Source organism: Nyctibius grandis, chromosome 2, assembly GCF_013368605.1.
Source record: "Nyctibius grandis isolate bNycGra1 chromosome 2, bNycGra1.pri, whole genome shotgun sequence".
Lineage (NCBI taxonomy): Eukaryota > Metazoa > Chordata > Aves > Nyctibiiformes > Nyctibiidae > Nyctibius > Nyctibius grandis.
Genome location: NC_090659.1, coordinates 270,084 through 411,478, shown reverse-complemented (window position 1 = coordinate 411,478; position 141,395 = coordinate 270,084). Strand labels below are relative to the sequence as shown.

General features: G+C 43.1%; 5 protein-coding genes across 6 annotated transcripts; 4 read left to right on the top strand and 1 right to left on the bottom strand.

Moving 5' to 3' along the window:
• The first annotated feature begins 12,842 nt into the window (after nucleotides 1–12,842).
• SH2D1B (SH2 domain containing 1B) lies at nucleotides 12,843–21,576 on the top strand. Its single transcript, XM_068395545.1, has 4 exons — nucleotides 12,843–12,976; nucleotides 17,261–17,324; nucleotides 19,825–19,990; nucleotides 21,539–21,576. The coding sequence occupies exons 1-4, from the start codon at nucleotides 12,843–12,845 to the stop codon at nucleotides 21,574–21,576; spliced, it is 402 nt and encodes a 133-aa protein (XP_068251646.1).
• Nucleotides 21,577–23,497: 1,921 nt separating this feature from the next.
• Nucleotides 23,498–49,673, top strand: CIP2A (cellular inhibitor of PP2A). Its single transcript, XM_068421986.1, has 21 exons — nucleotides 23,498–23,701; nucleotides 25,104–25,251; nucleotides 26,068–26,180; nucleotides 27,645–27,739; nucleotides 28,367–28,463; nucleotides 29,157–29,279; nucleotides 29,435–29,580; nucleotides 30,269–30,344; nucleotides 31,294–31,521; nucleotides 31,990–32,149; nucleotides 32,913–33,054; nucleotides 33,747–33,846; nucleotides 34,414–34,532; nucleotides 39,843–40,035; nucleotides 42,213–42,284; nucleotides 42,368–42,478; nucleotides 43,215–43,411; nucleotides 45,918–46,031; nucleotides 47,300–47,382; nucleotides 48,085–48,224; nucleotides 49,193–49,673. Exons 1-21 carry the CDS (start codon nucleotides 23,600–23,602, stop codon nucleotides 49,361–49,363), a joined length of 2,730 nt encoding a protein of 909 aa, XP_068278087.1. The 5' UTR covers nucleotides 23,498–23,599; the 3' UTR covers nucleotides 49,364–49,673.
• Nucleotides 49,674–65,443: 15,770 nt separating this feature from the next.
• MYH15 (myosin heavy chain 15) lies at nucleotides 65,444–112,087 on the top strand. Its single transcript, XM_068395250.1, has 43 exons — nucleotides 65,444–65,487; nucleotides 70,794–70,939; nucleotides 72,376–72,479; nucleotides 73,310–73,453; nucleotides 75,148–75,304; nucleotides 76,466–76,493; nucleotides 77,367–77,460; nucleotides 78,336–78,356; nucleotides 78,954–79,046; nucleotides 80,324–80,387; nucleotides 80,480–80,578; nucleotides 82,878–82,981; nucleotides 83,415–83,553; nucleotides 84,146–84,264; nucleotides 85,020–85,169; nucleotides 86,019–86,189; nucleotides 87,128–87,307; nucleotides 87,850–87,982; nucleotides 89,236–89,303; nucleotides 90,731–90,818; nucleotides 91,049–91,166; nucleotides 91,441–91,564; nucleotides 92,236–92,372; nucleotides 92,739–92,994; nucleotides 93,238–93,480; nucleotides 94,087–94,263; nucleotides 94,782–94,927; nucleotides 95,508–95,598; nucleotides 96,579–96,968; nucleotides 97,717–97,843; nucleotides 98,597–98,715; nucleotides 99,195–99,391; nucleotides 99,813–100,162; nucleotides 100,711–100,835; nucleotides 103,165–103,280; nucleotides 105,098–105,290; nucleotides 105,979–106,182; nucleotides 107,194–107,319; nucleotides 108,219–108,389; nucleotides 108,905–109,009; nucleotides 110,067–110,162; nucleotides 110,471–110,608; nucleotides 111,953–112,087. The coding sequence occupies exons 2-43, from the start codon at nucleotides 70,849–70,851 to the stop codon at nucleotides 111,968–111,970; spliced, it is 5,814 nt and encodes a 1,937-aa protein (XP_068251351.1). The 5' UTR covers nucleotides 65,444–65,487; nucleotides 70,794–70,848; the 3' UTR covers nucleotides 111,971–112,087.
• HHLA2 (HHLA2 member of B7 family) lies at nucleotides 111,868–123,499 on the bottom strand. 2 transcript variants are annotated; one of them, XM_068395251.1, is made up of 10 exons: nucleotides 123,233–123,499; nucleotides 122,310–122,804; nucleotides 121,720–121,758; nucleotides 121,042–121,117; nucleotides 119,449–119,545; nucleotides 118,379–118,699; nucleotides 117,640–117,900; nucleotides 115,650–115,940; nucleotides 113,193–113,278; nucleotides 111,868–112,952 (listed from the first exon to the last, which is right to left on the bottom strand). In XM_068395251.1, exons 5-10 carry the CDS (start codon nucleotides 119,510–119,512, stop codon nucleotides 112,926–112,928), a joined length of 1,050 nt encoding a protein of 349 aa, XP_068251352.1. In that variant the 5' UTR covers nucleotides 119,513–119,545; nucleotides 121,042–121,117; nucleotides 121,720–121,758; nucleotides 122,310–122,804; nucleotides 123,233–123,499; the 3' UTR covers nucleotides 111,868–112,925. The 2 variants fall into 2 exon arrangements, with proteins under 2 accessions (XP_068251352.1, XP_068251353.1); XM_068395252.1 differs by lacking the exons at nucleotides 121,042–121,117; nucleotides 121,720–121,758; nucleotides 122,310–122,804; nucleotides 123,233–123,499 and adding an exon at nucleotides 119,817–119,905.
• A 293-nt stretch (nucleotides 123,500–123,792) lies between these two features.
• IFT57 (intraflagellar transport 57) lies at nucleotides 123,793–141,128 on the top strand. Its single transcript, XM_068425269.1, has 11 exons — nucleotides 123,793–123,995; nucleotides 125,883–126,045; nucleotides 127,065–127,183; nucleotides 128,139–128,229; nucleotides 132,657–132,725; nucleotides 133,256–133,378; nucleotides 136,787–136,858; nucleotides 137,470–137,601; nucleotides 138,530–138,592; nucleotides 139,353–139,419; nucleotides 140,694–141,128. The coding sequence occupies exons 1-11, from the start codon at nucleotides 123,793–123,795 to the stop codon at nucleotides 140,870–140,872; spliced, it is 1,281 nt and encodes a 426-aa protein (XP_068281370.1). The 3' UTR covers nucleotides 140,873–141,128.
• The last annotated feature ends 267 nt before the right edge of the window (nucleotides 141,129–141,395 follow it).

The window sequence follows — 141,395 nt, the reverse complement described above, 5'->3', positions numbered from 1 at the left end:
CTTGTTCTGAAAATCAAGGTGGTGAAATGGACTCAAGCATTCAGCATAAATTAAAAACTCACACACATGAAATTTGGAAAGTAGTCTGTAAATATAGTTTTTAGCTGTTATGATAGAACTGAATTGATGCCCTAGAAACAATATACTTGGTGAGTACTTGAAGTTTATAGAAATTGCCTTGCTGCCAAGGAACGTCTTGAAGTACAGGATCTTCAGATCTAGCTCAAGAATCCCACCGAGCTCCTGGACACTCATGGTTAAATTAGAATGTGTTTTATTCTCAGTATTAGAAAAAATAACCAAAAAAAAAAAACAAAAAAACAAAAAAACAAAGTGTAAATAGAATTTTTAAAATATTTGAGACAAAAACTCAGGTAGAGGTAAAGTGCCTTCATTTGCTCCAACTGGCTTCCCAGAAAAGGTATGGCCTGTCACACAGCAAGGATACAGCAGACACACCAAAAGCCGAGCTGTTTATAATTAAATAGATTCCAAAGGCAACAAAGCATCTTGTTTTGGCACGTGAAACTATGGCAGCGTTACCAAATTTCAGATTTCTCTTGCAAAACTGAATGTCTGGTCAAGAACGTGAGCTTTTTGCATAAAACTGGGACAAATGCAGGTGGCCATCAAAAATTCTGGAAGTTCAAATGTGCCTCATCCTCAGAACGTAAAATGTACCAATATTGCAGTTGTTTTTATGCCAGTCTTTCCTATTACAAACAAAAGCTTCTTTTTTTTTAATCTCAGGTCTGGAAATGGAGAAAGCACAGACTTAGCAGTATAACAGGAAAAAATGTGAAGATTCCCTGAAGACTGAAATGCAGAGTCTCGGACTAAGTTTGAGGTCATAAAAGGTGTTGTTGAAAATTAAAGTTTTTAAGAAAGCGAAGCTAATGCAGAGATTATTTCAAATTCAGATGAGATCAGTTTGCTGAATTTGGTATGCATATTAAGTAGTGAGACAATTCGGGGGTGGAGGGAGGAGGTAGGAGCAAGTGAAACATTCAGTTGAAGACTGGTACATCCCACGTTTCACTAAACCAAGGAGAAAAAGGAGCACGCTGGTATGGACTTTGAGCATTGCCTGCCTACGAGATAGGCAAGCTGCTCAGGAGGAGCCTTGGGTGTCTCATGGTTTGCATACGGTAGTTTAATATAAACTGCTATGAAAGTATGACTTAATGAGCAGAAACGGGGCCTGTCTCTGAAATCTGAAAGTGACAAAGATGGTCCAGAGCCACATCAGGAGCTGCTCTTCAGACTGGGTAAAAAGGAGAGATTGCAGTCCATGCGTGAAGCAGGTTGTGTCACAAGTCCTATGGTTTTGTACATACCAGGGACTATGTTTGGTCTTTTTCGACTGCAGTATCTAGATCTTAAAGTGCATATGTAGATATGATGTTCTTATGAAACAGAGAAGAGCCAGCATCTCAGAAGAGCCCCGCACTTCAAGAAAGATGTTGAGGTGTTGGAGCGAGTCCAGAGGAGGGCGACCAAGGTGGGGAAGGGTCTGGAGGGTCTGACCTACGAGGAACGGCTGAGGGAGCTGGGGGTGTTTAGCCTGGAGAAGAGGAGGCTCAGAGGTGACCTTAGTGCAGTCTACAACTACCTGAAGGGAGGGTGTAGTGAAGTGGGAGTCGGCCTCTTCTCCCGGGCAACTAGTGATAGGACAAGAGGACACAGCCTCAAGCTTCGCCAGGGGAGGTTCAGGTTGGACATTAGGAAGAATTTCTTTTCAGAAAGGGTTATTGGACATTGGAAGGGGCTGCCCAGGGAGGTGGTGGAGTCACCATCTCTGGAGGGGTTTAAGAGAAGACTGGACATGGCACTTAGTGCCATGGTCTCGTTGACAGGGTGGTGTCAGGGCAGTGGTTGGACTCGATGATCCCAGAGGGCTCTTCCAGCCTGGTTGATTCTGTGATTCTGTGAATGGCTGGAGGATGAGGAGGCTCCGGGATGTTCTCACCTCAGATGGCTGGGCCTTGGGAGAGGCGGATGCACGGGAACATGGAGAGAAGGGAATTGCAACAGCTGCCTCGAAGGACGTGGCCTGAGTGATTCCAGGACTGAGTTTGCAAAGGCCAGTCAGAAGACACAGTGAGGAAGACTACAAGCCTTCATCTGAAGACTTCCCGACAACCACCAGGGAAGATGACTGCGCATGCGGAGCAGACATTTGCATATCTCACGGTTATGTAAATGAGTTCTCGGAAATCCTATGACTATGTATAACTTTATAGTCTCTGACAGTTTGCCAAGTTGGTGGAGCACTCATGGAGGACTAATCCCCAGTGCTGCAATAAAGAATACCTGCTTAACAGTATCGTTAAGTGCTGTTGAGCCTCGTTTCTTTGTTTCAACAGCTCTCACGCTGCTTTCCATCAAGGAAATCATGTTAGAGGCTGTTGTCAGTATAAATCAGGAGGTGACTGAATAGCAGTCTCTGATAATATCGAAGATCCCTGTGATCCTGAACCTGCTTTTGGTTTGTGCATCACCCACCACCTGCACTAGTGTTGCTCCAAGTAGCAAGTCTGAATAGTAATGCAGATTGGAAAGTTGATTTATATTGTAACACTTTTAAAAGATATTCCCTTCCACTCTGGAAGCAGAACAAATATTATCTCTACTGATTTAAGATATTGGATAATATATCTCTCCATGCCTTTAGCAAGATGAATTCACTAACACTGACTGATACACAGATACCCAGTGACTGTGAACAGCCAATTAACCCTTCAGTTAAGTGTTTCTAATCAGATGTAACAACCTGGCTGTGGATACTACACCCTGAGAGTGCAGGGACTGAATGGGACTAATTCACTTAGGAAAGAACATGTAACAGCACCCAGCTGGCTGTATTTGCAGGGTCAACCCTGTGTTCAGGACGCTGAAGAGGGTATCTTGTGAAGCACACGCTTGTGTTGTGACCCGAGAAGTAATTAAGCACTATAAATACAGCTATTATTACACATCTGATCTATAAAGAACGGGAAGCTAGTCACGTGGCAGCTGTGAATCCTTACCCAATTAGCAATGCCAACACTTTTTTAATAGGGTTGTTCATTTTAGATCAATCATTATGTAGAGTCACAGTGCCATCTAGAGACCCCACGCAGATTTTGAACAGCTTTGAGGACCAAGGTAAACAATCTGGGATGAGCAATGGAGAGAAGTAACACACTTTATTTTTTTTAATTAAATTCAAGAGATACAATTAATGTCCTGTAATGACAAGGAGCCAGTCTGAACTTTCCTAAGACAGAACCACAGAATCACAGAATCAACCAGGTTGGAAGAGACCTCTGGGATCATCGAGTCCAACCATTGCCCTCGGTGCTTAATGACACCCACAGAGGTGCTGTCGTTTGTGCTTACACTTCATATCCTTGGTGCTTTGAAGGAGAAGGGAGAAGAAGGTTTGGAGGCCTGGAAGACTTTATTTAGGGAAACCCAGCAACTCCACTGTACTGGCAATCCCACACTCAGCCCTTCCCAGTGAAATAGTGTAAAGCTATTTCAAAGCTGAGCTGATGGCCACCTCCCAATCTGTTACGTTACACTAGATGCTTGAACACGTGTGTCTTCTTTGCATACCATGCAAATTTAAACTTTTTATTTCCCCCAAGCAGAATGTAAATGGAGACTGGATAACTGAATGATAACTATAAAATACCGTGTGGGTTGCAGTAAAATCCCTGACAGGCAACACTAGGCCTATCTGGACCCTCAGGTCTCCCAGAAGTATGTGTCTACACCTTCTTGAAGAAATTGCTCTTCCCCCGGGCAGAGGGACACCCTGCTTTTTGTTGCTCTGGGGATGAGCATACGAGGCTGTTCAGATATCATATCCTGATCTCGCTATGTTGTTTTTGTCTCATCAAAGGGTTTTTTTTCTCTTCTGGAAATGAAGACAAAAACGGTGAGAGAAGCTTGATGACTACCACAGCCAAACCCAGATTACCCTTCTGCAGGAAGAGCAAGTGTGCATATCTGCATCCTGGCTCTGCCACGTGACAACTACGCGGAGTAAGTCTCAACCCTTTCTGAGACAGCTGATAGAGTCTGTGTTGGGAGCATTTAGGATTTTAGAGCCAAAGGAAGGCCTTGAGCAAGGGCACACCACTGCTTTTTGCTCATGCAGCTGCTGTGCAGCCCATGGGGCAGCCCTGCTCCTCCTGTGCCATCACAGGGGTGTTTCTGAAGGAACCATATGAGCCCCATGCTGAGGTGGTTGTGCAGAACTCTGCCTTGCTCTCTTCTGTTCCTGGTCTTTAACACATAAGAGTTTTTTTTTCACCTTATACAGGAGCGGAATGGGTACATGAAAATGAGACTTAGTAAAGTTTGGGGGCTGGCCTCAGCATCCTGCTGCAGTCCTCAATCCAGGGAGTTCGTTCCTTCTTAGTTTCTATACATAATTTAATCATAGTTTAAAACAAAGAACCAGACAAAATCTCTAACATTACCCAGAAATCTGTTTTCTTTCCCACTATGAAAGCAATTTCTCGCATGTTTTGGTGGTCTCAAGTTTAACTTTTCCAAAGCCAAAGTCTACAGCCAAAGTCTACCTGCTGTTTGCCCGATCCTAACTGTAACCATCGTGTCTTTGTCTGTAACAAGCTGAGTGAGATGTTATTTTACGAAAGTTGTTGAGGGAACCTACAGAGCTCCTTCCAGTTTGACTGGACGATTTGTTGAATCACTTCAATGTGACAAATCAGCATGACAGACCGTCCATATTTTTCAGCAGTCAAAAAATAACTCCAAGCTGAAACAAAATGCCCAGCACGTAGTAAAGAGCGAGGGCTGCAGAGCAGAGGGTCCTACTTGGGCTCTCTCAGAGGGTGCACAAGAAATCAAATCTACCTAATAGTTTGCTGGTAGCTCTGTTAAAAATCACTTTTTAGTTTGAGATTAATAATCTTCAAATCTGCAAGGAAACCTGTGGGTAAACCTGGTTTTGCTGTAAATCTAGATGTTCCACTTGTAGTTTTAGTCATGTTCAGGGATTTCTCCGTGGGGACAGGGATGCTGAAGAGTTTCTGCATTGCATTTTCATTCTCTTTGTCCTAATCACGGTGACAGAGCATTTGGGGGCTTTTGCTTCTATTTTAAATGCTGTCCTATCACAAGTTTTTTCTTTGCAATGAGAAATAAGGTCCTTGTGAATTCATACCCAAACATGTGCCTTCTCTAGATCACAGATGTGTGGCAGTGAGCTGCAAATAGGATGAACTCAATAAAATAAAACAGTGAGCACTTGCCAAACTTTTAGTACCAGCATGTCAGGTTGCTGAGCTGAGACACTGGGAAAACTGCATGGCAAGGCTTATTTGCCTGCTTTTTAATGGAGCACATCTGTCTACATGGATTATTACAGTGTTTATGTGATCACCTATTCTTATCCTTCTCTTCTCTACAGGAGTTCAGTGAGCTTTGTTGATAAACTCCCAGATTTCCAAAGAAAAGTTCATGCCACTAATTTTCACTCCTGCTTCCTTCTTCATGATTATTTTAACCAGTGCAGTGGAGTTATTTTCAGAGATACAAAGTCAGAGAATCATTTCACACAGCTTTCGTGCTGTGAGATGGAGCATTTGGGTTTGAATACGAATTTGACAGCGGCAACAGTAGCGGCAGGAATCTTTATCTGCCAAAGGGATGCAAAATGAAACAGAACCGAGAGCTCCATCAGCAAGAATTAGTGAGTTATAGCTGTGCTGCCGTAGTTCAAGTCCTTTCTTTCTCCTCATTTAATCAAGTGACAGAAAAAGTGTTCTTGCCTGGCTCAGAAGTTCAAATCCAAGCGTATTATAAAATCGTAAAGCTCTTGATAAATGTTGGCCTCTACTAATTTGTGTCAAAAAGAACAGAGGCTCGCTGACTAGCCTAGAGGAGCTAATTTTGGCTGAAGAGCTAAACTATAATCTAGTTTCCTAAATCTTAATCTAATTCTTTGCAAAATAATGAAAACTAGTAGAAGAACAGTTAGGGGCTAGGGAAAATGTTTCTCACTGAGACAGGGAGGTGCCTTCATAGGTAAACAGTAAGCTGCCAACATGATGGTCTTAAGCTCTGAAATCCACAGAACAGGTGGGAATCCTTATGTGGCCTCCACTCAGGTCTCTTCTAGAAACTGTCCTTGGAAGAGAGAAAAGTTCCCCTGCTCACAGGAGCTTTTTCCACCGATACAGCCATGCAGGAAAAGATCAAAACTAGACACGTGAATTTGGTCAGAGAAGCTGAAACAGTGCAGGAAAACCATATTGCAGTGCAGTTCATGGGTTATGTTTACATGAAAGTCGTAGTTCTAACACTTCATACTGCTCTATTGAATCACTTGTATCGTCAATGTTTGCTCCTATGTCTTTGAACAAAACAAGGCTAAATGGTCTTTAGGTATTTTCCCCTTTATGTTATTCTCTTCAGCCTCCCATATTCAGTCTTCATCTGAACTTCACAGATTCTGTCTGCCGATCCCAGAGCATGTCCTTTCCTACTTATCTTCCCAGATAAAGTTCTTATCCTAGCTGTCCTTCCACCGTTTTTATCCTCTCTTGTACAAAAACCGTATTTGCTTTTGTACAAAAAAAAGTGTGTTTCTTACACTTTCTTTTTCTAAATATCTGCTAGTGACCATTGTTGGAGGTGGGACATAAAAATGGCTTTTGGTTCAGACCAGATGGGCAGTTTTATTGCTTTCTTTGCTTTTGGTGTGCTCCACAAATTCTGACCTCATTATTTCTATGTCTATGACTTAATCTCCCATTTGAGTTTTAGCCTAGTTGATGCTCTCAAGCACAAGCCTCTGTATGGGGATTCATGTCTGTCTGCCTTGCTTGAAGGCATGGATTCAAGCCCAGGCTCTATGTGAACTTGTCTTGTAAACTCTTGAGAGTTTGGACCATCATTTTGTCCTGTGCATGCATTGCATCCTGTCCTTGGAGAGCTGAGTCCTCTGATCACCTCTTTGTAGTGTCGCCCAGACAGTCAGTAAAGGAATAGGAATATGTGAAGGAGGTTTGGTAGTTGAAGCACAATAATTAAATGCTGGCATCAAAGTGGTTCAGAAAATTATGCAAGAACCTCTGAAGTTTGCGTGTTGTCACCCTGTTTGTTTTTCTTTACAATATGCAGTGCCTAATTACTGTAAGTGGGTTTTGTCATCTCCCACAGCTTTATTTGCACATCTGTTAACAGGAAGGCAGTATTTTGGGGACATTGTCGTGTGAACTGACTTCTTACTGCATTTCATTAATTGTTTTATGTGATACTTGAGACCAGGGATGTCTTAGGAGCTGAATTTGCAGAGCGTATAACAGTTAGCATGAATCAGGACTGTGGAACTGGGGAAGGGAGCTGCTTTTGTGAAGAAGCAGCTAAAGAATGTGCTCTCTAGGTCTTGAAGACCATGTTATCGTAGTAGTGTAGATCTGTTACAAGAAAGTCCAAGTGTACTTATAAGGATCTGTGCCATAGGGTGGATTGAATGAACTTCAAGTAGATAATTTTCTTGGTGGAACTGGTGTTTCACTGAAGTCTACGGAGGAATTTTGGTGGCATCCAGCACCTGGAACGTGTTTCCAGTCAGGCTGAATTGTTCCTCTGCATTTGCACAGCAGCTGAAGTGCTTCAGTGCCGGTGGGATTACACATCCCTCAAGCACCTGGTCCCCCCTGGCTGGCCAAAGTCTTCCAGGATGCACCAAGGTCTCTTTGAGGGGCCAGTTTATGCCACCAGCTTCTTCAGTTTAAAGACACTGAAAACTCTTATGACAATGGAAACCTTTTTTTTTTATCTCTCAGTTCTTCTGATTTATTCTCCAAGAAGTGTATCAACTTAAATAGAAATGTTGGAAGCTCGGGGAGTAATTGAATAGGGATCACTGAGAACCCTGACAGCAGGGTTGCCAGTGAGAAGGAAAACGTTATTTTGTGACTCTATCTTGCAAGTAAATTTGTAAGGAAAATTCTAGATAATTTCAAGACCAAACCCCACTACTTACACATACTCATGTATTTTATAGATATATAACCTTTTTCATTCATATATATAGATATATAACCATTTCATGTTTGGTTCTATGACTTTTTAATTCCAATTTTAGCACAGAGAAATTTTCACTTTGAAGGATCGTTTTCAATTTACTTGTGTTTTAAAAAACAGAAAATATGTTAAGAGGGTTATAAATCAGGCTTTTCCTCCTATGTTTACATTTTATTAGAAAGCTAAGGGCAGAGTTCTGGAGCCTTGGGGAATTATTCTGGCACTGCACAGACAGCTCTAGCAGCAATCTGTAAGTAATAGACACACTAGTTAAATTTTCTTCTTTAATTTACATCATAACCATTTTTCTTTCGGTCTAAAGTATTTGCCATCAACATATATCACAAAAGAACTTTGTACCCAGGCACAACACATTGCAAAAGTACAGACTGGTGTAGATATCACGCTGCAGTTGTGAATTTTGGAAAATTAAATGTAATTTGTTACTATAACGGTACTTCTTGCAAAAACCTTTATTGGTTCAGTTTGTACAGCAGGTGTCTTGTGACTGCCTAGCGACATAGCTCAACGAGAACTGAAATTTTCAGGAGGCTTTTAGCTAGTCCTCAGCTTGCTTTCTGTTTTCTTATCTTGTGTTTTTTGCTATCTGATCAAACAACAAACGACCCTTCAGCTTCCTGCTGTATTGACACCAGCTGTCAAGCACACTGGCTTGGCTTTTAGCTGCTTTTGACCACAGCTTTCAATCTAACCCCGGCCTGTCACACGCACTGAAGATGGGTAAAGGCAGCAGCAATATGGCAGAAAACAAATCAGAGTTACAGTCACCCAGGACTTGGCCTGTCTTGCTTCTGTAACAGCTGTTCTGTGTAAGGAAGAGCAGCTAACGATCCTGCTCTGCTAATCGAAAGATTTCTTCCCTTATAGCCACCAGATTTTATAGAAGCACTAGCCAAAGTGGTGTCAGAGAAAAACAAAGAGAACAAGTGCAAGGAAATGAAACCTGTGGGGAAAGACTGAAGGAAATGGTTGCATTTAGGTAAGAAAACACAAGCCTGACACAAGGATGTAAGTGCTCTGACATGTAGAAGATCTTTACCAAGTGATAATCTAGCTATTTTTTCCCATGGAGGGGTAGAAGCAGGCCATGAGGCAGTCTCTCAGGAAAAAGAGCTTCGCTTTTTTCCCCCTTCTCTAACACCTAAAAGGCTAGTGAGTCACTGCGGGAGGCTGTCCTAGGAACTGTGACATCTCCTTCAGCGGATGAGGAGGAAAAACCAACCTAATCCTACTTTGGAGTGGAGTAAAATTATTTTAAGAGCAGATTCGCAACAGCCATGGCTTGGTTTGGTGTAGCTAAGATTTGAGTGATAACACCCAGAGGCTCAGCCTGGCATGAACTGCCTCAACCACTCAAGTCCCACTGCTTTGGGGCATCACTGCCATTTTCCCTTCCCAGCATCTCATCACAAACTACGCAGGACTTGGAGCGTTCTCAGTCCTTTTTACCTCTGAAACAAAAAGCCCCTCTTGTCACAAACTGTCCACAGCATGAATCAGAGTGGCTTCAAACTCTGTCACCGCTACAAGCACAGCCAACGTGAGAACGAGCTGCAGGTAAGAGATGAGCCAAGGCTCACCCGCTGTGGTTTCACCAGGCAGGGTTACAGCAGCTTCCAGGAAAGAGAACCTCTGCACTGACCAGAAGCCCCAGCTCCACTCTGGATGCACAAAAATTATCGTGCCATGCAGTACCCTGAATGCACTTAGAAGAACTCTGCTCCTAACTGTTAGGTAAGCAACACCCCTTCCTTGTTACGTGATCCCAACATATATGGTAAAGATTCAATGTGGTGTGGTACAAGTCGTCTAAAACTTGTACCACAAGCTAAAAATCCACCATCGCACAACTCCTTCCCCTTCACCTCATGATACTTTCCAAGGGGAGAGATTTTTAAAACAACGATCTCAGATTAACCAGAGCAAAGCTCTAATCTTGCCACATCAAACACGTCATTGCCCCTGCCTTCAGCCAACAGAAATACATTGGGTATAGGACCATGCTTGTAAACAAATGGAGTGCGTTGCACAAAGTAGACCACCTGATTAGTGACACACCAAATGTCTTCCCCTCCTAACAGGAACGTCCTGTGATGGTTGGAAAATTTGAGTTGTTGCTAAAGTTTAACAAAGCTGGCTGTGCAGTTGCATACCACTAAGAAAACCCATGGCCCCAGGTTCTGCCTCAGTGCTGCAGTTGATGGGACAGAAGCAGAAGCAGCTTGAGTTTCTTCTTCTCCTGGAAAGCACAACAGAAGTGTTTCTGAAGAGGAATGGAGACAACACTTGGTTTTGTAGTAGGGAATTGCTGGATAGGTGCACAAATATAACGAGAAAAGCAAACCTTCCTCAGAAGAGAAAGCTATTGAGTCCATTGTGCTTTCTCTTGAAAAGAAGTTGGTGGTTTCACCTTCATTTTTCTGTGTCCAGAGCAGAAACTAATTCTTTAAGAAGCAGGTAAAGGTGTTGGCTTCCTTAGACACAACAGGAGCAATTCATCACCATCTAGTGCTGCTCGAGATGCTGTAGTTACTCTGACTGGCCTCCATCTGCCACTCCAAAAGGCCATGGGTCTGCCCACGCCAGTCCAGTGTCACACCTGCCAGCCCTGTGTGGCTGTCACAGATGTCCTGGCATGTCTACTACGGCACTAGGCACTCTTTTAGGCACCCAAATCCACAATCTCAGAGAATTTTAGAGATTACTCAGTTCAGTGGTTTTCAGACTTAGAAACTGAGAAGACTGAGCAGAATATCATCAATGGTAGTATCCAGAGCTGAGTACCAACCTCAAAATTTGTCATTTTTGCCAGTGTAAGTACCATTGCTCTGATACCGTGTGAGCTCAGCAACCACCCAGACCTTGAAATAAGGAAGGAGGTTACATGTATCAGTGACCACAGGTGATAGTCAGTATCTCTCACTACAGTCAGTTATTTATTACCAAGTTTGCTAATCTCTGGTGTCTATCCCAGCCCCTTTTACTTATGCTAAGACCTTCTCCCAGTTCTAACTCTTTTGCTCTCCTTGTTTCCGTTTCTTTAAAAGCTTTTTCTGTTTGGATTACTGAATTATTTTACCACAGGCTAACTCCTTTCTCCCTTTAACTCGAGTTTTTCAAATTTTCTTTCTCAGTACTCTCAATGTCCTATTCACTTGCTCCCTTCTTTTTTTTACTCCTACAAATATTACACAAATGAAATTTTTCTGTGCCTAGCTAATAAGGTCTTTAGGGAAAGTTGTGAAGAACGTGTAGTCATTACCTTCCTGAAAGAGGAATTTGCAGTTGTTTCCTATCTACTCTCCTTGCAACGCAGAGAGAACCTGCCTGAAGCAGCTGCTGCTCTTCCTTTGCAGAGCTGGGCTTCTGGAAGGGGTGTTCACCTCACAACACCTCATGGAAATATTTTATTTATGTGCAGACAAAAGCCCCAAACAGTTTTAACCCATATCCTGATGTATTTGATCGCAAGAAGCACCTTTGCCACGTGCTCTTAAGGACACTTGTAAGGTGTGGGTGGGTATTTTCCCCCACTCTCACTATCCCCGTGGGGATGGGAACTTGTTTTATTGGTCATCTGTGGTCACTGCAGTACAGACCTCAGCTTTAGCTTCACCTCGGACTTGCCATTTCCAGGTTTCTCTCTTAGGGGAATCTTCTTTTCTAACCACCTCAATTTCTTTGACACAAAGCTATACTTTTTTGCTTTACACCTGAACTAAATAAGATGCCAACTGGAAATGCTCTCAGTGTCACACACGATTAACTTGCAGTTAAACACACTAATTTTAATGTAAGATTTTTGTGTGTATGAAGTTGTCAGAGTAAGAAACATGAAAGTAACATGAAAGCTGCATGTGCAGCATAGCTGTCCTTGCTTACTGGTGCTCAGTCAGTGTTTGCCTTGGTTTTAACACAGGATGCTTTTCCCACCCTGTGGTCAAGATGCCAGCGGTCACTGTAGCTCACACTTTGTTTATCTATTAAAATCCTTGTGTACTTCTACAGATGATTTTGCTGAACTCTGTTTAAACCTCTGCATGAACAGAGAATTGCCAAGTCTTTTCTGGAGCTTCCCATGGCTTTGTGACTGAGACTGATCAGGACATCACAAACATTCATTTCCTTTTCTTAAATTCACCTATCAATTTTGAATAAAAAAGACAAGCGTTCTTACAGACCTCTGCCAGTGCCAGCACTCCTACATCTGGACTCCATTCTGACCTCGAGAGTGGGCTGTACTGCAGGGGTCCCAGATCCTTCTCCCCTCCTTTGAGTTCTCTGTCTCTCCTGCCATTCTCGCCATCTGAATCACTGCTTCCCCCCCATCTTTAGGTCCTCCCTCAAGTTGCTGTCCCTCAAAACTATGAGCCAGAACCCTATTTGCAGGGCTTTGAGCAACTTTTAAAGATCAAAGTTAACTTAAAAATGTACCTGTACTCGGGAGTCAACTTAGCTATTGCATAGCTTAGAGGTGTGACACACAACTCAAATGTCTGCTGATACAACGTGACAGACGACTCTTCCCTTCTGGTGTGGGCTGTGACCAGGGTGGACAAACCATCTCCCATTTCCTGCCTTCACTGCGCTCGTGAGCTGACGGACAGGTCAGTGGTAACACCACAGATGAACCCATGTGTGCACTGAGCACCACCAGTTTCAGCTGTCTGCAGACAGCTGCATGTGGAATAAGTCGTCTTTTAATGCCAGGCTGCTGAGTTTTTTCTGGAGTTGGTTTGAAAGGCGAGAGCCCTTGTTTCCTTTTATCCATGGAGTTGCCATTTTTTCACGGAAAGACAACGAGAAAAACCTGTGAAGAGCTGCTGAGCAAGAACAGAAAGAATGGTAGCTACTTAATACGGGAGAGTGAAAGTGTGGAGGGAGCCTTGTGCCTCTGTGTTTTGTAAGTACTGTAATACTAAATTTTTTATGAGTTTTCCAATAGATCCAAAAACAATCTTCTCTAAAATTAATACTTCTTCCCTGCTATTAACAGACTCCAAGGGGGTGTGTACATGTATTCAAGTAATGCTGGTTGTCTTAGGCTTCCTTTGCAGTGAGTGGCGAGAGGGTGGCATTTGCAAAAGACATTTTATACAACAGAGGATAGATGAACTGTAACCTGCTGGTGCTGGTCTCTCTCTGCAGACCATAAGGGGAGCCCAGAGAAAATAGCTTAGCCTGCAAAAACATGTTAAGAACCTTACTCAAAGTTACTGCCTCTGTAATGATGAATAAATAGCATTTTACCACTGTTGAGGCACTGAAAAATGTCACAGTAGGTTACAAAACAGTTCCTTCTTTGTAGGCTTTCTATCTGATGAAAGCTTAGCCTCGTGCTTCAAAGGAATTTTACCTGATTCACAGAATCCCAGAATGGTTAAGGGTTGGAAGGGGCCTCTGGAGATCATCTAGTCCAACCCCCTGCCAAAGCAGGGTCACCCAGAGCACGTTGCACAGGGTCGTGTCCAGGCGGGTTTGAATATCTCCAGAGAAGGAGACTCCACAACCCCCCTGGGCAGCCTGTGCCAGGGCTCTGTCACCCTCAAAGGAAAGAAGTTCCTCCTCATATTCAGATGGAACTTCCCATGTTTCAGCTTGTGCCCATTGCCCCTTGTCCTGTCACTGGGCACCACTGAGAAGAGTCTGGTCCCCTCCTCTTGACACCCGCCCCTAAGGTATTTGTAAGTGTTGATAAGATCCCCCCTCAGTCTTCTCCAAGCTGAACAGACCCAGCTCCCTCAGCCTCTCCTCATCAGAGAGATGCTCCAGTCCCCTGATCATCTTTGTAGCCCTTTGCTGGACTCTCTCCAGTAGTTCCTTATCTTTCTTGAACTGGGGGGCCCAGAACTGGACACAGTACTCCAGGTGTGGCCTCACCAGGGCCATGTAGAGGGGCAGGAGAACCTCCCTTGACCTGTTGGCCACACTCTTCCTCACGCACCCCAGGACACCATTGGCCTGCCTGGCCACAAGGGCACACTGCTGGCTCATGGGGAACTTGTTGTCCACCAGAACACCCAGGTCCTTCCCTGCAGAGCTGCTCTCCAGTAGATCAGCCCCCAACCTGTACCAGTGCATGGGGTTATTCCTCCCAAGGTGCAGGACTCTACACTTGCCTTCGTTGAACTTCATGAGGTTCCTCTCCACCCAGCTCCATAAGCTGAGACAGAAATCTATAATGTCCTTATCAAATCTACAGAATACATTGTCGGCAGGTGCAAGAGGACATAAAGGTTAAGTTTGATGCTACACTAACAAAGTTACTTTCCATTTCTTATTTTTCTTTTTTTTTTCCTAAGGGCAAAGCAGACCTGCCTTGTGATAGCTTCCAGACACGCATTTTTGGTGTTAAAAAATGTTAAAAACTTTAGTGTTTAGTGTATTTGACCTTAACTCGTGTATTAACAAATGTAATAGCTAAGCTGGGGGGGTGGCAGCAATGGCATAACAGATACTAGCTTGCAGAGGTGGAAGCAAGGGCTGTCTTCAGACAGCAGATGGGATGGAATTCAATGGTGGGATGAGTTCAGAAGCATCTCTTCTCTAATCAGGCATGGTGCACAACTCTGATACATCTTCCTCCACAGCACACTGCCTCTTTCATCCACAGCTGTCCCAGGTCTGACAGTGCCTCAATCCAGACCTCCTGCTCTTGCTGCTGTTCTCCTTATGATTCAATATGGAATTCTCACAAAAAACAAAGCTCCTCTCACCCTGTTTTTCTGCCACTGGATCTCCCCTGTGCCCAGACCAGGCACTTCATTGATTTGTAACATACGCAGCTGTTGGTAAACATTTAGTAGTTAATGTGGAAACAGAAGTTTCCATTTTAATGGTAGTTTCATGTTTATTTAGTAAAAAATACAGTAGCCAAATAATATCCAGGCGGTAACCTTTCAAAATTGAGATGATTGGTAAAGAACACGTTTCAAAAATGATCAGTTTCTGATATTTTTTTTTCTCACTTCTATGTCTAAGTTTAAAGAATGAACACGCACATTTATAAAATACTCTTAAGCCAGGAAGATGTGAATTTCCACAGGTATATCAAGGAGGAAAAAAAAAACAAAAGAGGCATCCCTGTGATGCAACGCTGAATTAAAGTAAATCTGTTCTAACTGGAAGACTTATCCTGACCTCAGTCCATAGTAACTTTTTTTGCAGAACAAAGTCTTTTATTTCCAGAGGAACTATTAATTTATGCACAAGTCCCCTGAGCTACATTTTCATCCTAAGATTCTCCTCCTCATGACAGCTCAATTCATGTAGCTACAGCTGAAATCCTTCTGATGAACATGTGTAGCAGTCAAAAGAACTTGTTTTCAGATACTGCTCTCCCCCACCCCAGGTTATTTGTCGTGTATATTTCTTTGCAACTTTAATGCCTTTTTTGATCGTGGTCATGATCTCCAGTTCATCTTCTGAATATCTGCCTTTGCAGTATTTGATAAAGCTTTTATTCCCGTTGACAAAATATATCCAAAGCCATCAGTAGCCTGAGTGTTCAAACGCCTGAATATTATTAAAAATAATAATAGCTAAAACCCTAAGAAATGCAAAGGAAGAACAATTTTCTTAGAAGTAGGACCTGTGCAGTCATTTGCTGGGTGCTGGTGACTCGAGGCCATTTTCTGCTAACGTATTTCCAAGAGTTCAACAGCCTTCTTGTGATGTAACTACAAAATGAAGTTTAGGGAGGTATCATACATGAGGAGGATAAGAAGATAGATGAGAGGATGGGATGTCTGTGGAACGAAATTACTCTCATATAAAGGCCTGTGTTATGTTTAGCTCGTAAGTTCTTTGAAATGCCTTGTTAAAGTAATCTTATATTTCAAGATATGAAACGTTCTTTCATTTTGCAAACTCTAGGCTCCTTTCTGTTTTGCTTTTCTCTCTCTGTCTCATTCAATTTTACTGTACAACTTCTCCTGTCTGCAATAGTACCTGCTGTTTGCAGACATTTCCAGTCTCATGCTTTGTCAAAAATGTGGTGTCTCTTCCTCCCACCACAGCGTCTGCTTTCGGCAGTGGGGGTCAGAGACTCAGCCCACTGCTAAGTCCCTAATATCATACATGCTCCTGAGTATATGTCCAGTACCCTACACATCTCTAGCTACACTCTGGTCAAATCAAACGTATTCTAGGTTGAAGTAGCCTAGTACATGATCACATCTGGAAAGCATGAAGGTACAGATAGCTCAAGGGGTCACTGCGTGGGGCAGCGTGGGGGGAATAACAGTATGAACTCGTAGTGCTGCAAGTACTTGAGGGCTCCCACAAGGAATGCAGATTACATGAAAAACATTCTGCAACTTCACGCTCCTGTGTGTGCCATGGCAACCTCCTCACCTTTTCTCTTCTTCAGAGGAACGCCAGGAGATCTCACACAAAAGGTGAACTGCAGTTTTTCTACAGAATCATTCTTTACCACTACTTAGATTAATATGGTTTTCTTTCTCTCTCTCTCCCCCCTTACATCCTTCTCAGCTTCTATCAATATGATAGACGACGTTCACAAAGACGATCTTTCAGAGCATCACTCCATGCAGTAATTTGATTCCACAGACATCCCATCCTCTCATCTATCTTCTTATCCTCCTCATGTATGATAGCTCCCTAAACTTCATTTTGTAGTTATATCACAAGAAGGCTGTTGAATTCTTGGAAATATGCAGATTTAACACAGCACTCTTAGCTACATTTACTGTACATGGCCTAACACTGCAGGGCAAAAAAGCATGCCATAAATTTGGCCCAAAATCAAACAGACCTGCACAGCGATGTACAGGGTGTTAGACCTGAATTGGCAGGGCATGATAAAGTAATATTTGGGTTTCTGAGGCTTAAGAAAACAACATGCATGACTAACTGTGGCTAATAGACAATAAAACATATGACTTAGAGGATCTCAGGTATTTTGAAAGCTCAGCTATATGGATCAAATGGAAAAGTGAATGTGTACATATATAGTTGATGCTATTTAGCATCAGGCATTCCTTTAGATTTGTTTCTTTGCTTTTAGTCTTTCATTGTATTGCAGTTTACTTTAAAATCCAAGCAAACAAACAAAAACAAAAGCTGGCTGTCAAGATCAGCTGTAGCAGCCTAAGCAAGTTGCAGTGGTCTGCAAAAGAAAAGCATAATGATAAAAAGCATAAAGTATACAACAATGTTTTCACAGCTTTGAAGAACTCATCTACACTTACCGTATCTTCAGGGAACACCAAGGATATTTTAGAATACAGGTGAGTAACTCTCATTTCATCTGTAAAGACTGCACTAAAGATCATTGTCTTGATTTAAAAAATTAACATACACAAACACATTACCTTAGAAAATATTTCCAAGTTTGCTTTCTTCTCTACTCAATTCTTGACTTTTTAACGTTATACTATTACATATGAGCTCAGAAGTAGCTATTCTCTTTGTAGAATTCCCTTATAACCTAAGTGGATCTGTTATTTGTTGACCAGCTGCTTTCTGATTTGATCATTTCTTTTTGATAGCATTGAAGAAAAATCCATCACTTTTGTTACTTTCTCCTGTTCCTAATTAGCTTTTTCTATTTTGAAATTTGAAAATTGCACCCCACATCTTGTAGGGATTTGGAATATTACAATGATCTTTTTGATTTAAAGAGACCCATCTATAATTCTGTGCGACGTTGAAGCACCTGAAGTGATGACCCCAGATAATGCTGCTCGTTGCTTGAATAAGCGTAAGAGCAGACTGCATCGATCAAATCCCTAGGCAAGGTGAGAGAACACTGAAAAAGCTGGCTCACTGCTCTCCTTGTAGTAGGACAGCCAGCAGGACTGCCAACAATTAAGTAGCATTTAAGTGGAGCGAGGAACTCACTCCATAAAGGACACACCAAGCTTTCATATGCTGGTGATTTCTGGCTTATTAGTGGTTCGGACTGAGTATGAAAGACACAATTTCCCATGAAGAAGAAGAGTTCGTTGACAAAAAATAATCTATTTTGGACTATAGCCACTCTACTGGGGTTTGCTGTCATGCCTATCAGCAGATAATAACTCAAACAATTTTAGTTTTTTCAAACCCAATTTTCCTTACGAGGTTTTGCCAAGAACGTGAAAGAAGAGTTCTGTTCTTCCAACTTTTAAGTCGGATTGTTTGGGCTTACTAAAATAATAGACTGAAATACTACATTGATGGTGGAGATGAGATTATTTGGGTTTTTTTAAGGGTCAGATTCAGCCATGAACTTTCTAGAGTGCGATAGATTGACCCCAACCAGCAGCTAAGCACCCACACAGCTGCTCGCTCCCTCCCCGCTTAGTGGGATAAGGTGGGGGGAAGAGAACATGAAGAGCAAAAGTGACGAAGCTCCTGGATCAAGATAAAAGACAGTTTAAGAGGTGAAGCAAAGTTGTGCATGCAAACAAAACAAAGAAGAAGTTTAATCACTACTTTCCATCAGGAGGCAGCTGTTGGCCACCTCCTGAGAAGCAGGGCCTCAGCGCACGTAATGGCTACTGGAGAAGAGAAATGCTTTAACCATGAACGTCCCCACTTTCCCTGAGTTTTTATTCCTGAGCACAGTGTCATATGGGATGGGATGGGATGGGATGGGATGGGATGGGATGGGATGGGATGGGATGGGATGGGATAGCCCTTTGGTCAATTCAGGTCCGCTGTCCTGCTGCGGCCCCTCCCAGCATCATCCGCACCCCCGGCCTACTCACTGGGGGAGAAGAGTGGGGAAAAGAGACAACCTCGAGGCTGTGCGAGCACTGTTCAGCAACAGCCAGAACACGGCTGTGTCATCAACACTGTTTTAGTCACAAATCCCACTATACAGGCTGCTACGAAGAAAGTTAACTCCATCCCAGCCAGACCCAGTACACAGAGGCAGTGCCACCCAGTCCATGCAGGGCTGAAGGGAAGATAAAGGATGCAGAAAATCAAAGAAAATAAAGATATGATTCTTTGTTAGGTAGTGAAAGAAACGAAACCAAAGCCCCATTCACTTTTAATGACTAGCAGTAGGACCCTTGCTCTGATTAGAGATGATTAATGTCCTTACTGTCTGTCCCTGTCCTGAAGTCACCAGCGTTGCACAGTCTCTCTGCAGATCACTGCAGGGCTGTGCCGTGGGAGCAGTTCAGCCCACCTCTATGAACCCACACATTGAAAAGCAGTTTGTGAGAACGCTGTCAGAGTGCCGTCCTCCGTGTTTGGCCTCAGGAGCCTGCAATGCAAGTCACAAAGCTGGACAAATAATAAAAAGCTGGTGCAGGGGACTTTCCTATGGATCCTCAGACACGTCCGCTGCCTCTGCACATGTCCTGTGCTTGACAGTGCTGATATTTCATAAAATGCTTGGCTTCTGCTTGTCACAGTTGCTTAAATACAACATTTTAAGTGAGAACTAAATATGTTCCCCTTAAACTTGTGCTCTAAGACCAGAGGGGAGCCTGTAATGCTGTCACGCTTCGACACTCTGCAGTGGTGGGTTGCTGCAGCACACATCTGAGCCAATATTTTAAACTGATGTCCTTTTTTTAAAAAAAAAAGATGGTGAGGGATGTTACACTCAGTGCTGTAACCATGCCACCAAACAGGTGTCCCTCGTGTTTTAAGGATAGTACAATATTCTGTCACTAAATCTGTTTACAAAACAGCTCCTTGGTACACAAGAACCAACCTGTCGTTCCTTTCATTTAGGAGGCTCTGTGTGAAGGGCAGTTGCAAGTAAACTTTATTTTCCTTTCCTTACAGACTGCTGAAGGTGTACCAGAGAGGATCTTCAGAACGTTAAAGGACCTAATTTACACTTATGAAAAGCCAAATCAAGGACTAATAACAAACCTCCGCTACCCCGTAAGGAAACCAAAGGCCTCACAAAGCCAGAGGTTCAAGTCAGGAAAGGACAACATTTATGATGGTGAGAAATTTAGCTCTGCCTTTGTGGTTTAAGACGACTGCACTGACAGGTTTGTGGTGAACAGTTGCTATATGACCTCTGAGACCAGCTCTTCTTCTGCTAATTTATGCTCAAAAGTCCCAGGTATAAGATAAAGGTGCAATGTTTCTACCTGACAGAAATATTATGCAAGTGGATACAATAAAGATGGAGGTCTTCACAAAGCAGTAGGCCATGTTTGATAGTCTCGTGTGATCTTAGTTTGGGGAGGACAAATAGAAATACTGTTGGTAACTTGCCAGCATCCCTCACACACTTTTGAAAGCCGTTCTTCATATTACTGCTCTACGATGCTTAGCTGCGGTATCCATCAGGTCACAGGCTACAAAATAACCCTGAAACTCTTCTAGGTCCTCTGACTAATTGTAACGAGAGCCACAGTGTGAGCAAGGGAAATCCTTTCATTAAGCGCAGTTATTGTAAAGGACAAAAATCTTGGAGTATCCAGTCTTCTGTGTGATTTATATCTCATGATTAACGCCAGCTCAAACGCGGCCATGTGGGCCGCTGCACAACGGCAGCACAACGTCCTGGTCTGCATTCACAGGGAGGAAAAACAACCCTTTCATTTCACAATGGAAATGTTTGTGGTTGTCCGTAAAAATGAAGGCTTTTACAAATAATCAAGTTACTTTGGAATTGTTGCTGTTTAATTTTAATTTAAATTTCACTTATACAGCATTCCAAACGTCCCCCTCAGACTGCTCTAGTACGTACTCACAGGAGGAGCTCAGGCTAATGTCATGACGGGTCTCTCTCTGAAACGCAGGCACGACATCAACCACCACAGTCCTTCCTAAAGCAAGCACCACACATTTCTGGCCTGGTCCCTCGCATTGCACCAGCACCCAGCTCTGCAGCATGTGCAGGACTGAGCGCTCCAGCGCGACCAGTTGAACACCTCGAGGGACTGGGGTCACAATACTGGTTGTTGGACGTTTTTGAACATTGTTTTCTAGCCTAGGAACAACTTGTCTGACAGTGGCTGCTTGAAGAGACAGCAGGTTTCCATAGTGGAGGTTGAGTCCCAAGCACCCAATTGCCACCTGGCTCCACAAACAACATAAGAAATCTGACAAGGACTAAAAGAGAAAGAGTTTTTTCAGGGCCTCCTCCCTCAGCTAGGAGGAGAGCTTTTCTGCTGGGTATTTAGAGAAGAAAGGGTGTGTTATGCTGCAGGCATAGCTATCTCAGCTATCGATACTAAGTACGGGTGATTTCCAACATTTGACTGTTCCTCAGGAAGATCAGGTCTCACGTGGACACAACTGTATAATAACAGACCTTGCTGTGCTTGTCAGGCTTTGCCTCCGTGTGGGCTCCTGGAGGACCCAGTCCATAGGACACGGGGCCTAAACAGTGGCCCTGCAATAGCAGGGAGAATACAGAGAAACCAAAATGAGTTATTGATACCTGCCCAGCAACACGGTATCAAAACACCTACCGTGAGCTCTCGGAGGAGCCCTTTGCAACGACAACATCTTCTTTTTTTTATTGATTTCTTTCCAGACATTTATGACAGCGATTACGTCGATGTCTTACCCTGAATGGTCTGCAACCTGGCGATTTGGGAAGCTGCTGTTTCAGGATGTGCCACAGCTGGGGAGAGCTGCCAGCTGGGCATCCTCCGCCGTGGATCTGTACCCCTGGAATTGGTCTCCTCCTTCTGCAGACTGCCAGAGCGGCTGTCTTTTCTCCCAGTACATCCAGTACAAGCTACTAGATATTTTTGTTCAGCTATGAAAGAATTAATTTTTATAACAGACACATGCATACATATACGTACATATGGAGGGAAGGGCATCTGTGTGCATGTATGTGTACTTTGGTTTTTTGGTCAGCAAACTGTCCAAGATGCTGACTGCTACAATGAACAATCTGTTAGAAAGCTGCAATATAAATACAATAAATGAATGTGCATAAAGCAACAGTTTGTGGCAGAACTGATACGTGTTGACATCATGACAAAGATTCTATTGGCATTGTATGATGGTTATTTTGTGCATGATTCATGTTCCCTCATTGTTGGAGAAGTGGGCAGTATTTCAGCTGTGTCAAGGAATACTAGTATTATCCTGCAGTTTGGAATAACCTAAATTAAAACAAAAAGGCTGTGTTAAATCCACGCCATAAAGAACTGATCAACAACATGAAAATGGTTTGAAATACTTTTAATGTTGCTGAATGGTTCTGGTAGATTACAAGAGGAGTTCAAGTTCTACAGGCATGTAGGTATGAAAACATCCTTTCTCTTTAATACGTACTGTACATATGAGAATGCTTATTACATTTTATTTGCTACTGCCACTAGCTCTGTCTTACAACATTTTTTTTTAATGTAAGAATTTGCTTTGATCTTACCCCTAATTTCAAATATCTAACATATACTTTTGTTCTGAAGGTGACATGCAACGAGCAGCCAAAGCCAAAACTGAAACATATGTCCCGATTTTCCCAGTCACTAGTACCAACTCTCTCTCCATTTGTGATCTTGAGAAAGACATTTATGTTGGTTGTGTGTTTGTTTAAGATCTTTCACAAATTTTTTATATATTTTAATGGGTAATACTAGTTAGATTTCATTATGTTTCTTTCACACCACTATTTGTTAAAGGACTTCAGTGCTTTGGACTTCATTATGAATTTAACAGTGTTAACAGTTTCTGGTGCCAGGCTCAGCTGGTACTTCTAGCATGAAGGAGATAAAAAATAAGAATATTAATTAACTCTGGCACTGCCAAAAATACTAACATATGTGTCCAAAAATCATTAACTGAAAAGAAAGCCTCAAGCTTTCTTTTTCAGCTTGCTTTTTTTTTTCTCAGCCTCAAGCTTCACCAGGGAAGGTTCAGGTTGGACATTAGGAAGAATTTCTTTACAGAAAGGGTTATTAGACATGGGAATGGGCTGCCCAGGGAGGTGGTGGAGTCACCATCTCTGGAGGTGTTTAAGAAAAGCCTGGACATGGCACTTAGTGCCCTGGTCTAGTTGACAGGGTGGTGTCAGGGCAACGGTTGGACTCGATGATCCCAGAGGGCTCTTCCAGCCTGGTTGATTCTGTGATTCAAGTACTTGTCCATGAAAAATGGTGCTATTGGAGAGAAAGAAACCAACCCTTGCCCACCCCAAAGGGACAGGAAAGGCCGACGCCGAAATGAAAGGCAGCAGTCACCAGCAGCGGGGGAAAGCGGGGCTGCGGGCGCAGGTGGAAACCTGTGCCAGCTCCAAGCCTGAGGCTGCCTTCCAGAGGGCTGGATTCCCCCTCCTTCCCCCTCGGCGGTTAAAGCAGCAGCCCTTCCACCGCCGCCGCACCCCGGCAGCGACTCCTCCGCCTCCCTCCTCCCTCAAGCAAGATGGCGGCGGCGGCGCCTCCCGCCCTCCCTCAAGCAAGATGGCGGCGGCGGCGTCTCCCGCCCTCCCTCAAGCAAGATGGCGGCGGCGGCGTCTCCCGCCGCGCCCCGCGGGGGAGGCGGCCGCTCCCCTTCCGCGGCCGCTGCCCTGTACGCGGCGGCGGCGGGAGATGCGAGCGCTGTTGGCGTGTGGCGCCTCTGAAGCGGCAGCCGCGGCGCCATGGACGCCTTGGGCTGCATGAAGTCGCTGCTCCTGGCAGCCGCGCAGTACCGGGCCGCCAAGACACCGCCCAACGCGGCGCTCCTGCAGCGCGGCCTGGAGGTGAGAGCGGCGCCGGGCCGCGGTGGGAGGGGGGCGCCCGGCCGGGAACGCGAGGGTGGCTGTGCTGTCCCCTCGGGCTTGGCGGCACGGGCGGCTCTTTCCGGGGCCTCCCCTGTGCCTCGGCGGCCGGAGGCGGGGAAACCCTCCCGGTGACCGATTGCCAGGGGGGCTGGTGGCCGCGGGAGGCTGTGGGGCAGAAGAAATGTTTCATCTTTTAGCCACATCCCCGGACTATCGCTGTGTCCTTTATTACCGTGTTCTGTGGTGTTTGTGTGTATCCACAGATGCCTGCAGCATGTCCCTATGCACATGGGCTAAGCACAGGACGTGCCTTACGAGGGACTTGTGGTTTTTTTCCCCATATCCCTTAAATTCTGGCCCACAGGGATCATTTATTTTCACAACTTGAAAGCAGAGTTTGAATGATGAGCTGCAGTTTGCCAATTTCATGCAACACGTAACCGAGGGTGTTTGGTGCTAAGGAGTAGGGCTGGCCATGAGCCTGACCTCCAGGTAGAGCCTTGGGTACCGCCCGTGCGGGGGGCACACTTGGTGTGCTGAGAGATCTGCAAGGTACTTTTTTCTAATACAAATTTATTTTTTAATTGTTAAAACATTAGTATAAGAGTTAGTATGCAGCTTGGCTTTCTCCTCTGTATCCATTGTAAAGAGGTACGTAGGGGATATGCAAAACCAACGTTATGTTGCTCTAGTACGCAAGTACGACTCGTGTTTATCTGTATTGAGGTGTAGGTGTGTCATTTTCAGCATCTGATCCAGGCTGCCCTGAACTTGGGCTCCATTTTTCACCCTGAGCACCGAGTGCTCCCAAAGCAGCACTGCCTGTTACTCATTACCCTTCACCTTCGGGTTCCTGTCCCCGTCTTTAGAAAGCAGGCTGCTGGGCGGAGCTGGAGGCTGCTTGAGAAATGTTTGTGTTGAGCGATCTGTTTGGTTGTTCTTTCAAAACAAATAAACCCCGTCTTTTATTTGTGCTAAAATGTATGTAGGAAGCGTAACCTGGTATTAATTCTGCTCACTGTGCGAAGAAATACAAAGTGTTGCTCTGCTACAGCTGTGAGAGTAGAAGAATGCTGTTACTATGAATGCTCTCAGCAAGCAGACAAAGAAGTCCAAATATGTTATAAAAGATCACAATATAAACTCGATACTTTCCAAGAGGAAAGAGAATACATCCACAGGAATGAAAACCAGATTTTTTTCAAAGCTTTTTCTTTTTTCCAGCAAATGCGAATACAAATGTCCTGTCAGAGTGGCACTTACGTTCTCAATTTGTCAAATAGGGCAAAATCTATTTAATACAACTCTGTGCTTTGACTTGTATGTTACATACTTTGTTGCTGTTGAGTAGTTAAGGTGGCTTTTCTCCCTTCATCCCCAGGTTCTCTCTGGACTGAAGCTTACACGATTATTCGCTTCAAACCAGATTCTCCCAAGTGAATGTCTCAGTTGCCTAGTAGAGCTCCTCGAGGACGCTAATATAAGCCCATCTCTAAGCTCGTCTGTGGTTACTTTGCTATCGCAGCTAGGTAAGGTTTGCACCTGAACTTTTTATGTGGTCTGGGAGAGGGAGGACGAGACTGGTGCTGACTGTGGCGTGGGTGATGACCTTCTTGGAAGAAGTGTAAGGTGTGAAAGATGAAGTGTTTTGCTTGGCTGGGCCGCCTGGCTGTATGTATAAGGCCAGAGAAGATGTTGAATCACTATGAGAAGCAGATTTGAAGTCGTCACTGTGCAGTGACAATGATCATGCTTGTCACAATTTGTTTCCTCACTGGGTAGGGTGAGGAATTATTCTCTTGTCTTTGATTTTTGGATCTGGAAAAGACTTCCTTTTTTAATGAAGTGAGGAAACCTGCGTAGGGGCTGCAGAGCTGGGGAGAAGCCACGTTACATCAACAGCTGTCCTCACCTCGGTTTACCTCTCCCGTTGGAGTGTTTGCTGGGCAGCAGTTTGGGCTTTCCAATGGCGTGGGCCTGTGTGCATCAAGTTGCCCAATTAAGAAATAGGTTCTACTGCCTCTTTGAGGTGCATATTTTTGTTTTCCATTTCACAGAAGAGGGACTTCATTGTCTGGGAGCTCTGTGCTCACCATAACTTACATATGTAGGTTACATATACAGGGAAGAATTATCCCTTCACTGCTTAGTTTCTCATCGTGTATGAGTAGTTATTCAAGATTTGAGTCCTCTGTGATGACCCCTTGTTTATCTTCTCTGATTCTTGGATTTTTTTAGCCTCTTTGAGCTTCCTTTTAGTTTTTTGAAACAGTTGTTACTGTAAAAATATACTTGTTGCTGGGCTTATTAGATAGGGTTTTTTGTTAATAATTCTTAAATTCTAGCTTTAGACAACGAGACTAGAGAAGCTCTTCAGGATACCTACAATCTGACCAGCGTGCTGGCAGGAGTGGTTCGTCGAAGCTCTACTGATCTCAGCGACCCAGTCTTATTGCAGGTAACAGGAACTAATGCTTAATAATGTTTGGCTACTGTTACATAGTATACATTATACTGTGTGCATGTAATAATTAAAAACTCCATCTGAAATAATGTATTGATGGAAAGTTGATCTCAGCAGTGTATTATATTTGCTGTGTGAGGCTAATGTGACAGGAATTTAACGCTGCATCGTTCTTTGTATTCTCTCTTTAATCTTGCTTGTGTTTCTCACCTGCTCTAATTTTAAAAGACCACAAAAACAACAACCAAACAAAAAAAAAAAACCCTGGTTTTGAAATTATTTCAAGAGATCATTGCTTGAGAGCTTGGAAGGTTATTTTCCAGTTGAGGTATTCAGTTATTTCTCCTGAAGGAGCCAAGCACAGATGTTATTAATTTTTTTTTATTATTTATTTTTTTTTTGTGAACACATGATATCTCACTGTCTGACTTCACCAATTTTAACCTGTCCTTTCTGTGCATGGAACAGCAGAGTTGGGCAAAATTGTCTTTATTTTTTTTTTTAACTGTGAACAGGCTTTCTCATACGTGGCTCTGAGCTTTCAGCAAGTACTTGCTGGCTGCCTGTGGTCACATCTTCTGAAGAGGGAAAACAAACACTGAATTTGCTAGCAGCTCCGTTGCCCTTGATCTGTGGAGAATGAGTCGAGCATCCAGTGAAGAACTCTCCTCTCACAGCTTGTCCATTTCTCAAAGCGCTAGTGTCACCAAAATGAGGAATAAAGTTTGTTGTGTGTGAAGGTTGCACGGAGCAGGCCTTTTAGGGCCTACTCTTACTAAACCATCTGGTATCACTGGGAGAACCAGGACACTTAGAGATCCAGGTGACTTGCCAGTCAGTGGGAAAGATTTCGTTGTCACCAAGTAGATCCAATTATAAGGCCTTTAAGTTCTTATATCAGATGTTTATATGGTGAGATTTTGTTTCAGCTGCTCTCCTGTGCTGTGGTTTTTGTCACGTTTGAGTATATAAACTTCACAGTAACTCGGTTATGGGCCAAAGGAGTGATGTGTGAAGGACTTTACTACCATTAGATCTGTGGGCAGTCTTTACAGCAAACCTACTTTCCTACAAACATACTTTCTGCAAGAGGCTGCAAAGCGCTGTTTGGATTTTGGTGAAACTTCTAGATCTTTCAATAGGACAAAGCCCCTTTCTCACTGACAGAATGGAGAACCTGCTGACGAGGCAAAGGGGAGACTCGGATGGGCTAAAAATGTAACTCCTCTTGTCAAAATAAAACCTTATTCATCTGTTTGGGCTTTTAATAAGTACACCAGTGTGGTAGGATGTTACTCAATTACAGCTCGTGTAATTGTTGTTAGCATTCCAGAGTCTGACAATTAATTCAGTTGTGATGTCTCTTATTTGGCTTTTCAGTTTCACCTTTTGTTACTTGTAACGTTCCCCAGTGAGATGCTATAGGAAAGACGTGTGAACAGCTTTTTATTTCCTCAGAGTATTCAGCTGCTGCAGAGGCTAACCTACAACGTCCCAGTCTTTTGCGCCGGTGCCAACATCGATGAATTAATCTCATTTCTGATGCATCGTCTGTAAGTGTGCACTCAGTTGTCTTTTATGGGAAATATCGAAGTTCCTGAACCTTCTGAAGGCTGTCAGCATGTTGCACTAACCTGTGTGCCAGAGTTGTGGCATTTTTGCTCTGAAGCTGACAGATTTTTCTTTGAAAACCATGTTGTTACAGATTGTCAAATGCAGTGATTGGGGGGCTTTCGGTGATTGAATATTAATTGGCCTCTTAGCCCACCCCTGGGAGCAGGCAGCTAACGAAGAGAACAGCCAGGAGAAAATTCATCCTTGTCATTAGGAACAGACTTGTGTTAGATTAATGCGAATTTGGTGCAAGTGTCCTCGTAAGAGAACTAATGACTATTAAAAGCACCTGCAATACAGGACCTTTGATGGTACTGATCCCTGATACTCTGTTTTTTACAGATGTGCTCAGTTAAAAACTGCCCACACTGTGGGGATTGCAATCTGAATTTTGATCTGTTTAGTGGAATGGTGTCTAATTAAAAAAAAAAACCAAACAAGCAAAACCCCAAACAAACGCAGAAGTCCCCCAATCACCCTGCCCCCAACCCACAAATTTTTATGACTAAATTCTGGATGCTTTAATAGAAACATCTTTGTTTAAATTTCTGGGCTTTTCTTTTAAGTCAGTGCGCTGAAGATGAGTTAACGATACCATGTTTAGGACTCCTGGCCAATCTCTGTCGTCACAACTTACCTATTCAAACTCAGATAAAATCTTTGGTAAGAGTTTTGTTTTTGTGGCATGATTCTCTGGCTTGAGGGCAAAAGAGAGTGGATTGACTCTGGGGAATCACCTTAGTATTTCTTAGGCACTTTTTTGCAGCAGTGATAACCCTGACCTGCTTGTTCTCCAGAGCTGCCGGTTGTTTCTCCCATATTGGAGGAAATAACCAGTAGAATAAGAAGTTGGGTGTTCTCTTTCCTTCTCTACCTTTCTGTGTTGTTGCACTAGCTTGTGTTACACATTCAGTTTCTGCAAATGAAGGATGAATTTAAAATTTGAGCATTCTTTCTTAGAAAAACAAAATGTTCTTAACGTGAAGACTGGGGTTGGTTTTTTGGTAAGCTGCATTAACCTTGTCCAAGAAAGAGCTCTGCCTTTTAAAAGATGGATTGATATAATACCACTGATCTTGATGTCAGATTGGGGCCCTTGAATCCTAAAATGTCTTCCTTTTTTTCCCCCACTTTTTTCTTATACAAGTTCAACAGAGAATTTAGTCATTGACGACACCACCAGTATTGCGCAGTAGAACGCTAAAATAGATTTCCTAGAGAACAGCTATCATTCTGATATATTTTTGTGTTGTTATTCATGATGGCTTATTTATAAACATGTACAATCTGTAAGTTTGGTGGTTTTATAGAACAGAATAAAATGTATAATGCCTATGTTTCTCCTTTTTGCTTTAGAATAACGTGAAGAGTTTCTATCGTACCTTAATAAGCTTCCTGGCCCATAGTAGTTTGACTATGGTTGTGTTTGCACTTTCAGTATTATCAAGCCTTACTTTAAATGAAGAAGTAGGAGAAAAAGTAAGTGATACTTGGAAGTCTGTTGTATTCATAAGTTGTAGATAAAACTAATAGTCACACTGGCAAAATAAAATTCTAATGCCACCTACTTTTAATAAGCAAGAGACCCAGCAAAGTCAGCGTGTGCCCACACCTAACTTTCTTCTTCCTTTCAGCTCTTTCATGCTCGAAATATCCATCAGACATTCCAGTTAATATTCAATATTGTTGTCAATGGAGATGGTACTCTAACAAGGAAATATTCTGTTGATCTACTCATGGATCTTCTGAAGAACCCCAAAGTAGCAGATTATCTTACCAGGTATGGCTTCACTTCCTAAAAAATATCCTACAGGCTATTTTTCCTGAGCTCTTGTTCAGCTCCTTTGCTGTGTGCTGTTTGTATTCTGAACCAAACCGTGGAAAAAGCTCCCTAGAGGCTTTTTGAACATTACTAGTTGATTGTAACTGCTGTACCTGAAACTAAAGGATTCTTGTGTTAGTAGTTTCACACACAAGTGTGAATCAAAATCTGTTTTTTCACTGTCACTCACGGAATATTTAATAGTTGTATTCAGTACGTCTTTGGACAGTATTGGTGGTCAGAAAACTTGATGAATAGCTATTATTTACAGGTTTATATTATCTTGAAGTGGGTTAATATGGTTGAAGTTGTAATAATTTTACAGGAGGGCATTACAGAATAGTTCTTGACTAGTCGTCCTGCAAATTCAGCGAGCAGATTTAGTTGCTGAGTTTGAATCTAAATCTAGCAGTAGAAATAGCTGGAAAACCTTGGTTTATTTTAAGGAATTTGCTTTCCTCCTTAGAATGTTTTTACAGCTTAGTCTGTGTTAAATAGAAATTGCATGATCAAAATTATCACTGTACTTCAAGGATTGGGGGGTAAGGAGGAGAATAGGGCACTTGCATTCATCACTTTGTATAAAAAATTGTTGAAATTCCTTTTTTTTGCTTTTTAACTTTTTTCTCCACTATGTATGCTGCAGATATGAGCACTTTACCTCATGCCTTGGTCAAGTGTTAGATCTTCTTCATGGAAGGGATCCTGATTCATCATCTAAGGTATTTATTCTTTTTTTCAGTTTAAGCCTAAGAGGGTACAGCTCCTAATTTAGTTCCACTTTGGTAGTCATAAGTAGGTTCCTCGTGTATGAGGGTTGACAATGAAATACAGTGACTTCAGGACTCGTCAGTGAGAAAAGTAAGAAATTATGGGATCTACCAGAAATGCAGTGTGTACCCCACTTCATTGGCTAAAACTTGAATTAATACCACTCAGACTTTGAACTGGTTATTAGGGAACCATAATGCTCATTTCAAAGGCTCTAGGAATGAGTTCTTTCATATTAGTTGAACAAATTGATTCCATGTTCAGTTAAGCAATTAATTGTTGCATTCAATTTTGTCTCGCTGCCACCTTAAACAAATGAAACATTGTCTGTCTGTTTCTAAAGGCTAAAATATGAAATGTTGTGAAAATATTTGGGCTAAATACATCTGTGAAACTGATCTCAAGCTTTTTTTATGAATGTGTTTTGCATAATAGTAAATGATAAATGCTACTGTTTGTGTCTTGTGACTTTTCTGTTGTTGTTTATTGGTTTTATTTAGAAAGACATACTGACCAGGAGCTTCCCAGGGTGCTTTCCTCTTTGTCTCTGAGGTGCACATGGGCATCCATTCGTGTCTCAGAATATTTTCCCTTCCGTAGCTTGCTTCATTCTGATTGTATATTTATTTCTGCTGCTTATTAGATTGCTGGCCAGCAGTCATGGTTTTTAAAACAGAAGGGAAAGCAATACACTGAATACTGTCACAAGCCTTCACCAGCCTAATGAGCTGTATTTCTGCTGCTGACTTGCCTTTAAGGAAAGAAAACTATTCTTCAGAAAACTTTAAGGTGCTAAAAGGAGCTGCATAAAACTTATCTTTTAGACTTGTGCTATGAGAGTTGCAATTTCTGTGTAATATTTGATTTAAAAGCATTTGAACTCTTATTCCCTTCCCACAGGTCTTAGAGCTGCTGCTTGCCTTCTGCTCTGTGACAGAACTGCGGCACACCCTGCGGCAGGCGATACTGGAACCGTCTGGCTTGCCAGGCTCTGGCAATAAGAGATCTGTGACTCGCCCCAAGACTTTTGAACCATCTGTTGCATTGGTGCACTTGTCAAACCAGCCGTTGGAAGGCTCTGAAGACTGTTCAGTTCTAGCACTGCAACTGTTCAAAGAGATTTTTGAGGTACCAAGAGTGATGACTGAGTTTAAAAAAGCTTCTTAGCAGCCAGGTTTTTAATTGATTTTTAGCATTTTCCTCAAAAAACAGCATGCAAAAGTATACCTGAAATAAAACTCTTCCTGTTCTAGAATTCCACACTTTGTAAACCAACTTTTCTTTTAAAGACATGCTGTATTTTAGAAATACATCTGCACTGAAAGTTAAGCGTGCAGCACTTCATGAAGTCATGAGGTGGATACAAAGCCATCAAAGAATTGCTTTCTAGGACTTGTAGAAGTGAGGATGTTTCTGCTGTTTGCTCTTTGTTAAACTTCCTCCTCCAGTGTGGTACTGGTCAGCAGTCTTAAACTGGAAATAGCAAGAGGCTGGGAAAGCCAGAAGACAGGCTAGTGGAGGAAGGAGGAGAGTAGGCTTGGCTTCCTTGTGCTGTGGTTTTAAATATTAACATAAAATAAAATGTGTTTATTCCAGGATGTTATTAGTACTGGGAACAGTGCCTCAGCTGAACACTTTGTGGATCTTTTGCTGCCTGTCCTTCTTGATCATCTTCAGATGCCAGAACAGATTGTGGATGAGCTATTAGTGAAGAAAAAGGGTGAAAGAATGGTCAAGGCTATTAATGTCCTGACAAATATCCTTTTTATGTGTCTGTTGGCAGTTAATTTATCATTCCTCCACCAAGATCTCCTCTATGATGTTAGAAGAAATGTCCATCTTGGGTCACTTTAGTAGCTTTTAATGACAATAACTGCCCTAATTTTACTTAGGACTGTCATCTTGAAAGACCTTAAGTGCCTTTTTCGTTGCTGTGAAATTATTATGTAGTGCAGTGGTGCAGGATAAAATGTGGTGGCTCTTCAACAGTACAGAAGCACTTTGCAGGTCAGAAATGAAGATGTGTGTGTTGTGTAGGTCTTGATCAGTGTAGTATTTTCACCTAGTTAAGTCACATGCAGCTCCCAGCCAAATATATAAATTTAGATCACTGAATTGAGAAAAATTAATGTGGAATAATACAGTTTACACTCCTCTTGGAGTCCTTAGTGTCTACAGTGTCATGAGGACTGCATCTAAGCTGAGTTTTGGGAAAAAGTCTGTGCTGATTCACTCGTAGAGAACTAGTTCTTGTATTAGGGACTGATTGTTCATGACCTTTCTTTATGCCACTCATTTTATTATGACTTCCCTTAGCTGTCTGTTTCCAAGTAAGTGTGTGTTTAATTGAAAAGTGAAGCTTACTTGGCTTGTGAGTTAAACATGACTTAAATGGTTTATGTAAGAGGCTCTTGTGCTTTGATACACTAACTTTTGTTTCCTTTATTATGAGAAAATGTTGCCTTTTGGTGCCAATACCTAAGCACAGGTATATTAAGTTTATTCTTAACTCAGTCTACTGCTCTGTAGAGATGACACACTGAAGATGTACGCCTCAAAGGTGCTGACTGCCAGCCAGTGCATGGCTCTAATAGAACACCAGTTCACTTACAGTGGGATTGATACTGGTTTGGGGACAAAAGCAGTGGACTCTCAAATGTGGTGAGCACACAAATTTATCTCAAATCTAATTTAGCAAGACTTGTATGACAGCTGTGATGTTGTTCCAATGGAAGGCATGCTGTAGTTGAAAGTGCCATTTAAATGCATGGAAATCAATACTGTTTTTAAATCAAACTTATTATTTTTGTGGCAATAGAAAGCAACGGTGCTGGTCAGTTCAATAAGCAAAACCTAGCTTAAACAGTCATATATTTTTGCCATAAGCTGGAGATCCACATGTGTGGAACAAGGACTTTAAACCTCCTGCAGAGTTCAAGCTTATCCAAGTTGAAGCTTACCAGAACTGCTCATGGCACCTAATTTTTCATTTTGATTTTATGCCATTAACCTTGATGTTGGTATAACTAAGAGTTATATGGACAAAAAACAATGGAATATAATAGGACCTACGATTAAACCCTCCTCGCTTTCAACTAGAAAGTGGTTTTTTGGTCTTCACTGTTGCCATCCTTGGCATGCTGGAGAAGCTCAGCAGCATGTCCAAGGAACCTGGTGATCTCTCTTGGTATTGGCATTGTTGCCCTGCTAGACATGTTTAATTTCTTTGTGAAGGTACGTATTCATTTTTTTTAAATTGTCTGAATTTATTTATCAGTGCTGATTTGACAAATCTCACTCTGCCTTTTTTTTTCTTCCCTCCCACGTTGCCTTTCTATTTGTATGTTTAAAAGCAAACTGGCTGCTGATATTATTTTGAAAACACTTGATCTTATGAGCAGACTGAAGCAGGATGTACCTGGTATGGAGGTCAGCTTCTACAAAATTCTACAGGTATGATTTTCAAATGTCTCACGAAGCATATCTGTGAAGGACAGTGCAATTGCACTGCAATAGTTTTAGCTCTGAATGTTCTGCACGCTTATCTCTGAAGTAGTAAAACTTCTAGGAAAATATAATCACCTGGGCATGATTCTTTAAGGTTGTTTCATTGTTCATTCCTCTAAAATAAGAGCAGTTTGTTTTTATTCCAATCATGTGAAATTGTGCTTCAGCTGCCTGGTAAGAATTATCCTTTTCAGACTGCATTAGGACTGCAGTTTAAAGGTAGCAAACTAGAAAAGAGTTACCACAACCATATAGTTACTTGTGGGGTTGGTTACTATTAAATAGATGCCTCTAATTTGTGACTTTGTGTAGCCAGAGTAGCTTCTGGTGACTATCAGTCAGATGGTACTTTAATCATTTACTTGGTAGGTGGAAAAGTAATCCAGATAGTCAAACCCTTCGTGCTGTGAAGGAATTAAGTAGTCTCTTTACCTGTTGTGTTGGCTTTAATGGGAAAACACATTTTTAAATACTCCAAAGTACAAACTATTTTTAAAAACACTTCTTTTTTAGGATCAACGCTTGATCACGCCTTTGACGTTTGCTTTAACATCACACCACAGAGAGCGAGTCCAAGGGGGACTTGGAATACTGTTAGAGGCTGCACCACTACCAGGTTTTCCTGCCACGGTGTAAGTTTATTTTTGTGGTAGTTTGGTAGGATTTGACCTTTTTGTGGGGCTTAGTGATAGTCATGTTCCTTGGAATATTACTTTCAGTTTATCAGGGACAGAAACTTTAGAAAAATTGTCTTGTTTCTTCTTTACCTGCAGTTAAGAGACAGTAGATCTTGGAGGCCAGAGGAAGTAGTTCAGATGCTGATGGGGTTCAATTAACTATTGAGAAACTCTGTTTGATGGAGTCCTTATTTCTGCAGATATAACAAAACAGGAAAACCCGATCTTACATTGTATCACAGTCTTTGCAACCTCTCAAACCAATCTGAAATTCTTCCCTTTTTGTTAGCAGAGCTTTTTAAAAACAAAAATGGGAATTGTTTGAAAGGGCTTCCAGATCTGGTGCCTTTTTGGCATTTGAGCTGCTTTTCTCAAGTGAAAGCTTTGTAATATAACTATCTTATCTTGAAAGAGTGACTGAATTACTACTGTAAAGGAAGATGACCTGACTGAATCATGGTAATTTGCCTCATTGTATTTTTTTTGGTTGTTTTTGAGAAAGCTTCTGAAGTTAGTGGCATGCACAAGAACTTTAAAAAAACAAACAAAACTAAACAAGCAGAAAAACCTCCTCACACCCTAGGGAACCATACTCTTTTCTATCATAACCCAAAAACAGGCTAGTGATAAGAACACAGTAATAAGAGGGTAAAACTGTGTTCATCCTGAAAACATCAGTGCTGGTTTTCTGATTACCATATATCAATAATATCAAGATATCTAGTTAGCTGTAGACTTCAGGAGAGAACTACGGGACGGAGGTGTTAAGTAGAGGAATGTCTGTGAAACCATCAAAACGGGTGCAACATAAATTTTGAAAGCTGAAGCACCAACCCAAAGAGAGTTTCAGAAGGAGTACGCATCTCTGGAGGTGTCTGGCTGCAGGGACTGTTTGGGATCTCTTACTAAGGCTGGGGCAGTAGGAGGTGGTCGTTTAGCCTGCAGGAGGTGTGCAGTTGCTGAGGGTCTGTGGTGTCAGGTAAAGGAGCTGCAGGAGGTCAGCAGCCTGTGAGTATCGGAGATGAGGAGGAAGAGATTGACCAGATCCTTCTGCAAGACCTTGCAGCTTCAAGTGCCTGAGATGTACCAAAGCAGGGGCAGACAGAGTCTATGCATATTGGGTTGGGAAGTGGAGACTCCTGTGATGGTGATGGTTGGAAGCCATGGGGGCACAGGTGATGTTCCCCTTGATTTTGCCAGGGAGAGGGCTCAAGGGCTTGAGGAGGAGTGGACAGATTCTGTAGGTCAACAATTGGTTGTGCAGCCAGTGTCAGGAACAGTTTTGGTTTGGTTTCCATGGCCATGAGACTGAGGATCAAGGACTGGCCAACCTGATGAGGGGACCTTTAAGCTAAAATTGACAAGGGAGGGGAAAAGATGACCAACAGTCAAGTGAGGAAGTTGTAGACTGGGTTGGAGAACAAAGGGTTTGGGTTTATGTGAACAGGAGGAACCTTACAATCAACACAACAGGGGTAAAGCTGGGTCACTCCAATATGCACTTAAATAAGAGGTTGCCTGCAGGACAGTGCTGTAGGGGAAAAGCCCTCATGTTCTTCCTGGGAAATCAGCAAGGTGGGGTGCCTCTCTGAAATGCTTGTGAAATAATGCACACAGCATTGGTAACAAACAGGAGAAACTGGGAGTCTGCGTGGGGTTACAGGGCCGTGGAATCACAGACCTGTGGTGGGATGGCTCACGTGACTGGAGTGCTGCAATGGATGGATACAGGATCTTTAGGAAGGATGGGCCAGAAAGGTGAGGAAGGAGAGGTGCCCTTCTTATGAGAGAGCAGAGGGAATGCGTGGAACTTCTGCTTTGGGACAGAGAAACCAGCTGAGAGTTTGAGTTAGGATTAGGAGAGCGACCAAAACGGGCAGTGTTGTAGTGGGTGTCTGCAGGCTGCCGTATCAGAAAGAAGTAGTAGATGAAGCCTTTAGACAACTGGAAGAAGCCTCCCATTCACAGTCTGTGGTCCTTGTAGGAGACTTTAACCGCCTTGATATCTGCTGGAGAGTAACACAGTAGGGCACAAGCAATCCAGGAGGTTTCTGGAGCATATTGATGACCACTTCCTAACACAGAGGATTGAGGAGCTGATGACAGGAGACATTCTGCTGGACCTGATTACTACCAAACAAGGAAGAACTGTTTGGGGATGTGAAGGTCAGAGACATCTTGGTTGCAGTGACCATGAGATGGTGATGCTCAAGTTCCTGAGAGGAGGGAACAGGGCAAAAAGTAGGATCATAACCCCGGACTTCAGGAGAGTAGATCTTGGCCTCTTTTTCATGATCTGCTTGGAAAAATCCAATGGGATGCAGCCCTGAGGACAAGAGGGGTCCAGGAGAGCTGGTTGGTTGCTTATTTTTTTTCTTTTTCCCCTCCTGCACCATCTCCTTCACCCCTCCTCCCCAAAAGATCATTTTCTTTAAGGCCTTAATAGTCCATCGCGTCCCAATGAGCAGAAGATCAAACAAACGTGACAGGAGACCTGCAAGGAGCTCCTGACAAAATTCAAGTATAAAAAGGAACTGTACAAGAGGCGGAAGCAGAGACAGAGACCTGGGAGGAATATAGAGAAAGTGTCCAAGTATACAGGGATGGCCAGAGCTCACCTGGAGTTGAACCTGGTGACAGATGTGAAGGGCAACAAGAAAGACTTCTACCAGTACATCAGCAGCAAAAGACAAACTATGAAAAATGTGTGCCTTTCTGCTGAATGGAGCAGGGGACCTGATGACAAAGGACGTGGAAAAGGTTGATGTACTCAATGCCTTGTTCACCTTGATCTTCACTGGTGTGATTTGCCTTTGGGAGTCCTGGGTCCCTGAGAGCTGTGGGAAGATCTAGAGGAAGGCTTAACCTGGGTTGCAGAGGGTCAGGTTATGGAACACTTAAACCAACTGGACATATACAGAAGTCCATGAGACCTGACAGGATGCATCCATGAGTGTTTAGGGAGTTGGGTGATGTCCTTGCAAGGCCACCCCAGATTATCTTTGAACAGTCATGATGATTGGGAGAGGTTATCAATGTGTATAAATGTCTGATGGAAAGAAACAAAGATGGTTGAGCCAGAGCCTTTCCATTGACAGGACAAGAGGTAGACACAAAGTTGAAATATAAGAAAAAAACTTTAATTTATCTAAATATGAAGGGGAAAAAAAACTTCTACTGTAAGGGGAGTCAAACACTGGAAAAGGCTGCCCAGAGAAGTTGTGGAGCCTTCATACTTTGAGACAGTCAAAACTACTGGACATCTTGGGCAACCTGCTTAGAGCAGGAGAGTTGAACTAGATGGTCTTTAGAGGTCCCTTTGAACCTCAGCTATTCTCTGAACACATGATTTTGTGGATATAGGAGACATTTTTATAATGGCTACTAACATGTTCTGGCTGCAAGAATGAAGAATCTGTACAGTCCCATATGCCTGGGGTTGTGCAATGAAATAGCCAAGTAACTTAACTAGGCCACTGCTTGTATAATGACTGTGAAATAATCTGTTTCTCAAGCTCATAAGAGACACATGATCTGATCTGTTTTGCTCAAGAAGAGCTGGACACCAGGCCCTTTCTGGCGAGATGCTGCCTTTATTTCTGAAGGCTACCCATGACAGGCTTTCAGTGTTTTCTGCTTTCCATATCTCTGGGCAGTTTGGGCACGTGTCTGACACTACATCTTACTGTTGTGTGATAATGCAGATGTGACTGTTTCCAGTAGTCTGTTTTCAATGAAAGAGGAGTTAATTATATTATGAAATTGTTATCATCTAATCATAGAATGGTTTGGGTTGGAAGGGACCTTAAAGTTCATCTAGTTCCAACCCCCCTGCCACAGGCAGGGACACCTTCCACCAGACCAGGTTGCTCCCAGCCCCATCCAACCTGGCCTTGAACACTGCCAGGGAGGGGGCAGCCACAGCTTCTCTGGGCAGCCTGGGCCAGGGTCTCACCACCCTCACAGGAAAGAATTTCTAACTAATATCTCATCTCAATCTCCCCTCTTTCAGTTTAAAACTGTTCCCCCTCATCCTATCACTACATGCCCTTGTAGAAAGTCCCTCTCCAGCTTTCCTGTAGCCCCTTCAGGCACTGGAAGGCTGCTATGAGGTCTCCCTGGAGCCTTCTCTTCTCCGGGCTGAACAGCCCCAACTCTCTCAGCCTGTCTCCAGAGCAGAGGGGCTCCAGCCCTCTGATCATCTTCGTGGCCTCCTCTGGACTCGCTCCAACAGCTCCGTGTCCTTCTTATGTTGGGGCCCCAGAGCTGGACACAGTACTCCAGGTGGGGTCTCACCAGAGCGGAGCAGAGGGGCAGAATCCCCTCCCTCGCCCTGCTGGCCACGCTGCTGGGGATGCAGCCCAGGATAAGGTTGGCCTTCTGGGCTGCAAGCACGCACTGCCAGCTCACGTTGAGCTTCTCATCAACCATCACCCCAAGTCCTTCTCCTCAGGGCTGCTCTCAATCCATTCTCCACCCAGCCTGTGTTTGTGCTTGGGATTGCCCCGACCCACGTGCAGGACCTTGCACTTGGCCTTGTTGAACTCCATGCGGTTCACACAGGCCCAGCTCTCCAGCCTGTCAAAGTCCCTCTGGATGCCATCCCGTCCCTCCAGCGTGTCGACCACATCACACAGCTTGGTGTCATCCCAAACTTGCTGAGGGCGCATCAATCCCACTGTCCATGTTGCCAACAAAGATGTTAAACAGGACCAGTTCCAATACTGACCCCTGAGGAACGCCACTCGTCGCTGGTGTCCACTTGGACATCGAGCTGTTGGCCGTAACTCTTTGAGTGCGACCATCCAGCCAATTCCTTATCCACCGAGTGGTCCATCCATCAAGTCCATGTCTCTCCAATTTAGAGACAAGGAAGTCATGCAGGACAGTGTCAAATGCTTTGCACAAGTCCAGGTAGATGACATCAGTTGCTCTTCCCCTATCCACCAACGCTGTAACCCCTTCGTAGAAGGCCACCAAATTTGTCAGGCGTGATTTGCCCTTAGTGAAGCCATGTTGGACATCACCAATCACCTCCTTGATTTCTGTGTGCCTCAGTATAGTTTCCAGGAGGATCTGCTCCATGATCTTGCCAGGCACTGAGGTGAGACTGACTGGCCTGTAGTTCCCTGGGTCTGCCTTTTTCCCCTTCTTGAAGATGGGGTTATGTTTCCCCTTTTCCAGTCAGTGAGAACTTCTCCTCTTCAGTCTTTGCAACAATATTTGTAGCAGGTTGTTTCATTCATGGCCTTTATGTTTGTACAGGCTTGGTGAAAGCATTGCAGCAAATAACGCGTACAGACAACAAGAAACGGAGCCTGCATCAAAAAGAACCCAAATGCAGCCACCCGTGACCAGCCTTACCTCGGTGAGGTGTTTTTCATCCTGTCCTTCAAGCGATGAATCCACATCTTCAAATATTGAGGAATTAATACAAAAGCTTCGTTCTGGACTAGAGGTTAGTAGACTTGTGTACCAGTGTTAAATGGACTAGTATGCCCTTGTTAAATGTTTGACACTTGTACTGGGGAGAATGGAGATTAAAATCCAAGTGTCAGGCTGTAGCTTATATATCAGCTGGGTTCAGTTTGGATTCCTGCCTCTTTAGAACGTGCTCCTCAGCAGAACTCAATGGTGACTCTGTGCTACCTGAGAAGCTGGGCTCCTTACTGAGATCCCTTTCTCTGGTGGGGTTGCCCACACTCTTCCAGCTGTCGGATGTGGAGGCAGGTGTCGGATGCAGTCATAACCCCACCTGGACTTGCTGGGACAGATACAAGGAGCCTCGTACCTCCCTTCCTAATAGCCTGGGATGAGGTAGAGATGGTGTGCTGCTTCGTAAGAGTGTGGTGCATCTCTTGTGTGCCTCAAGAGGCACACAAACATTTTCCTTTCCGTGCCTGTAGCTGACTCTTCAGCATCTGCAGTTCTGTTTTTGTGGCCTTGAAAAGTCACTATTATAACTTCAGAAGAAAGTTGTTGCTTCCCTCTGCAGCACCATGCGTTGTGAAGGAGACACTCAAAGCGGGCACCACACACAGTGAACTCCTTGGCAAGCCCTACTGTCAGACACTGAATATATTTACATTTTCTCTTCTGTTCAAAGCAGGTCAGTTGCGTTGTAGCTGCTATAGACTGACAGATTATTGCTTCTAATTTTTTTTTTGGCTTAAAAGAACGGTATGCAAATTGGGAAAATTAACAGAAAGTCCCTGATAACGGCTTGATCTCTGTATTGGTGGCGTTTGCCTCCAGCCTCAGCTTTGCAGCCCTCCTCTCTCTGTTGTAACTGGTAAGAATGAAACTCAAAGCTACCAGTTCCAGTCAGCTGCTGGAATAATAGTGAGTAAGGTCAAGTAAAGTCTTCATTGGCTTATTTAGTGCTTTGCCACTGCCTGCTCCCATGATCGTCCTGTTTGGGCTGCACGTGAGAGTGTTGGTGCCCTGCTGTGTGTATATTAATGTCAGTCAAAACAGCCACGGGTCCCTAAAGGCACTAGTGCAGCAGCTTCCAGTAATGTGACAGAGTGTAAAGCTGCTTTGATCTGAGGGGAGAAAGTTGTTGATGAGTTGTTGAGTGAATCTTTTCTTAGACCTTCTAATTAGTAGAACTTTCCTTTAAAAATCAATGCACACGTTCACTTAATGTAGTGTACTTCATCCCTGTGTGCGCTCCGTGTGGTGTGTGAAGCTCGTGTGTGTAAAAATATAATTGAGAAAACACTTTTAATAGTACTGCTATTAAAAGTACTACACAGAGAGAGTGAAGGGAACTTGCAGAAGCTTTTCTTGTAGCAGTAATATCTAAAAGCTCATAGAGATGACAAGTTTGCAAGCAGGAAAAGAAAATACTTCTTTCCTACTTCATGGACAGGAAAATTAGTTGAGAACTGGAGCTATGTGGGGGCTGCTGTTAATATGTGGAAAAAAATCTTACAGAACGGTTCACACTAGTGCAGAGCTGGTGGCTTCTCAGTAGGTGTTTGTTGGATGGACAGCTGGGGTAGCCTGCATTTGGTCCTGCATCAGCACGTGTGAACAGCTGCTCAAAACTCGTGTTGTAGTAGCACTGCCTAAGAAAGATTATCCTGAAGTCACCAAGCAGCATTCTCACGTGATTTGGGTGTGTATTTTAGTAAACACTTAGGACTTGTTGTGCCATATGTGGTCAGTAAATTTCCTCTAGTAAGCCAGTGGGTTAACACAGTAAGTTCTGCTCTGGATAGTATCCTTTCAGAACAACTTTCCTGGGCCTGTTTCTGATAATCTGCATGTTGGGAAGGCCACGGAGGATGAACAAGGATTTGTAGCCATGTGCATTTTCTGCTGTTAATATGAGGGCAAATCACTTTAGGTGTCCTGTGAGGGGACTGCTGATTCTCCAACAAAGATTAGACCAAGGGGAACTGTTGTACAGTGGTGATGTTACCTTGTCATAGTGCTGCACTGAGAGTCTTCTGCCATCTTGCCACAAGAGTCAGGTGGATGCGTTGGAGCAGACAGCCTCAAGTATAAAACTAAGAACCTAAAAAGCTGGCAGGCAAGTGGAGTTCACAGAACTACCAAGCTCTTTAGCTGCACGTTACCTAAGTCAATACAAATTTACAGTAGCAATAATGGGAGAACTTTCCACAGATGGAGCCGCTCACTGATATGAGGATGTCTGACCTGATGGACGTGTATGAGCAGAAGCTGTCGGCGTTAGCAGTGAGTAGAGCCTGATGTATGTGGGTACGTTGCTGTCTGTACGTTCAGAAATTGTTAATGAAAAATGTTCTTCCCATGTACAGTCTAAAGAAACGAGGCTGCAGGTCCTTCTGGAAGCGAAGGCTCTGGCTCTGGCTCAGGCTGACAGGCTGATGGCTCAGTACCGCTGTCAGAGAGCCCAGGCTGAGTCTGAGGTAAGCACAGGAGCTTCCTTCTGGGGCTCTGCGTGGGGCTGGGAATCATTGTCTGGGCAGCTTTAACTGCGGTTGCATGTGTAGAAACTCTCTCCTGCTTAGCTGCAAGCTGTGCTTGCAAGGTAGGGCAGCCTTAATTCTCATCATAAACATCCTGTTTGCCTCTGGATTGTTCTTTGGAACACTTCTCTTTAATGTCCTTTCCCTTCCAGGAAGTCAACAAAACTAACCTACTGTATTGATTGTCAGTGTTAATTTAATGGTAGTAATCTTGAAAATGAATAAAGCCATTTACTAGAATTCTATATAGAATTTGCTGCTATATGAAGAACACTTTCCTATTTGTGCTTTTTAATCACTTGTCAGAGATGAACTTTCAAATAAAGCTTGCTTCCGTGGGGTATGTGTTTGAGGTGTGCGTTGAAAACTCAGAATCATTTCCATTCTTTAAAGGTGATAACAAAGATTGGGCTGCAGATTGCTAAACCCATAGCTAAAAGGTATCCTCTTTCTTCTTCCCTCTCCCTTCGTGCTGTCTATAAAGGGAGCTAAAGGAATTTAGTGAACAAATTAATTTGTGGTTAATATAAGGTGAGAGAAATCCTTTTCTTGATGTAGCTGATAGCATTTTACTGTTAGATCTGTGGTCTCAAATATGCTTATTACAAAGTGACTTGTGAAACAGAATTGCTTGTAATTGTGTTTATTTTTCGTGGGGGTGTCTTTCCACTCAAAGGCAAGAACTCTTGCTGCAATGCTGAAGGATGCAGAACGGAAGAATGAAGAACTTAACGATTTGCTGAAAGCTCAGCAGGTGGAATCTGAAAGAGCCCAGACTGATATTGAACAGCTCTTTCAGCACAACAGGAAACTACAAACAGTTGCTGAAGAACATGAAATGCTGAAAAAATCCTCTGTCGATCTTCTCCAGAGGTAAGGTGCAGAACACCTCTAAGCAAATACTTCATATTCACAGAGTGAGGAAGCCCTTTGACTGGGCTAAGCACATTCGAAGGGCAGCGTTGCATCCTACTTCATTTTTTTAAGTGAAAAAATCATTATTTTTTCTTTCTTCTGTGTGCTTGTCAGTGAGGTTAACTTAAGTCATTCAAGAAGTTAATAGGTTAAATGGAGTGAGAGCTGAAGTTGTAGACGTTGAAGGTCCAGTTCAGGAAATAGCATTAACTTGGTATAAAAAGGAGCATTGTTCTCTAAGAAACGGAATTAACAACGCTCAATTTCTATTAGTATTACACCATACTCTCAGCTTCTCTCTTTGATCTTCCTTGCTGTCTTGGTGACATGCTATGAATAATCTGGAGAAGCGGCCAATACAGTACGTCTGCATGAGGTAGGAGGTTGCATCTTTGATCACTTCTGTAGCAAATTTGGCTGAAAGTAGGTAAAAGTGAGGTAGGGAGGAAGGAGGCACCTTGTGTGTCCCAAATTATTTATAAGCATTATTTCTTTAGGATCTTAAGCTAAAAAAGGATGTGAGACACAAAAAGTACATAGAGATAGAAACTATTTATGAAAATAAAATATGCTTTGGAAGAATAAAGGCTTAAAAGAGCTTTGGCTTTTCAGTTCACATGAGCTGGTCTCATCACTAGGTGTCAGCAAGGCAAAGCAGCTGATAAAATTGAGAGCAAGTTTCTTGCTTAATAATGGGAGTAGGCATTATAGTGGCCAATTTTGAAGGCATATTGCTGCCAATAAGAGTCGTTGAGGAAGGAAAAATGTGTAAAACTTTTATCCATTATGGGGTTTCTTGAATAAGTATCTAGTATGGTCACTGTGGAAGTGCCTCCTATTTTATAGAATCACAGAGTGGTTTGGGTTGGAAGGGACCTTAAAGATCATCTAGTTCCAACCCCCTGCCATGGGCAGGGACACCTTCCACCAGACCAGGTTGCTCCAAGCCCCATCCAGCCTGGCCTTGAACCCTGCCAGGGAGGGGGCAGCCACAGCTTCTCTGGGCAACCTGGGCCAGGGTCTCACCACCCTCACAGCAAAGAATTTCTTCCTCATATCTCAATCTCCCCTCTTTCAGTTTAAAACCGTTCCCCCTCATCCTATCACTACACGCCCTTGTAGAAAGTCCCTCTCCCACTTGCCTGTAGCCCCTTCAGGCACTGGAAGGTGCTAGAAGGTCTCCCTGGAGCCTTCTCTTCTCCAGGCTGAACAACCCCAACTCTCTCAGCCTGTCTCCAGAGCAGAGGTGCTCCAGCCCTCTGATCATCTTCGTGGCCTCCTCTGGACTCGCTCCAACAGCTCCATGTCCTTCTTATGTTGGGCCCCCAGAGCTGGACGCAGCACTGCAGGGGGGTCTCACGAGAGCAGAGCAGAGGGGCAGAATCCCCTCCCTCGCCCTGCTGGCCACGCTGCTGGGGATGCAGCCCAGGACACAGTTGGCCTTCTGGGCTGCAAGCGCACACTGCCGGCTCACGTTGAGCTTCTCATCAACCATCACCCCCAAGTCCTTCTCCTCAGGGCTGCTCTCAACCCATTCTCCGCCCAGCCTGTGTTTGTGCTTGGGATTGCCCCAACCCACGTGCAGGACCTTGCACTTGGCCTTGTTGAACTCCATGCAGTTTGCACAGGCCCAGCTCTCCAGCCTGTCCAGGTCCCTCTGGATGCCATCCCGTCCCTCCAGCGTGTTGACCACACCACACAGCTTGGTGTCTTCGCCAGACTTGCTGAGGGTGCATCAATCCCACTGTCCATGTCATCAACAAAGATGTTAAACAGGACTGGTCCCAGTACCAACCCCCTGAGGAACGCCACTCGTCACTGGTGTCCACTTGGACATCGAGCTGTTGACTGTAACTCTTTGAGTGCAACCATCCAGCCAATTCCTCTTTGCTCTAATTGTGTGCAGCCATACGCTGAACACGTATTCAACTAATTTAAGTGAGATAAAACAGCCTCAGTCTAGTATCTAACAGTTGTAATTTCTCCAAAGTAGGAATAATATGGCTTTCTGATCTTTACAATGTGTTTATAAAGCAAAAACTTGTTTTCTAAACAATCTGCAGACTTTAAATATACTGTTCCTTAAAAAAAATTAGATAATTACATCAGGGGAGAGACTTTCCCGTGTAGGAAAGCAGGAAAACATTTGCTTAGAGCATGAGATCTGCCTCATAAACTTGTATTAAATTCACATAACATGGTCTTCAGTAGGTTCAGGTTTTTTTTTTTCTCCAAATATGTTCATTTTAAAAAAAAAAGCAAACCAAAGAAAACCAACACCCAAACAAGCAACAAGCTACCGCCAAAAAATCCTCAACTGACCCCCACCAAAACGCCTTTCTTTTAGCTTGAGTGGGATGATTGCACAGATGATGTCAAGTATTTTTATTTGATGAACTATTAAAGTAAAAGCTCTTCAAAAGCACTTCTACTCCTCAACCATAACCCCCTAATTCATTTGTAGGTATGAAGCAACTGAAAGGCAGTATAAAGATCTACAGATCACATGCAATTCACTAAATAAACAGATGGAAGCAAAGGAGAAACTAAATGAATCACTCAAGCAGCAGAATGACAGGTAAGTTCAGTTCAGTCTTTCTAAAGGAAATTAAAGATAAACAGTAAAACTAAACAGCACTTTAGTCTCAATTTTTCAATTATGCTTTAAGCAATATCTGAGAGGTGGGGTTAGAGGAAGCAAAAGATGCTTCAGTGTTGCGTTATGTGTGTATGTTAGGTGAAAATCCATAGTAGTGGCTTTGGTGGTTTATTTTGTTTGCTTGTGTTGGTTGGGGGCAGGGAGGAACACCCACAGCCTTCAGTGACAGCAGGAATTAGAGCAATGAAGACAACCCATTTCTTGGGTGCGTTTGGGGAGGACCCTGCTAAACCAATACATTTAAAATGATATTAGAAATAGTGGTGGTTGGTATTCTGTCTGTGGTACAAAACACCATTCCTCAACCACAGAACCAGCATTACTTGTGTCTCCTTGAGGACTAATTATAATTTTTTCCTTTTTTGATGGCATGAAACAGAGGTCTGATGTACCTTTCAACGATGTAACGAAGGGAATAGGGTTCCTATGTGAGAAATTTTATTTCATAATTTTGCACAAGATATCTTTAAAACACGTTCATAGGCAGGCCTTGTATTCAGTTCAGAAATAAAACGCTATTCTTAGTTTTACTTGCAAAGTTCACTTCATCCTTCCAGGCTCTTGTCTTGTCAGTGATCAGAGCAGTCCAAATCACTGCCTTCAAGTTCTGATTCAAATGGAAATATTTTCATACCAGTGCATCAGTTTGCTGCTGAATAAGTTTGGACACTGACTTTCACTGGTGCAATGTGCAGCTCGGTGTAACTGGGGAAATATTCTGGTGAGAGCTGCCCCTTTTTAAAGGCAGGGCAGGGGAGCCGTTAGTATATAGATACTCCTGAACTGCCACGAATAAAATGGAGACCATGGAAATACCTTCCCTCTCTTGGTAGAGGCTGCAGCTTAGAAACTGGTAGACAGGAGTGGAGAAACAAGAGTGGCAGCAGATGCTGGTTTGGATGCTTTGTGGCTGTAATCAAAGGCAGCAGTTTCTGGTGGTTAAGCGCCAGGTATGAACCTTCTCAGTAGTTTCTACCATGTGTCTGTGGTCAGAGAAGGGAAATGGCTGTTGCATGGGGGGGAAAAAGGAAATAAAATCTGTTCTCACACGCTGCAAATTCATGGGTTTGATATGAAGCTCCCGACAGCAATCGGAAATGATACAAAAATCATTCTAGCTTCTGAGGACAAAGAAGTGGTGGCATATCTCACTTTGATCATTGAAATTTATTTCTGTGCAATTTTAGGATTGCTGCACAGTTGGTAGAAAGCGAAGATCACAGGAAAGAATTGCAGCAACAGCTACAGGAGAGAGATGACAAAATGGCCAGTAAGTCACACAGAATCAATGAGGTTGAAGAGCCCTCTGGGCTCATCGAGTCCAACCATTGCCCTGACACCACCATGGCAACTAGACCAGGGCACTAAGTGCCATGTCCAGGCTTTTCTTAAACCCCTCCAGAGATGGTGACTCCACCACCTCCCTGGGCAGCCCCTTCCAATGGCTAATGACCCTTGCTGAGAAGAAATGCTTCCTAATGTCCAACCTGCTAAACGTCACTGAACCTAGAGACCTAACTGGATTAACTAGATTTTAAGTGCTCTAAATAAGCAGCTATATCTTACTAAGTAACTGGTAAATCTTAAAGTTAGCCAGGGGTATGTAATTTAACAGCTGAATGAAACAAATACAGATTTTTATTGTTTTGAAAGGATACGTAAATGTGATTTCCCAGAGTATGTGGACTTCACTGAATCTCTGCACAGTATCATATGTCCCTTCAGGATCTTTTTACAGCGTGTGCATTAGAATTATTGTCTGTAGGAACTGCAACTTACAAGAGCTTAATTTAACTCTGCTGCAAATGACTGGAAGCAACCACTCAAACTTAGCAGTAGATGGCACTACTCAATAATTCAGTTATTAGCAGCCATGTTGAGTCTAAAAAAAAAACCAGCTTGTTTCCCAGGCAATGCAGTATCTCTTTTCTAAGTTGGGCAACCCATCTTTTAATGTGTTCGTTTTCTTAAGCCTTACAACAGGAAATAAAAGTTCTGGAAGAAAAACTGAAAGCTCAGCAGAAAGAAAAAACAGATATGGAACAAAGTATAGATATTCTTAGGAAGGAACTGAGTAAAACGGAACAAGCAAGGAAAGAACTGAGTATCAAGGTAAGGAATTATTTGCACCTGCATTCTAGAGACCAGAATTTTAGATATCTACATCACTGATAGAGTTGGTAAATCAATATTTCAGTGGTAAAGTGGATAAAGAAACTAGAGCAGTCTGTGTAGTGGACAAGAACAAATTATCTCAGCTTTAATTGTGTACCTTTTGAGTTTTGAGTAGCTGAGCTTGAATTTAAGAGAAGAGAAGTTAGGCAGGTTCTAATGAGGCTATATGAGGCGTGGTGTGTGAGCACATAGTGTTTGGAAGGGAAAAAAAGAACCAAACCACCTGTAGTGCAATATTAAATAAGAGAAGGTAGCCCACTCCTCGTCAGTAGTTTTGACTACTGTAATATGGAGGTTGGCTTACTTTCTCCCCTTTCTCATGTCCTGAATTAAGGTACATATGCTACATATATACCAAATGCAAATATAAATAATACGTAAATATGAAAATGCATCTGATTTTCTTTTTGATCTTTGGAACTCTAATAAGATATATAATTTTATCTCTAAGAAAAATAGTGTGTTTTCTCAAAACAGAGACTGGTTTGGCTCTACCAAGTTAACTGGGTAATGTTTAAGAAACGAAACAAAATCCCCAAAACTTCAGTGCAGCCTATATGTCCTTGCCTGTAAACTCACAAGGCAGAGATTCATTTTAAATGCAAACTGATCAGCAACTGCAAAGTGTGCAGTCTGGCAGAGCAGTTGCTGTATTTCCATCCCCCAGAAGCAAGGTCTGATCTCTCCAGGCAGTATTATCCAGTATATAGCAAATATTTCCCTTGTTCTCAGTAAATATTTACTGTTGTGGGGCTTGAAATGGATGTGGATGTAATTTTAAAACTGTGTTTAATAATTACTTGCTTAAATTTACCACCAGGCCATGCAGCTTTCACTGTATATGTACTGTGTACGTTTTTCAGTTGATAATGGAGGAGATGATAACATTTTGTGTGTTTCTGCAGGCGTCTTCTCTGGAAGTTCAGAAATCCCAGCTGGAAGGACGCTTGGAAGAAAAAGAAGAGCTTGTAAAACTCCAGAAGGAAGAACTGAACAAACACTCCAATATGATTGCAATGATTCATAGCCTAAGTGGTGGCAAGTTAAGTGCAGAAGCAGTGAACCTCACTTTGTAGAGCTCTGGTGCTAAGGTTTTAGTATTTTATACGTATGTGTGAATATATGTAAAGATTTTTAAACTTGAAGCTAGCATACTGTTTGGCTTTAAAAAAATCTAAAATTAAAGTAGCTTAACTATCAGTTGAGAAGAGAAAGTAGTAATTGTGGAAGCTTTGGTCTAAAAAAAAAAATGAGCTACTGTATAGTAAATAGGTCTTGTGATGGTCTTGGTAGAACTACTCTCATCTGTATTGGGAGCTGAATGCAAATTTTATTGGTGACTATAAATAAAATGGATTCTATCAATTAGAACATGTTACACTGAAAGCTGTATTGGTGCAAGTGCTTCATGTAGTAAATATGTGGAGGCATGTCTAATTATGAGGAGATATGAATTTGAGCAAGCAGAACACCACATCTGAATGACTTTTCAGCAAATAGCCTCAATTAGGGAAAGCATGCTAAAATGAAATACATGAACATGCAAATATTTCTTAAACACTAGATAATACTTTCCTAATCCTAGAACACTTCCTTTCATTCTTTAAAAAAAAAATCTGCACTCTTTTGACAGTCCTGTCTGGAATTAAAAATTTTAAAATATTTGCTCTATTGTTTGTGGTTTATATATTCTCTTAAGTGAGGTAAATTCTAGGGATGACTGCCAATTTTGTGCGAAATTCTTGCAGTTTGGCTGCCTTTTTGCATAAAATGCAGCTGCTGCTTAGGAGGGTCAGTAAAAAGTGTTATCAGAATTGTTGAGGTGAGAGGTTTCGTTAGAGTTTTGCAAACTCAGTTGGGAAAGAAAGCTTCATTAACGATAAATTTTACTTCAGTCCTAATGGGTTAAGAAAGTTGAGTGTCAAAGTAGATTTCCAGACATGGGTTCATTATTTAATCATGGGGGAAGGGTGAGTAAATGAGGTTTTTTGCTCCCTTTCTGCCAGAAACTGCTCATGTAAAGAAATTCAAGCAGGACATGTCAAACTTGTTGCTAATTAAACTGATAAATGCTGGTCTGACTGTTTTCAAATGGTAGAATGGGAGGGCAAAAACGTCGAGGTGCTCACCAGAGTGGGGTTATGCAGTAATAAACTTAATGTCCCCAGAAAATGGTAAAGAAATCTTTGGACTTTACATGATAGAATCCACAATAGTAAGCATGGTGTATAAATATTGATTGGTTTTTTTTCCCCTGGAAAAATGTGCTGCTTCAGTGTGCTGTTCTATGCCTGGGGTCGCTGAACTCTGGTGGGACGTGTAGCAAATCGATGCATGGACACATCCAGCTAATCTGGCAGCATTGCTGCTCTCCTGGCAGTGCTTTTCCCAGTGGTAATGAAGAGTGGGTAATGGAAGTAGCAAATAATGATGTCTGTTTAAAATGTTGTTCAAAACATCCAGCTCTCTTCGATGTAGAAAACCCTGTGGATTTTTACACTGAGTTCATGCAGAGCAGTAGCTGTGTTCTGGGGTTTGCATTTAGGTGTCTTGATATTATCAGTGCTGAAAATAGCTCTGTAATAAGGTTCCCTGGGCAGTTTTAATATTCTTGCTGTACCCAATATGCTATTGGACTTGTTTTTCTTTCCCCACAGGCTCCCTCATTTAGTGCAGAGAGTAGCTAGCACCAGCACGATGAATAGCTCTTCAATAGAGCTGATTTTTAATTATCTGTGTGTTTTGTCAGGCTGTCAATTGCCTGGTTTACAAGTGAGAGACTCTTGAGCTGTCTCAGTTCGGAGCAATCTCACATCTCAGTATTGGGCACTTTGGTACTTCTTATCTGAAAGTAGCTGCCTTTTATTGTACATAATCTGGAGAAATCTTTCCATTCAGCGTGTGATTCTACACAGCTTTGTACATTATTGCAATCCTGCTGTAAAAACACTATTTCTTTTTCTGTAGTGAGTGTTTTCTGTGCTCTCTAGTTCATTTTTGGCGTACTTTTTTGGGGATAATGAGATGGTAAACAGGTTGGAGTTGATGCTCTTCATCATCTGTTGTATGTTGTCTTCATCTCACCGCTCCCCTTCTCTTTGGTCTCAGCTCTGCGCTCTTTGATCTTTTTCTACTTTCCTGCTAGTGGTTTATTTTAGGCTTTCACTTGCCCCTTCTGCATCCCTCCACCTCTCTTTCACCGCTGATTCCAAGTGGCAGCGCCTACGACTTGATGTAGGCAAAAACCCCTTTCCTCCCAGGCTTGTGAAGCTTTGACTGGAATTTTCTGAACTTCAGGATGAAGGTAACACCCTGCACAAACAGTGGGATGTTGGAGCTTTACAAACTGAAAGCATGGCCTCGCTGCAGGAATTGATCCTAAATGTAAGTGCTGCTAAGTAAGCCTGTTCAAAACAAGCGATATAACGAACAGCTGATATGATTTTTGATAGATTTTTCAGGAAATGTTTAGTACTGATTGTGAGTACTAGGATTTTAGAGATGGTATAAACAAAATACAAAAGATCTGAGTAAAGACGTCTAAAAACCACTTACTCTACAGATTCAGCCGTGCCAAAAGTGTTAACTGCTGGCCAGGATTTGTGTCTGGTTTATGCTTACAGTTTTTGTGACTCAGAGGTATGTGTCTAGTTCTCCAGGAGTTCTCTAACAGTGCACTTTTCTGGAATAAGGACAGGTCAAAAATGGGACAAACCACTGGAACTGTGACACCCAGCTTTACAGGTTTGGTTTAAGTGTTCCTGTGAAGACGTAAGGAGAAGTTCTCTGCTCCTTTTTCTTAGAGTTAATCGTTAGCAGCCAAAGATCAAGTATTTTTAGGCAAGTACGTATTTCACAAAAAATACTTTCAACCTTGCAGAGTTGGTTTATATCTAAACAAACTCCCCCGTGCATTCCCATCTGGTTACTTTTGAAGTCTTCAGATTTGTTCGCTGTCTGAAGCAGGCTTCCTTCCCAGCTCTTTCTCACCAATTTCCCTGCTGCAGTGTGATGAAACTGGGAACAGTCTGCTGGCTTTATATCCCCAGTGACACACTCAGATCTGTCTCCCCCAGTCCAACCTAAACTGGCTGCTCTCCTAGGAGTGCATAGAGAGGAGGGATAACTAGTTAGGCTGGATTATGCCACGCTGAAAACTGTAGAGCTGTTGATGTAAATATCCTAGTAGTCCCAGATCATGCCTGACAACCAGGGCAAGGTGCTTCCCCACCTCCTGAATGTCAGTCTTGAATGTTCTGGTCACTGCTGGAAAAATTAGATGCCTCTATGAAAGCGGGCGTCCACTTCAGAACAGAAACAATGAGGTCGTGTGATCCTCATTTTTATGTCCAGCTCCTGTTTGAATCTGCTGTGCCTGAGGTTCTCGTAGTTGTACCATGATAAACTTCCTAAGGAACAACCTCATGTCCCTTCTGACATGTTGCCCTTTGACCTGGGGTTAACTGGAGGCCTTGGCTGAAGAGCTGGTGGTCAGCTGGAACATCTTGTCTTACTTACAAATGGTTCTTGTAAAGGGGGAGTAGTAAGAAGAGCCAGCTGGAGCCACGCATGTTTCACGCTCAGCATTAGTGTCACAGGTATGTGATTAGGAACTCTCCATGTCTCCTCTTATACCTCCATGGCTTTCTAACTGAACTATAAATGCAAGGTTGAGTCTAGAAGGTGGGGCCTGTTTGGGGTTGGGGTTTTTTTATGGCCATTAGCTTTTGTCTGAAAATGGGAGCTCAGGAATTACGGGAGCCCTTGTATGGTGTGTTGCTACCATTGATGTGTTCACAGTCTGTCTTCCTAACCTGTTCTTGGTGGGCTGTGTTGGGTTTTGAGCAAACATTGCAGTGACTTTTCTCCTAACAATAGATCTTTGTTTTACTGAGGATGTCTTTGGAAATGGAAATATAGAAGTCTACTGGTGTTTCTCTATTAAATATACAAGTCTACTGGTGTTTCTCTATTAAATTCTCTATTTCTCCTTTAGCCTTATGTATTCTTAATGTTGACTGTGGATAAAACCAACCGACCAACCAAGATGGTGTTGGGGGTAAAGCACCTGGCTGGGAGGAGTGAAATCTGGGTTGAGCTACCACAGAACTTCAGTCTTGCAGTGCAGGCTCTGGCCTAGCTTGAAAAATGGATGGCATGGACAAAACTGGCCACAGACTGGGCGAGAAGCCTTAATGGCAATAGGAAGGGTTCAGCCTAGTTTTATCAAACACGCATGGTGTCACACTTGTCAAACTGAATCCAAAGTTGTTAGGCTGGTAGCTGAGCCTTGGCACAACCTTGAGGAAAGCAGGTAATGAAAAGCTTTAATTAGTTGTTTTTTTTTTATTGTGGGAAGTTCCAAGCACTGCTTATGCTCTGGGATAAGGGAAGAAGAGAGCAGGGAAAGGAGAGGGTTGTGTCACTGGATCCTAAAGAAATTGAAAGGAGTGGAAAAATCCCGGATTTCCTTGGCTAAGCTACTGTAGTATAATAGTTGACTGCAGTTCTCTTTTAATGTGGTTGGCTTGTGATACAGAGTCTAACTCCAGCCTCTGGGTTGTCACTTAATATGCACTGATTAAATTCTGTAGGATCCTGTTCCTTTGGGTCAAAGTACATCTTTGAAAAGATGATCTCTGCCTGGAGAACAAGCACCCCGTTCTGCTGGGATGTCCCACACAGCAGGACGGCTAGCCCTTGATTTACCCATACATAGCTGAGCCTTTACATGAGAGAGTAAATACTGCATTAGCTAAACTTTTCTTCAGAGTAACTGAGCTATCAGTGTGTTTTAGGGTTTTATACTGCATTAAGTTACTAAAAACTAATTTTGTAAGAAGCAGCTGTTGTTTTGGCTCAGTTTTACTTCAGAATAATCTGTCTGGGTGTGTTCTTTGCTTATATTGATACTCAGGTGTTGCATTTCAGTTGTGTTCTACAGTACAGCGAGAATGTCCTAAAACCTGTAAAGGAAATATAAGGCTATTGTAACTTAAAAATCTGGAGGCTTATGATAAGCCCCAGGGAAAAAAAATCCAGTGCTGCTCAGTTACAATATATTTTGTTTAATCTTGCAGGGTGGGGGCCATGATCAGGAGCCATTCCTGCTTGCTTATGTGTCATATCAAGTACCTTAAGTGTTTCTCTCTTATTTCTTGAGGATAAAGCTTGGGAAAAATATCTTTTGGTTTATTTTTATCATGTATCTAGCAATTGGAAGTGAATCCAGGTTTTAAAAGAAGCCTTTAATTTTCTTTTTTATATTCAAGATGGGGTGAATCAGCACAACTCCTTTTGTTGTGGCTTTCTAAGGCAGTGGGAAATCTCAGAGAGCTATTGTGTCCACTCCAGTATCAGATTAATGGTTTGCTTCAACACCAAAAAGCTCCTCAGAACATGCTTCAAGGTATTGTGCCGTTGTTTGTGTTCCACAAAGACCGAGTAAATGCCTTTGTGCCTTTCACTGGCAAGAGCAGGAGTCATTTTTATTGGGGGCGTGGAGGTGTTAATATGCTGGGGAACAGCGTCCTGTCCGCAGGCTGTTGTCACTCCTTCACCTGTTTCGTGTCTGTGGCTGAAGGGCTGGATATTTTTAGGTGCAATCGTTGGGCTGGCCGATGCACCCTACCCTCCAAGGGGACTGGTTTCCCCCAGAGAGGTAACAGGCTACTCTGGAGTGCCACAATATAGGTTGCTCCTGCCTCTCCCTGCGTGAGCAGAACACGGCTGCAGCTTGTAACTGCTCAGACACGTGCTGCTGCTTAGACTGTGCTCAAACGCTTGTATGTGTGTGAGGAACCTTTGCCAACATGTAGCTGTTAAATAGATGAAGATAAAATATCCAACATGTAGCCCCTTTCTCACCCATTCATTTCTGTATGGTACTTATGGTATCTACATACAATTACCTTCATGTTACCAACAGAGAATCAAGATGCAAATTGGGGTCAGCTGCTAATTTGAGGCTCCTTGTGTGTAAAGTTGAAAGCCTCCCCTTGTTAGTCCATAATCCTTTATATATGCATGCAGGGAGATGTTTTCTGCAGCTCCAAAGAATGATTCCTGGTGGGTTTGGCTGCAGACCTGGCATGAAGTACTTCCATGTGCTTCCATGCAGCATTTCCATGCAAATCAGGGGATTTCAACCCAGTTGCATAGAGAAGAAAACCAGTTGTGGTGGTTAGCAGTCTAAAGGCTGGTGTAAATGGCTTGCTTGCCATCACCCAGGTACTTGGTGGTGAAGCCTCCTGGCATACTAACGCAGCAAAGAACTACCTGAGTCTTAAAATCATCTTTCTTTTCCCACTTCTGACTCATACTGCAACAGGGACATGCAGACAGCAGTGTTTCCTTCACCACCTGACTTTCCCTTCCTCCCCACCCAGGCCTGTGTCATATGCAGAATGAAGCAGAGCCCCCAGGGGAAAAAAGAGTTGGTGAGAAGAAAGGATAGAAGCTAGCCCTAAACTGCAATTTTATTAGCTTACCAAGCCTGCGCACAAGGAGGGTTACCAACGACTATTGCTAGAGGGTGAGAAGCCTTTTGGCTGATCCTGAGTGAGTGTAAGGCCTGAGATACAGAGGTTCTCCAGGAGAGGTCTTCGCCGTTCGATTGGGATGGTGATAGTTGTGAAGTCCCCTCTATCTTTTCTTAATATTCTGTTGAGATAAAACTGATGTTTTGTATCAGTAAGTGTCAGATTAGAGGGAGAATGTTTAAAATGTCAGTGTTTAAATTCTGTAAGAATTTCACCATCACATGTGTGCAATTTAGAAACTCTTACACTACAGCCATGGACAGGCAGGACATACGAGTGTCTCTTGCCCCCCAGGCTACAAAGCGTGGGATGGCTTGTGTTACAGAAACCGAAGTGTCCCCTCCACCATCACCTCCCCCAAATTCTTCCATTTCTCAGAACTTAAGGTAGAAAGTGATTAGAGGAGAGATAGGAGGAGTGGCACTAATCTTTGGGAAGTATTTTCCATTCGTTGCGGTGTTGAAGTGTGATAAAAACTTTAAATCAGGTAGCTGAGGCCTGGCATCAGTCTCTGTCTGTTGTTCAGTGATAACATTTTCCTGGATTTCTCCCAGACTCATTAAATGTTGTCAGTCCCGGGCACATCTAACAAGGACGTGTGCTTGGATGAGAACTCTGCTGGACTGAAATATTAAGCAATGACCATTCACACCACTGCTGTGAACTGGTCATTTTTGGTTAGACAGTTACAACGGTGCCTCACAACTTGGGGATAAGCTGAGGGGTTCAGCGGGCTTACTGGTGCCAGCTGGGCTCTGGTAACTTCTGCACTTGTACATAGCCCAGGGTAAAGTTAAGCTCAGCAGTTTAGGTCAAACCTGTCTTACTGCTGTCTAAAATAAGTCACTTCCCACAGTTGATGCACATGGCCAGCTTCCCTTTCATTCAGTGAGGTACTGTGCAACACTAAAAAAAGTCTCAATAGCTTTGAGCTTCTTCTTAGTCTTTACACATTACTCCTCTATGCAAAGGCCTCTGTAACCTCTTTATTGCTTTCTGGGGAAGGAGGCAGGATTTTCCCTTCTTCTAGGCACAGGTCTGTAGTCTAAGCTTCCATCGGAATCATTATATATAAAATTAAACACCACTATTTACTTATAGTACAACACTAAAGTAGTACTTGATGCATGTCCTTTCTGGTTAACCTGTGCTGCTTGGCTCAGTTCCTCACAGTACATGTGCTTCCTTCTTTGCAATGTTTTTGTCTCCATAAAGGGTAAGAAAGGAAGTTTATTTTTACCCAGACAGAAAAGGATAAAGCTTAGATCAGATCTGGGACTCGAGTTCAGCACTTGGGTACCAACACTGACAAAGGCTGATCTAGGCAAGTGAAATTGGATTGTGTTATCTTTCGTTACAGGCTCTGACATGCTTGAATCTTTAAAACATTAAAAGCTAAATGTCCTCAGATTCAAGATCCTTTAGACAGGCAAAATGCTAATGTGAATGCTAGCTACAAACCTATTTTGCTGTGAAACTCGTTGAAAATGGTTTTCCAACACCTTAAAACTATTAATACCTTGACTGGGAAGTTTGTTTGGAGATATTCCTGCGTGCAATGCTGCATTTTTAATAATCCTGTTTAGCAAAGAGAGTATTGACTGGTTTATATAGACTCAAGTGGGTCGATAAGTGGGTAACAGATGCACATGACATGCTGGAACACCACTTACAGAACAATAGCCAAGGTCACTCCATGTCATTCCTGCAGCGTGTCGCAGAGCTGCGGAGCCAGGTGTCCCTCACCTCCTCTTCCAGCCAGGAGAAATGTCAACTCCTCACAGATCCATGCATAAATAAACCGACTTTGGGAACAGAAGGAAGACTCGGTTCCAGGAGCTGGTTACTATGGCTATGTGCATCACTCCAACAATCGCTGTATACATTAACTATATTTGTACATGAGGGAAGCTCATTGCCAGCAGCTGTGTGAAGGTGTCATGCTGAAAATCCTATTTTTTTCATGCCAGTCAAGGACTTCGTGACTTTCACACATTTAACGCAGCGCATACTGGAAGCAGCAAAACTTGTGCCCTGTGGGATCAGGTCCTCTGTCCTCCTTAAGCCCTTGTTTCGCTCTGTGCAAAAGTGACCTCGGTTTCCTCACCTCTGTGCCCCTCGTGATCACAGAACAGCCAGGTTGGAAGGGACCTCGAGAGATCATCTGGGAAATGATGGAAAAGGGAGCCTAGATGGGATTGTCTAGCACCTTGTGCAACTGCATCCTAAAACCCTCCAGGTGGGTGTTTGGTAGGTGAGGGGCATTAAGCCAAGGCTGTTACCACCAAAGACTGGATAAAGCTCTTGTTCCTGTCCTCAGTGCCCAGATTTCCATGCAAGTGGGAGCAGTGGACTTGGGTATTCTTGAGAGATGGTTTGTAGCTCAGAGCCCAAATCAATGGAAAGAATTAAGCATTTGCAGGTTTTACTGAGTTCTGAATGATCTTAATGGAATCAAACAGACACTTGGAACTTTCCATATAACTAAAAATAATTGAAATATTCTGCCTAATCAGCTAATAATTAAGCCAAGTTATTAGTAAAGGCTGTATTAATGGAGCACAGCCAGGCTAAAAATTCTTAAATAGGTCCACCGTGATATCAGAGATAACGCAACTTATTATCAGTCTTCTGTGGTGGCTGAAATGCCAATCACGGGGGAGACAGAGCGCACACAGACTTTTGTTGATGGATTAACTGTGTCATTTAGCTTTAGTCTTTAAAGGTTAAATGGCTTAATGGTTGAGTGGCTTGCATGTTTCTGCTTGAAATGTCCCCCATACCACTGAAGCCTTGCCTGCTGGTGGGAGGGAGAAGCACAGAGAACACCAGAAGTATGGTGCTGGCAGGACTCGGAAGGTAGGATCTTCACGCTGTTTATGTGTACATGTTCTCCCTTTTTATTAAAAGCCCTGAGTCAGTTCTGCTGCAAATCAAAAGCCAAACCTGCGAGTGGAATTGGGCTGCTGTGTGAGGCTCTAGGTGTGCAACATAGGTGCAAGCCTCTTTAGTGGACTGGTGACCACTGGTTGTCTTATGCTTCTCCAGGAGTTCTGCCCTTCAAATAGTGCTCTGCTGTTGGGTGCTCTGCTCCTCCAGAAGGCCAGACATCTCGTGCAGGAGCCCCAGCTGGTGCTCCTCATTCAGTCTCCACATAGTCATTTTGAAATGGGAACTTCCTGAGGGGAAGAAAAGAAAAGAAGCCTGATAAAATGAATGAATGCTGGTGATTGCTCATTCAGTGACAGGGGGAATGGGGTTTAAAAAAGCTTGCAGGGATACAAACACTTGGATGCCTTAGTCACAGCCTGTCCTCACTCTACAGCAACATTAAGACTTTTTGAACTCCCTGACTATGTTTCTTATTTCAGTTTTGTTGGGTTTCTTTTTATCTAATCTCTTGATTTTCTGGATGGGTGATGCTTGGTTGGAGGCTAATGGCAGCATCGTTGTCATGTTCCCAACTGTAATTCTGCCCTTAATATGTATTTGTCTTCAGGTTGAATACATAAATACTTTGACTGATCAGAAATGCTGTTGGTGCAGGAGGATGGTATATCCTCTGTGTATTTGCATTTTTAATACTAATGATCTATTCCTATCATCAGTTCATGCAGAGTTTTCAGCTTTTCTTTTATTTAAGGGCCCTAATCCTTTATGGCCAGGAAGAGACACTCTTAGCAAGTGCTGGATTTCCTTTATTGGTGTTTCAGATCTCTAAAGAAATTCTGATAGACACGGCAAGTGCTGAATCTTGGGAATGATGAATTACATGTCAGTGCTTAATGTTTTGTCAGGTTATGAAAGCATCCAAGGTGATGTGTCCATCCTGTTGTTTCAACAAGCGGTTTATTTTGGAGGAGGAACAGGGTGTCTTTGAAGACAGTAATGAATAAAGGAGGAGTAAGATTGAAACAATATCTGCTAATTATTCTTTCTTGCCCATGTATGATTATCTTTTGTCTTGTAGATGCAGAGCCACAAGCTCTCCTGGTGCTCCTCTCCTCCTGCTGTGCGCTTCCCCCAGGTCCAAAAAGAGGATGGTGCGGAGGGAGATTAGGGGCTGGCTCCTAGGTCATCTTGTCCTTAGTTGAGGGCAGGGAGAGAAAGGAGGTGATGCTAAGGAAAGCTAAATTATGTGAATACGTTAAAGTATGGTTGAATGGTTGTCATTTGACTTGCTCTTTGAGTGCACGTCATTAGGAGCACAGCCTTCACGGCTGGATGATGGTCCTCAGGCATGCCCTCACACACACATGCTCTCCTCGCTCAGCCTGTTGCTGCTGAGCTGGACAGTGGAAAACAGACACGAACCTTGTCACAGAATCACAGAATCAACCAGGTTGGAAGAGACCTCTGGGATCATCGAGTCCAACTATTGCCCTGACACCACCATGGCAACTAGACCAGGGCACTAAGTGCCATGTCCAGTCTTTTCTTAAACCCCTCCAGAGATGGTGACTCCACCACCTCCCTGGGCAGCCCCTTCCAATGGCTAATGACCCTTGCTGAGAAGAAATTCTTCCTGATGTCCAACCTGACCCTCCCCTGGTGAAGCTTGAGGCTGTGTCCTCTTGTCCTATCGCTAGTTGCCCGGAGAAGAGGCCGACTCCCACTTCACTACACCCTCCCTTCAGGTAGTTGTAGACCGCAATAAGGTCACCTCTGAGCCTCCTCTTCTCCAGGCTAAACACCCCCAGCTCCCTCAGCCGTTCCTCATAGGTCAGACCCTCCAGACCCTTCCCCAGCTTGGTCGCCCTCCTCTGGACTCACTCCAACACCTCAACATCTTTCTTGAAGTGCGGGGCCCAGAGAGCACTGTGCAAAAAATAGCTTTCCTTCGGTGATACCTTTTCACTTCTGTTTCTGATACTGGTGGTGGGAGACACTTAATGGAGATAGCTGGATTGAGGTGGGCATTGCTGACTCCCAGAGCCTGGCTATTGCAAAGGGACTCGACGGCCCTTTTTTCCGTGTTGTGACTTTATCAGTGATGTGGTGTCAGAGGTCTGGAGCTCAGCAGAGCCCCGTGTGACATGTCACACGTTGTCACTGCTAACACACAGGCTGTGCTATGGGGAATAGGAAGACAGTGGAAAACTTCATTTCATTAGTTCTTTTGCAACCTCCTGTCCATAAGTTGTACAAAAGTGCTCATTCATGCTTATATTTTTAATGCTCACTAAAACACCCGTGTGGCAATAGAAAACTGTTAGTAGTTCAGGTGTATTCAGGATCGTTTTCTAATTGCTGCAAGTAGCTAAAATTCAAGTCTGTGTGTCCAGTGAAGAGTGAGACAAATTTCTCTGAGATGTAACTTGAAACATAACGGGCATTGCTGTTATCTCTGAACGTATCCACGTATTCTGTTTGGAATAATCAGGCTACTTAGTGCTATTGCTCCTTATACTTTCAGTATCTAAAATCTGCTTTTCTTGTTCTTGGTTCAGAATAAACTGGTGGGGCAAGAACAATTTGCCATTAGTCTTAACATGGGTGAACTTCCTACTTTTTAGACCAAGGAAGTGTGAAGGAGATGACCCATGTGGCGAGAAGCCTGTCTCCCTGTGGGGAAGAGTTGGGCTTGACTTCCAGGGTGCTGCCAAATTCTTACAACCCTATTGCCTGGTGGTTTCTCCTGCTCCAATGGTGTGATCATGAACAGACTGCTTAGTCCCTCTGCTTTGAAGGCAATCTGCTTTGTAACTCCACGCAGAGGAAGCAGTGGGAATGAAATGCCTCATTCTTTGTATGGATGTAGCCCCTAACTTACCTCAGCCAGCTTCCCTTTCCTAGAAAATCTCTGCATCACAGTGATTTTTTTTAATTTCTTTTTTTTTTTTCCCTGAGGATGAATACATTGCAGAGCTGAAAATCCAAAGATGTGTCAGTAACAGATGAATGTAGGTATCCAGACCCTGCTGTCAACGCAATGGAAATCATCTGCACTTAAGCTCTGCAATTCCTTCTCTGCGTTCTGGTGCACATTTGGGTGAGGATGCTCTGGAAAATCCCTGTCCATCAACTGCAGTACAAGGAGGACCAGAGTTTCCACCAGGACCAGTATATCCTGACAGGTGACACGCAGAATAATCCAACTTAAAAAATAAAGCGTCCTTTTTTTTTCGATAACATATTTTCATACCCCAAAATAGCCCGTATTTTTCTCAAAGTTCTGTGTTAAATTTTGCAGCTAAGCCTTCTGCTGTAAATTTGGATCCTCTGAAAAACATCAGTGATGATTTAAAAAAAAAATTATATACATCTTTTTATAGCTATAGAAATAAAAATGTGATTTTGTTGCTGTGCAGGAGTTATTGTTAGGATCCCATTCTCTCCTCTATCAGAGGCAAGGCCCAGGCACCAGACTTGCAGAGCAGCATCTAGAGAGGTGAGATGAGTAACCATCTGCATCTGCAGGGCAGCACAGGAACAAGACTGTTCCAAAATGCTCTCCTGGTGAATAGGTTTGAATAGATGGAGCTGCTGGTGAGGAGTTTCTGTGGGATGGGCTGGATAGATCAAAATCTCAGTTTTGATGAAAATTTAACAAGTCACTCAGCTGGGCTGGTGGTCCTGTCAAATGAGTTACTTGGTGTTTTCACACCACTGAGCTACGAGTATTCAAAGTGAAGCTCTAGAGGCCCCCACTGAGGCAGGGCGTATTTCCCATTCTTGCTCAGTGTTTTTACAGCAATCCAGCTTTGCATCATCATACCAGATGCATTATTTCTTTTCTTCTTTCCCTTTTCTTTTCTAGACCATTGTGTGAGACTGGAGGGCTTAAAGCTGTGTGTGTGTGGCAGGTACTTTGGCTCTGTGCAGTAAGCCTCAAGCATATAATCTGATTTTTTCCTCCCTATCTCCTTCATCTTTTTTCCTGTAAAGACAAAATGTGTGCTTCAATTGCAAAAAAAAAAATATCTCAAATCAATTCTGTTACAACAGGATTAGTTGCTGCTGGGGATCTGGTGTGACTCTAAAGGGAGGGGAGAGGTTAGAAAATAAACTTGTTTTCACATATATAAATGTATGCATATATATGTTTAGATATACATACAGTTATATAAATATGTATGTGTGTGTTTCGATATATATATACTTATATGCACCCACTAGCCCGTCGCTCCACAACGTTGCTGCTGGAGAGAAGGATGTCGTGTCCATTTTTGGAGGTGTTTAAATCTGACTGACAAGCAGCATCGAGCCATTAGACCATGTGAGAAGCACAGGCTTGTGATTTTTTGGGCTCATGGCAGAAAGTAATACCTCTGGAAATAGATTTTCTTTAAAAAATGGCCTTATTTCTTCAAGGAGCTTTGCTGACTGGGTTTCCTGATGGTGGCAACCAGCTTGGCGTAGCTGTGCTTGAAAAGAAATAGTGTCTTGTCTTTGCTTACAGAACGTAAATGCTGGGAAAAACCTCCTAGTCTGCTTCCTGCAGTGCCTCGGTGCTGTTCAGTGTCGTGTCAGTCACATTGGGTTTATTCTGTCAGCACTTGCACTGTTAATAAGGCATCCCCCCGTGGCAATTATTTCACCAATTAAACTGTTGCTGCATTTTTTAGTATAGTTCGCAGTTGGCACAAGGTAAACACAGGACAGCAAACAACCCTTGACAGGAAGCAGAGTTACAACTCAGAGTTACAGGAGCAAAAAAAATTGAAAAATTGCTTGTGTCTAAAAAGGCATGAATATTTCCCTTTCCTTCCCCCTCATATAAAAAATACACCTCCACAGCAGCAAAACCAGACGGTCAGCAAGGACTGTACCCAGACCTGAAAGGCAGGCTCTGAATCCTTGAAGCTGAGATGGAAGGAAGGCAAAGGAAGGCAAGTTATCTCGCAGGAGCTTGGCCCCAGGAGCTGGAATAGGCTGTGTCTGAAGCCTAGCAGGATTTTAGGGCAGTGCTGCCTGTGGAAATGGAAATGGAGTTTTCAGGCTGCTCGAGCAGAGAGAGTGCATCATAGTCACAGGGTAATGAAGTGCCCTGTCTTTGAAGCCAAATTGGGTAGTACAAACACCAGAGAGACATTTATGGACTATTTTTTCCTTTTCTGCGTTGATCAAGGCTAAAGTATTTCTGACTATTAATTTCAGAAGGGCATAATAAAGTTGGTGAATGGGCTGCAGTAATTCTATGTGCTGTGCAAATAAATGCTTAGTTAAAGACTGAAAAGATTAACCTGAACTACTTAGATGCGTTATTAGGGCTGTTAACTCCCTCCTTTCCCCCAGTGGTTATGGAAAACGCAGAGCAGTTTAAGGGGGGGGACCTCAAAACTTGCTAGGGGAAATTAGGGTATGTGAAAGTTGGGAATTGTGAAAACATGCCCTTATGTACTCTGACCTGCCTGGCAAGGTGGGATGCTCGAGATGATCGGAGACTGAAAACTCTTCTCAGAGGGGATGGGGCATGTCAACTTCTAGAGAGAGAAGAGCCAGAAGGTGCGTGGCAAAAACCTTCTTTACCTTCCCCAGCATGTCTCCAGAGTGGACGAGCTGAGACCACTGATTTAATTAGGCGTACTTCTCGCTGATTTCCCCTCCCTGTTTTTCTCAGGGCCGTGTGTCAGTCTGAGATTGATTTATCAGCGCTGTTAATCTGCTCTCCAAGGGCTGTCGGTCCCGCTCCCAGAAGCAGAGCTCTCCCATTCAAACCCTGACCTATTTAAACGTCCTTAAGATACTGCAATGATCGAATGTCAGCGGGAGCGAGGCAGCAGTGACAGCTCTGAAATGTTGATTATCCCGGCCCAGGTTAGGAGGGGAGCCCAGCGCTTGGCACGGGGGGAGAGGCAGGGCCTGCGGGCAGCGTGGCCCAAGGATGGGCGCTGCTGTGGGCTACCAAGCTAATAAGATCAGCCACTCTCCTCTTGTGGTTTCATGCCTTAATTCTCCACACTCACTGGCGATTTCAAGCTGTTCAGAGCAGGCAGAGGTATTCCATTTCAGGAGTCTGCATACTGGTAGCAAGAGATCATGGATTTCCGTGGCTTAAAAGGCACTTAGAACATTTTTGGTGGCTTAGAAATTATTTCCCCAGGCGTGTTTGCATGAAAGCAGATGCTTTCCATAGAGAAATTTAGATTTCCTTTACACTATCACACCACACAGTAGCTATCAGCAAAGAATTAATTGGAGGAAACTATTTAAAATAATTCTGAAAGGAGCATGAACAGAAGCTCCTGATACCTCTTCAGGTTGCAGATGGTAGTGTGCACTGCGGCAGGGGAGGCACGAAGGCTTGCAGAAACCTGAAGATCTCCAGTTTTAATAATGCAAACCTAGCTGTCATAAACACACTCTAAATGTACTGTTTAGTGCCAATTTTCTCATCCTTTAGAGATGTAGCAGAGCGCAACTATTTTTAAAGCTAACCTTCTCTCCCCCTCCAGTTTCTCTCTGGGGCATCAACAGCTTGAAGAATTAAACCGTAATTCTTCACAAGAGAAAATACATCCACTTGTGCAGAACGGGCCTGGATTTGCTGCTGGGAGACAACGGTCACATTTTTCTTCTGCCGAAACTATTCCCACTGGATGACCTTTCTCTTTCAGGGAGCATCTGACTAGATTGCTTTGGTTCTTTCCAGTTTGTCCTTTAAACGGAGACTGCAACAGCAGCAGGGACCAGTGACCAAAAAAAAAACCCCTGAGGTAAATAATAGGTTCTCAATCTCTTTAGATACCCTTAGATGCATCTCACAGAGGGATAGTCTTTCTGCTTGCTTATGGAGCAGTCCAGAGGATTCTGACTGAGAAGACACTTTCTCCAAGCATCTATATCTTGAACCAGTGTTCTTCTATCATCTCATCGATCTTGTTGGGTTATTACAGTGCATGTTTTATTAAGAGTAGTCTAAAGGCCAGCTTTTATCAAAACACAGCTGGCTGGTAGATCTTTTTTTCTAAGAAAATAGAACGGGTTCATAACTGGGCTTTTACAGATCCCAGATGCCACCTTTTCTATATAAGACCACAATATTGACACTATCTGTGTCTAGGGCTGATAAACGTTATTGCATTCTTTTCCCATATGTAATGTTATTAAAAATAGGTTAGTCACAAGGGCTTCTTATCGAAGTCCTTTGTTTCCCTAGAAACAGTGACCAGCATTAACCTTTCTAAAAGTAGCCCCTGCGAGAGACAAATGTCTTTGGTTGTCACTGTTACAAATTTAATCTAGGGGAAATGTGCTGCGAATTCTGGTTCACGTTAAAAGAAAGCAAATAAATCCCAGAAAAGCAGGGCTGACGTGCAGTGTCAATTCACAGCAGGCTGGCAAGGAAAAGAAATTGATGATGTTTGAACCAGTGCTGGCTGTGTCCCTTTCTGAGCGACACAAGCATTGAAATTGCACCGGCATCAGCTGCACAAACGGTTGTTTGCAGCCCCAAAAAAGAAAAGGGAGGCGTGGGAGTGAGATTGTAGTGTTCACGCAGGACTGATGAAAGCTGAATATTTGCAGAGCAGAAAAAATGTAAGTGATAACAGGGTATTTGTAAAAACATGCCTTCTTCTAAGCAAAGGAGGTGGGAATGGGGATATTGTGTTTAGAAGTAAAGCTGCTGGTGCTGTGAGAGAGGAGCAGGATGGAGGGAGTATAAGCACGTTATACCCTCATGGCATGAAATAACCATATTCTCAGTCTTCCCAGCAGATTAACAGCATCCATAAATCTGGGTGATGCATGCAATTTACCTCGTTTCAAATTGTGATCAGGAGCGTCTCCTTGAGCTTTACACAATCACAGAATCACAGAATCAACCAGGTTGGAAGAGCCCTCTGGGATCATCGAGTCCAACCATTGCCCTGACACCACCATGGCAACTAGACCAGGGCACTAAGTGCCATGTCCAGTCTTCTCTTAAACCCCTCCAGAGATGGTGACTCCACCACCTCCCTGGGCAGCCCCTTCCAATGTCTAATGACCCTTGCTGAAAAGAAATTCTTCCTAATGTCCAACCTGAACCTCCCCTGTTCCCCTAAGCAGCTGAGATCACTGGCTCTATTTTCTTTTTTGCCAGGTATAAAGCAAAAAGGTGATGAGTTAATGCAGGATCTAACATATGTCCATGCTGCAGGGCACTGAGCACCGCTAAAGCAGAAGGCTGAGAGGGGTGGGGAGCCCTTCTGGTTTAAGGAAACTGGTGAGAAGGGTGTGACAGTCGAGCGCTGGAGTGTGACACACGCAGCTCGTTTTCAGCTCCAGCACAGATTCCTTTCACAGATGTATCCAGTCCAGGACTGAAAGCTTCACCCCTAGCTTTAGTAGAGGGCCCTCTCCTCAACTTCAGTCTGTCTGGAGGTGGGCATATCTCTAGCAGAGCAGCAGTGATTCTCTGTCTCCTGGTTGCATTCCCAAATGCTAAAAATACCAGGTTACTAAAGCACTCAGAGCCTCAGACCTGTCACATCAATCTCCTGCCTTTGAGTCTATCACTTCCATAAATTCCCCCATTTCTTACAAACCTACCTTGTCTGTGCAACTGTCACTGGCCAGTCAGCAGGACAACAGCTTTAAAAATAGCAGATTCAGTATGCAAACGTTCTTCTTCTTGCCTGGCCACAAACCAAGCCACTTGCTCCTGTGGATATCTAAGAATTCAATGAAGCTGTGGATAAGCTTCCTCCCTGCTCCTCTTTGCTTCCTTGGAATTGAGTTTTCTAAAGCCCTCATATATTGTCTTCCCTTGTGGCCAACATGCATTATCCCCAAAATTTATTTTCCTTTGTGCTTTTATATTCAGTTAATGCTAGAACCAAAGGAAGCCTATATGTCTACCCATTCTGGTAAAAGCAAATCAATCTGGAGGTGTCGGTTGTTTTGCTGTTTATGGTTGAAGTGAAATGAGCCCTGAGTTACTTATGGTGCTTGTTCTACAGGAAAAATGAGTTTACGATAAGGTGGCCAGACACAGCCTAAACTCAGTCTCATACATGAGCTTCCTGAGGCAAAGCACTCACTAAAATTGATGCCTACTTTGTTCATTCCAGGCTGAATCAATGTATTCTTAAAATTTCTCCACTGCCTTGCCTTGTTCATAAGCTGGGGCACACCTGTGTATCCCAAACCTGAGCCTGTAGGCTTGGCCTTTAAACCTCTGGGGCCCAAGAAGGGGATTTAAAGTGCTGGGCTGGGATGTGAACACTGGCATCCTAGCTGTGTTGCTTGAAGGCAGTTTGGCTGACGTAACCAAATTCCCTTTATAATCACTTGTCCCTTGTGCAAGAAGCTTTGATTTTCATGTTCTAGAGGAGTTATGTCTGAATGGTCTTAATTTCCCCTTCATCTCCCCCAAGCCCACGGTAATTAAGTTCTGAGGCGCTTGGAAAAGCAACACTTGCCCCCTGTGAAAACACAGAGGCAGGAAAAGCTTCTTCCATGAAGTCATGGAGCAAGAATGGAGTGGCAAGGGGCGGCTGGCGAGGGGCGTGCTTGCTCCCCACCGACATTCCTGCCCCCCCCTTCGCTGGGGTGCGGCAACACGTGTCCCCTCCTCAGGCATTGTCTCCTCGCCTGGGATCCGGCGGACAAATATAGGCATGGAGGAAAGCTGCTGGTGTCTTTAAACAGTTATCACCAGTGACCTTGAGAGAGAGGCGTATAAAGTCTGGGCCAGACAGAGCCGAGACACTCTCTGTGTGCTCGCCAGGGTGAGTACCAACCTCTCTCTCTTCTAAACGTGGGTAGTCAGCCGTGCTCTAACCCCGTACCGTGCTTTTGATGTGACTAAGGTTTTCGTGTGGCTTAAGGTTTTAGTCGTAATATCACTAAACCCACTCATCCTAGGGTGCTGCTTGAGTGCTAAAATGGTAAATACCTGTTTCTCCTCTAACATCAGTGTATTTACTCAGCCAGCTAGAATAACTGCTTAGGAAAGGGTCAGCTCCCTTGTAATTATGCATCTGGGTGGACTGATTAGCCAGTACCTGCAAGTCATATTTTCTGTCTTCTTTCTCATCTGCAAGAGGTCATGGCTTGTGCAATTCGCAATTTTAAGCAGCTCATTGGTCCAAGGAGCTCTTTAATCCAACCTGTGTAACAACCCTCAGAGAATTACTGGGTTCTCTTTCAAGGACAGGCAATGGCTGCTGTCATTGCCATTGCAGACGAGCCCCAGCAAAGACAGACGAGGTCCCTTCTTCCCAACTCTGAGAGCACCACCAAACTGCTGGTGGTCCTGGGCACGCCACTGGACTTTGTGTGACAATATTGGCTCTCTGCAGGGGGTAGGTGTTTTCAAGGCTCTTCCAAAGTTCATATACAAGGGCCGGCTCTTTTTGTTGTTAGCTAGAACAGACTGAAAGGAAAGCTTGTGTCTTTAGTTCTGCTTTGTCTTTCCCGACTATACTGCCTTTTAAAAATAGTCCTATGACCAAAAACCAAACAACATTCCCAATTTCTCCTATCTGGCGATGGATTTGCCTCACTGAGCTCTCTGCACCCACAAGGTGTGTTCTGCCTGGGCTCTGACCTCTGCTGTCACTCCAAGCGCATGAGGCTGCTGGAGAAAAAGGGATTCTGTCCCAGCTGACGTAGTGCTTCTTTACACCACAACACATTTGCCATGGTGGTTGGCCCTGAATATATAAGGAAAAAAAGAAAATTAAATAAGAAGGTGACAGCTGAGTGACTGTCCCAAAGAGGTCTGCGAAGGGAGCTAGGTTGCCCAGAAGTGGTTTAGAGCACTTCAGTGTATATTTGGACGTGAGAGAATCTGTCCTGAACCCTAGAGATTAGCACTGGAGTGGCTCCTCTGGCATGTGCATGTTTAATGTGGAATGACACATGCTCTAACACTGTTCTGTTTAAATGTACGAACTGATGTAATTTCATTGCTCCACCAGAGCTAAGACACACTCCCCATGGGAGAGAGGCTTTGCCACGCTAGTTTTGAGTTGTGCCTCCAGCTGGGAATTTTGGTCAGCTCAGATTATGTTAAAATAATTGGCAATAGTTGTGCTTATGTAGGCCCTTAATCTTTAAAAAGGAAAAAAGTTAAGGCTAGTTCTGAGGAGGAAAGTTTTTGCTCTACAGCAACAAGACAGAAGGTCTCAAGCTTGTACTGAAGCAGCGGGAAAGGGCTGAATGCAAAACATTTGGCAGCTCTGTTGTCGTAGGGCTTTACATTCCCCAGGAGGAATGTGCTGAAAAAAACCTGCCTTGGTTGATGAAGAGTTTTTATCCCTACCAGGATTTTGTTAGAACTAATTTTTGAAAGACTACAACGTCTGTCTTGATAGGGCTCTTGAAAATTTGTCCAGCTGCTCTGGATATTGCACAGTAAATAAAATAAGGGAAGAGATAATATGCAAGGGTTGCTTCGACTAATAATCAAATGGTATCTTCACTGTGAAGAAAAAAAATCTGAAATTCTTAAATTGTGTGTGTGTGTGTGTACACCTTTTAGCAGTGGAACTTTTTAGACGTTCTCTGGAACATCTCTCTGTGTAGCACACACCCTTGCAGCAGTTCTCAGTTGGCAGCAGTGAAGTGTTGCTCCATGACTTCCAGAAAACGCCTGCCTGAGCCAAGGCTTTGCTGGCTGAGCAGCAGAGCTCCAAGGAGACGTGCTGGAGAGCGCACTGCCTGCTCCAAAAGGGTTTGAAAGGGGCCAGAGCGGCCCCTGCTAAGTGGTTTTTAAAATCACAGCTTCAAGTGGTCCGTTTTATCTCCTGCTCCTAAGCACCACTCCTGCCACAAAGAGAAGATTGAATTCTCCCATGGAGATAACTGTGACTCATGTCGGGGTTTTGAACCACGCAGGATCTGGCTGGCTTTAAATAAGCTGAGCCAGGGAAGGGTTTAACTAAGGGTTCAGCATAGCCCCAAATCTGTGTTAGATATTTGCATTTCAAATCCACCATCACTTTGATCAGCCACCCGCCACGTTGTGCTGAGTGTTTTGTATTGCCTCAGTCCACAAAATAGACGTTTTTTCCCCCCCTTTCTTTGGTAGACCAGGTCCCTTTCTTCTTCCTCTTTGAGCTGTGCCACCTTGAACCCTCGCCAAGATGATGGACATGACAGAATTCGGGGAGGCTGCTCCTTTCCTCCGAAAGAGCGAGAAGGAGCTGATGATGGCCCAGACCGTCGCCTTCGATGGTGAGTTGCAGCACCCTTTGTGTTGCCAGTGGCTGGTTAAGAGGGATAAGAGCTACATCCAAGTGTGGTTGTGGGACTGCAGAGCAAAGCAGGCTGCAAAGCCTCTGCTGTCGCTGCTGTGCTGCTGCTCTTTGAGGTAGCTGGTTCAACCAAGCTCTGGTTTCTTTATTTTGCAAAGCTATTAAAACCCCCCAGGTAGTACCAAGTAGAAATAATCTATCGATTTATGGTAAGTAAGTAATTAACTAGATTTAGAAGGAAGGTGTATTTGTACTGCTCTGCTAAAGAGGGGATCACTTCTTTGTCCGTTTGAAAGACAAATGCCACACATTGATGTTCCTGTAGTGAGAGAGATTCTGTGGCCTGACTAGATATCACACAGAATCACACAGAATCAACCAGGTTGGAAGAGCCCTCGGAGATCATCGAGTCCAACCGTTGCCCTGACACCACCCTGTCAACTAGACCATGGCACTAAGTGCCATGTCCAGTCTTTTCTTAAACCCCTCCAGAGATGGTGACTCCACCACCTCCCTGGGCAGCCCCTTCCAATGGCTAATGACCCCTTCTGTAAAGAAATTCTTCCTGATGTCCAACCTGACCCTCCCCTGGCAAAGCTTGAGGCTGTGTCCTCTTGTCCTATCGCTGGTTGCCTGGGAGAAGAGGCCGACTCCCACTTCACTACAACCTCCCTTCAGGTAGTTGTAGACTGCAACTATCTCGTTGTGTTGTACCTGTACATCTGTTTGATTTGCAGGCTGTACCATGATCTGATGTTAACTTTTAGTTTCACGTAATTTATTTTTCATTAAATGGATTTATGTGAGCCCTGAGGTGTAGCAGTAAGTATAAATACACCAATAACCACAGCATTTTGATATTCAGAATAGCTGCTGTAACTAAAGACCTAAAGTCTAGTGCAGCTACTCCAAACTCTAAAAAGCCACATATATAACTCAATGGGAGTTATTAATATTACTGTGTTTCAAGACAAAACTCAGAAGAACGTTCAGGAATAAGGTTAAACCTGATAGCTAGCAGGCAAATAATGTGGGCTGAATTCCTCGCTCAGATCCCAATTTTCTGTGTGACTTTTTAGGAGGCGCCTTAATTTGGGCTTGGATCTCAGTTCCTCCATGTGCACGCTGGTGATAATGATTATGGATTTCCTGTGGAGGCTGAGGCTTAGCCAGCATTTGTGAAATATTTTGACACCTTTTGCTGGAAGGATCTAGAGGAAGCCAAGTGGTAGTTTCAAAGGGGAGATAACATTTGGGAGCCCTACGCCTTCTGCTTTGGCAGGCAGCTCCCCAGCACTGCCAATCTGCTGGCATCTCAGAGGCTTTGTGTTGCTTGTGTGGAAAAAGTAATCCAGCAACCCATGGTGTTACTGTCTGACGCAAGGCTGTGAACCCTCGGTCTCCTTCATTTCACAGGGAAGAAGAAATGTTGGGTTCCCGATGAGAAGAAAGCTTACGTTGAAGCTGAGATTACGGAAAGCAGTGGTGGCAAAGTGACCGTGGAGACGACAGATGGAAGGGTACGGAACTGGTTTTGTCTGATCCGTGACTAACAAGGCCAGAACAGCAAGCTCCAGAAATTACCTGTCCCAGTTTAAGCTCAGTGGCCTCTTTCATGAAATGGGGTGTGAATGGGAAGCCCCAGTAACTGACGCCATATCAGAACGACACATGAGAAACCACCGAGGGCAAACCAGCAATGTGGTGGTGGGTGAGCGAGCATCAGCCACAGCAGTGGGCAGTCTGTGAGCAACCAGCCCGTTCTGGTTTGGCTCCCAGAGCTCAGGCTGTAGCTAAATCCCATGGCTCCTTTCACAGCTATTTCACAGAATCAACCAGGTTGGAAGAGACCTCAGGGATCATCGAGTCCAACCATTGCCCTGACACCACCCTGTCAACTAGACCAGGGCACTAAGTGCCATGTCCAGGCTTTTCTTAAACACATCCAGAGATGGTGACTCCACCACCTCCCTGGGCAGCCCCTTCCAATGGCTAATGACCCTTGCTGAGAAGAAATGCTTCCTAATGTCCAACCTGAACCTCCCCTGGCCAAGCTTGAGGCTGTGTCCTCTTGTCCTATCGCTAGTTGCCCGGGAGAAGAAGCCGACTCCCACTTCACTACAACCTCCCTTCAGGTAGCTATACCACTGTGCTCCTGGCTTTTATCATCTCGGCCTTCCCGCATTCTTCTAATCATGGTGAAAACAAGCTGTATTACATACACAGCCTGGGTTTGAGCTGAAGGACTTCCCTCTAGAGGGGAAAAAACGGTGTGTTCTCCTATAATGTGTGTGAAGCAACAGAAAATCCCAGTGTTTTCCAGCGGTGCTGTGCTTATTTGTCTTTGCAGACCATGACTATAAAAGAAGATGACGTGCAGTCAATGAACCCTCCCAAATTTGACATGATAGAGGACATGGCTATGCTGACCCATCTGAACGAGGCGTCTGTGTTGTACAACCTGAGGAAGCGCTACAGCAACTGGATGATCTACGTAAGGGTCATTGCAAGGGTATATTTAGAAATCTGCATTTCAAGTGCAGATTTCATGTTTGAACGTGTGTTCTTCATATCCAGTTTACAACTTTGATCAGTCACAAAGCTGAGGGTCTTGCTCGTCTTTTCAGGAAAGAAGTTGCTTAGAGCTGGCTTGTGTCTGAACAGAGACAGACAAAACTGAATTAATAGGATGGTGTCTGGTTCTTTGGCTTTGCTTGCTTGCCTAGGAGATGGCTGCCATGGGACATATTTTCAGTAACCAAGGCATTAGGGAGACCTAGTTTATTTTTCCTCTCCTAATATTAATTCGTGTCAATACCAGCCATGGAGATTTCCTAGTTAAGAAACAATGTCCCAAGCTTAGAGCACACACATAACTTCTTTGAAGTATGGGCCTTTCTATCTTTAGTTCAGTAATTTTATTCCCTTCATTTTCAGTGCTGACATCTGTCTTGTTTCACTCTGGCCCTTTCCCTTGATCTGTATCTTCCCTGTGACATTAACATAATTTCTGTCAGCACCAGAACAAGTTTAGTAGCATCTAATTTTATGAGGCCAAACTTTTGCTCTCTGTTTGCTACGTTCTCTGAAATCAGTCAGAGGAATCTATAGATTTTCTAGCCAATCCCTGTTCTGGTTTTTGGTGTTCATCAGAGGAGCAACTCCAACTTTTTCCAATTTAAATTCTGGTTGTTAAACGTTTTCTGCATTTCTCTAATAATCCCTGTATCGATGTGTATGGCCTAAAGCATAGCTTTGCTTGCAGATCAGTACAGGTAGAAAATTAAATTTGTCATCTTGCCTTAATCCATTTACTGGTTGGGGTTTTTCTTTTTGTTGCATAAAATAGGGCTGAGGACTCATGCCAAGGCCATTCTGGAGCAGGTCCTAATGCTGTTTTTAGGGGAAGACACCTGGATTTCACCTGAAATTTTTAGAATGTAATTGAGCTCATTAATCTGTGTGCACACACTGCTTGTGCCCATATAATAACTGGGTTTCTTTGAAGATTTTTGCTTCAACCTGGACTAAGTACCTGAAAAGTTACCAGTTAACACGGATTCCCTGGGTTTACTACTGAAAACTCATTCTTCCTCAGAACAACCAGGCCCAGCTGACTGATGTAGACAGCCCAAAGAGTGACTATATAAAGACAGATTTTTACCAACTGTGTTTCTCCAAAAGCTGAAAAAAGCTCCACAGCTTTGGCAAATAACACCATGAAGTTGTTTTCTCTTTGAACACCCACCAGAAATTGCCCCAAGGTGCTCACATCAAATTAACGATGGGAGATTGTTTCTCCTCCTAAGAACAGAGTTCAAACAGGAAAGATGTGTCTTTTCTTTCCTTCGTCATGACTGTTTTCAAGAGGAATCAACTCTTATGGGGCAGCAAGGCAGAAAATCAGACTTGGGTCTATTTGCTGCTCCTTCGTTTTGCTGAAGGTGCTGTTTCTGTTTCTGGTTGTCATCTTGAAAATACTTTTCCCCCTTTTGGAAAGCTGTTTAACAGCTGTAGTTTTGGTATCAACTGCCAATAGGAAGTCACTTAGTAGACCAGTAGCTTTAGAAATTCAAGTCAGAATTGGAATTCCAATCAGAAGCTGGCAACACCACGTCCTGCTTGGTTAGCCAAGACTTTTTTTCTTATTCCTTCAGCCTTTTTTTTCACTCTTGTGTTCCTCTCTAGACCTATTCTGGTTTGTTCTGTGTGACTATAAATCCCTACAAGTGGTTGCCTGTCTACAAGCCGGAGGTTGTTGCTGCATACAAAGGCAAGAGGCGCTCGGAGGCTCCTCCCCACATCTTCTCCATCGCTGACAACGCGTACCACGACATGCTGCGTAGTGAGTAGCACTGTTTGCTGTCAAATTTGGTTGTGCTTTATTTAGCTGACGTGATTGGTAGCGGATGGACGTTTGTGAGAGCTTTTTTTTTAACCTCCCTTGACTGTCCCTGTGGTAATTCTGGTAACACTGAGCTCTACATATGGATTATCTGCAAGGTGCACAAATTTATCTGCCTGAACTGGGTGAATCCATCAGTTTGTAACAGGCCATGTCCCAAAGGTCTGTAAGTATTTTCCCAACCTCAAAAATAAATTTTCCTGTGAAATTTTCTTGCCCTGGCCCTCAAGTTACTGGAAAAAGAGTTTATCAGCAGAGGGCAGCAGTGATGTGCTCACAGCAGGTCCTGTGAGGCAGCAGGGTAAATCCCAAAGAGGCTTGGTGGGAACACATCCTGCTGTCACCTGGTTTTAATAAAATGGAAAGTGCCACAGCTGTGAGGGGACAGAAGGTGCTGGGCAGAGGGGTTGTGTGTGTGGCTGTAAAGAGATGCTTTTTTATCAGATAAGGGTGAAATATGGCCAGGCTGCCCAATAGGTGGCCTGTTATGATGACTGGAATTAAAAAAAAGAATTTAGGCTCAACAATTTGGGAAGCTGCTATGATTTAGCATTTGCTGAACTTGGTTAGTAATATATTAACGTTCTGAGGTGTTCTAATAAGTGCTTATTTCTGGTCAGGCCATTAACAGTGACACTGTAAAACTTCATCCCTGCAGCATGGCCAACTGAAGAAGAGTTACACGTGCGTAGTAAGGGACGGCCTGTGAACAAATATCAAAATTACTTGGGTTGGTCTAGTATTGCAGGAGCAGAAGGGTCAGATGTGAGCAAAGACACACTCAGGAGTAAGAAAGTAAACATTTTGATGACAGGAAATTACTTTATTACAGTTTCCCAGACACAGGAGGAATGAGCACAGCTGACAGGTCTTTAATACCAACTTAAACAGAACACAAGAGGAGGATTCAGGGCAGGGCTAGAACTTGCATTGCTGGAGGTCAGAGTAGGTGATACTAGTTTTATCTTTCCATCTCTGCTTCATGTGATTCTCTCCTGTCCTTGCAGGACTGATTCTGGAATAGTTGGTACTCATTTGCAATCATAAAATGCAATTTGTACAGCTTACTAAGTTTGTATCTTTTTTTTCCCCACTCCACAGATCGTGAGAATCAGTCGATGCTGATCACGTAAGTGCTGCTTTTTTGATTGATTTGAGACTCTGTTGCTGTGAAAAACTTGGAAGAAAAAAAATCTACCAAAATATAAGTTGACCCTTGAAAGCTCAGCTAAATTGCCTGGAACTTGATCCAAGCCAAGTAACTGGCAATTTGGCCATCTGATGGCTACCCTGAGCCACGTGGGAAAGGAGTAGCTAAGGGTTTGGTTGAGGCTGGCCCATTTCTGATCCTCATCTGGTGTTCATTCCAAGTAGGCATGAAAACAACTCAGCAGGTAGTTAAAGAAGCTTCTTCCAGGGTTAGCCTTGCTGTGGCTGCCCTCTTTGGACACGGAAGACTCCTCCTTTTCAGTGTGGTTGCTCTTGCTGCAAATTATATTTAAGAATGTTGTGTAGACACATCTAAAGGGAGGGAGATGACCAAGGCAGAAAAGAAGAGGCATGTCATTTACTGGCAAGCATGAAAGATGGAGAGTTGGGTGCTCTCTACACAATTCACATGTGCTCCTGGATAATGCCAGCAAATTACTGCAGCTTTTCTGTATGTTTTCTATCTCATTAGCTATATATAGGCATACATCAGATCCTCAGTCTGGATGTTTAATAAAACTTCATCCCCTTAAAGGAAGATCGGCGTAGCATGGATTTGTACTACATATCTGAGCCCAGTCATGTGAAGAATTAGTTGCTACTATTGTAGGCATTCACCTCTTCGTTCAGTCAATTTAATGTGATTTCCACTGAAATGGCCAAACAATGGGCTGCAGAAATCAGTGATTCTGAGAGCAGCCTGTGTGCGGGGAGGAGCTGCCAGGACAGAGGGGTGAAAGGATGAGCTACAGCTCTTTGAGCAATGCCTGTGTTATTTTCCTCCTTCCTTCAGTGGAGAATCCGGTGCTGGCAAGACTGTGAACACGAAACGCGTCATCCAGTACTTTGCCACCGTGGCAGCCCTGGGTGAACCTGGTAAAAAGAGCGTAAGTCTGCTGGGGGCTGTGTCATTCCAGGCTCCCAAGGGTTTTCTGTTGTGTACAACTGACCTCACAGGTCTGCATGCTGAACACTAAACAATGTGCTAAACCTCAACAGAAAGAGCTTATTCACTGCGAGCTTCATTGCACTTGAAGGCTCAACACTCTTTCATGGTGAATTAACCAATTCCTATGAACTTTATTTATAAGGCCAAAATTTCAGCCAGGCTTGGGTTCTGTACACATAACTCATGTCACCAAAACCTATTCTACATTCATCTGAGGCCTGCAAGGGTTTCTTAACAAATGATTGAGTGGTCCAGATCCAGCTTCCTGCGTGCAATGAGGCTGGTACTCATGATGGTGTCCAAAACCTGCTGTGCTCATGGCACAGTTATGCAAATAACAGATATTGCAGCTGGAAGATATTCCATGTCATTTATCAGCTCAGGTCTCATTTTATTTTCATTATCATCACCTCTTTTTTTTTTTTTTTGTCAAATAATCCAAGAGTTCAAGTGCAGCACGATTTAATTGTCTGAAACTTGTCTGTTTGCATTTACATCCTTTCATTCTTACCACCCGGCACCAGTCTCTCTTCTCTGCCCAGCTGGTTAGCCTTTTGGTTCATTGTGGAACATCTCCAGAGCAAAACCAGGTAGATGCCTGGAGCAAGGGTTAAAACAACAAGCTGGGTAGGAACAGCACTTGGGTAGCTCAAAGTTATGCTTTTTGAAGGAAGGCTTGAAAAAGTTCTGCTGGTGTGTTGTTGCCCACTAGACATCTAACCTTGCTAACCTTTATCTTTTGTGATGTCCTTCATGTTAGTTCTCACATTCTCTCTTTTTTTTTATCCCCACATTGTGTTCCTCTTTTGACAGCAACCAGCTACCAAAACTGGGGTAAGTCATCAGCTTTGCTGTTTTACCTTTTCCACATGAAAATGGTGCTGGCCTCTCTCGGTCCGTGTCATGAACCTCAGCGTTTCGCTTTGCATGCTTCCCCCAGTAAAGGATCCCTGGAGCCCAGGCAGGCAAAGTAGTTTGCTTCAGCAACTGAAGTTTGTGTGAGTGACAGTTAATCCTTTCCTAATCTCCAAAAAATCCCAAACATTACAAGCTCTGAGTGCTTTCAAATCTGACGCATTTGAGTGCTTGTCACTGTCTTCAATAGCCCCTCTCCTACACACATTCACTTGGATGTCCCCACATGCTTCACGGTGTGTGGGAAGACATGGTGATTTCTTTAGTATGCAAATGGCATAAAATATCAAACCTACAAAGCAAAACAGTAGAGAGCAGCAGAATGTTTGAGGCCTTTCAAGCACTCATAATTCACTGACGATCTTGCTGTTATGCCATTCACACTGTGCCCGCCCTGGGTAGTGTTAAATCACTTTGCTATGGAGGCTTCTCCTATAACTGAATGCAACGTTACAGCTGACAGCTGAGTTTTGTGGCCTGTAGGTTTCTCAATAGCGTTTCAACCTTGATTTTTAGGGAACCTTGGAGGATCAAATCATTCAAGCAAACCCAGCCTTAGAAGCTTTTGGAAATGCCAAAACCCTGAGAAACGACAACTCCTCACGTTTTGTAAGTCTGTAACATCATGTAACCGTGTCCTCTTCAACAATGGCCAGATAATAACATCTCTGCAATAATCCCTTCAGAAGTTGCTTCTCACTTTGTCCACTAAAATGGCTGGATGTCCATACAGTGGAAGAATAACAAAGTAGGATCTAACCAGAAAAAACTACTGAAAGGATTAAAGACAAAAAGAAACAAAGATTCACACTGAATAATTGTTTAGACTGTACATGATCAGGAGACAAGCAAAGCCTGGCTTTATGAAGCCCTTTGAACAGCAATGGCAGATCTTTAGGAGTGCCTCTGCTGCACAGCCTTATTTTCCTACCATGTTTTCCACTAGCCTAAGTCATTCATTCTCCCTATAATAGTTTTACTTTGTCACTAAGTGTCAGAAATACACCACAGTCCCCGCTCCCTCCCACATCTTCCCTTTCTGCAGACCCACACACCTACCTTTAATCCATACCATCTACCTTTCTGGCTGAGTTGCCTCTGCTTGTCCCTCAGTGCTGACATGACCATGAGGCTGGCAGGAGAGCAGTTCCCTCTGGAGCTCTGCCTCTGCCACATCAGGTTGGTGTTGGCTCAGAGGTCCAAAAGGGGTGGCATGAGGATGACAGCCTGAGTTTGTAGCCCATGCTTTCCTAACACATTTAAAAACGAAATCACAAGGGGTGGAGAGGGACAGAGGTTGTAAGCATCTGTGGAAAGCTACGCAATTGTACAAGGATTTTGTCCGCTGGAATGGAAATTAATTATTTAAAACAGCTGATGTGTTTGAATATGAAGAATTAAATGAAAACTACTCATTTTTTATGAGTTTTGGGGGATGAATATGCAAATTTAATGGGCAAAGCGGTGCAAGATCACAGCGCCTTTCTGATGTAAGTAGTTGCATATAAGTTAGGACTGCAAATGAGGGGTCGTCACAAAAGGAGCCTGTGTGTCTCACACCCAGACTTACTGCTCTGAGTCCTGCATTGCAGTAAACCTGCATCGTGAGACTGGAAGCTACGTGCATTCCCCTGGTTTAGCCTGGGCAGATAAATACGCTGTTATCCTTTCCCCACAAGCTGATTATATAGTTCTATGTACAGATTTAGGCTTGGAAAAATGTAATATCATTGTTTGATATTTCTCTTTGAAAATCTGCCTGTGCAAAGCCACGGAGTTAGCACAAACTGATTCTTTGGGCCAAATAATTGCCTTCGAGCAGCATCCTTTGTTTCTCTCTGTGTATACTGTATGCACTAATGAGAATGTTCTTCTGTGTGAATTAGGGCAAATTTATCCGAATCCATTTTGGAACCACAGGCAAGCTGTCATCTGCTGATATTGAGATTTGTAAGCAGCAAACTCTCTCCTTTTAAAAAATACAGTTGCTCACCTGAAAGCTTGGAGAACCTTTCTCACTGCATTTTCCTTTGTACAACTAGATTTATTGGAGAAATCCCGCGTGATTTTCCAGCAACCGGGCGAACGAGACTATCACATCTTCTACCAAATCCTGTCGGGAAAGAAACCAGAGTTACTGGGTAAGCATTACGTGGACCCAGATCTTTTAAGAACCAACCTTCAGCTGGATAGACAGTGGCTGGTGGGGGGCAGGGAGCAAACCCATGTGCAGAAAGGCCTTTATACTTCCACTTGATGAAACTTCCACTGTCAAATACACTCTTTTAAAGATGCTGTTCCAATGACAGCAGCAGAGACCACTTTTCTGTGATATACAGATACCCTATAAAGTGAAATGATATTATCGATTAGTCTAAGGGAATAAGACTCAGACAGGACTTCTAAAACGTAGCATTATAAAGGCAAAAAATGTCACACTGGATTTGTGTAATCCAAGGTCTCGAAACATCTGGAAAACGCTACGCCTCCAAAAGCATTTGTGGTGATAAAGCTTTAATTATCCAGATTGTCATATATGAGGAGATTTGCCTATAGGTCCATGAAGGAAGGCTAGTTCCCTCTTTCTGGCTCAAGCACGTTCTGTAGCAAAGGGGAATGTGCAGAGCTGCCTGCTGCTGATTGTGTGGCCATTACACCTTTCAAGTCTTCCCTGGCTGAACGTGGTCCCGTAGACCTGCTGGAGAAGAGTAGAGCAGATGAGGTCTCTCTGCTCCCATCTCCTCATGCTTCGAATAAAACCTTAGCTACTTATTTAAGCGATGTGGTTTGCTGACTTTAATTTGTGCTCTCAAGAAACACATTCCATAAAATACATCAGTTGCTTTATTCCTGTGCTAAACTGCTGCTAAGCCCTAGCAATCATAATCTGTTCTGAAGTCTTATTATCCTGACAGCGCGTCGTCAAGTCCCTAACCCTCTTAGCTTTTACGTGGCCTAATTAATGACGATTACGGGAAAGATTTCAAAGCAGCATTACACTGAGATTCCTGTGTGAGTCCCTGTGCTGGGAAAACATGCTCTTTCTCATAAACTATCTGTCGTATACTCCACAACAGCAGACACTTTTCTGGCCAGCACGAGCATGTCTGCAGGCTCTTGAAGAGGCTGAAACCAATGGGGACTTTTGTTTTGTAGACAATGTATGCTGGGGTTGTTTAGCCTGGAGAAGAGGAGGCTCAGAGGTGACCTTAGTGCAGTCTACAACTACCTGAAGGGAGGTTGTAGTGAAGTGGGATTTGGCCTCTTCTCCCAGGCAACCAGCGCTAGGACAAGAGGACACAGCCTCAAGCTTCGCCAGGGGAGGTTCAGGTTGGACATTAAGAAGCATTTCTTCTCAGCAAGGGTCATTAGACACTGGAAGGGGCTGCCCAGGGAGGTGGTGGAGTCACCATCTCTGGAGGGGTTTAAGAAAAGCCTGGACATGGCACTTAGTGCCCTGGTCTAGTTGACAGGGTGGTGTCAGGGCAACGGTTGGACTCGATGATCCCAGAGGGCTCTTCCAACCTGGTTGATTCTGTGATTCTGTATATAAACACATACATATCTAAAATATAGGTAAGTATAAATATAGAAAAATATAAATGTAGATAAATGAATACATAACATAGTGACTACATAGCAAAGTAACACAGACTTATAGAGAATATGATTTTATATACACATATATTGATAGACATATATATATTTACATACATACATATTTACACATGTAGGTACGTGTGTATGAGACTGAAATCCAGACCGAACCTTGGTCTGCTGAATGTGGGTGAAACTTTCTTTTGATTCAGGGAAGCAGCCCTCTCCCTGTAGTTCTGGAGCCAGCTAGCTTTCTAGAAAACAACTCTATACTTTTGGGTTTTGATGTGAAGGAAAAGGAAAGAGGAGAGAAAGAGAGACACGTTCAGACTTCTGGTTACCGAGAGCCAAGTGTCTTCTGCAAAGAATCCTGGAAGTCGCTATTTTGTGAGACTGTTATAAAAGAGGGGAATCATGTCCATTGTCCCTGGCTTGGATCATACTAAAATGTTTTTCTCCTCTGTACTTAGATAGGATTGTTACCCCTACAGGCATGCAAGGCAGAAAGTAGGGCCGTATGGGAAAAGATGAGCTCAGTATGCTGCAAAACGTGCTTAATAGATGTGTATGCAGTATTCCAGTATTCTTTTTAGTTGTGCTTTCTCTAAATCTTGGTCTTCAAACTGGGGTAGTAGAATGAGTTGGTTGCTGCCCTGCAGTTGTAAAAAAAAAAACAACAACAAAAAACAAAAACAAAACAAACAAACAAAAAAACCAACACAAAAACCAACTTTATACACAGTTGTGCAGAAACAAATGTTTGTCAGAGTTGATCTTCTGATCTCCATTTTTTTGGGATGTCCTGAATGGATGGCAGTTCTGACCTCTGCAGTTCTTTTACAGATATGCTACTGGTATCTACCAACCCATATGACTACCACTTCTGCTCACAAGGAGTAGTTACAGTGGACAACTTGGATGATGGAGAAGAATTGATGGCCACGGATGTAAGCCTGTATTGATTTGATGTTGTGCTTCATAGGTTAGGTGCATGTGGGAAGGAAAAGTGCTGGCAGGAGCCTGACTTCTGTCACTGAAGCTATTGGACTAAAGTAAAAGCAGAAATGAGTCTTAATTGCATTCGTACTACGAAGCACAAGGCCTGATAAACTATTATACTCTTGAATCTGGCCTTGCTCCATGTAATGCCCGTGGGCACAATGTTCTTATAATTTTGATATATAAAATGCTAGACAAAGGGAGCTCTCCTTTTGCTCCCCAGCCACTGCTGGGTCTTCAGGGTGTTCAGTGGATGCTTTGTGAGATAACACCCCTTGGCAGGTTAGTCCTATCTGCCATGCAAAAGTAGATTGTGGGGCTGTAAAATGCCATGGCTTTTGAATAGGCGAGTGACAAAATATCCGTGTTTCCTGTTCACAGCAAGCCATGGACATCTTGGGATTTGTGCCAGATGAGAAGTCTGGTTCCTACAAGCTCACAGGTGCCATCATGCACTTTGGGAACATGAAATTCAAACAAAGACCCAGAGAAGAGCAGGCAGAGGCTGATGGCACTGAAAGTAAGAATAACTCCTAAAATGACTCCTTACCTTCAAAAGTCTGGCATGTGTCATGCACCACGTTGAGGAAGAAGCAACCTGTTTGCTTTGATCTTGCACAATGTAGCTCCTGCTCAGCAAAGAGTGCTGTGCTTTATTTGTAGCAGTGGCTTGTTCAGTGGTGGGTAACCTTACTTTGTAGAAGGTGAATAGACACAGTCAGAGTACCCCAACGAAATTCCATTTTTGTGACCATTTGAACAAAATGGTGGTAACAAGCTGTTGCCTTAGCTTTCTCTTTCTTATCTTCAGGTCTTGCTGCTTTACTTCCTCTTACACTTGAAACTGTCTACAACCAGTGTGGAGATATGTTCTTTTCCCTATATCTGAAGAGTTTCTCAAGTGTGATTCTTGCAGCAATTGGGGTCTAAGGTAGATAGATGACCTTCTCTACCACAAGGGAGAATACAGGCACACCTAACAAATCATTAAAAGAGCAAGGTCTTTACCCAGTTTCTCTTTGGAAGTGGATGTACTTAATAATTTTGTCTTGGCTAGGCAGGTTTCCATGAAGAAGTTCAAAGCCAGTTGAAACCGTGTTTCTCTTGATCAGGTGCTGACAAAGCTGCCTACCTAATGGGAATCAATTCCTCTGATTTGGTTAAGGGTTTACTGCACCCTCGAGTGAAAGTTGGCAACGAGTATGTGACCAAAGGTCAAAGTGTTGAACAGGTAAGGAGAAGCTTTCAGGGTATTTGGATACCTGTCCCACAAGCCTCGAGGATCCATCTGTCACATCTCAGAGAGACAGACAGCTGCTAGAAATATTAACATGGACCTCTAGTACCTGTTCTCATTTTATATCCCAAAACTTGAGGGAATAGACAGTGAAAGTGTGGGAAAATGGTAAAGAGACTGACAAAGGAATAGTGGCCAGCACTGCCTTTGATAGGAATGTTTTTCTGATGTGTTAGTAGCAGCCACTCAAGGAAACCAGGTGCAGCAGAACCACATGGGGATTGATGTCTAATTCTGGATGAGAATAGTTACCTAGAAGAGTTGAGCCGTGTATTATTTATTCACTCATTCTTTATTCATGTAATTTTAAGCTCTGTGTGACCTCAATCAGCTAAAGGTAATATCCACTTAAAGGTATCCCTTAATTTAGGAAACAGAAGTCCTTGGGTTAGCGCTGCTGCAGCTGTAGCAGTATTGTAGAAGATGCTGCAGCATTTTGGTAACAATGAAAATTGCCTGAAAACAGGCTGTATACATACATATACATAACAACAATCTGAAGAAAAGTCAGCACAGATACTGGGAGAAGCTGTGTGCTGTATTAACTATGCCTTGCTGATTACAAGAACCACTGTGAATTTCATTTAAAGCATAAGCAGGGATTGAAATAGGCTACTGCACTGAAATACTGCATTCCACAGTGAATTCTGTTCCACAGAAATGTTCCAGTTTTGAAACATGTATTTTAGGTTCTGTATGCTGTTGGAGCCCTATCTAAGGCAGTGTACGACCGAATGTTCAAATGGCTGGTGGTCCGTATCAACAAGACCTTGGACACTAAGCTGCCAAGACAGTTCTTCATTGGAGTCCTGGATATTGCTGGGTTTGAAATCTTTGATGTGAGTATTAATGTGTGAGGACTTGGTGGAAGGACATAAAAGATACCCACCCAAGAGCTAATGCTTGGTATTTCTTTTTCTAAATGAACAGAAGGCAAAGTGCTGAGGAAGCCATAAAGCAAACAGTGTATATGATTTTACCAGGGTTTTCCATGAATAGATGTAGAAAACACTCAGCATTTAGCATAGCTGGACATGCTGACAGTTCCTGGGGAGGAAGATGGTGGCAACCTTTAGCAAAGACATCTCACATGCTTTGGGCTGGGTTTTAGGAGAATGTATTGTTCTCACTCCTTCTCTTTGAGAGAAAGCAACTTTTATAGGGTATGATATTTGTTCCTCTTTGTATCTCAGTGTAAGAGATAGATCTTCATCTTGATATGAGAAAGAAATTTCTTTTATAGTGAGAACAATCATTCACTGGAACAACCTCCCCAGGGACTTAGTAGAGTCCCCATCACAGGAGGTTTTCAAGATGCAATTGGACAGGGTGCTAGACGATCTTACCTAGGCTCCCTCTCCCTCAAAAGGCTGGACCAGATGATCTTTCAAGGTCCCTTCCAACCTGGGCTATTCCGTGATTCTGTCGTCACTGTAAAGAAGCATATGTGAGAAAAGAACGTCACAACTTCTTTTTCTCAGAATCCATTCCTGAAGATAACTGCTTCATGCTGCTGTTGATGGTGTTACTCTCCACATGCAGCAGAGCAAAGAGCATGTTGGCTCTGCTCTACAGGGCTGGTGTGGCGTGCTGCTGAAGGGAAGGCACGTGCATCCTGAGAGACCTGAACAACTCCTCATACTCTGGAGTTAACTGTGGTGCAAATGCTTCTTTTTGATCTTCTGCAGTTTAACAGCTTTGAGCAACTCTGCATCAATTACACTAATGAGAAGCTGCAACAGTTTTTCAATCATCACATGTTTGTCCTGGAGCAAGAAGAGTATAAGAAGGAAGGCATTGAATGGGTATTCATTGACTTTGGCATGGACCTGCAGGCCTGCATTGATCTGATTGAGAAGGTACGTACAAGAGTGCTGAGGTGTATTTACTGCATTGATTCAATCGATTCATGACGGTCCCTTGGAGACGTCCTCAAGTCCCAGTTAACAGAGAAGGATAAACAGCAGGACAAGTGTCTTGTCTTTCTACATGCAGTACAGAATCAAAAGAAAACCAATATTTGTGCCTTACAGAGCCAACAGTAACCACGAGCTGTAACTGTTAATTTGTATGGCTGTATAATCTACCTGGGGTTTTACTTTTGTCCTTCTCTGCTGCTACTGTTCTTCCACTTACTTTGTTCCACATATGCTTAACATCAGACTGACTTATTAGCTTTTCAGGGCAAATACTGTGTGTCAGTCACATGCCTTGTACCTCTTCCTGTGAGGCTCCTGTTTCTTACATCACATGTTGATGTGCAAAGTCCTTCGTGCTCTTCCTAGCCTGGAACTATTGCTTCCCTCTCACGCTTCCCCAGCATGGGACATGCCTTTCCTTTTCTCTTTGTGAGTATGATGTGGTGCTGGTGGAGGCAGCTGTCCCCTGTTGTATCATCTCTCTCTCTGCCATCTCTAATGGCATGGCATCTAACCCTGCTGATCTGTGAGGAGAAATGAAATTTTGAGTCTTGCATTAGCAGGACATTTGGAACAGCTGGAGTAGAAAGGCTGATTATTAAGTTGTCTTCTACTTGATGACTTTCTTCTCCAGGGTAGGATATCTGCACATGGTCCTAACCCCTCAGACAATCTGTCCAGTGCTAGGAAGTTAGTTCATCTTTTCCAGAGACACAAATAATAAAATGCTAGTTGGTCCAGCTGCCTTGAAAGGTAAATCAAACACGTTCTGGAAGTCATCATAAAGCTTCCTAAGGCAGAAGTGACATACTGAATAGTCAAAGGTGTGGTTACTATTTTAACAGAATTTTCCAACAAAGATGTTCTTAAATCCACAGCCACTGGGAATCCTGTCTATCCTAGAAGAGGAATGTATGTTCCCAAAAGCTACAGATATGACATTCAAAGCCAAACTCTATGACAATCATCTCGGCAAGTCACCTAACTTACAGAAGCCCAGGCCTGATAAGAAAAGGAAATATGAAGCTCACTTTGAACTTCTTCATTACGCTGGTGCAGTAAGTTCCTCTGCTGGAGGGAAGACTTCATATCAGAGGTCTTCCAGGTGGGGTTTGGCCCATAGCGCACAACAAGGGAGGGTGGGAAGGATGAAGAGATAATTTCTGTCAGATAATCTTGATTATTCCAGTGTAGCATGCTGTGGTGAAGTGAAAATATTACTTGTGTGTTTTATAGTTCAGCACTTACTAGTAGGCTTCCTGGGACACTGATGACATGTGGTATCTCTACAGCCAACCACATGGAGTCCATGAGAAGATGTAGGGACCAGACAGTTTGGAAGGGGTGTGCGGGATTCAGATGATAATTATAAGGAAGAGAGGCTCAGGAATTAGGAGAATTGGAGGGGAAGTGATGCAAAACTGGGTGGCTGGTACTGCTGTTGACTACTTTTGACTACTACTGCTGCTACTACTACTACTACTACTACTTTTGACCTTCACAAAATGTCATTGGCTTCAAGCCAAACCATAAAGAACTACTGGCTGCTCTGATGGGGAACATTTGCAACCTTTGGTTTGTTTTCAATGTCTTGCTGTAGGTTCCCTACAACATCATTGGGTGGCTTGAGAAGAACAAAGACCCGCTTAATGAAACTGTAGTAGGTATTTTCCAGAAATCATCCAACAAACTCCTGGCAAGCTTGTTTGAAAGCTACGTTGGTGCTGACAGCGGTAAGCAGGATCAGCTCACATGGGCTTTCTCTCATTTCTGGGCTGTGTACTTGGGAATGAATTTAAGAAACAACACAATTCCCTCAACTGCAATTGACTCAATGCTAAATGAGGCAGTGACTAATTATTTAGATGCACACAGCATCTGTAGGAGTTTGCCAATTATACCAAGAAGTCTATTAACTCAGCTAGTTTGAATGCCTAATACCTCTGAGCAATTTTGGCAAGGAAATCTGTGTTTTGTGAACACTCCAGTGGGAGTCTGAGCACGCGAGTGTTCAGATAAGCAGGCAAGCGTTGCACAAAAAATTTTGTACCTCAATGCCTATGAACAAGAACAGCTCTTGTTTCCCACGCTATACTATAGTCCTCCTTGCCTGCCACCCTGAATTAAAGAAGAAATACAAAGTTTAAGAGAGTGTTTTGGAATATTTTGTTCGATTAGTGGCAAGTAGACACTGAAGGTACCTGAACACCATTCCACATTGGCCAAAGTAGAAGATTTTGCCAATACATCTTCCTTTGTGGTTGCTGGTTTTTTTTTGTTTGACAAGACTAACGTATGTCTGAGAATGTATTTAAGCTGTATGCATTACACGGAACTCTTTTATTTGTGAAAAGACAAGTAGAAGCATCCAGAATGCCAGACCTCCTGGGAATGACCTAATTGTCCATTGTTTAGAAAGTGGCAGCAATTGCTGTACCTTTTTGGGTCACGTTGGGCTCTTGTGAAGCTTCGTGAAGGTCACGTCAGAAACTAGCATTCCTTTGGAGGATCTGAGTGATTTTGACTCTGAAGCTTTAAGCAAAATTCAGGGGATATAAATTTTCCATAAGCATTTTTTAGCTTTTTCTTTTTCTACATTGTCTCATCCTATAGGCTTTTTAACGAACTAGAAACTATTTTGTTAAAAATTTATTTTTCTGCCTTATTCATATTTATGGACTTTCTGCATAACAAGTGATGCTGTGTAGATCTGAAATGCAAATACAACCCAGAAAGTCTGTAGTGGTCTTTGACAAAACTCCTCTGCATGGACAGAGAGCTGCAAACTTGTAATACATCACACGTGATGTTCAGGATGTTGTGTACAATATTTGAGCAATCAGAGCCATGGAGTCATTAGCTATGCCTTTCACTCAAAGGGAGCTACACTGTTAGAACAGTTTGTCTGTCTCCCATGACATGCCTGCACCCCCTTACTGAGATACAGATTGTGAGTTTTATTTATTTCTTTCTTTTTTTTCCTTAGCTGATCAGAGTGGAGAAAAGAAACGCAAGAAAGGTGCTTCTTTTCAAACAGTGTCCTCATTGCACAAGGTTTGTTTATCTCTCCCCTGATGGTTTGAATTAAGACAATACACTGCAGAGGAGTGTTGAGGATTGTAACGGACAAAAAAAAATTGGAATCCAGCGTCAGAATTTGATTCAGGGCCTGGGTTATTGACCTTGGCCAAGGGAATACACTGTTAGACCTGCACATGTGAGGGGCTGCTCCATTTTATCTTCTCTGAGCATATAGGATATTAAGTGTGTTTTATTCCATTTGAGAAACCATCACAAAATGTTGTGAACAACCTTTATCACTTATTTTGTGGCTTACAGCTTCATGCATGTCTTTGGAGCAGGAACTGATTACAAGTAATTTGCTAGTCCCTCTCTGAGTTCTGGTTGTAATTGGATCCTGGGGTTAGAGCAGTCATGGAAAACAAAAGTTGTTGAATGGAGTGGCATGTAGCCTCTTTTTTCCTGAGTAATTCCCTTCTCCTGGGACTGGCAGGTGCTCCTGGTGGCAGCTGTCACTAGGATCGTGCCTGGGGAAAAATAGTAATTTACCATTAGTACCATTTCTTACGGGTAACATTGAGGAAGCTGTAATGTAGGTAAACCTCAGGTAGGGAAGGAAGTAGTTATCTCCCACTAGTTATGTCGTTTTATCTTGTTTGGAGGTAATCCTCATGAAGAGAAACCACAGGCAGTCGAGACCTGTGTCTTACCAGCTGAAGAAGTGTAAAGGTAGCTGAAGGACCACTCAGTAATTTACTAATCCACAAACAGAAGCCCACTTTCCAGCACACAAGGAGCTCAGGTTGTCTCATTTATCAACCTGACTGGTGTGTGAGAAATTTTCAGGTTGAACAGTTGTGCTGATGACGTTATGTTCCACCTCTAAAGGTCTCTGTTTTTTGCTTACTAGACAAAACACTTTCTGCAGAGCTTGGTGATCACTGGTAGGCACTGAACAGTTGGCATCTTTCGAGCTAGCTTGCTGCCTGCCTGGGAGATGTCTGATTGAGATCAGTAAAGGGAAAATGTTTGGCCAGGAGGACAAAAACTTGGCTTTTACGAGGAACAAATGGGACAGGTGAACTCCTCACTGAGTGGGGAAGTGACGAGGCAAAAATGCAGCTGGCTTTACAGAAATGCTCCACGGGATGACACTGCATCTCGCGTGCTGTTCATCCTGTTCCTGACATTTCTGGGGTTGTAAGGAAAACCTGTGTCTGCTTAAGACTTCACTAAAACTGATGTGGGTTCCTATAATAAAGTTAATTTGTACTTTGGCTTATTTGAACCCATTTCTCTGTAATAATTTTGGTAAGCTTATAATTTTATTGGGGACTATTTAGAGAGGTGACCTTAATAAACTTAACCAAAGTCAAGTTTATTAACAAACCAAAGAAATAAGTGATTGGAACACCACTAAACCGCTAAAGCTAATTGTGTTTTTAATATGTCTGTTCTAGGAAAATTTAAATAAGCTGATGACTAACCTAAGATCTACAGCCCCTCACTTTGTACGATGCATTATCCCCAATGAATCAAAAACTCCAGGTATGGAAAACACAACAGTCTTAAAAATTTAGTGTATTTGAACTATGTCATTCCAATACTTACTTCCAAGTCACCAGATTGCACTTAAATACTGTGTGTGTTGTTCACTGTATCCAATGGTGTTGCTCTTCCAGGAGATGACACCTCACATTTTCCAGTTCCCTCGGTGAAATGAAGATTAAGCCCCATGGAGAAGCTCCATGTAATTTAGCCCTGTTTTTCCCCTGCAGGTGAAATGGATGCTTTCCTTGTCCTGCACCAGCTCCGCTGTAACGGCGTCCTGGAAGGCATCCGCATATGCCGGAAAGGTTTCCCCAACAGGGTGCTTTATGCTGACTTTAAACAAAGGTAACGCAGAGCTGTGTGTGTCCTGTCCCAACCTATCAGTCAAAATAAGCAAAACATCTCTTCTTATTTTTATTTGAGGTATTTTATTCCATTCAAATTTATTTTCCATTCAGTTTGCCCAAACGTGGAAGCAGAATTCTGCTCTTGCTTGTGTCTGTGTAGATGCAAAGTAGGAAATTACCCTTGGTGATTTTTTTTTTTAAAGTTTTGGGGGAAGTGGTGAGGGGGAAACAATGTAGGCCAATTTTACTCGCTGCTCATCTGTTACTAACAGGTACCGCATTCTGAATCCAGGCGCGATCCCAGAGGATAAGTTTGTGGATAGCAGAAAAGCTGCTGAAAAGCTGCTGGCATCTTTAGATGTTGACCATAACCAATATCGTTTTGGACACACCAAGGTAACCAGAACAGAGAGAAAAGTGGTGGATCTAATATCTGATTTTCTGAATGGGACATGATGAGATTTCTGGTGGAGGCAATTAATGAAGAGTTAATAATACAAGGAACCAGCAACATAGCAGCAAAGTGATATTAATTTTTAGGCTGTGCTAAAGGAATTTTATTTCTCTGTCTCAGGCTCCCACAAAGCTTTTATTACAGGAACACTACAAAGGGACACAGCAGCGGCTGATGTTCCATGCCCCCCAGTAAAACAGCAGTTTATTTAACATAATATAGGTACACCCAAACACATACGGACCACCAGATCAGCTGCAGCTTTTGAAATGAGGCCATGTGCAATTATGACATGGTCCCGTTAGCAGGGATCTCTGGGAGTTGTGGTTCAGCTGACCTGCTTTGAACCCTGCCACAGCTGAAAAGTACTGTGGCAATAAAGATGTTGCAATAAAATAGTTCGGCCTATTCAAAACTGGGGATATGAGACCTGGTTTTAAAACGATTTTGGAGCTTGACAGTGCAATCCCTGATGCAAGTAGTATTTGGCCTTCTATACTCTTTTATAATGTGTCAATAAAAATACCATTCTTCTGAACAATTTCAATAAGGTCTGTGTAACTCTGGAATAAAGTAATTAGTTATGGTGAAATGACATCTGTGCATGTACCAGGTGTTCTTCAAGGCTGGTCTCTTGGGCCATCTAGAAGAAATGAGGGATGAGAGACTTGCAAAAATCTTAACGATGATCCAGGCAAGAGCACGTGGCAGACTGATGCGGATTGAGTTTCAGAAGATAGTGGAGCGCAGGTATGAAGGCACCCCTTTAAATAGATAATAGTCATTACCATTTAATTGTATGTTGAATAGAGACATTATTACAGTCCCTGAGGCTACAGCTAACCCTAAATTACAGGTTTAAAGTGGATGTATGATAAAAATAATAGCAACTGTATATTATTTGCCTGCAGCTCTGGTAAAAAATCTGATTTGGAAATTTTTCATGTCCCTGAAAATCGAGAGATGGAGGAAGTTTCTTGACTATCTTGCAACCCAGTTCAAGTTCCCTAATATTACTGAGAACAAAGCTGTGAAACCGACAGAGAATGAAAAAAAATTCTCACTTTCTCAATTCAGGCTAAGCTTTAAGGAATTCTGTTTGTTTTCTTAAACCAGGGATGCCCTTCTTGTAATTCAGTGGAACATCCGTGCTTTTATGGCTGTGAAGAACTGGCCCTGGATGAAGCTCTTCTTTAAGATCAAACCTCTTCTGAAGTCTGCAGAAACTGAGAAGGAGATGGCCAATATGAAGGAAGAGTTCTTGAAACTGAAGGAGGCCCTGGAAAAATCTGAAGCCAGGAGAAAGGAACTCGAAGAAAAGCAAGTCTCTTTAGTTCAGGAGAAAAATGATTTGCTTCTCCAGCTCCAAGCTGTGAGTAGAAACATATATTCGTATATTTATTAGACGTTTGAAACTCAAAGGCTTACAGAGCAGAGTGTTAGTGCAATTCAATTAAAATAAGCTGTTGGTCTTGTCAGAGTCCTGCCAAAAATTAGAATGGATAGAAATTCTCATGTTCCAGCATATAACCATATACTGACCACTTACAGTATAGGGAACAAGTGAGGAAAAGGCCAGGCAGTCATTGCTGTCCTCTTCCTTGTGCCACACCAGGAGCAAGACACCCTGGCAGATGCTGAGGAACGATGCGACTTGTTGATTAAATCCAAGATCCAGCTGGAGGCCAAAGTCAAAGAACTGACAGAGCGGGTGGAGGATGAGGAAGAGATGAATTCTGAGCTGACTTCTAAGAAGAGAAAATTGGAAGATGAGTGCTCTGAGCTTAAGAAGGATATTGATGATCTTGAAATAACACTTGCAAAAGTAGAGAAAGAGAAGCATGCTACTGAAAACAAGGTACCTTTAGAACTTGACCGTGTATTCAGAAGATATTGGGCAAGGATTACCTTTGTGACAAGAGCTGCAGGTCTTCTGAAGGTTTCACACTGTCACACAGGCCACACCGAAGGATCAGTATATACAGAGTTATTTGACCTTATGAGGGAAAAAGTGTTAACTCAGCCTAAGTTTCCCTTTTTCTGAAGTGAGTTTTGCTGCAATTCAGCTAAAGAATTATGTCTAGTTTGGGCATTTTTAAGTAAACAATTTTCTGCTGTAACCAATGAGTTCTTTCAGCTCTTATTCTTAGAGCCTGTAAATGTAAAGCTCATCTCCTGCTTCTCCCAGAGAGAATCAGAAGCTGTAGTTCATCACAATGAGAGTGACACAGGAAAGAATTTAGTACACTTGAAAGAATGTACTAAACTCACAATAAGAACTGGCACACACTGGCTCCCTTGATGGCAATTTCACTCAAAAAAACACAAAGGGCTGGGCGGGGGGTAGATCCCTTTCTTTCCATCGTTTTCCAGCATACAAGTTCAGTACAGACAGTTATCTGAGCCAGGTTATCATCATCCCTTGCTTCAAAGCCTTACAAATACACCTTCCCTTCTCACACAGGTCAAAAATCTGACAGAAGAAATGGCGACTCTTGATGAGAATATCAGCAAACTCACTAAGGAGAAAAAGTCCTTGCAGGAAGCTCACCAGCAAGTTCTGGATGACCTACAAGCAGAGGAGGACAAGGTCAACACACTGAGCAAAGCTAAAGTGAAACTGGAGCAGCAAGTGGATGATGTAAGATGGCTCTGCCTTCATGTTCTCCCAGGCTTGTTTGTCCACCACTTACGGTTTTCATGAGTCTGAAATGTTGCAAAGCTTTGAAATGTATTCCTGTCCTTTTAGAAACGATCAAGGATTTAGAGATGCAGTCCTTGTACTGTCTGTAAAAGGTGTGATTACAGGAATGCTTTAAAATCTTATCTGTGTAGTTCAGCCTTTGAAAGGAGCGCGATAACGAGGGAAAATCCACTCAGTTTCCATTTAACTGGCGTGAAGTCAAGCAGAACTTTGCTACTAAGAGGACTGTAATGCTTGCACAAATGTGAAGTGTGGACTAACCCTTGTGTTATATTTCTTTAGCCCATATGCCCACTGGCTGCTAGAAAACAAGAAATGTAAAATAGGATGCTCGTACTTCAGTACTTCTGCTTCGCGATCTGCGAGAGCTCAGCACAAAGCTGGGCTCAGCACACACCTGACTGTTGTAAACCATCCGTGTTCAATATGTTTAATAAGTGACTTTGTTCCTAAAGCTTGAGGGCTCGCTTGAACAAGAGAAGAAAGTGAGGATGGATCTAGAAAGGGCGAAACGCAAACTGGAAGGGGATTTAAAGCTGACCCAAGAGAGCGTCATGGACTTGGAGAACGATAAGCTGCAGATGGAAGAAAAGCTAAAAAAGTAAGAGGCTGAGTCTGTTGTACAAAATAAAGCAGCACTGTCATTTCAGAGCCTTCACGTGTGTCACCCTGCTCTGATGGTGGCTAAAAGGAAATTCCATTAGGAGAGAGTATGTAGCCAAGGAGGGAAGGAAAATCACTCCTACCTGTGCACAGTATACCTGAAACATTAGAATTCATTACACTTTCCAGCATTTAAAATAAAATTGTTTGTTTTTCATTGCTCAGAGGAGAAAGCTGAAGGAAGTCTCTAAAAAGTTGTTCATCCTAACTAGCTATGACAGTATTGTTGAAAGACCTGACTCTGTTAAATACATTTTTCCATTCAGTCTGAAAATAACGTTACTTTTGTATGACATGAGGAACCAGAAATATAATTGCACGAATGCATGCCGAGTGTTGACTTGGAAACTGCTGCTCAGAGGAAGATGTGTTTTCATGCAAATAGCAATACATGGGGATTGCTTTCATTTTTAGATACGTTGTTAGAAGTTTTATTGAACAACTGTTTTAAAATTGCAAAAACCTAACTTGAAGCTAGAGGGAAAATTGTCACAGTAGGATTTTCCTTTCTGCGGCAGGAAAGAATTTGAAATGAGCCAGCTGAACTCCAAGATAGAAGATGAACAAGCTATAGTGATGCAGCTGCAGAAGAAGATCAAAGAGCTTCAGGTCAGCTTGCTTCTTTCTCATGTATCCTAGGATGAGTTTCTCTTTGTGCCTCACTGAAGGGCTTTGCAGAGACTTTTCATGGCTAGCTGCAGCTCGGCTTTTAGACCCAAAGTGGTGCAGCTCTGTAGCTTCTCAGACCGATCCCTTTTCCCCTCAGCATGTTTGCTCTGTAGTGGTTCCTTCCCAGCAGCAGGACATATGACCACAGAACGCTGGTGGTGTCAGGCAAGGCAGAAAGGCTCTGGTGTTTTAAGTAAATAATATCATTCCGAAGCATGGAGCTGAGGGTGGGTGCTGGGGAGGAGTTCAGCAGTGATAAGCATGGATTTGAAATCTAGGGGGAGGGCTCAAATGCACAGGAAATTTTCAACAGAAATGAAAAGGCTGAAGAAAGTCAGCACAGTCCAAACAAAGTGTCTTGACCCAAAATATCAGCTCTGCTTTTATGTAAATAACATTTGAATAACTTGGACGTGAAACATAGATTGGTCAAAATAACTGTTTCATTAAAAAGACTGCTCCCAATGAATATTTTATTCATGCAATTCTACACACTGCTATTTGAAATCCCGCCTTAACGCTCCTAGAGAGTAGATACTGCAGTCACAGAGCTCTTAAGATGGGAACAGAGTCCCCTTCATTGACAATTTGTTGCTGCTACTCCTACTTTTGGGTAACTTCTCTCATGTACTTCAGCTGAATGTCAAGTACACGAGTATAAGGTCAATGCACTTGACCTAAATGTCTTGAACTAGAGCTTGTAGAGCAACCTACTGTGAGAAGGATGTGACTCACCATCCTTGCTCTAGCGCAAGATCTGATTTACTGCCACAAATGGGCAAGTCCTTTAGCTGCTATGCTTCCACCTGTGTTGCAAAGTGTGGGCTAGCAGAGGGTTTAACGATTTGTAAGGTGCTTCATGGTCTTCTGATAGGAATCATCATGAAGGTGACCCAAAGGTGCTCATGTCTCTTTGGTAGGCTCGTATAGAAGAACTAGAAGAGGAGCTGGAAGCAGAAAGAGCTGCTCGAGCCAAGGTGGAAAAGCAGAGATCAGATTTGGCCCGAGAGCTGGAGGAATTAAGTGAGCGACTTGAGGAGGCTGGAGGAGCCACAGCTGCCCAGCTGGAGATGAACAAGAAACGTGAGGCAGAGTTCCTGAAGCTGCGTCGGGACCTCGAGGAGGCCACGCTGCACTACGAAGCCACGGCCGCCACCCTGAGGAAGAAGCACGCAGACAGCGTGGCTGAGATGGGGGAACAACTGGACAACCTGCAGCGGGTCAAGCAGAAACTGGAGAAGGAGAAAAGCGAGCTGAAGATGGAAGTGGATGATCTGTCATCCAACATGGAGCAGATGGTCAAGGGAAAAGTAAGGGTCCTGTGGCTTCCCAAAGCCCCAGAGTTCATGTGTAGCTAAGACTGGTCTGAAGGTTTCCCAGGACACCTGGTAGGGTGGGAGTGTTTTAGAAGATGGTATCTTGCAATCTGAGGGTGCTTATGTGCACAGTATCCCCCCTTCCCCAGCTGGTGGTGTAACCCTTCTTTCCTGGAGATGGAACACTTAAATTGTGCTCCCCCAGGCTGGTGATGACTGGGGTGATGCCATCCAAGGCAGGATATCTCCCATCCTAAGCAGAGTCCTCTCAGATTCTGCCCTGGATTCACAGTTTTGCCCCATGTTAGCAAAAAGCACAGGCTTGCATGACCACCATGGGTATTTTTACTTCCTATGGCTGTAGTGTGGATTTTGTTTCCTGGGTAGCTAGTCTTGGTAGCTTTCAGAGCAGTCTGAAGAGTTCTTTTAATGCAAGTGAAGAAAAGAAATTTCAGTATTTTGAGAGTTAGAAGGCTGTCATCAAACTCAATTTATGATAAATAGCAATTAAAGCAGAGTCAGTAGAGCAATTTTAATTGGAAGTGATTTTTCACATCTAGTAATTATGAGGTGGCTATGCCTGAACTTCATAGGACACAGGGCTACTACTCCCCGCTTTACTGCTGTGGTGTTTGTGTCTTTGCTATCATCTGCCTTCTCTCTGAAAGACAAACAAACAAACACAAAAGGATACACTTGGAAGGCTACAGCTTTGTTTGTCTTTTCTCCTGATTCCCATCAGGCAAATGCAGAGAAGCTTTGTCGCACTTATGAAGACCACCTGAACGAGACAAAAATGAAACTGGAGGAAATGACTCGGCTCATGAACGACCTCACTACTCAGAAGACAAAACTCCAGAGTGAGAACGGTACGTGCGTGTTCAGCCCAGAGACATTACTGGAAATCAGGTGTGTCTCAGCACTGCATCAGTGGGATGTATTGTGCAATGGCACCTGCTCTGAAGGCAGCTGGATTAGGATTGCTGAAGGTAGCAGCAGCTTTGTGTCTATTGACATTCCTATCAACAAGGACACGTACATCTATCTTACAATGCTAGAGGGAAGATGAAGGAGCTGGCATGCTGCTGCTGCCTGTGTGAATACGTCTTCCTCAGCATGACCTTGGGCATTGCACTCTAGAAGATGCTCACATCTGACCAAAAATACTACATATCCTCCAAGTGCTTGCTACCTTTTTAGCCAGAGTGGTACTATTTAATCTCTGCATCCTCATCAGATACCACTGTTCTGTGTGTTTTCAAAGACAGAAAAGTATAAACAAAACCAGCTATAACTGCACGTGAAGGTAAGCATCAATCTAGTCCAATCCATGACCTGAACTAAAATTAATGAATGAAGGTATTGGCAGTACAAAAAAATAAAAAAAAAAACACCAAACCACAAAACCCACAAAAAAAAAAAACCCTAAACAAACAAACAACCTAAGGAAAACTATTCTGGTGAAGCATCTGATGCTTCTTTGGAGGCAGCTTCACAAAAAGTCAGCCACAATCACTGTTAGTTCTTTTCCTCAGCAAAGTGGGACAGGTGGGACTTGGATTTTGGCTGGGACTTTGTCATTTCATCATCTTACTTTTTTTTTTGGTTAAATCCTGTGGCAGGTGAATTTGTAAGACAACTTGAAGAGAAGGAGTCACTGATAAGTCAGCTGTCCCGGGGGAAAACATCATTTACGCAACAGATTGAAGAACTTAGGAGACAGCTGGAAGAGGAAACCAAGGTAATGCTTTGGCTGTGTCCCGTTCATTGAAATGGAATGGGGAAAACTGCTCATGTTCATTTGTAGCCTGGAAAAAAGCTGAAATGAGACATAGGAGTGAAAGTGCTTCCTGGTAATTGTACTTATGTAAGTTCCTGCCCTTGACTGAGGCAAGTCACAGGAGAAGAGTTTGGGAAAATAATCAGCATTCATAATTGTTAAATAAGCTTACCCAGTTAGCAAAAATCTCAGATCTTGCATCTCAAATGTTTGGATGCCTTTCCAAAGGTGTTAGATTATCTTCAATCTTGATAGCTTCCTCAGTTTGTCACCAGCTAGGGATGACTTCAAACACTTCTTACATCACTTGACCTGGACTGTCAAAGCCAGAAGCAGAAAGAAAAAAAACGACTTAAGCCTCCATGTGAATTTCTAGGGGCTGTTTGTTTGGGTTTTGCTGTAGGTAACCCTGCAGTGCTGTGACATTTCTATCCCTGCAGTCCAAAAATGCCCTGGCTCATGCCCTGCAAGCAGCCAGGCATGACTGTGACCTGTTACGGGAGCAGTACGAGGAGGAGCAGGAGGCTAAGGCAGAGCTGCAGCGGGCTCTCTCCAAGGGAAACGCAGAAGTGGCACAGTGGAGAACGAAGTATGAGACTGATGCCATCCAGAGAACTGAGGAGCTGGAAGATGCCAAGTAAGTGGGTTACGTGGGCTTCATGGTGCCCTTGGCTGGCAGGACTGTGCTCCCTGGGACTTGTAGTGCTAAGGAAATAGGGCAATATGGTTGGAAAAACCCCTCTGGCTCATTGCTGTCATTTGTGTCTGTCCTTCTGTTCTCTTCATTGCTTGAGCAGCATAATGTTTCTGTTGAGTCCTTGTCCATGGGGCAGTGGATGTGAATACTGGGGTTTATTTAAGAACTAACAAGATTAGATTACCCTCCTTGGTTATCTCACACACTCACCTGCTTTGCCCCAGCCCAGTGCCATGTTCTCTTAGTCCTGACTTCCCTTCCCAGCAGGGAGATGATGGCTGCCCAGGGAAGGTGTCAGTTTTTCTGGGTAACACGGCAGCGGTGGCATTCGGTCATTTCACTGTCTCTTCCCCCCTGGTAGGAAGAAGCTTGCCGCTCGCCTGCAAGAAGCTGAGGAAGCAATCGAGGCGGCCAATGCCAAGTGCTCTTCTCTGGAAAAGACAAAGCACAGGCTGCAGAATGAGCTGGAAGACATGATGATCGACCTGGAGAAGGCCAACTCAGCAGCTGCCTCCCTGGACAAGAAGCAGCGTGGGTTTGACAAGATCATCAACGACTGGAAGCAGAAGTACGAAGAGTCACAGGCTGAGCTGGAGGCTTCCCAGAAGGAGGCCCGTGGCCTCAGCACCGAGCTCTTCAAGCTGAAGAATGCCTACGAGGAGACACTGGACCATCTGGAGACGTTGAAACGGGAAAATAAGAACCTCCAAGGTAAGCTTCGTTCAGGCCCCACATCTAGTGCAAGAGCCGCACCAGTGGAGAGCTGGAGGGATGCAGGTGCTCTGTAACAGCTGTGGAGAAAGGCATTTATCTCATTCTTGAGACTACCTTTCTGATGTGTTTGGAGACACCGAGTGACGCTGGCAATGAAGGTTTTAAACATAGAAACTGGCATGGCCAGAGGAGAGCAGGCTTCCTTTTGCTCACCTGTCAGTGAAGCTCACTGCAGAGGTGCAAGCCTCAGGGGACAAACAGGAAAGATGACCAAGGTGCAGCAGATGAAGCCTAGATAGCTCCCAAAGCAGAGCACAGATAAAAAGTAAACCACTATCACCACTTCAAAAAGCAGTTACAAGAAAGTCTGTGCCTTCAAGTCGGTCGGGGAAAAAAAAGTTGCTGCAACTGGAAGTAAGGCAGTGCTTGTGTACAGACGAGCCCTTGAGGTGGTAGTTTGAGGCACAGGTCCTGTATTCAGGCTCAGGGAATTGCAGCATGTTGGGGACACTGATCACTAAATCTGTCCATCCTTTTTGTTTCAGAGGAGATTTCTGACCTAACCAATCAGATTAGTGAAGGAAACAAGAGCCTCCACGAAATAGAAAAAATCAAGAAACAGGTTGAACAAGAGAAGTCAGAAGTTCAGCTGGCTCTGGAAGAAGCTGAGGTAAGGAAAGCTCAAGGGAAGAGGAAAGGGTGTCGTCATCATGATTTTCATTCCTTTTTCATCCTCTCAGCAACACAGCCAATGTGTTGATTGTTAGCAAGGGCAACCTCTCTGCACCCAGCTCCTCCAGCCTCGCTAGGCAGTGTTTTCAAGAAGTGACTGGTGACTTTTGGAGATGCTGACATCTCCAAAAGATGATGATCTCTCTAAGATCATCAAGTGGAAGCCCTTTCAAAGGAGGTGCCTTGTAGGTTTTGGTTTTTTGTGGTTGGGGTTTTTTTTCTGCTTTCAGGAAACCTGGAAATCTTCTGCTCACCTCCTGAAAATCCAGTCCTTCTTGCTTGCTTCAGCATAGAATATTCCAGTTTTTCAGTTTTTCAGGAACTGCTGAGAATTATGGTCTTATTTTGTTGGATATTTCTAGTGTCTAGTTTCCAACAACAAATTGATCATTTCCTGGTTTTGAGAATAAGACGACGAACCTCCTGATGACTTGAAATTGTAGAAGGTCTCAGATACTGTGTTGGATACTGCAGCCTGCTTAAAAAATGGTAGCAATCTCAGAAACCAAATGGAAACGGGCCATTTGGATAAATCTTGACTCCCACAGGAGTTTGTTAAAGACACTTGGCATGACTGCATTAATTTCTGCAGCAAGAAGTACGCACGTGCCCAAGAGGGATGCCTCATCCCAGCTTCCAGAAACAAAGCAACAATATGAAACAAGCTGATTGGAAATCCTGATTATTCACTGAAAGGACCAGGTTGTCAGCTTTTTTTTTTAAATTTTGATGCATTGCAGAGCTAGGAGGGGGTCAAGGTGTTGCTGGCTAGAAGCAACACAGCACATAGCAAGGGATTTTTAGTGAAGGCTGCGTTTCTTTTGAATTGTACTCTAAATAACATCTGCTAAAACGAACATCACCCAGTGACAGGGATACGTTAATACCTTAAATGCCGTGCAATTTCTTTTGTCTGTTACAGGATGCTTTATCTTTGCAGGGATTTCACAGCCAAACAAACAGGTTTTGTGAGCAGAGCAGAGCAAAGAGCATGCCTTTCTTCCACAGCTCTGAGATGTGGAGAGTGATCACACGCTCTGTCAATAAATTTATCTTGCTAGAAAGAATACATCAGTTCTTGAGGGGCCTAAGGGGCACGCTTTACTTTCCTGGATTGTGTGGAACAGCTTCCTAGAGCTCAGTGAAATTAGGAACTAACGAAAGTAAAGTGGTGATGTATTTTATTTTAATTGTGAAAGAAATGGTTTAATACAGATTTTCTCCTTTCCTTGTGGGTTTGGGTCTCCAGCAGTCACGATGGTGACAGGGTACTCCTGCGTGCTGTTCCCATTAACACATCGTGGCTCCTTGGCATGAAGTGTGCATTCCACTGACCTTTGGCTGCCATGGCCGGAGATCAGCCAGGAGTTTGCACCACTTTGTCTTCAGAACCTCCGTTCTGTTTCCATCATCTCTTGAGGGAAGCATAGCCAAGCCTGTGCAATTCCACCCTTCAGAGAGCACTTCCAAAATACATGGTGTGCAGTTCTACTTCCCTTCCCTGTCCAATGAGAGCACGAAGGAGTCAGAGTGGCACTGAGCCTGGTTGTGCAAGGCTTGGAGGTCAGAGGCCCTGATACTTCACTATGGGCTGCTGCCAGTTTAGTTCTTGACTTCTATATAGGAGAAAAGTAAGAACAAAGACACAGGAACAAACCTCCCTTGTTCCATAGAGTTGTTTTCATCTTAATTGGAAAGAGTGGACAGAGTATTTTTGCATCTTGTCATATAGAGCTGATGTCTGTTATTTCTTCCCTTGAAGTCTCATTGCCTGATGAGATTGTATAAATGGGAGGCTTTCAACACCTCATGATTCAGAGAGATCTTTGTGAGCTGGGGCACGTGTGGGCCCCTTCACCCTCCCAGCAACGATCTTGCTTTAGCTTTTGCCTGTCCCTCACAAGCCCATCAGTTTCCAGAGGGTTTCTGTACAGGGGTACAGAGTGGGGAACGTCTGTTGATATCAAAACCACACAGGCAAGGCCTAAGGTATGTTTTTGTGAGCCGTGGACTGTTTGTTTGACTATTTGTCCTCTGAGGAGCCTGCTCCTCAGTTTTCTAGCTGCCAAGTTGCATTAGAAGGCAAATAAATGCATCGTTTTGCCATGTAAGCCACTCATGTCCTTGCCTAGAGAGAGGAAGAAAACAGTGCTGTTGGGAACAGGAAGAAAAGTGTAAAGGGATCATCTTTGTGCAGCAGTTTGTGATTTGAAAAAAAAAAAAATAGCAGCTCCTGGTCTGCAAGCTCTTGGTGCTTTCTATTTCAGGGAGCTTTGGAGCATGAAGAAAGTAAGACCCTTCGCTTTCAGCTTGAACTTTCTCAGCTTAAAGCAGAGTTTGAAAGGAAACTGACAGAAAAGGACGAAGAAATGGAAAATATAAGGTACGGCAGGAAGCAGCATGTTTTTTAAGGGGAAAGTCTCAAAAGACCAGAAATACTCTCAAGACCCCAGCCAGTCAAATGCACCACAGATAGTCAGCAGCAGTAACACAACTGACAAGCACAACCAAAGTTGCAGCACACCAAGAGCTGCCAAGTCTCTAAGTTTACAGTACGGAGACAAGTAGTTGAGAGAGGTGCCTTCTCCTCATCCTCTAGGATGGCTGCCTCCCAAAGGGAACCACAGACACAATCAGCAGTACTGTCTCAGTGGTGCTCAAACCTGTGTTGTCTGAAGGCAGTCGGTACCTCTGCTCTTAGTTAATTTATGCAGTTATAGTTACACAGATGGTGGGAGGATGTGAGGAGCTTGCTGTTATGTGTACACCATCTGGGTAAACAGTGAGAACTGCAGAGGTGCAGAAAGTGTGAATGTAACAGGAGAGGAGCTTGCAGGTGAAAGGCGTGAACAGGAAAAATGGAAAGCAATTCGATGAGAGGAGGATGATGTCTTTTGTCTCTCCCCTCCCACCCAGCACAAATATTAGTCTGAAGAGCTACACTCTTAAAATGATGCTATGCTGGGCCAGATGTTCAGCAATGTGTGTGTGTGCCATCCTTCAGAAAACTCTGGCCCTGAGTGTTGCAACACTATTAATCAAAGAACCATGTCACTGTTTGTTGGTAGGCTGAAGGGTAGGGAAGGGGAAGCCCAAGGCCCTCTTTGGCCAGTGTGGATACAAGGATTGGTATGTTAATTGTTTCAAAACCAAGAATGTCTCAGCCCTTTCAGATACCATCTTCCGATGTCCTGCAGACGTCTGGATTACAGAGACCTCAGGATAAGCCATCCTAACCAGCGCTTTCTGGCTCAGCTTCGTTATCAGTGTTTTGCTGCCAAGCTTTTCAGCAGGCCTGCTGTACTGTTCCCTGGGAGTCTAGGGCATGGTTCAGTGCCTTGCTAAAGCAATAAGGCCCTCAAGGTTTCCCTTGTCGACTCGTTGATTTCCCAGAACTCCTATGCTTTCGGCAAAGCTTGGCCAGCAGCGAGATGTTTCCCTGTGTGAGTCATATTCTGTGCTTTGAGTTAGCTTCTGGTTGTAAGGGAGCAAAACCTTCATCACAGGACTTGACTGTTACAGAGTCAAGAAAATTAAGCACCTGTCTGTATCTGTTTTGCCATCTTTAAATTGACACTAAGCTGCCTCTCACAAGGGGACCAGGCTGTTAATTGAGTGGGCCTAATCTCTTCTAACTTTAGACGTCCATAACACAGATTTCTATTCCTGAATTATTCCCCTTATTAGCATAAGAAATGTTTTTCAACATCTACTTTAAGACATAATAAATTGTAGCTTATACACGCCATTTACTATAAAAAGTGTCTAGAGTAATTAGCTCAGAACATAGCTGCCTGTCCTCAGTTTGATTAATCCCCTCCACCAATGCCTTCGTAAAAAGGCTGACATGTAAAACGTCACAGTAAATGATTCAGTGAATAACTGCTGAGCTTGAAGTGCTTCTTGTTAGGTTCAAACCTGCACTTGCTTGAGTTTAGAAAGATACAAGACAACTCCTTGCTGCAATATTGCTAAAGGAAGCCGGGGACAAGATGCTATAGGTGCTTCCAGATCAGGAGTTAGGTGAGGGTGTGGAGCACACCAGCCAGTTAGATGGCAGTGGGGCACTAGAAACCTGTGCTAGAAATATACTATTTCTGGAAATGAGGCGCTTTCAGAAAATGAAGTACTGTTGCATGTAGTTCTGTGTTCCTGTGCAGAGAGGAAAATGACTCCTTTCACCCTTCGTGTCCTTTTCAGGAGAAATCAGCAGCGCGCCATAGATTCACTGCAGTCCACCCTGGATTCTGAAGCACGGAGCAGAAACGAGGCCATCCGTCTGAAGAAGAAGATGGAAGGGGACCTCAACGAGATGGAAATCCAGCTCAGCCATGCTAACAGGCATGCTGCGGAAGCAACAAAGTCAGCACGTGGCTTGCAGACACAAATAAAGGTACCCCAAGAGCTGCCAGTCCCAAGCCCCCAGTGGTAGGTGCGGGCTGGGTTTCATTAGTACAGAGCAAAACAGCAATGACGATGGTAATTAAGAGAGAAGCTACTCCCAAGGATGTGCAGGTAAAGCCCTTAGTGATCACGTCTGGCCTAAGAGAACACTGAAATATGGATTTCTTCCAAGACTTGCATGCAAGTTGGATGAGATACAGTCATAGAACCCTTGCTGGCTCCAGCCTCCTCTGGGGCAGAAAGCTACAGCATGAGGAACTGAAAAATCTGTGATTTTCTTGTGAGCTTGCAAGCCCTTTAAGAGTGGAGAGCAAGTCAACTGGCTGGAGTACAGCGTGTGTGTATATTCAGCTTTGTTGTTTGCTTCAACATTTGTAATAGCTTAAAAAAAATTGCTCTTAAGTCATTGCCTCTCCCACGCCTAAGCAGCCAGTTCTGCCTCGGGCAGAACCACAAGCTTTGACAGATTTGAACACACAGGTTTTTTCACTGTCACGCCACAGAGCACAAAGCTATCCAGCTTACAGTGTGGAGGAAGCCTTCCTCCACGCAAGAAGCACTGGAATCCTTGAGGTGGGCCCCATGCCACCTCTGCAGTCTGGGGTCCTCTTATGTAAGCACAGCAGCTTGAAATGGAGTTGTGCTCGTAAAAAACCCAAACATCTGTTTTGTTGTAGGACCTTCAGGTGCAGCTGGATGACTCGGGACACGTGAATGAAGATCTGAAGGAGCAGCTGGCGGTCTCTGACAGGAGGAACAACCTTCTCCAGTCGGAGCTGGATGAGCTGAGGGCTTTGCTGGACCAGACCGAACGGGCGAGAAAGCTGGCAGAGCACGAGCTGCTGGAAGCCACTGAACGTGTGAACCTGCTTCACACTCAGGTTGGCTTTTTCCGTGTTCTCTCCCTCACTGGGTTAAACTGAGCCTTGTCTGTTAAGCACTAACACTGTTTATCCATGGCCATTGTAAGGCAAACACATCTTGCCCTCCTTCAAAGGAGAAAGTGAGTAAGTCACCCTGTAGATGTGCCACCTCACCCGTTCGAGTTAGCTGGAATTGATGATTCAGCCAACTGCTTTGAACAGTTTCCAGAAAAAGCAATGATGGAAGATAACAAGAGAAAATTTGATTTCTTTCCTTCTTCCGTGCTGTAAAACCAGCGTCCTGCTTTAGTTAAGCCATGGCTGGGATGGTGAGGCATTCCTTTGGAGAAAGGACAAGGTGGTGTTTTTGTGCAGGGCGCTGATGTTACTCAGCAATGGAAGCTGCAGAGGCTGGGTTCTAACAACACGTGTACTGTGCAGGGCAGGGAACCACCCGGGAGCAAAGTGCTCTCCACCAGGGCACAGGTCTTCATTGAGATAAGCCTTTGGACCCTGCAGCTTTTACAGGGTCATGGAGGGGCATGTCCTGAGGCACCAGCATTTTTGTTGCTAAACCAAAGCTTTTCTTCACCAAATAATGGTCAGAAGGAAATGAAAACGTGCTACAGGCTGGCAATGTTCTGCAATGTTTCCTCCAGCCCATTGATGACTTGGGGCTTCTGTTTTAATAACCTCATTGACTGACTGATTATGGATCGTTAGTTTACCACGATGAACTGCCTTATTCATTTTTCTATTTCAGCCTCTGGCTTATTAATTTATCTGAATCAAAAGCTGAATATTTACAGCTTTGAGAGTGTTTTTAATATTTCCTCAGTCTGAAGCTAAGCTGTATAGTAAAGGTCAGCCCTTACCACATACCTGGGTCTCCCTTCTCAAATACTGCTGTAATCCAGAGGATGCAAAAATCAGTGAGCCTTGGTGTGCTGTGGTATTTAGAGAAGTTATGTTTCTAATCATCACTTTTCCTCCTGTTCCACTGTTCCTTGGGGGAAAACGTAATAAAAGAACACAAGCCTGATCAATCAAAAGAAGAAACTGGAGGGTGACATTTCCCAGATGCAGAATGAAGTGGAGGAATCGATCCAGGAGTGCCGGAATGCAGAGGAAAAAGCCAAGAAAGCAATCACAGATGTAAGTGCCTTTCTTCTTTTCAGTACCATAACGTCTTAGGACAGCTAAATAAGTATTTCCCAGGTCACCATTTCTGTGCTTGCTACAAAGCTCACACATCCAAAGCACTCCACAGTTATCTGGAGGTAACTGATGAAACCACAATATAAAACAGGCTAGAGGTAAAAAGAGAGGAAGGACTTTTTCCTGATGTTTGGTTTTGGTTGTTTTGTTGTTTGCTCCCCCCACACCTCCCAAGAACACAGTTTCCACTGATCCTCAGTCTCAGGTATTGTCATCTTTAAATCAGGTAAATCATACACCTGGACAGGCTAAACCACTTCAGGCTGAACTAGCGCTAACTGGTCTCCTGGTGTACATAGAACCTGATGTGAGAAACAAAATTACTGAATCCCAAAAGAGACACCCTAAAACTGTGTGTCTGCTGGAAAAACATCAGGGCTAAGATCCCAGGAGGAGAGACAGGGTGGCTGTGCAGGGAAATTAAGCTACCAGCTGTTTTAATCTACTCCCTTTCAAGAGCTCCAAACACCAAGATTAGATTTTGAATAAGTTCTAGGTAAAATGTCCCTAGTGAGTGGCACAGGCTTACTTGTAGGCTTTATAAATAAGGACATTATATAGCACAGATAATAAAAGGAGGAGAAAAAAAAAAAGGGTGGGAGGAAAATCTTAAATCACATCAGACTATGGAGGTAAAAAAGGCCTCCAAGGCTGTTCTGTCGTTGTATTTTCTCTGTCTAGTCATGATAGGCACAAACAAGGTAGATACTCTCTGGAGCTTTGGGTACAGTGAATGATCCAAGTAGTGGATAATCCAAGATCGATCTCCCATCATTTCTTCTGAGACATAATTCAACAGCATAAGAGAGCTGCTGTAAAATGTGGTTGTTTTTCAGGCAGCAATGATGGCTGAGGAGCTTAAAAAGGAGCAGGATACTAGTGCTCACTTGGAGAGAATGAAGAAGAACATGGAGCAAACCATTAAAGATCTCCAGAAGCGACTGGATGAAGCAGAACAAATAGCCCTGAAAGGTGGCAAGAAGCAGATACAGAAACTGGAATCCAGGGTAAGTTTGTGATCAAACTATGGACCACTACCTCCTGCCTTAGAGAACTGGGACCAGGGAGGTGCTCTAGGGCTGCCTGGTAGGTTCACAGAGGCCAACAGGGCTATGAACGCTTCCCTCTGTTTCACAAAATGCGGAGTAGTTCTTGGAGACATGCTTCCCCTTCACCATCCAGTGACAATGAGCTGTTGTAGCACAGCAGATGACCAAGTCCCTGATTAAAAAAACTTACAAAAACAAAACCAAAAAAGTATGCAACATCTAAAACGAGGAAAAGCCTCTGCAATGCTGCTTCGGTTGAACTTTTTTGGCCTTTGCATATGTCTGCACCTTTGCTGGTGCAGCTTAAATACATTTATGAAAAAGAAGACTGGAAAGGTTACAGTTTGGTCTGTTCCTGAAATTTGACACTCTGGGGATGCTGAGAAAATGAGCATTTCTTGAACTGTCAACTAATTTATCTGCTGCTTTATATACATGTAGCATAATGGCAAGGGGTTTTTCCTTTTTTGCAGGTTCGTGAGCTGGAGAATGAACTTGAGACTGAACTCCGCCGCAATTCGGATGCCCAAAAAGGAGCCCGCAAGTTTGAGAGGCGCATAAAGGAGCTGACTTACCAGGTGGGCTGAGGGCTGTAGTGACCACTAGGTCACTGGAAAGAAATGTATTCTCCCCAACAGTGTCTTAAGTTGCCTGAGTGAAGGATGAAGACTGGCATTACCCAGAGCTTTCTGGTTGTAGGACGCTTTAGGGATAGGAGGAACATCTCCCTAGGGCTACCATTGCCTGACACGTTGTGAATGATGATAGAAAGCCTCTACTGCTGGGACTTGGGCAGTTCTAGAACAGTATTAATATGGAGCAGGATTAGGTGACTATTCACACTGCAAGAGAAGAAAGAGCCCAGCTGTCTCTCAGCTGTGCTGATGACACTAAAAGGAGCCAGAAGGATTCAGTTGACTCTAACGTGTCACTCAGTGTGGGGTCACCCAGTCTGTCGCCTCTTGCTGAGCAGCAAGGGCTAGTCGTGACCCTCCCACAGGTTTGCTAACAGCTGCTGTTGCTGCTTGCCTTTTGAAAAAGGTCTGCAGCACAGAGCGCTGATCCTTCTGCTTTCAACAGCATTCTTAAGAAGATAATCCCATCTGGCCGCTTTAGGAGATTATTTAGCCTCCTACCTGTTGTTTGACTTCTGTACGCAGAGGCTGAAGGTTGTTTTCTTAGAACATGGTGTGTAGGCAGAATTAGCTGGTCCTTATGGACTGTGACAGCTTAAACCTGTCTTCCTTTACCAGAAATGCTTCCAAACCAGACTTCAAAATAAGTCTGTTTCACTAAATAATGACAAGAGTGCTCCTCACTCCTGAGCGAGGAGCTCTGTGTGTCTCTACGTGTACACCTCCGAAAGTCTGTGCACGTATATATCTGTGTTTATGTGTATCTATATTTTCACACACATAAATGGGGAGGGTACTCTGCTTTAGTCCTCAGCCTCCAGGCTTACACACATCTTCAATCAACCTACAGAAGTTTTTCTCATCTATACACAATATGGCTTGTTTGTATTTTGAATTATATGTTTCTAAAATTCTATATATGGCAGCCATACCTGTTTTGTTGGGGAGACACTTTAGGCCTTTTTACACTGTCAACCCAACTAATGGTGTTTTGTTGCAGTCAGAAGAAGATAAGAAGAACCTGGCCAGGATGCAGGATCTGATTGACAAGCTACAATTAAAAGTGAAGAGCTACAAGCACCAAGCAGAGGAAGCTGTAAGTAACTATTTGGGCCTTCTTACCTTTGAGAAATTTATTGTCCTAAACCCACAATCTTTAATCCATAGAAGCTTTTAGTACAAATACACATTTTGTGTGTGTATTAATATTTGTATTTATATTCTTATAAGCCCTGTATGTATAAATGTATTTATAATATATACAAAATAAAATATGTAGCATACGTGTTGATTATGTTTAGAAAAGGTATTCAATTTTATCTTAAGATTGCAGTATAATTTGCAAGGGAAAGCTGTGTTTCCCGTGGACAGGAGGAAATCAGCTGCACTGTTTTCTCTCCCCAGGAAGCTCAAGCCAATCTGTACCTTTCCAAGTACAGAAAACAGCAGCATGATCTGGATGATGCTGAAGAGCGGGCTGAAATAGCTGAATCTCAGGTTAATAAGCTGAGGAGCAAGTCGAGAGATATTGGCATGAAAAAGGTATGGTTATTCCATCAAGTCAAGAGATCCTGGCATGAAAACGGTATGGTTACACTGTGTGGGGTAAATGTGGCTGCTAAACACACAGCAGGGGATGCTGTGTATGCAGGAAGAGCTGTTACATCTCTTAAAGCAGCGTGGACTAGACTAAATCCTTGTTTACTACATTTTTTAGTTTCAATCTACTCTTTATTTTAACACTAAGGTAAGCCTTAAGGACAGCAATCTGATGCTTAGGCAAAATGAATTCTCTGTCCTCTTGATGTTGTGATTTAACCTCTGTGCTCAGCAGCCAGAAGTTTCCAGAACTGGGTGATTTTGTTTTTGTTTGTTTATTTTTGCAAGGGATATTAACAAGCTCCATCTTTTCCTCCCTCTGATGTAAATTTCCATGTATGTAACACAGCCTGGGGATTACTGCACTGGCAGGTCGCCAGATATTTTGACATTGCTCTTGCAATTAACTCGTATGGATTTGAAGAGGTGGATGAAAAGAAAATATTAGTGATTAGGGAAGTCATTAGTAATTAGAAATATATTTGTGGTGTCTTGCACTTGAGCAGAATGGTGGTAGAATAATATTAATGAAACTAAAAGGTGCCTAAGAACTTGGTCTGGAACTGAAAGCAAACCTTTGCTTATCTATGCTTGCCTTGTGGCAACCTGGGCAAGTAAGAGTGGGGTTGTTACTTGTAGTAATGATAGAAAGAGGAGCTGGGTCATTGCTTTATCTATTTCATTTGCAAGTGAAACATACATAAACTGCCCTGCTTCACATCGTATAAATTTTATGGGGGTGACAGCTCCTGAATCATGAAAGAAGAAAAAAACTTTGTGTATAATTTTTGTATTTTTATCACACTTGATCCCAACACCTTCCTTCTCTCTTCTGTATCTGCCATCTGTGGGAGAAAACACTCCAATTTCTGCTTTTGTATTGGACTAATAAAGTCACCTTTGACTGATACAAATGACTGTAGCTCTGCTGTGTAGAGCAGAGCTACGTTAAATCTGCACAAAGATTTGGTCTCTCACACGTTTATGTATGATGGAAGCAGTACTGTAACTGCAGCTCAAAAGAAGTTTTGCAGCTTTTAAGAGTAAAAAATTTCCACATATTTTTCTTTAAATTATTCCAGCCATACAAAAAAAATGAAAACTCATGTAAGTTTGTAAAGCCATGGCATCACACAGACACTGAAATAGGTAAACCATTAGAGTAATTTATTTGTTTAAATACTGCTAGGAGTGCTGTTTGTTCTAGTGTCCTCTTTCTGCCTCAAATACACAAGTCCCCTCAAGACTTCCCTTTTTAAGTTGTATCCTATCTCAATTGCATTTCAGGTTCATGAAGAGGAATAAGTACAGTCCAAGCTGACAGCTATGAGAAGATGCTTGATATAATCAGACACAACTGAAAGCAGATGTAGAAAAACAAAAAGCACTTACAGAAATAAACATCAAGTGAAAATCCAAAGAGACTGTGTAGTGTATTGCATTGATTTCTGTGTTTCTATTTTGCCAAGCCCCAGGGAGCAATAAAAGATTACATCTTGCCAACAGCCCACTTCATTATGTTGGAACAAATCCTAATTGGCAGATCTCTGACAATAATCAAAACCAAGGGCAAATCCAGTCACGCTTCACAGCCTCGTGTATTTCACACGCAGATTGTTGAAGCAGCACAGATTAAACCTGTGCAGGGGGACAGCCCTTAAAGCTGGGATAACCCAGCTTCACCTGTCCTGACAGCTGGAGTCTGTATGAATTTTGTAAATGTTTTCATATGAACAGTCAGTTTAGCAGCTTTCCCTACTCCCAGCCAAAGGACTTTTGTTCACCAGCTGCAGGAGAGACAAAGGAGATGCTGTGGAGGGACATGTCCCATCAGGGCTGCCTGTGGTTCAGAAATAGGGTGTTCTCTTAGATCTTTTCCACTTTCAAGCAGGGAACTTGTCGTTGCTTGAAATTAAAATACTAAATAAAGTGCAAAACAGTAAGCCCTCTCTTTCCCTCATACTGAAAAAAAAAAATCCCTCAAAACTGAATCTTCTTCTGTGGAAACTTTTTCATTGTCCCTTTAGGATGTCCAAGTTCCATTTTTTCATGCTGACTCCTCCCATACAAGCGTCAATTGACTTTTTTTTCCCCCTGTCAGTTCAGTTGTTTGTTACTGTTGCTCAGATGATAATCACAGTTTCATGTGGCTCTTAGTGTAACTCAACAGGGAAGGTGAAGGAACTCTGTTCTTTCCAGCAGCAATTTCAACAGCATCTGTGTGTGCAGAGAGGGATTTTCTTCTGGTACATCAAGGTCCTCACAGAATTCCTCTTCTTCTGCATTTCTAGTCAAAACAAAAATGTTTATAAGAACTACTGGTGTGTAAAATCAATCCTCTAGTGGGAACACAAGACACACTCACTATAAAGATAAGTCAGTATTTTTTTCATTTTTCCATTTTTCTCAGTCTTTTTTGTACACCTTAACCCATGAAAATCAAATTTATATTTTGGTCAAACATTCAAGGTCTGGATTTAAGCTTAACAGTCCCTTTAAAAATAAATCTTCTAATGATTGTACATACCTTGAGTGAGACCCAGGCGCAGGCTCCTACCAGCACCACTGCAGCAACCACTCCCAGCACGATTTTCCCAGCGTTACCTGAATTTTCTTTAAAAACACAAATTCCAAAAAGTTTAACAGAAGTGCTTTATATGGTGAATTAATGTTCACCATTGTTCAGTAACAAAGCTATGATTTTTCTCTCATTTATAATCTAAAAGCTATGATTTAGGGAGAATGTCTCAGTTGTTTTTTAATGCTACTAATACAACAACGTTCAAGTTACCTGACCCATACTGTAAGGCTTTGAAGTGAGCTGCGCTGATACAAAATCCCACGTGTGCTCATGTAATATGATTTGATGATTTCTAACACAAATCCCATTTAAAAACAATCAGCTGCCCAGTATGGTAAAAACTGCCTCCAGGTCCAGTGCTCAGTGAATTAACAGGACTGCTGCTTTCCAGCAGAACAACTCAGTAAGTTCTATCCAGCCTGGACCACAGAGTTCATAATTTCTGTTGTGAAATCTTTGCAACTTTCATCTAAAATGTTTCCCAACTTCATGCTGCACCCATGCAATCCAGGTGGGCACAAGAAGCAGTAGATCCTCAGGTGGGTGGGAGCAACAGCTTCCACAGGAGATAAGAACCCATCTAGCAGAAACCTCTGCACAGCACCAAGCACATCAGTAGTCCAGCCAATTTCAACAATGTGAGACCATTCAGACCTGGAAGACTCATTCCTTTAAGTATGGTTCTTTACTTCAGGCTTCCTTTCCACTGCTGTGTCTGGTCCAAAGAATTTGAAAACCTCTATACTCTTCTGGAAAATCCCTACGGATATCTAGCAAACAGTTCAAAAACGAGAACTGCCAAAACAGAGCGTTTAATCTAGTCCTTGCCTTCAGCTTGGCTCTGTCCCCACACGCAGACCCACGTTCACATCTTGTCATTACTTTGATAGAGCGGCTTTAAGCTGCAACCTTTCTTTACACATCCTCCAAAATGGTTGTAAATTCATCTCGCTTTTCCCCTTAAAAGTCTCCTTTCCAGTGGCACTTGGAAAACTTCCTGATGGTTCAGCAGCTGCCGTGCTATGACCACTATCCAACACGCTGATCTAGCTCATTCCCTTACACTATCTCTATCTGCTTATCTGCTTTCAGCCTGTGCTGCCACAAAGATGCTCATCTCTCTGAGAAGTGTTTTCTCTGCTCTGTATAACGTATTTCTGGTCTACGAGTAGCAAAATTCTGTGAGCAGCACAGTAATTTAGCCACTAAAGAGGGGATTTATATCGCTGATGGCTATTGTGAGATCCACCTGCAGAGAGCAGCCAGGGAAAGGGCTTTGTAGAGGATGATCCAGATCATATTTGGACTGGACAGGTTCTGTGTCTGTCTCCAGTAAATGTACAGGGAGACTGATAGACTTGTGCACATAAATTAGGAGCATCAGTTAAGTGTGTAACTCCGTGGAGGTTTTCAATTCTCTCACACAGTTGTCAGACTGAAACTAAGCTAGTATGGGGAGGGGGGAGAAAGCAAGACAAAAATATGCAGTTTTATCATTTATTTTAGCTCCTTTTGTGCTCTGTTGCCTCTATTTTTCATGTCCTACTGGCTGGTTTCAAGTCCTTTCTTAAAAAAGACAAATTAAGTGCCCTATATTAGTCTTCAGTCTTTTAGATGATTGTATTTAACAGCATACAATGCCTATGTGCTACTCTTGGGGTTTTTTTCCTCCTCCCTTTGGGATGAGATTTAAGGCGGCTGCATCCCAAACAGCACACTGGTTTTGAACAAATCTGTAATTTGTTGGCACTATCACTTCAGAAAGATGGAGTAAATTTTTTTTAACCTTCGGTACGAGTTTCCAATAGATAGAAAAGTCAGTAAGTCTCCTTGAAACCAGAGACAATGAAATAGCTGTAACTAAGACTTCACAGCTGGAAACTGACTACAGTTCATAAAAACACAGGCATGCTTATAAACATCTGTATCCCCAGGTCTAAAAAGGCCTGCTGTGTAGAATCAAAGCTCTGTAAATAACAACTGTGAGTTTTCCTCAACCAGGCTGCTTCTGCAGGCACATTTGTACCACATCTCTGGCCTTCCCTTCGTCTCCCTGCTCCCTTTAAAGACCGTATTTGCTATTAGCAGAGCATTTAGAACATGATCCTGAGAGTTTCCCTGTGCCCTCACCTCTGAGGGCAGTCAGGGGCAACTGATTTTGAGACCTTTGCCACAACAAGCTGCTGATTGAAAAGAAGAAACTTCAAGTCTTTAAATAAACACATCTTAGGTAATGTTGTTGTTTTTTCCTGGGACAACAATAATAAAATATCTCTTCTACCCACCTGTACTAATTACACAAGATGATTTTTCTCAATATTTTCCAGGTTTCTGCCTGACCCTTTGGCTCTGGATTCCCCTCACTGGTCCCCACCCTCCGAAATGGAAAAAGTGGCCACTTACCAACTTGCAGAGTTCTAACAGTCAGTTTTGTGTAGTGAGGTGTGGAAATATTACACAGATATTCTCCGTTGTCATTTGCAGTAAGATCATGCATCATCAGTGAAAAGTCATCTTGGTTAATCTGGGCTCGAGGCTGGTAAGAGTGAGCTGTCCCATTGAAGCAGGCCAGGACTGAGATCGCTGCATTTCTGTTTAGTGTCCAGACAACACTAACACCTTCAGTGTGTGCAGTGTTATTTCTGTATTCACAAGGAATCGCAGTGCTGCTTCCTTCCACATTAGACAGTTGATCTGAAACAGATAATTGAAGAACCCTCTGCCATTTTTTGGAAAATACTGTGAAGGTTTTTTAAACATTTTATGAATTTTTGCTCAAGTCTGATACTGTCGTGGACAGATGTAAAAACATATTTCACTATTTTGATACCATATTCAAACATCACAGTATGCTTCTAGAAGCATGTGAAGATTTTAAAATCAAACCTATCTTACATTAAAAAAAATCTAATTGGTATTAGCTATACTTATGAAAATGATTTTGTTTTCATTTGCCTGTTTCTCCTGTAATTGGGGGGTTCGTTAATAAAAGTGACTCATCCCAGTCTAAGTTACTGTGTAACGTAGCATGAAATTCTGCATGTTGGGAGCGGGGAGAAAATGCAACTAATCAGATACCTGCACGTTTAAAGTAAAAGGGTAAGGCTGTTACAACATAATTTAACTAAAAGAATAAAAAGATATTGTATTTAGTTAGAAATAACGTTCAGCTATGGTGGACTTTACCTGTCTGGAACACTTACAATTAATGAATAGCTTTAAAAGAAAAGGAAGGGGAAGTGGGGAAAGGAAAGGGGAAAAGAAAAGGAAAAGGAAGGGGAATTTTATACAGCTAATGTATAAAATACTAATATAAAACAAATGAATAGGATAGCACAACTATCAATTTGACAGCAGGGATTTGCTGCAAAGGAAGGAAAAACAGAGGAGACTGTGGTGGCGTGGTCTGTCCTCAGTGAGAGGACAGACAGATGCAGGGAATTTCAAACAAAAGTGTAACGAAATGAACCCTTTTCTCCTGTGGATTGGAAGGATAAATTAACAAAACAGACATTTATAGTGCATTTGTTACCTGCTATGATACCAAACTTGAAACCTTCCATAGTTGTAAGCTATTGCATGCAAATTAAAAACCACACTCTTGTTCTGAAGCACATGCAGGGGACGAGGAACTGAGAGCGCCTGGGTGCACTTTGAAGGGAAATCAGAGCACTGGAAGCAGCCATGCACTTCTCACACGGGAACTGCTCTGGCATTGCTCTTGAACCAACTACAAAATATTTCCTAAGAAACAGGAGAGGCTGAAAAGTACCAGTTACTTACTTGAACTGAATTTCCAGTGAAATGCAGGAAGAGGACAAAGCAGAGAGTTGAAATCTCATAGCCCTGATTTTCCTTAACAAAACGAGCTGCTGTTTGCTCAAACGCAAGCAGTGCTTGCTGCTCCCCACTCCCATGCATTCCCAGCACTGAGCCAGGTACTTCAGAATGCACTTGAAGAGTACAAAGAAAGGATCAAACTGCTGAAAAAACTCTCACAAAAGATGAGGAGTGGCCTGAGGAAGGAGCATATGGATGTAGAGCATCCCTCATATAACTCACAGCTTCACCAAGGTTTCCATGTATTTTGTCTGAGCTCATTCTGTTCTTGATAGAGTGTAAAGTTTTATTATTATACACCTCTTGAAATGTGAAACTGATATGGAAAAAATGTTCAGAGTAAAGCTAACGTACAGAAGTGTGAGCTACCCCCTCTTACCCCTGCTTCTTGGAGACATGCTGCCTAGTAATCGTAACAGACGAGTGCCAGAGGAAGGCACAGCCTTTTGCACCATCCCAGATCTGTGTGGCCCCGCTGCAGAAGCTGTATTTCACTTGGCTCTGACACCAGCTGTAACATTCAGAGCAGGAAGAGACTTCCATTCACTCCTACCTTGCATCTTCCATTCCGCAGTCCACTCTTCGTGAGGGAGGTGGATGTGGCAGTAGTAAGGATCAGCTGTGTTTACAACGTTCTGGTCACTTCTAACAGAATAGAGAACGCCAGCCCTGGTTTCCTCCCAGCCTGTTTCTTGGATGGATGTATTGCCCTGTACCCAGGATATACGTGGTACTGGGTACGTGAGGAAGGCATAGCACCTCAGCTGCCTTTCTGTGTCTGTCTTCTGGTATTCCAGGGCATAGTAAGAGGCAACTGTAGATTTAAAAAAAAAAAAAGAAGAAAAATCAATCCTACTACTTTCAGAATCATGTTTAACTTGAAGTGATTGGTCTTTTGAAATAACACTGGAGAGAATAAACGTAACTGAGAACAAAATTCAATCTGTGTTTGATTTCAGAAGAAAGCATAGCATTACTTGCTGTCCATGTGAGGGTCCATACTGTTCTGAGAAGCCACATAATGTTTTAAAACTTAAGTAAATTCAAAACCTAAAAACTCAAAACCTAATTGCCCCTTAGAAATCACGGTGCACTAGGCTGTGAGAACAAGTGCTGCACTGCAATTTTTCAACTCATGTTACATTTCACCAGAGAAAATGAATCACTTGGCCCAAAAGGTACTCTATGGGGTTGGAGGATTTTGTTTTCACGTGAGAAATAACACAAGACAATCTGTTGGTGTAATCCCATTTCCACTGGTGTGATATAAGCACTTTTGATGTCTTACTGACCTCTCACGTGCAGCGTGACTTCCACTTCTGTTTTAGTTTGCTGTGTTCCCACGTAGCAATTATAAAGGCCCTCATCAGCCAAGGTCAGGTTACTAAGTTTCAAGGAGGCATTTCCACCAGGAATGTTCTCGTGGAAAAGGTGTGTTCTGTGCCTGTAATCCGGGTCTTGTATTTCCAGCTGATCGCTCTGGTAGTAGTAGCTGTGCACATTTTTGTCCCCTTTCTTCCAGTAAATCACTTCATCATTCCCAGGTGGGAAAGGACAAGGGAGGATGCAATCCTTGGAAAACAGCCCCGTTACTGTTTCCTGTTCTGTAAAACCTAAAGCCCAGAAGTACAAAAGAATAAATTAAGCCTCATCTACAAGCATATTTCTGCCCCTCCTTATCCCTGACAAAAAAAATGCTCAGGCAGGCAGCACATTCCTACCCAGTGTGCCAACGGCTCTTTCACAGCTTTCCTCTAGCACGAGTCTCTGGGACAGCAAGGGTCTTCATTCGGTTTAATCAACATTATAATGCAGAGCTCTTCCCCTTGTCTTTGAGCTTAAGTAGATATCCTGAGTCAGCACCTACATATTCAAACCAGCACACCACCCCCTTAGCACCTGAGCTGCAAATGCATTTCCAAAAGCACTGCTTTCAACCTCAAAACCTTCTGAGCTGCAGCTTGCTAATCACTCAGATGTTCCTACTGCCACGTTGCAATGACCCAGGTCACCAATAACCTCACCTAGTGCCAAGCAGTTGTACCACCACAAGAAAAAAAGGATGTGATGGTGCAACTAACAGGAAGGACAGAGCTTTCTGAAACATCTACACCACCACAGAAGGTGTCAGGGAGCTCTGTGCCAGCCCCTGGAGGTAATTAATTCACACAACAGTTTGGCAGGTAAAGTTTGGTGTTTGCTGGCCATGGCCATCCATGCAGCCATCTTCCAGGCATCTTTGCTTCAGGAGTGTTTTACATTACCCCAAACTGATTCTTTACCATTAATTAACTCCCCCCTATTAAAAAATGAATAATAATTGTCTTTATTATTTTTCATAAATAATAGAGCTAAAACCTACCCCAAAGTGTAGCACCTATGTGAAATAAATAGATGAGAAGAGATGGTATTTTCTGCCCTTTCATGTCGTCTTTGGTTCATAGTAGACTCGTGTCAAACTGACAATAAAAAAGGAGAGGAGAAAACCTGTTTTAAATGCAGGTAAAAGACATACCCTAATTATATTATTTCCTTTGTACAGCTTATTAAGGACTGTAGGCTTTTGTATCATGTTTTTTTTGTTTGTTAACAGTCTTGGCCCAGATTTTTGGCCTTAAGGTCATTATATAATACTATACATTTCATAATGGTTGAGGCCCTCTCATTGCCATGTAATCCTCTGCAGAGTGATACCTTTCAGTTTATTTTTAATAAATAGAAAGTGTTTACCCTCAGTGTTCTTTCAGGGCAAGGGAACATTAATCTTCATCATCCATGACCAGGACACCGAGGAAAAATGGTCAAGTGCCATTTCCAGAAGGATATAAGAAGTCCCTCGTCAAGCCAGATTTTTCTACTCCCTAAAAATATATTTCTCATTACTGCAACGTTTGACTTTCTGAGGTGGGAAATCTGCCTGCATTTGCAAATATTGCAGATATAAAGAACTTTTCACACTTTACTCTTCACTGGATCAAAAGGGCACCAGTTGAACGTCCAAACATGTGTGTAGGGTAGGAATGCAAAGGAGGAGGAGGAGGAGGTTCTCCCGTTGTATCTTCTGGTTTGTCAGTTAAATGACCATGAACTGGAAGCTCTCCCACACAACGAAAAGAGAATAATCTTACTGTAACAGACAGACCACACCCTTTGTCCACCCAGGCACTCTACTCTAAAACACAGCGTACCACAGTGCAGAAATTACCTCACGAATCAAATAGCTTGAAGAGAGTGTAAAGAGCTTCCCCTAGTCCCTCTCCTCACCTCAAAAGACAGCTGTAGGTACCATTCCTGACTGATTTACTTGGGGCACACACTTAGCCAGGCTTGCTAACCAGTTCTTTTAATACCCATGAATAATCTTGACTGGTGTGTGTCACTGTTTGTGGTGCATGTGAATCCTACATCCCAAGGATTTTTGCCTGTTATTTCTTTTGTAAAGCAGTGTGATTATTTTATGTATTCTCACTTTTCTGTTAGGGGGAAAAAAAACAACAGAGGGGCATTAAAACATTAAATGTGAGACAGAGATGATGCAAGAGTAAAACAAACACTTCTGATCTGTATTTTTGTTGCATGTTAGCAGCAATTGCGAGCATCTGCCTTCTCTTCCTTCTTGCCTTGGCAAGTGGTGCACATCATGTTTTACTGAATTTTTTGCCCATTTGTCCATCGCTTCCAACTTGATTAACACAATATATTGTGCTTGAGGTTTGAATTTCAGAAACTGCATTCAATGCTAACCTTCCCTTAGGGGCTGATCTGCCACGTTTAGCAGACAGCCCAGGCAGTTTGGCAGTGATAGCAACATGGTTCCAACAGCACCTCTGCAGCCTTTGGGGGCTGCACCAAGGAGTGAAGCCTGGACAGTGCAGGCTGCCTCACATCTTCTAGCTGTGCTCCATAACACTGTACTGAAATACAGAACTATAACTGATTAGCTGAAAATTCTTACCTTCGGCACCAATCTGAGCTCTGGATCTTCCCACCGAAGCATGTTGAGAAAAATGTTTGTTTCTCTGTAGAAAAACCTGAGGAGTGAAGATTCTGGTCAGTCTTTTCAGCAGGATGGGGTCTTAAAGGCATGAAGTATATGTACACTGATAGAGTCACACTGCAAAGCACTGAATCAACATGATTATCCTGTTTGTTACAGACCTAAACGGCACAACTAAGAAATCACGCCCTAAGGCTTTGTAGTGAAATATCACTATGAAATTATTTATTCAGTGTACAACTAGGATTAAGATCACCGTGGTTACTGATGCTCTAGTTTTCAGGAGACTTATTTCCCACAGAACCACCACAGGCTCAACTGGGCAGCAGCTCAGCCAGTTTCTGAGAGCAAGGCAAGGCACTAAAACGCATCTTCCAAGACATACATCAAAGTCAAATACCCAACAGCTCAGACAGTGGTGGGGGCAACACTTCCCTTGCTTTAGCCACTGGAGGAAATGGACATGAAACCACACATGCTTTCTTTTTCTTCTATTAGTCAGTGACCAAACCGTGTGTCCTACGTCCTGCATCATCTTTGAACTCTGCATTGGATCTGAACCCTGCCAAGGGCACTCCCCTAGCACACAGGCATCAGGATCGACCTCTGCTCAGTGAACTCTCCTCTGTGACCAACCTTGAGAGCAGCCACACACATTGTAATAGTTTCCTAACCCTGTAAAACAGAAGTTTTTTATTACTTAGTAAAAAGGATTCTGATTAATTCCTTTTCAAGGTAACTTAACCAAGCACACATACACACTTATGAGGACTGGAAATGCCTGAGGATTTCAAGTTTTACCAACAAGCAAAGAAAAATGAATGTGTAAAGTTCTAAAAAACCCACGTTAATCACATACTGCTAAAATCTCGTACTAGCCACAATGATTTGTGAATTTCCGGAATTCCACAGAATTTCCACAATGCTTTCCAGAATTTCCCCACTGAATCTTCAGCAGGCATTTTCTATAGTAAAAAAGAGAATTAATTCTCCACCTCCCGCCCATGAAACCCTTATGACATAAATGCTAACGCCATACTTTAGTTGTGGAGAAATACTCCCAAAGGAAGAAGGTTCCCACATTCTAAACATCCAAAACTGTCTTAGGAAGCAGACCAAAAATACTGTGTTTTACCTCAATATACACATATCACATTCCCTACCTGCCCCACCCCGTACCCTTATAACACCATAGAGCTTTTATAAGAATGTTGGGGGGTTTTTACCTCTTCTGATTTCACAAGTAGCCAAAAAATTCAGAGTCTTCTTGTTTCAGATGTTTCTTGCAAGCAGGGTTTATATATCTATATATATAAATAAAACGAATATACAACTCTCCTGAAGCCGTGGAACTTTGCCTCTTCCCTGCTCCTTTCACAGCCACACCTACACAAGTATTTCACATGCAAGTTCACTCCTGTCCCACAAACGAAAGCAGTTGTTTCTGTAGCGTGAACTATGTTTCTATCCACGTGATGCTTCCACACCTTTTGTGTTCTCTTCTCCCTCTTTGGGCTTAAAAAGCTTTTTCTCTTAACCATTTCTTTCGCCTGGCTTTGTTGAACAAAGCTCTGACTAACAGAAGTCAGTTATCATCAGAAATGTGATTTCTACAGCAGTGGTGATGCCACTTGGGGATTGTTCTTGGGCGTTATGAGAGCACCAGCATCTCAGCTGCAGCAGAGGCCAGCAATTCTCTTCCTAAGGCAGAGCACGGGAACCTGACACAGAGAGCGAGGACAAAATCAACATAAGATAAAATTAGCATGACACTCTTCTCAGAAAGCTGGTAATCTGGAACAAGAACAGTAGGTGCCTTGAGCTGTCTGCAGGGTTAGGTAATTATTGTCTAACAATGTTTCCCTAGTGCTTCATTGTCTCTGGACAATTCAAGCCTCACTCATGCTGTTTGAGAAGGAACTTATAGGACGACCCAAGGATTTTAGGGAACAGGGCTTACAAAAGAGCAAACAAAACGCAGGAAGAAGTGGAAGGAAGCAGCTCTGTCCTCGAAGCTCCCAGCCGGGGTTAGCAGGGCACCGGGGAGCCGCACTCCAGGAGAACCAGCTCCTTCCCCACCACACCGCAGCAGTTCCAGCTGGAATCGCGGCTCACCTCCAGCTACAGCTCCTCTGTTTGCAACACTTACTCGTCCATACATCCCGCTGCAAACTGCGCCTCAGGCCGTGAGCTTTGCTGCCGGCTGCCGGCAGCTGCCGCCTCCTCTCGGCCCGCACGGCATAAGAGGTTCACAGCTCAGTATTAAATCGGGTAAGCGTTTAACCGAGGAGCCAACACGACAGGCCCGTGCTCACACGCATCCTGAGGCCTGAGGCCGAGCCACCCGGTGGAAGCGGTGTGAAAGGAGACGCTCCTGCCCGGCCCCGGAGCGACCCAGCAGCGCCATCTCCTCCCCGCCGCCGCGGCCCGGCGCCTCCATGATCACACACGGAGGCCGCCGCCTCCCAATCCCCCCCCTCGGCGGCGGTGGGTGAGGCGGCCCCTGTCGCCGTCACGCCTCCGTGGAGCGGTGATTGGACGTTGATCGCGCATGCCGCGTTGCTATTGGTGGTTCGCGCTGGACAGGCGCGGCTTCTCGGCCCCGCGGGCGCATGTGATTGGGGCAGGGGGTGGGTTCCGAGGCCGAGGCAGGCGGGGATTGGCGGGGCCGGTCGCCTCGGTTACGGGCGGCGGTGGTGGGGCGCCAAGATGGCGGACGAGGCGGCGGGGGGCGGCGGGGCCCGGCGCGGGGCGGCGGCGGGGGAACGGGACGCGGAGGGGGCGGCGGCGGAGCGGGGCCCGGGCGCGGCCTATCACATGTTCGTGCTGATGGAGGACCTGCTGGACAAGCTGAAGCTGCTGAGCTACGAGGAGGAGGCGCTGCGGCGACACAACATGCGGCCGCTCTCCAGGTGCCCGGGGGCGCGGAAGACCCCCGGGAGGGCGGCGGCGGCCTCGCCTGGACGGCTTTGGCGTGGCTGCGGGCGGGGGGCCGGCTGGGGCTGCGGGCGGCCATGCCCGTGTGGTCGGGGATCGGGGAGGGAGGCTGGCTCCCAGAGGACAGAGTGCCCGGGTCAAGTGAAAACCAGCCGAGTTCACCGCTCCCCGCGTGATTGTGGAGCTTTCGAAACGGAAAGTCCGTCTAAAGGCTGAGGTGTGATCAGTAAATGGTCACTCGAGCTTGCCAGCAGATGATATTTGCATGCCAGTGTGTCTGTGCAAACAATAATTCTACCCTGAATGGATTCCTTGTATTGAGGGTGACTATTTGCGGGGCGTGTGTGTTTGTAAGGGCGCTTAGACCCGTTGTTTTTAACTCTGTTTTTTCACATCTAATGCATATTTATTCCATATGTAAATTTTTAATTACGATGGGACACAGGGAACTTGGGAAATGGGCCCAGTGTGCTCCCAACATCCCCCTGCCCAAGTAACTCTCAAATCCCTCTGTCAGGTCCAACCAGGCTCCACAGCAGCAGGTCACAGTTCAGCTTTCTGTAGGTTTGGTAGGGAAAAAGTGTAGTCCAAATTATTCTCTTGTTGGGAAAGAGGCTCGTGAATGAGCGTGGTGGCTATCAGCTGGGACTAGTTTAGGTTGGGACTAGTTTAGGTCCATTCATGCCACTCGAGGAATAAGGGGAATTGGGGAACGTTGGAGCAAAAGGAACGGGATGTGTTGCTGTTGTCAGGCAGAGTTATGCGATGTTAAGGGAACAGGAGGTGTGATATAATGTGATATAATGGCGTGGATGAGGCCGATATGCAGAAAAAGGACACCTCTCTCTAGGCAATGAGGCTTCAGTAAGTTTGTCCTCTCCTCCTCAAGGAAGAGTTCAAGTTTTCATGCAGTCACTTGGTGCAAAATGATTTATTTACTTATTTTTAAAAAGGCATAATCATATACCCATATATCCCTTTCCTTGTGCTCTTTGTGTAAACTCCCTTTAATGGAGAGTAATACGCACTTGTAAAGCATTTTTCAATGTGTTCTAAAGTAGATAGAAGATGAGACAAATCCGTGATGGCTTCCAGTGTCATGAGGAAAGCTATAAAGCTTTAGCAATGAGTGATTTTAATTTTGTTTTTGAAGTTAGCTGTCTGCTGTGTGATGTTGACAGCAGTTGTCAATCGCTTTTGCTAATCTCTTCAGAGCAATAGTTTTTCAAATTTAAATCTTGTCTTGCACGGTAAATCACTTGCCCTGTGAAAAATGGCTGAGATTTGGCAAAATCTTAGCTCATTCGTGGCGTACAAGTTATTGGTAATTGCAGCTCTTTGACTTCTGATTCTTTTGAGCTTTTAAGTATTTTATGTTATTCAAGAGACATTTGAATGAATCCATTGTGTAGGCTTTTAATTAGTCAGCGCTGGTATTTTATGAAGTGATGGGATGGTTTCTGCATCCCTAAAATTAAAGGGGAACAGAATTGAAGTCGTCATGATTTGAGACTGCAAATAAGAGGAGTGACTTGGGTTTATGTGGAAATGTTGATTTGGTGGTCTGTAACTGAAGCTGTATAATCCTGCTGGCAGGGGAGAGGAGTACCCCGTTTCCATTTGATTCCTTGGCAGTCTAATATTGATTAGTAGCTTACTCAAAGCAGCAAACAGATGAGCTACAGGTAGAAAACTTGGTCTGCTGTGGTTGTGTGTGAAACTAGACATCCTGAGTTTAGTTCAGATGGATCACTCGTTGAGAAGGTCAGTTGAAGACAGTGCCTTCTCGCCTGTGCTGGCCTATAATGCTGTAGAGCTTCAGGAGCTCAAAAGATTGACCCTTTTTTCCCCTTTTTAAACAGGCACTACTTTGCACTGCCCACTAACCCTGGTGAGCAGTTCTTCATGTTCTGCATGCTTGCTGCTTGGCTGATCACTAAGGTGGGACGTCCCTTCGAACAGCCACAGGAATATGATGACCCCAATGCAACAATATCAAACGTGCTCTCAGAGCTGCGATCGTTTGTAAGTGTTGAACATGCTGCTTTCCCCAGTGTATTTCAAGCACGTGCATCACCTCCAGAAATAACAGTAGTGATGTACTTCCTCTCCTGTCTGATTATGTTCCCAAGGACTGAACAGACTTTTCCTATCTAATGACTGTTCATTAGTCAATTGGACGTTTCTACTTGCTAATTTTTTGGCACTACAAAAATGGTCTTGCAATATTACATATGATTCCAATTAGTTTTGTTCCACAATCTGTACAATGCATTAAATCAGGCTTACTTCTTGTAGTGCCACATATGTTGCTCATTTATAGTAGTATAACTTACAAAGATTTTTATCTGGAAAGTTCACACAGTGCTTTGGCTCCTGCCGAAGTCAATGGTGTAATTCATAGTGAAGGAAATGTTTCAGATTGTGTTCATGTTTTCTTCTTTTTTTTTTGTTAAGGAGTAAAACGTTCCATTAACTGCCAGGAACTATTGGGATTTTTTTCAATGTTAAAAAAAAACCTGGAAGGTCAGGAGAGTATATTGATTTACAGGAATTATGATCTGATTGTACTGTGGTGCAGCTGTGAATGATGTTAAGAACACTGTTCTCTACAGGAGTTAAACCATAACAAACTAAAATGTTTATCCTGCAGGACAGCAATAAATGAAAATAAAGTATTTTATAAATAAAATCTGGAACAAATAGGCAATGTTGACAAGCTGGTGGTTGTTTCAGTACCCGAGCTTCTCCATAGCTGTTCTTACCTTGCCAGCACGCCACTTTCTGACTCTTCTGCTCCCTGTGAGCATCCTCTTACCAGGTGCTTTAAGGTTTCTATACTCCACCTGTTCCTTAGGTGGTTCTGTTCTCCCTTCTGTTGCCTGACTGAAGCTGCATAGGGGGAAGAATATGAATTAAGATTAGTAAAATCTTCATACACAATGAACACTTTGGTTTTAGTGTAAAAAAATCTTGTTACCTCCCTGAGGGGAAACTCGGGTCGATGGGTAGCCATTAGTAAACAGCATATCTCTTTATTTTAGGGAAGGCCTGTGGATTTTCCTCCCTCAAAATTAAAGGCAGGTTATGGAGAGCAAGTGTGCTATGTTCTTGATTGTTTAGCTGAAGAAGCCTTGAAATACACTGGCTTTACCTGGAAAAGGTATAGTACACTTTGAAGCATCCTCCCTTATGCATTGTTTTCCAGCAAACCAATGTGGGTTGTAACTGTAAAGACAAAACATAGTAATGACTAAAAATGTTTTACTTGATGTTTCATCAGAGGCAAAATTCAACTAGGCTTGAAGCAGTGGGACCAATTAATTCCTAATGCAATTTCACACAATTTGGTCTATTACCAGCAAGGATGAGTTTGGGCCATTAATAGGCTTAGCTAATTAATAAAGATTTGACTGATGACCTTTTTTTTGTCATTTTCCTATGCGTAACTGCTTGTTAATCTGACAGATGAGGTAAAATGTTTAATGTCCTTTTAGGTCCTATCAATCAATAGCTAAATTCTTGACCTCTTCAGTTGGAGGTACGCAGAGTATGTGATCACGTTACAAGTAGGCTGCAGGAACTTTGAGTATTTAATCCAAAGGAAATCTTAGGAGAAATTAGATGACAGATAATTTCAAGTACATGAAAATTTCTTTAAAAGTCCTTTATTTCATTCCTTCCCTCTGATGAGTTTTGAAAGGGATATAGCGAAGTAATTTCTACTTTGGAAATATTTACTGTTGCTTCTGTTTAATACACAAATTCCACTGCAGGCTGAAAATAAATCTGTGGTGACTTGCACTTGAATTTTAAGAGGTTAGACCAAAAGAGAAAACAAATCAAAATTTACTCCCCAGACGTCTTTGTAGTATGAATGTATTGTACTGCTTGGCATAATAACTAACCCTTACTTTTAAGACAGCCCAAGAAGCAAAGACTTTTAAGGCTGAGCATTAATTTTATTTGTTTAAGTATGTGAGACACTAATCACTGTCTAATCATATGCCACATCATCCACACTTGTCATGAAATGTTTTGTTTGCTTAGGAGCAATTTACAGAGGTATTTCCAATTTATTGTGTTAAAAGCTCTGCTGTTCTTTAAACTAATTTCAGGCCAGCATATCCCACAGAGGAGCTAGAAGAAGAAGAAATAACAGAAGATGATGCAGAATTAACACTTGATAAACTGGCAGAGGGTGTTGTGGTAGGTTTACCTGGCTGGTTTTGCTTGTATTAGTATTGGTCAACTATGAGGAAATTTTTACTCACTGCTCATTTTGTTTGGTTTTGTTTAATTAGCTGTTCAGTCACCCTTTTTTCCTGCATCTCCATTCCTGCATCGTCACCTTCTCTACAGAGTGTTTTGTTTCCTTTCAGATAAGGTTGTTAACTCCTCGGGACAGAGCATAAGTCATGTGCATTTATGGTTAATGTAAAGTGAGGTGGAATCTAACCATACATTGAATTTACATAGATTCAGAATTGTTTGTTTTCTACTGATACAAGCTGTTGATGTTAAATGAAACTTCAGTCCCTGTTTACAGAATTGGCTAATATTTGGTTAAAAATTGCCCAGTGCTTAATTAATAGAGTGCTAGCTATTGTAACTCAGATTTCACTGCAAATAGGAAACAGTAACTTAGGTACTTAGTCGGTCTGAAGATTTGGGAACAGAGTAGATGGAAAAGAACAACTGGAAACAGAGCATTTGTTGAAAACCACCAAAAAACACCTAAATGTTGCAGAATTGTTCCTGTAGGCAAAGGTCATGGCAGCTCATCACTACATATTCCATGAATGGAATGGTAATATCCCGTCATCCATTCTGACTGCGGAGTAGGTCTGCCTGTGTGCTTTGAAATACCCTTTACCAAAAAGATGGCAAAGTCTGAGGACCAACTGTTCTATTTATCCTGCTTTTTAACTGTAATAATTACAGTGAAGTTGTCGTGTCTGTGAAACAGCCTATGAAATACACCTGTAAGTTCAAATATGCTGTAGGACTTATTGATGGATGGATGTTGAAGAGAAGTTGTTTCTTGCTGATGGACTCAGGTTATTTTTATGAGAGTTGGAGTCTCACTGTAAACTGGTAGCATAATATGATCACACGACACTGTCATTTTCACAAGCCTCTGCCAGTCTCCTCGAAGTGAGTTTTTTTTACTGCTGACTTAAGATTTTTCTGGAGAGGGAAGTTAACTGAAGACAATTAAGGTGAAAATTACAAAGGAATTTGTTAGTTAGTTTCACATCTATTTCTCAAAAGCTGATGATTCTGTGCAAAATAAATGTAGATCAAATATAGATCAAAACCAAAATATTGAAAACTGTGAGCCTGGAAGTGCTCACTTGCTCTGCCAGTACATTTCTTGAGGAGAAAACAATTTTCTGGAGCGTTAAGGCCCAGCAATCCTGTGTTCAGTTTTGGGCCCCTCACTACAAGAAAGACACTGAGGTGCTGGAGTGTGTCCAGAGAAGGGCAACGAAGCTGGTGAAGGGCCTAGAGCACAAGTCTTATGAGGAGCAGCTGAGGGACCTGGGGGTGTTTAGTCTGGAGAAAAGGAGGCTGAGGGGAGACCTTCTCGCTCTCCACAGCTACCTGAAAGGAGGGTGTAGCGAGGTGGGTGTCAGTCTCTTCTCCCAAGTAACAAGTGCTAGCATGAGAGGAAACGGCCTCAAGTTGCACCAGGGGAGGTTTAGATTGGATATTAGGAAAAATTTCTTCACAGAGTTATCAAGCAGTGGAACAGGCTGCCCAGGGAAGTGGTGGAGTCACCATCCCTGGAGGGATTTAAAAGATGAGTAGATGTAGTGCTTAGGAATATTGTTTAGTGGTTGACTTGGCAGTGTTAGGTTAATGGTTGGACTCGATGATCTTAAAGGTCCTTTCCAACCAAAACGATTCTGTGATTCTATAATACTGGACAGAAAATGCCACAGCTATCCCATTTTTCTGTTCACATTGCTTGGGGAAAAATTAAAGGTCATAAAAGTTGGAAATAGAGTGCCAGTGATGTTATCACATAGTTCTGATTATAGTTCCAATTTATGTGCCACAATAGTCCACGAGAATGTAACAGCTGAAGAGTTTGCTTCGCTGCTTCATCTTCTCACAGTTTTCCTCAGTGTTGCATTTTCTCATTTTTATTAGCCAAGAAAAATTCCAAACTTCTATTCTTAAATTTCATACCACATGCAGATATCGTAATGTGGATGTCTGGTTGCATTTTTATCAGCTTTGAAGTCTCCACAGAAAAAGTCTTGAATAATTCTGAGGAGAATAACAGACATTCTGTATTGCATGTTTGACCAGCCTCAGACATGTAAGCTGTTGGCTAACAGCTTTAAATATGAAATCAGTCAGCTGGCTGCTCTTCTCTGTGTCTTGTTGAGGTCTAAACTGTTTAAATTGGGAAGTGGGATGAAACAGTTAACTAAAGCACAGTTGAAACCCTTCAAAGAACCTCTGGATTTGCTCTCAGGTAGTATCTTAGGCCATGATTTTTCACAGCTAACATGTTCTGTTAGCTGTTCTGAGTTTGTGTGTTAATAAAACCATTGAGCTAGGTTTATACCTAGTGGATAATGACTTTTTAGAGCCACTAATGGTTCTACAGGGATTAATTATATGCCAATGTAGATTTTTTCCCCTCAGTCCATTGTTGCTGCCAATATATTGATATGTCCTGGATGTATTAGCTGTATCCATAATTGAATTTAGCAGTATTTCCAGTAGTTAAATGCTAATGATGAGGTCCATTGATTGTTCTTCTGGTTTTGATTCTTCTGAATAACATTGATGAGGCTGACAGAGACAAGCCTAGTTCTGTAAATCTTGGGGAATTGGGTAGCCCGTATTAGGTAGCCAGCAGTAGCCAGCAAGGCTGGGTGTGCAAGGAAATCTGCACAGTTTGGGTTCTTGGTTCTGATAACTAGTCTGCTTGTTGTTGTTGGGCTCTTGAGCTGCTCATGGTTGCTGAGGAATGCAAGTTTGAGACTATCATAGAGAATTCTATAAAACTCTCAGCTCAGTGTGTAGTGTCACGGGCAAGAAAACAAATTAATTGCCTCCATTTGAATTTTATCATTCTGCACACTTAAAACGTGGCATCATTCTGCAACTCCAAGTATGTAGTGCAAACGTCTTGAAAATTATGTTCAGATCTGGTTGTGGTTTGGTGTTTTGTTTGGTTTAGTTTTAATGCAAAGCTTTAGGAAACACATAAGAAGTTACAGTTACCATACAACTATTGATAATGGCCATTTGATGTGAGAGGGCTTAGCTTTTGGGTTGGTTTTTTTTTGGTTGGTTGGTTTCATTTTGTGAGCAAGCTCAGGAAGTGTGAGGTAGAAGAAGACAGTGAGGTGGATGAAGAACTGGCTACACAACAGAGCCCAAAGAGTGGTAATCAGTGGTGCCAAGTCCAGCTGGAGACCTGTAATTAGTGGAGTCCCCCAAGGATCAGCGCTGGGTCCAGTTCTGTTCAACATCTTCATCAACGACCTTGATGAAGGGACAGAGTGTCTTCTCAGCAAGTCTGCTGATGATGCGAAGCTGGGAGGTTTGGCTGATACACCTGAAGGCTGGGCGGCCATTCAGCATGATTTGGACAGACTGGAGAGCTGGGCAAAGAGGAACCTAACGAGGTTCAACAAGGATAAGTGCAGAGTCCTGCACCTGGGAAGGAGTAATGAAATGCACCAGTACAGGTTAGGAGGCGATCTGCTAGAGAGCAGCTCCGTGGAGAAGGACCTTGGAGTCCTGGTGGACAACAAGTTATCCATGGGACAGCAATGTGCCCTTGGGGCCAAGAAGGCCAATGGTATCCTGGGGTGCATTCAGAAGAGTGTGTCCAGCAGGTCGAAGGAGGTCCTCCTCCCCCTTTACTCTACCCTGGTGAGACCTCACCTGGAGTATTGCGTTCAGTTCTGGGCTCCCCAGTTCAAGAGGGACAGAGATCTACTGGAGAGAGTCCAACGGAGGGCTACGAGGAGGATTAAGGGACTGGAACACCTGCCTTAGGAGGAAAGGTTGAGAGACCTGGGGCTTTTTAGTCTGTAGAAGAGAAGACTGAGAGGAGATCTGATTAATGTGTATAAATAGATGAGGGCTGGGTATCAAGAGGAAAGGGGCAACCTCTTGTCACTTGTGACCTGCGATAGGACAAGGGGCAGTGGATGCAAGCTGGAGCACAGGAAGTTCAACCTCAACATGAGGAACTTCTTTACTGTAAGGGTTACAGAGCACTGGAACAAGCTCCCCAGAGAGGTTGTGGAGTCTCCTTCTCTGGAGACTTTCAAGCCCCGCCTGGATGCGTTCCTGTGTGACCTGCCCTAGATTGGTCCTGCTCTGGCAGGGGGGTTGGACTCGATGATCTCCAGAGGTCCCTTCTAACCCCTAACATTCTATGATTCTATGATTTTTTAAATACTGTGGCACCCTGAGGGAAATGTGGGGTAGCTTTTGTCTTCCAGCTTGTCCCAGATATTGTGTCTCCTCATAAGATTTTAAGTAAATACAAGCTCCATTATCATAAATTGTCTTGTTTTGTTCAGAAATATGGAATTTAATACTCCTTGTCCTGTGCTCCTGCAAAATAAAACTCTTACTTTGCAACTTTCCTTAAGGAAGAAGAGTCAGACAATGAAGAAAATTTTATTGACCTGAATGTTCTAAAGGCACAAACGTACAGATCAGTAAGTTGTTACCCATCTGTCTCCTCTTGAGATTTTCACATCTGTAGCAGCAATGTATTTCTGTTGGGTTTAAGTCTGAAAATCCTTGTATAGTCTAAGCTTGAAGAAACATTCCAACTGAAATGGATCAGCTGATTTTAAAAGAAAAATGTGCAGACAGTTTCTAAACTGGTATCGCTGCAAGGTTGCTGGAAACGTTTTCAAGAAATTTTTGCAGAGACTTTTAGGGAAACATGGTATTAGTTTTAATCCCCCCCTGCTATTTCTGGAATGTATTATAATTTCTTATTATATACATTTAATTCTTTTCAATTTTAAATATGATGAGAAGATATATTTATTTAATTCCCAATCTTTATGAATTCAAAGAAAGCCATTAAAGAAATCTCTTACATCTGTAGTCTAGATCATTCTGGATATAAATATTTTTCTGAATATGAACACTGTAAGCCATCGTAACATGACTTCTAACAGTTCTCACTGTGCATAATGATGGTATTTTGTATATAAACTTTGTGATTTTTATACAGGACGTGAATGACACAGCAAAGCAAGAAGAGATTTTGGAGTCCACGACAGATGCAGCAGAGTGGAATCTGGAAGTGGAACGTGTGCTTCCACAGCTGAAAGTTACAATCAGGACTGACAATAAGGTACGTGAGAATGGATTTTTGTGTGTGTACACATGGTGATTAAAGTGGGAGTTCAATCAATGTTGTTCACTTTCCATTTACAAATTTTTCTCTTTTTTCATGCCAGTAATTGTGAATAATGGGCTCTCCAGTGCTATCTTGTCTGAACCTTTGTCACTTACTTTGACCCTAGAAGCAATAATTTTCAGTATTTTTTTTTCCCAATATTGTATAATTTTTCTGCTACTTGCAGGGCACCTTATTTATTTCCGTATATTTATTCAGTGGAAACTTCTTAAAGCATAAAACATTTCCAATATATTCACACTTCTGAAAAGTTATACCCTCAGTTTAGCAGCTATTAAAGCATCTTCCTGGAAGAGAGCTGACAAACTACTTATCTTTCAGCTGTTCCATTTGTCAGCCACGTGAAAGGCTGATTGTATGGAATTCATCTTGCTGAACTTCCCATGACAATAAAGTAGATCTCTACCTCTGATGTAGTCATCGTGGGCTCTCCTTATGTTTAGCAAAAAGAAGTACTTTTTTGACTGATTTTTACTTACCTATCCAGGTAACTACCTCAAGATGAAATGAATCATTTCTTAGAAATGTGTATTTCTCTCCATAATCTATTTCAAGGAGTCTAGAATGAGCAGCCTAGAAGTAGACATCTATCTTGGGCAAGTCCAAACCTAGGACCTGTTCCTGGCGTTGCCATAAGCATTCTTTCTAGGAGCTTGTACAGCACACACAGGTCAGTGCAGTATTGAAATTACTCCTTTTAGTGACCCAGCTAGTTGGGGTGTTGGAGCAGTGACACAGAATTCAATGAAAGCTAATTATCTGGCAAAAAATAGGCTAAGCTGTCGACTGTCTGCTAAATTGCTTGCCTGTCTTAACACTATACCACATTCTTCTATGTGAAGAATTGCCTGGTTTTGTGATCCTTGGCAAGCCCATCTGTTACAGAGAACGTGATGCTTGATTCTCACAGTAAGAAATTAATACTTAATAAAGACATACATGGAAAATTAAAGCCCCTGTAGGAACTGAGGCTTACTAGCTTCCAGTTTAATGCATCATTTCTTGGCTTTAAGGAATATGTCAAAATGAACATGAAAAGAGGATTCTTCATTTTCTAGCTTCTGTGCTTTCATGCTTTCAGAATAACTGGAGAGAAGTGTTTGGCATTTTTTCATTCTACAAGAAAAGCATCATATTCTGTTTCCTAAGGTGTGCATGTAAACGTAGTACCAGGAGAGGGTTAATGGTTTCATCAGTGGCATTAGAAACTAGAACTTATTTGTAAAGTCCTGGGCAGGGGTGATTGTGTCATTGGTTTTATTTAAACTCAAAAGTTTGGTGAATTGTGAACAATTGTCACTAGACCAGCAAAAGATCTTGAGTCTGCTGCAAACTTAAAACCCCACATAAGCACGTTTTCTCTACTAGCCTTTGTTTCGTTCCAGAAGAGAACAGTGGGCAGCAGTACAATGGTAGACAGCTGGTGAACCTCATGAGCTGAGCGGCTGTTGGAGATGCTTGGCTGTGCTCTTCTGAGATAGTGAGACAGAAGCACCAGTCCTTTGGTGGTTATGTGCACGTCCTGTGCAGGGGAGTAACTTCAAATCAGTGGAACTCCCTGTGATTGAAGGATGGCACGTGTTTAAGTGTGCAGCTGTTTTAAACCAGGATTTGTTTTGTACCTGCACATACCTTGGTGGCTGAGATCCTCACCTGCTCCTGTGGCTGGCACTGAGACCCACACTGTCTGCAGCTGCAGATGCCACAGGCCTGGGACACCTGCAGCCCTGGTCTGAATCCAGTTGCTGGCCCCATATTCCCTCTCACCAGGAGCTGACACTTAGTACATGCATGGGATGGAGAGGGAGATGGTGCAGGAAGATAAAAGAGTTTCAGAAGATAGGACAGACTGCAGTGATCAGGCATAGGGCTCAGCCAGACGGGTGGACTGGCTGGCAACAGTTTACACATGACCATCCCCTCTTGTACTCCTCTCTGTTCCCAGTTTTGTTCTTTTTCAGTCTCCTTCCCCTGCACATTGCTTCATCGTTTTGCATAGTTGTGCCAACCCTCGTCCCACACATCCAGCACCCCCGGGTTTGCATTCTTACTCGTTGCAAGGGGCAGGTTCACTGTCTTTGAAGTGATGCTTGCAGTTTCTTGATAGCCCATCAGTTAGTGTGATGAGCTTTGTTTCTTGTCCTTGTCTCCCTTAGTGTTTGTCTGACAGGTCTGTGTCTCCATAGGTTTTTTTTCCCTCCCCCTTTTCCTTATCATCCCATTTGGCCAAGGTCCTCGATCAGATAATTGTACCGATACAAACATTCTCATACCCCACAGCCCTTTATCCATTAGTGTAACTGGCCAGGTTTGTCTCTTGGTACTGCCTCCATTATTGCCAGTCAGTTTTGTGCCTCTCTTTGGCTTAGCATCCTTTTTGACAAGGTCCTTGATCAGATAATCATACTGAAGCAAACACCGTCACCTTCCACCTATCCTTATAGTACCTATTTTACAAGAAGGTCTCCTAAGGTTTGATTTCAAGTGATACACATTTACTAGCATCACTTTTTTTTTTAACACCTAGAACAGTGCAGTGCCAAAAGCTTAAAAATCTTGGAAATATTTTTTAGCATGTTCAGAAACACAATACTGAAATAGCAGGAATTGTGCAGTGCTGCTACTCTGCTTCCTTTTGAACTCACTGTCTGTCTGCAGCTGTGCTTTGGGTCTGGGAGATGGAAAAAGTTTGCACTGAAAAGGAAAAATTTGTGATAAAGCTTGGGAACTGGGACTGATTTCTAAGTAAAAGATGCCCACCTATCAAGTTAAACCAGCACCTTTTCTCATACCCCATCCCTGCATCCATGTATGTTTCCTATAACCTAGAAGCTCCAAATAATCTTCCCCCTTCTAATTTTATCCCGCTATCAAAAACAAGCTTAGGTATTTCTGCCTCTTTCATTTCTTTCCATTCTTCTCCTAATAATAGTAAGGGCTAAGTAGAGAGGGAAGATCTGATAGTCTGGAAGGTGTTGGGCATTGGAAGCACTCATTTTGTCTAAGAAGCAGCTGAGTTAGTGCAAGTATTTCAGTATTTGTGCCCAGAGTGGTTTCTAGCAGAAATAGTTCCACGAAAATCAAACAGACTCTAAAAAGCGTAGATACTATGGTATGGATGAGGGTGTCAGTGTTTGTTTATGGACTCGAGTGTCACACGTGTCATTTAGGAGGTTTATAAATCGTGTCACGTTAAGCAAGTGCCTCTGGATGTGAACATGGCAGTGACAGAACGATACACGGTAATAGTACAAAGGAGAACTGCCCCTGCCTTTGTTTAGCAACCAGAGAAAGATCAAAGTTGTACTTACCTGTGTTTTACTTTGTGGCATCTTTTTTTAGGACTGGAGGATTCACGTAGATCAAATGCATCAGCATAAGGATGGAATTGAATCTTCTTTGAAAGAAACTAGGGTATGTCTTGTACGTGCAGAATATTCCACTGATCTGTCAGCATTTTTATTTTCTCTTTTATTTGATATACATTAAGAACTAAATTGATCTTTTTTCTTCATTTTATTTGTGCTAATGCTGTAAAACTAGAAAGGGAAACGTGATAATGATGATCAGGGACAGTGGGACTGGCAAAATTTATTGTGGGAAAGAGTTGTATATGTGAGGATTAACAGGGATATTAGGGTTCATTAATGTGTGCATTACCATAAGTACGTCCTGACTACAGAGGGCAAAACAGAATAACACAATGATGCAATCTGAAAATACGTGCTGATAAAAAACCAAAATACTGTCAAATGCTGTTGTTAGAGTGACTTACTGACAGTGACATTTGTAATCAATTGAGGGCAGGAGAGTGATGGAAGCAGTAAAGCTTGAAATAGGTGTTTTGGAGGTGGGCAAACCAGAACACACGAGGAATAATTTCTTGTTGGCTAAACACAGCTTTTCTGTACTATTTTTCTCTCTCGCTTGTAGGCTTCCATCTCCTTTCTGAATTACAAATTCTAGTTTTAATACTCTTTCCATACTACCTGTATACTGTCAACCCACAGAATATGATTTTCTAGGGTTACCTCGACAAACTCCATAACGAAATCAGCAGAACATTGGAAAAGATCAACAGCAGGGAGAAGTACATCAACAGTCAGCTGGAGCACTTGATTCAGGAGTACCGTTCAGCACAAGCCTTGCTGAGTGAGGTGATGCACTGACCTTTTGTTGTTACTATCTCTAGCATTAACTTGCTATTAAGTGAGGGTGAAGGCAAAGAAGACCTAGAGGAGTTATCTGTGAATTCTGCTGTCGGATATAAAGCAGGGGAAATGTTGATTAGCTGTCAAATTATATAGTTTTTAAGCTAAACTAGCAATTTTTATTCAGCTATTCTACAGGGGAAAGCAAACGGTTTTTGTGTGAATATTATGTAAATCTGTTGCCAATCTTGAGCAACTAGTAAATTGCTGGTTCTGCTTTCCCTGTGAAGTTCACACATCTGTGGTGAGTGGAGAAACTAGCCTGAGCCCAGCGCTCATCTCTTGTATTAATTACTCGTGCTAACGTGCACAAAGCACTCTGATTACTTCTTTGCTTCCCTTAGCTTTTATGCCAATAGAGTGCTGTCTGAGAAGCTTTTTGATCTCCTGATTAGGAGGCCTGTATGAGCTGCCATTTTGCTAGCTCTGTTTGTGGGGATGACGTTAAAAGAAGGCTGGTAGGATTTGACTGCTGTGCTTTCTCTTTACCTTGCTGTTAAACTTTAAGAAACTTCAAGATAGTGATTTACTGCTGACAAAGTATTCTGGGTTTCAGGATTTAATTCTGTCTGCATTCTGGCAGGTTTTCTTTATGTTTATTTCCTCATGTAAATGATTAGAAAACACACTCCTTATCGTGTTATTAGGGCTATTACAATTTTTAAAACTGCTTTACATTTTTGAATTATAGTCATTACAGGGGCTTTCAGGCCTGTCCTCATATGTGTAGTGCTGCAAATGTCATGGGGACTTTGTGGGAGAGTTTCTGCCATTGGGACATGTGAGAGCAAGTTGTGGTGTTCTCTCTGAGCTGTCTATCTGCATACCATGTCTTCAGCTTTGTCATTACAGCAAAAAACATGTTTCTTTACAGGCTAAAGAGAAGTATCAGGAGGGAAGTGGAGGAGTGACTGAAAGGATTAGAGTGCTTTCCGAGGTAAAACACATCTTCACAGAATTTCTTTTGCTCGTTCTAAAACAATCTTCAGAGAGTCGAGTGTTTCGTGGCATTTCACTTAGAATTACTGCCTGATTTCCAAAGATTGTAACCCTTTGTTCAATTCAGAAATTATTTTTTTAATAGCTTTGTTGTTTGAGTTTGAAAAACCCACTTTATTTATTAGACGATAAAGTGCCTGGAATAGTCACATAGAATAGATCACACCAGAAGAATGTGCTGGAAATTGTAAAACAAGTTTGTGATGTTTTAGAATAGAATAGAATAGAATAGAATAGAATAGAATAGAATAGAATAGAATAGAATAGAATAGAATAGGGAAGGGACCCTGTGCTGTTTCCAGGTTCCCACTGTCACCTGCTGAAGTCCTGACGCTTCCAGAAGGCTGCTGGCATGGTCGTGTGGTGAATCTTGGTCTGTGGGGATATCCATTCCCATCTTCCATCCAGCATCATACTGCAGCACTTACACTGTTGTTTTTATTGGTCTGGGTCGCACAGGTTCTCAGTAACACCATGCTGCTTGGCCAACTTGTCATTCTTTTTGCTGTAATTTTTACAACATTAATTTAGTTAAATTAAAATTTTCTTGGTTTTGAAAAAAACAATTGTTCCTCTGTATAGAATAACTAAGATTAATTCATTTTTCTAACGAATGCAGTTACTCAGCAGAGAGTATTTTTGTTTTCTTTAAATTGACATTCATCTGGTTTAATTAAGAAGAAAATATCTATTTTAAGATTACAGAATTATTAGAGAGAGTAAAGCAGGAAACGGAAGAGAAAGGAAGCAGTATGACTGATGGTGGTAAGTATGTTTTGCCTCAAACCAAACACCTGTTTTCTCAGTGACAGGTACATAATTTGTCCCTTATAAAACAAGACCAGAATGAGTGACTAGTCTAAAATATCAATATTAAAATTTTAAAAGGTAAGAAAATCAGGAGTCTAAGCCTATTTGAAAAGATGACATAAGTCTGCAGAAGGTAGAGATTGCAGGATTTCCCCCTTTGGTAAATTATTTGGGTTTTTTTCTTTGCTTTAAATTGTTATCAGCTCACTGGAAGAAATTCACACGTTGCAGGTTTAAGGCCTTTTACTCTGAAATAGTTACGGGCAGTAGCTGTTAGATTCCCTGACTAAGGCTGGTTGGAGTCAGTGAGCAAATTCATTTTGGTGATTTATCTTTGGACTTTTTTAATATTTCACAGAATCACAGAATGGTTTGGGTTGGAACTACACCTTAAAGCCCATCTAGTTCCAACCCCCTGCCACGGGCAGGGACACCTTCTACCAGACCAGGTTGCTCCAAGCCCCATCCAACCTGGCCTTGAACACTGCCAGGGAGGGGGCAGCCACAGCTTCTCTGGGCAACCTGGGCCCATTTCTTCCTAATATCTCATCTCAATCTCCCCTCTTTCAGTTTAAAACCGTTCCCCCTCGTCCTGTCACTCCATGCCCTTGTAAAAAGCCCCTCTCCAGCTTTCCTGTAGCCCCTTCAGGCACTGGAAGGTGCTAGAAGGTCTCCCCGGAGCCTTCTCTTCTCCAGGCTGAACAGCCCCAGCTCTCTCAGCCTGTCTCCATAGCAGAGGTGCTCCAGCCCTCTGAGCATCTCCGTGGCCTCCTCTGGACTCGCTCCAACAGCTCCATGTCCTTCTTATCACCCAAGGGTGATATTAGTGGGAAGTGCAAAGTATGGGGCACAAAACATTTTAATAGCTTTTCACAGGTAAGATGACCCCCTGCTGAAGGTGTCTTCAGTTCTCTACCAAACCCCAGGTCAGGTATTGGGATGAGGCTTTCAGCTGAGCAAAACACATCGTTGACAAACCTATCTTAATGTTGATGCACGTCTTTATGCAGATCTTAGATATCAAGAAGACAGCAAAATTGTCATCACCTGTTTCTATCTTTAAAGTGTCTTGCATATTAAAAATGGTGTATCAGTACAATCATGTCTTTAGAGTAGAACGTCCTTTTGTTCATTCAACTCTTCAATTTTAAGGGGTGAATTATAGAAAATAATGCTGTTGTGTTAAGTAGCTGACACGGTTGCATTGTTTATCTTTTTTTTTTGAACAGCTCCTCTAGTGAAGATTAAACAGGCCTTAACAAAACTGAAGCAAGAAACCATTCAGATGGACATACAGATTGGTGTAATGGAACACACATTGCTCCAGTCAAAGCTGAAAGAGAAATCCAATATGACTAGAGATATGCATGCAACAATGATTCCAGAAGCCACAGTAGGTGCCTATTAAAACTGTTTGGAGCTGACTTGGTTTGCCCAAAATACAGTTTTCTACCAGTTGCTTTTTTGTTAGTTGAGAGGTTTCCTTTTTGTAGGGAGAGGGGGACGTTCTTTTATTCTTGTTTGTTTTTAACAAGATGCTTGTTGTGCACTTTTAAGAAGTAATATGCACGCTTTGGGCTCAACGTGGAGCCATGGTTAGTTTTGTGCTGTAAAGATTTACTGCAGATCCCTTCCAAATATACTAATAAATTCCTATGAATGAACATACCTCTAGTTCATTGCAGAATGTTATGTAGTGTGAAAGTCTATACTAGATACTGACAGCTTGTAATCTTGATATTCTACAAGAAAGAAAGAAAATTGCTTGCAAAGGACTTGAAAGGAATTTTAAATGTCTGTTATTGCCATTTACATACATTTAGTATAAAGTATTCAATTGATGGTGTTGAAATAATACAGCATTACCTTTTCTAAAAGGCTGGGTCAACATTGATACGAGCTGCACGTAAAAGTAAACTGATGCTTTGGAT

Coding starts and splice junctions, on each gene's coding strand:
- IFT57 (XM_068425269.1), top strand. CDS start 123,793: ATGGCGGACGAGGCGGCGGGGGGCGGCGGGGCCCGGCGCGGGGCGGCG. Junction 123,996..125,882: donor AACATGCGGCCGCTCTCCAG/GTGCCCGGGGGC, acceptor CTTTTTAAACAG/GCACTACTTTGCACTGCCCA. Junction 136,859..137,469: donor CTTCTTTGAAAGAAACTAGG/GTATGTCTTGTA, acceptor ATGATTTTCTAG/GGTTACCTCGACAAACTCCA.
- MYH15 (XM_068395250.1), top strand. CDS start 70,849: ATGATGGACATGACAGAATTCGGGGAGGCTGCTCCTTTCCTCCGAAAG. Junction 85,170..86,018: donor CTGGGTTTGAAATCTTTGAT/GTGAGTATTAAT, acceptor GATCTTCTGCAG/TTTAACAGCTTTGAGCAACT. Junction 99,392..99,812: donor GAGGAGCTGGAAGATGCCAA/GTAAGTGGGTTA, acceptor CCCCCCTGGTAG/GAAGAAGCTTGCCGCTCGCC.
- CIP2A (XM_068421986.1), top strand. CDS start 23,600: ATGGACGCCTTGGGCTGCATGAAGTCGCTGCTCCTGGCAGCCGCGCAG. Junction 33,847..34,413: donor GCTTCTACAAAATTCTACAG/GTATGATTTTCA, acceptor CTTCTTTTTTAG/GATCAACGCTTGATCACGCC. Junction 43,412..45,917: donor TCTGTCGATCTTCTCCAGAG/GTAAGGTGCAGA, acceptor ATTCATTTGTAG/GTATGAAGCAACTGAAAGGC.
- HHLA2 (XM_068395251.1), bottom strand. CDS start 119,512: ATGAAAGGGCAGAAAATACCATCTCTTCTCATCTATTTATTTCACATA. Junction 117,901..118,378: donor AGTCACGCTGCACGTGAGAG/GTCAGTAAGACA, acceptor TTAAATCTACAG/TTGCCTCTTACTATGCCCTG. Junction 115,941..117,639: donor TGCGGAATGGAAGATGCAAG/GTAGGAGTGAAT, acceptor TATCTGTTTCAG/ATCAACTGTCTAATGTGGAA.
- SH2D1B (XM_068395545.1), top strand. CDS start 12,843: ATGGAGTTGCCATTTTTTCACGGAAAGACAACGAGAAAAACCTGTGAA. Junction 17,325..19,824: donor AAGGATATTTTAGAATACAG/GTGAGTAACTCT, acceptor CTTTCCTTACAG/ACTGCTGAAGGTGTACCAGA. Junction 19,991..21,538: donor AAAGGACAACATTTATGATG/GTGAGAAATTTA, acceptor ATTTCTTTCCAG/ACATTTATGACAGCGATTAC.